At 34.9% G+C, this 144179-nt stretch overlaps 8 protein-coding genes and 1 pseudogene across 17 annotated transcripts; 5 read left to right on the top strand and 4 right to left on the bottom strand.

The window, feature by feature from the left end:
- Window positions 1-3205: 3205 nt before the first annotated feature.
- On the bottom strand, window positions 3206-8809 carry LOC115990726 (glycine-rich cell wall structural protein 1.8-like). The gene is made up of 4 exons (XM_031114522.1): window positions 8805-8809; window positions 5438-5533; window positions 4247-4608; window positions 3206-3360 (listed from the first exon to the last, which is right to left on the bottom strand). Exons 1-4 carry the CDS (start codon window positions 8807-8809, stop codon window positions 3206-3208), a joined length of 618 nt encoding a protein of 205 aa, XP_030970382.1.
- A 3896-nt stretch (window positions 8810-12705) lies between these two features.
- Window positions 12706-14178, top strand: LOC115990725 (annotated as a pseudogene).
- Window positions 14179-27306: 13128 nt separating this feature from the next.
- Window positions 27307-32101, top strand: LOC115992912 (kinesin-like protein KIN-7B). 4 transcript variants are annotated; one of them, XM_031117155.1, is made up of 7 exons: window positions 27307-28369; window positions 28463-28555; window positions 29140-29185; window positions 30139-31202; window positions 31310-31410; window positions 31622-31735; window positions 31893-32101. In XM_031117155.1, the coding sequence occupies exons 4-7, from the start codon at window positions 31016-31018 to the stop codon at window positions 32034-32036; spliced, it is 546 nt and encodes a 181-aa protein (XP_030973015.1). In that variant the 5' UTR covers window positions 27307-28369; window positions 28463-28555; window positions 29140-29185; window positions 30139-31015; the 3' UTR covers window positions 32037-32101. The 4 variants fall into 4 exon arrangements, with proteins under 4 accessions (XP_030973015.1, XP_030973016.1, XP_030973017.1 ...); XM_031117156.1 differs by lacking the exon at window positions 28463-28555 and having other exon boundaries at window positions 27307-27481; XM_031117157.1 differs by lacking the exon at window positions 28463-28555.
- Window positions 32102-64356: 32255 nt separating this feature from the next.
- Window positions 64357-67810, top strand: LOC115988570 (chaperonin CPN60-like 2, mitochondrial). Its single transcript, XM_031112139.1, has 7 exons — window positions 64357-64615; window positions 64969-65037; window positions 65128-65205; window positions 65581-65686; window positions 66187-66265; window positions 67112-67195; window positions 67282-67810. Exons 2-7 carry the CDS (start codon window positions 65017-65019, stop codon window positions 67322-67324), a joined length of 411 nt encoding a protein of 136 aa, XP_030967999.1. The 5' UTR covers window positions 64357-64615; window positions 64969-65016; the 3' UTR covers window positions 67325-67810.
- An 846-nt stretch (window positions 67811-68656) lies between these two features.
- LOC115991929 (sugar transport protein 4-like) lies at window positions 68657-75028 on the bottom strand. Of its 6 annotated transcripts, none has more exons than XR_004092379.1 (12): window positions 74937-75028; window positions 74707-74767; window positions 73404-73441; window positions 73227-73292; window positions 73049-73114; window positions 72393-72446; window positions 72195-72244; window positions 71964-72046; window positions 71229-71539; window positions 69822-70852; window positions 69236-69390; window positions 68657-69001 (listed from the first exon to the last, which is right to left on the bottom strand). XR_004092379.1 is itself a non-coding variant. In XM_031115918.1 (11 exons), the coding sequence occupies exons 3-10, from the start codon at window positions 73425-73427 to the stop codon at window positions 69833-69835; spliced, it is 1674 nt and encodes a 557-aa protein (XP_030971778.1). In that variant the 5' UTR covers window positions 73428-73441; window positions 74707-74767; window positions 74937-75028; the 3' UTR covers window positions 69041-69407; window positions 69822-69832. The 6 variants fall into 6 exon arrangements, 3 of the variants coding, with proteins under 3 accessions (XP_030971778.1, XP_030971777.1, XP_030971779.1); XR_004092380.1 differs by having other exon boundaries at window positions 68657-68924; XR_004092381.1 differs by having other exon boundaries at window positions 68657-68918.
- A 3098-nt stretch (window positions 75029-78126) lies between these two features.
- LOC115990724 lies at window positions 78127-78822 on the bottom strand. Its single transcript, XM_031114521.1, has one exon. The coding sequence runs from the start codon at window positions 78820-78822 to the stop codon at window positions 78127-78129; it is 696 nt and encodes a 231-aa protein (XP_030970381.1).
- Window positions 78823-82427: 3605 nt separating this feature from the next.
- LOC115988479 lies at window positions 82428-85856 on the bottom strand. 2 transcript variants are annotated; one of them, XM_031112052.1, is made up of 2 exons: window positions 85746-85856; window positions 82428-82969 (listed from the first exon to the last, which is right to left on the bottom strand). In XM_031112052.1, exon 2 carries the CDS (start codon window positions 82945-82947, stop codon window positions 82609-82611), a length of 339 nt encoding a protein of 112 aa, XP_030967912.1. In that variant the 5' UTR covers window positions 82948-82969; window positions 85746-85856; the 3' UTR covers window positions 82428-82608. The 2 variants fall into 2 exon arrangements, with proteins under 2 accessions (XP_030967912.1, XP_030967911.1); XM_031112051.1 differs by having other exon boundaries at window positions 82428-82975; window positions 85746-85853.
- Window positions 85857-86103: 247 nt separating this feature from the next.
- On the top strand, window positions 86104-95408 carry LOC115989417 (KH domain-containing protein At4g18375). Its single transcript, XM_031113094.1, has 8 exons — window positions 86104-86200; window positions 86827-87433; window positions 87947-88438; window positions 88985-89224; window positions 89312-89578; window positions 90288-90343; window positions 90448-90544; window positions 92950-95408. The coding sequence occupies exons 2-8, from the start codon at window positions 86849-86851 to the stop codon at window positions 93079-93081; spliced, it is 1869 nt and encodes a 622-aa protein (XP_030968954.1). The 5' UTR covers window positions 86104-86200; window positions 86827-86848; the 3' UTR covers window positions 93082-95408.
- Window positions 95409-105747: 10339 nt separating this feature from the next.
- On the top strand, window positions 105748-121309 carry LOC115989623 (ornithine aminotransferase, mitochondrial). The gene is made up of 11 exons (XM_031113413.1): window positions 105748-105835; window positions 106109-106658; window positions 111525-111633; window positions 112115-112345; window positions 114712-114871; window positions 115065-115120; window positions 115891-116043; window positions 117419-117516; window positions 119501-119581; window positions 120611-120844; window positions 121070-121309. The coding sequence occupies exons 2-11, from the start codon at window positions 106510-106512 to the stop codon at window positions 121230-121232; spliced, it is 1434 nt and encodes a 477-aa protein (XP_030969273.1). The 5' UTR covers window positions 105748-105835; window positions 106109-106509; the 3' UTR covers window positions 121233-121309.
- Window positions 121310-144179: the final 22870 nt, after the last annotated feature.

Raw genomic sequence — 144179 nt, 5'->3', positions numbered from 1 at the left:
GACAAATAGAAGTTAATGTTGAATTTGGCAAAGTTAATTTTATTTCAGGTAATTAGCATATGGCACTATCATTTGATTGGAATAATTTTTGACTTATAGCAACATCTTAAATGAAAAATTGAAAATGCAACGAAAGAATAAAAATAAATCAAGATGAATGTGCGTATGTTACATAAGTCTCAGATTTATGTAAAACCTTTCCATGCATAGTGCGAGTTAGTGACAGGTGGAAAATGTTGGTGCAAACACAATAATAATGGAAATAACACAGTGAGAAACTGAATAGTACTTCTGAATATTATTAATTCAATGAGAAAAATTACACAACACTATTTGGACTGAGGCGCGGCACTCGCTCTCTTTAAGGAGATTCAAGCCCTTGATTGGCTAAATTTTGTAACCGGTGCAGACCTTCTCTGACTTGTCTCCCCCAGGATACAACAGCCCAACAAATGTTGTATCGTGAGAACAACATTTGCACAAAGTGTTCAAGCCCAAAGCTCCACCAGAAGAACACCTTTCTTTGGCCCGAAATTTCTTAAGTATTTAGGAATATTATAGAATTCACTCTCTCATACAATACACTTTGCTTTTAACTATTTTCTTCATTCACTCTTGATATGAAATTAGTCCATAGCATAGCCGTATATATAATCTTCCAACCCTTCACATAACCTACATGTTATTTATTAATTTAGAAAACTTCTCTTAATTTATTTAATCTAACTTACATATAAGTAACTCTTTCTTTAACAACTTTTATTATAACTCATCTCTTTATTCATCTTCAGTTATTTTGAGTTTTAACATATTTAATTTAAAATGTACTAACAGAAGACATAAACATGACAAATAAATTGTATATATATATATATATATATATCATATAAACATAAGAAAAATTATTTAATAATATTATAAGAGCCATATCAACGATTTGATGTCAACGAATTGATGGCAACGATTTGATGACATATTTAAATGCAAGATTACACTTTGAAATTAAATTTACAAATTTTGTTAAGAAATTTATTGCACAATTTCTAAAATGGTGTACATCTTTTATAAATAAATAAAAAATATAATATTCAACAAAAATCAAAAATGTGTTATAATAATGAAAACAATTGTATTTAATTTTGCAAAACTCCTATTGTGCCACATCATCATTCCTTTTTCAAAAAAAAAAATTTCTTTTATTTTTTTAAATATAATGAATTATTTAATTTTAAAAACTATGCAATTACAAACTTTATAGACCTTAGCAACTTTACCAATCCATTCATGTAATTTATCTTAACCATCACCTTTTTTCCTTTCTTTTTTTACTCTTCTATTCCCCATTATTTATTATCTAACCATCATAGTATATTTGCTTCAACCATTATTGGACCCATTGTAAAAGGCAATAATCTTGAAGATTAGAATGGTACAAAACATCTTAAAACATCCATCAAGAGTCATCTAGTATTTTGTGTTGTATGCTTGTTCATAGATGGTTGTTAATTCTTATTAGTAGATTTACTTTGAGCAAGTAAAATTTCAATTATTCTATATCTACTCATTGCCAAATTAAGTAATAATAATTACATGCCTAAGAAAGTATTTGTTAATAATTATAGCTAGAGATTTAGTCTAACAGTATAAAAATAACAATAACAATAATAGAATGCAATTTGGAATAATAAGAAAATTTTGATTTAGCAAGAAATCCTATTATTTAACTATTAAATATTGGAGGCGAGAGACCATACTATTCATCATAACCACTAGCCTAAGCTCCTTTGATGTGACATTCTCAGATTCAATATTTTATTTATTTTAAGGGACAAAATTGTCTTATGTCCTTTTCACCCAAATTATATAGCTTTATGCCCCTTTTCCCAAACTAATTAGGGAAATGTCCCTCTTTTGAAACTCGACTTTCTCAAAATTGAGTTAAGCCCTATAGTAAAGTTTTTAAGGACCTATAGTAACGTTTTGTAACTCGATATCCATGAAATTGAGTTATAGGAAATTTTATTGCCTATAACTCGATTTCATGGATAACGGGTTACAAAACATCACTATAGGTCTTTTAAAACGTCACTATAGGGCTCTAGAATTTTTTTTTTTTTTTTTTTAACTCGATTTTGAAAAAATCGAGTTACAAAAGATGGGCATTTCTCTAATTAGTTTGAGAAGAGGGGTATAAGGCTATATAATTTGGGTGAAATGGGCATAAGGCCATTTTGTCCTATTTTAAGTTTAAATTATTGATTTTCAACTTATCAATATTTTGTATAAAGGCTGTGTAAAAACCTTAAATTTTGGGTATCAACGAACTACAACTACAACAACTAATTATTGAAATTGAAATCACCTTCTAATCCTATCACTCCCTGCATATGAAGAGTCCTTTTTATTGATCTCCAGTACTGATAATTACCAGGGACTCCTATCACTTCCAGCCTTGATCAACTTATCAATGCCTGCAATCTTATCTACCTCCATGAGTCCAAGTTCCTCTGCCTCATGCATGATGATTTGCCCCTTTGTTGTCCGAATCAGAGTCGGCCCTTGAGCAAGGCCACTTAAACTTAATGGCCTAAGGCCCAAAAAAATAACCTTAAATATTTTAAATTAATAATTATTTTTAAAAGAAAAGAAAAAGTAAGTTTCTTCACTTCAAGAAAGACCCCAAAATTCTGGATAAATAATAGAATCCCAGATGATTCATTTGTAATCCTAAAATTGTTTTAAAAAAAATAAAATTAAGTGAGTGTATTAAATTATCATTAATGAGCTCTTCCCCCACACAATAGATTGTTATATTAGTCGTCCAATCTCTCACATGATCAAAGACCAAATAATACATATCTCTTTTTCAACATCATAATCAACTTGACCATAAATTATTTCATCCAATGTAAATTAAAACTCATTTCATAACTTCACTAAGAGCCTTATAGATCATACTGTCATGATATTTCCATTGAACCATTCAATGTTTAAATCTTTCCATCTCCAACTATTAAATTATCAACAACAAAAACTAATTTTAATAAATAAATAAAATTAAAAGTAGATATTAGAAGAACTTAAATATAAAAACTTAATTAGTAATTTTTCATATCAACAAGCAAGAAAAATGAAATTGCAATAAAACATAAAATAAAAAATATTGCAATAAAAATATCCTCACTTAAAATGGTTTCCTTAAGCCTCAAATTGTCTCGGCTAGCCCTGGTTCGAATGATAACGATGAGAATGAGAGGAATGCTCTAATGACAGCATTGCTAGAGAGAGCATCTGACTTTAGGAATAAAGGCAACCTTCCAGACCCAATCTGAGAACTACCATCAACCAGACAAGCTATAACTATAAGCCTCCTTAGGCTCAAAATCCCCAGTACCAGGAAATACATACTATGATACCACTAAATTATCCAAAACACGAATAACGAAACTCTGCGAAATTTTATTGAGTTTTTTTTTTTTTTTTAGAAGAATTTTTTTTTCTTAAGTTTGAATTCAATAAATATTCGGTGAAAACCACTACATTTTCACCCTCCAGTAAAAGTAACAACATATCATTGTTTTTTAACCGGTAGAATGAACCATCAAACAAAATCTTAATAAAAACGTTGTGATGTATTAAAATATATATATATATATATATATATATATTATATCCTACACAAGCACAATCGGCATAGAATATGAAAAGAAAGAAAACACATTTAAAAAAAAAAAAACACTTCGCGGTGTTGAACTTGAACATCAATTGGTTTTGGAAGCAACCAAATGGGAACAACGAGATAATCATTCTTTTTTTCTTTCCGTAATTTTTTTTTTTTTTTTTTTAAGTGAATAGTGGAGGCGGAAGAAGAAGTAGTTGATAAACGTGAGGGTGAATTCGTTTTTGACCGGCTAAACCGTGTGTTAATTTGTAATGGTAAAATAAAAAAATAAGAAAAGGCTGTCAGAAAGTAAAGAGTCTGGGACTATGGGGAAGTGTTTATCACATACTTTGTAGGGCACAATCACCACACAAATTCTAAACTCTACCGTATTCATATTAGACAACACGGGATACAATATTGTACTATTACTTCTGCTACTGCTAAATATATGTATATAAAAGTTCCGCAGCAAGAATGACTACCACAGCACATCCTTACGCAGTTAGATTACTCTAGCATAGAGCATAAACAAAATAAAAATAAAACCAAGAGTAAAGATAAAAATAAAAATAAAATGGCTACCTCCCCCATGTCCACCAGTTCCTTCCTCTCCATCGTCTTCACCTCCATGTCCATCACTGTGATCCCCTTCATCACCGTCCCCTCCATCAACACTCCCATCCTCTCCGTCTGCATCACCATTGTCTCCTCCATTTCCACCTCTCCCCTCCTCTCCATCACCATTGCCTCCTCCATGTTCACTCCTCCCATCCCCTCCATGTCCACCTCTCCCCTCCTCTCCATCACCATTGCCTCCTCCATGTTCACTCCTCCCATCCCCTCCATGTCCACCAGCCCCCTCCTCTACATCAAGGGCACCTCCTCTATCATGTGCAAGCTGGCCTCTCTGCTCAAAGTGCTCAATAATCTGTTCAATCTTGTTACTGAAGCAAAAACATAAGAGGCTAACAACAACCGTTATCACTAAAAAACTAGGTACTATTGCAGCAAAAAGAACAAGAATTAAAATCTTGTTCATTCTAAAAAGGTCTTGGCTAATTTTTTTTTTTTTTTTGGCAGTCACAGAAGAACGATTGGTCGGACCCAACCCTTCACTGATTCCAGAAAACCCTAGTTACAACTCAGCTCAATCAGTGTTATCAGTGAAAAAGCTCAGTGAGTGAGAAGGAAAAAGCTCTCTCTATCTCTCATATTGGTGTGTGGGCGTGTGAAACTGTGAATCAGCTTTTTTAAGGATGTGTAGGTGGGGGTGGAGTAAAAGCGTACTGTTGGTTGATTGATATTGCATTGAGAAAGGGGGTGTGAATGAGGAGGGTTTAACTATGACTGATGAAACTTTTCTTTTCTTTTCTGTCTACCTCTTCATACTTCATTCTAATTGGATGCTTCCTGGGGTTTGGAGATTATTGCAGAAAGATGAGCTAATGACCTAAAGATAGTATTACTTACTACTTAGTAGTGTGGAAAAAGAAGGAAACTTTCAGAAAATTTAATAATGAAAAACAGATAGAGCGTGGGGCCGTGGGGGCAAGTATAGGTCAGCTGCTCAAGGGGAGTGGGAAGGTGATTGCCACATATTATTTTGCAAATTTTTTTTGGCAAGATTCTTAATGGCAAGCTTATATTTGTAAACAAAAAAAAAAAAAAAAAGTTCCTAGCTAGTTATTGAATTGCAAATTATATTTGTAAATAAATCAAGGTTCCTAGTCAACATATGCATAGAAAATTAAATAAAAAAGAACAAACTCTTACAGGATATCTAAAATCATAGTTTCCAAACAACCAATACTAGTAATCTCTTCGATTGAGCCTTGCATTCTCGTTGTGCCTGTACTCACAATCAAACCCCTGAAAAAATTGAAAAAACTTAATCAACGTTTATATGAAAATTGAAAAGGAAATAGAGATTATGACATACTAAAAACAAGTTAGTTTTGGTATAATGAAATCAGAAAAGTCAATCAATTAGAGCTCAAATTCTTGCATTAATAAAAAATTTCATAGCATTCACTTTTTTTAGCTTGCCTCCCTGAAAAAAAATTTAGGCTCCACCACTGTATATAAGTTCGGTTTTCAAGAAAGAATTTATATATGTTTACTTGTTTATTAATGTTCAAATTAGTTATTCGATAACCATTATTCCTCTAATCTTAAATTAAGTTTTTCTCATTTTTGTTTTTCGATAGTCAATGTATATATCTTATTAATACTGACTCAGTTGTATTTATATTGTATAGTCCAGTTGAAATTCTGTTTTTTGTTGAAGCTATGTTTATATTGCTATCACAAGCTCAATTCAAGAGGCCTTTTGAAAAAGAGGACTTTGGATCTAAGGTAACAAGTATGCTATGAGCTTAGCATCCAACATCATACAAAATGAAGATGAAATTTCCTAATCTTGGGCTTTCTTGTTATATGCCAAGGCCCAAAATGATAAGAATTTCATGGACTTTGAGAGGAATACTACGGCCAAAATGGCCCATTAGCATTAATTTTTGAAATATTTAGCAACAGAGCACTGTTTCGGAAATAATTAGGGAAGTACCACTTTTTCCGAAAACGCTGCTATAGGGTCCGAAAACGTCACTATAGGACTTAAAAAACGCCACTATAGGGCCCCTTGAACCTGTTATGGGGACTTATAAAAAAATTTTGCAGGAAAACGCCGCTATAGGGCCCAAAAACGTCACTATAGGGCTTAAAAACGCCACTATAGGGCCCCTTGAACCTGTTATGGGACTTAAAAAAAATTTCGCAGGAAAACGCCGCTATAGGGCCCAAAAACATCACTATAGGGCCCCCTGAACCTGTTATGGGACTTATAAAAAAATTTTGTAGGAAAACGCCGCTATAGGGCCCGAAAAAGTGGTATTTTCCTAATTATTTCCGAAACAGTGCTCTGTTGCTAAATATTTCAAAAATTAATGCTAATGGGCCATTTTGGCCGGAATACTACAATATTCTCTAGCTAGAGGGCTACTTAAAAAAAATGATGATGATAATGGAATGAAAAAGAAAAAGAGCCCAAAAGTGATGAATACATTGTAAACTCATATTTGAGACAAATAGTTGAAAATCTCTAAGTATATTCTAATGAAAACTCACAAGAGTATGATGAAAACCTTATTGTAAATGGACTAAAACCCAATAAAGCAAGGGACAAGATTCATGAGAGGAAAGGGAGTGATTTTATAATTGGGCTTTCGTTAGAATGGACTTAAAGGCTTTCCTAAGAACACCTAATAAGACTATCTTATTAATACTGACTCAATTGTATTTATATTTTATAGTTCAGTTCTTCAAATTCTGTTTTTTGTTGAAGCTATATTTATATTGCTATTTTCAATTGACCAATCATGGAGAAAAGGCTAACTGATTTCATTTCTATACTAATTTTTTTGCAGGAAAATAGTTGATAATAATGCATGAAAAAACTTGATTAATTTCTTTTGCTTAGCATTTCTTAATGGCATGCTGATAATTTCTAGAGAAAAAGTTAACTGAATTTTTAAAATTTTTTTTATGTATTAGAAAATAGTCCATTTAAACACTAACAGTTTTTATAAATTTTTAAAAGGTGCTTGGCAATTCGCATTACTCATTTTTTTTTCCTTGGAAAAAGTTAATAGATATCTCATAAGAGCATTGGTTTATAAAATATTTTTAGAAATTTTTCATGAAGAAAGGAAAAAGTAACTTATTATTTTTGTACCTTTTTATACTTTCTATAAAAGTGATATTAAATTTTTCTTTAAATGATCCCCTAACAAATGTATTAAAAACCCTCATTTATCAAACCTTAAAAAAAAAATTATCTATCATAGTAGTCAAAAGTTAAATATGTGCTTGAAACTGCCTTAAGAGTCCGTTTGGTTAAATGGATGGAAAAGTTAAGAGATAAAAGATATTTCAGTTTTCACTTATTGTAATTGGTTGGGAGAATAGAAAAGTGAATGAATTAAAAAAAAAAAAAATGTTTGATGAAGAAACAATTGAAAGGATGATTAATGTGATTTAGATAAATTGACTCATTTACCCTTATTAAAAAAATTACATCCAATTAAGAAAAAATAAGAAAAAAGAAGCAAACAATAAGTGAAAAAAGCAAAAATAATGCTCAAATTTTTTTTTTTTAAAGAAAAACAAAGAATTAACCCCACACACACGCAAAAACAAAAAAAAAAAAAAGATTCTGCCTAGATTGTTTATTTATTTATTTAGAAATAGACACACACAAAGAAAGGGAAAGAGTTTCTAAGTTTGACACTAAAACATACCACAAATTTCTTCACTAAAAAACTATATGGTACCCAACTAAAAAGAAAAAAACAAGGATAGCGCATACTGTACAGACACGGTTCCATGAGAATTGCAGGTAATAACAGTAAGTGAGATAGGGAGAAAAAGAGATAGAAGCTAGAGGAAGAAGAAAACTGAGAGAATCTGAAAATATTGAATCATTACAATAGGATTAGATATATATATATATATATATATATACACACATCAAAACGGTGTCGTAATCTACTTTGGCTATAAAACGCCATTGTATGGAGAGACTGTATTTACTCTAGATTGCTTGAGTTAAACGATGCCATGTGTATCATATTAAGTGGCACAACATCGTTTTACTCTTTGTGATACTGTTCACACGGTAACTTGACTAACGCTGCCATTTTGCTCTTCTTTTATTCCTGGAATAGAACCTGGAGCTTATAAAGACTTGTGACGTGGATTAATTGCATGTTTCCTAATTCAATGCACTAAAATCTGATATGCTATCTCAAATGGCCATAAAAAATTTCATTTCAATATTTTGTGTACGACTCTACCATGATTTGAGGTACTTTGAAATTCAATTTAAATGTTCATTTGGTTTTTCAATTCAATATTTGTGTATGTTCTAATAGGTATTATTTTTTACTCCAAAAAAAAAAAAAAATTCTCTATCGTCTTTTTAATTGAATGTTGACATGCTAAAGTTAAAGGATCAATAATGGCTATTATTAATACAAGTATATATAGACTATTAAATTATTAATACCACTCTACCATGAATTAATTTTTTTTTTTCAAAATTAAATCATTATTTTTTATTTAATTAATAACTCTTACATACCTCATGGGCTTATGCTTTAAGAAGTATAGATTTCCAGAATAATTGATGGAATGTATTAATTTTGAGAGAATTAAGGATGAGAGAGTAATAATTGAGAGAGAATTAAGGATTAATAGTTTAGACTTATTGGTAGTATTATTTCTTTGGCAAAACTACACTATTGATCTTTAAAGTTTACCTTCTAAGCACAATCGGTCTCTCAAGTTTCAAGTGAGTGTTATTAGTCTTTCAAGTTTAAAAAGCAGGCACAATTGATCATTCTGTTAATAGTGTTAATATCAGTGCCTACGCGGCTAACGAAAAAATAATGTGACAAAATTTAGGTGATGTGGCATCAATTTCTTTCATTAAAAATCCCATGACTCAGTCAAAAAATCATTCAACCATCTTGCAACCAGTTAACAAACAGGTATTCCTAAATCAAACAAAAGAATGCTACCCTTAATATTAGAAACAAGAGAGAGACACACAAAATCCCCACGAAAAGGTTACACAGGATCTTCTCTCAATAGGAATAAATCTAGCACTACACCAATTTTTACAACTATGCCATAATTTTGCCACATGGCGAGTTGTAAGTGGTGGAAATAAAATAGTGAGTCTATATAAATTCATGATTTCACCATTTACAAGTTGCCACGTAACAATGTTGTGAAAATTGGTGTGGTGCTAGACTTACTCCTCTCAATAGCTAGCCCAATATTCTTTTGGAATGTCAAACCGAAACATTATTCAAAGGTGGAACTGTTCAAAGTCGAAGGCTTAGAAAGTACAAAAGGTTTTTTTTTTTTTTTTTTTTTTTTTTTGAGAAACAAACACACACACACACAAGAGAGAGGGAAAGAGATTCTAACATAAAGGCACATCACAACTCCACTCAAAAGTTATGGTAACTTTTAAAGGAGGGTGAGACAAGTTATACTGGATACAACACACTCTCTTAAACAATGTATGACAATTACCCATTCTTCTTTTTTTTAGAAACAAACACACATCCAAGGGAGAGGGAAAGGGGAAGGTGTTGAAGTTAATTGCTACAATTGTACTCACTTGTAATTGTGATATTATATTTATTTCTTCATTAACCTGTAAGCCTATGGACGACAACAATAATTGATTTTTTCAAAATTTGCACTTAGATTGAGCAAAATGGTATTGGAGGTAATTGTAGTAGTTGACAACGAAGAATTGAATAAGGATTTTTTTGGCTTGATTCTGATATGGATGGACTTGGACCCATCAAATAATGTGTTTTATAGATTAGCATTTGGGATTTTGTATCTCTCTCCTATTTTCAAATTTAGCCATTTTGGGTTGCATTCTTGAGTTTGATTTTGGAATACTCTTTGTTAACGAGTCATAAAATAGTGGAGCATTTTTCTTACAGGTCATGAGAATTTTAATGAGTGCAACCTGTTTTAAAATCGATACCATGTCACTTAAAATTTGCTAGGTTATTGTTTTATTAGCCACATAGGCACTAAGACTAACGTCGTTAATAGAATGGCAAATTGCACTCACTTTTTAAACTTAAGGGACTAATAATACTTACTTGAAATTTGAGAGACTAATTGCGGTCACAAAGTAAACTTCAAGGATTAATATTAGAGTTTCGTCTATTACTTTAATTGTGTTTAGCATTGGGAGAAAATTACGGTGGAGTTAAGGACGGGAGGAAGGTTTTAATTTTAATTTTAATTTTTTTTCACTTTGATACATTTATGATTTTTTTTAAGGAATTTATATTTTTTTTTCTTCTTTTTTGTTGTTGTCGACTTTTGGTACATTTTAGGAAAATACTATTTTAGTTCTTAAATTTTGAAGTTACAATCAATTTGATCTCTATCTTTTAACAGTCAATTTGGTTCATGTTATTTTCAATTCATAGTCAATTCGTTTCCTACCGTTAATTCGCTATAAAAAAAAATGCCTACATAACAAACGGTATGGTATTAGACACAGCTTATTTTTTATGGATAAAAAATGAATTAAAAAAAAAAAAAAACTCAAAATTAAACACATCAAGATCTGACTAATAAAGAGCCAGAGGAGAAAAAAAAAAAAAAAAAAAGAACCACAATTCTAAATTGATTTTTTAATGGAAAAAAATGAATTAAAAAAAAAAACTCAAAATTAAACACATCAAGATCTGAGAAAGAGCCAGCAAACTTTGTTTGTGTGTTTGGATCTCAAGAAAATGAAATAAAATGCAAGAAATGCAATAGATCTGTGTTACCACCAACTGAACAGAGAGATTCAAACCAATATAACCTTTGATATACTTATACATATCACTGAAAACATTTGGATACAAATGAATATGGGTTCTTTACTTTTGTATATGAAGAGGAGACAAAGTTTGTAGAAGATTTCACGGAATCTAGTCCATGGTCAAGCTTTACACAGGAAGCAACCAAACCCCGTGGCTGCCGCCAGCGACCACCGCAAATGGATGGATAACACCTCACAAGGGTTTCTCTTTCTTTTGATTTTCCTTTGATGTGTGCTTTATTGAGATCGTTTGTGACTTTTTGTGTCTGGAATGAGGTTTTGATTTAGCTTTCAAAATGGGATTGGAAATGTGGGTCTTGAATATGCTAGTATAGATGCAAAAGCGAAAGCATAAAGTATAAGACACAATTACACACGAGGGTTACATGGTTCAGTCTAACGACCTACATCCACGGAGGAAACTCTAAAGGGTTACATTAATAATATATTATAGTATAGTACAAATCTTGTATTACAATAAATCATAATATGTGTATATATAGTAAACTAAGCCCTAAACTAATAAACTTCTAGTACAAGTAGGAGACTTGGCTTGCACACAAAGTAGAATTAGACTTGAGCCTATGCTAATGGGCTAATATATCTCTAACAGTGGGAATGGGAGAAAACTTCAACTAAACTATCAAGAAAAAGAGAGTGAAGAAGGAGACTGAACAACTACAAAGATTAACACTTAAAAAACCCATTTTGAAAGTTTCCAAGCAAGATCATGACTAATGAATTCCAAATCAAAACAAACCACACTAGAAAATTCTGGTTCACTTTCACTTTTTTTGGGTCTTTTGCAAACCTTCGAAGTTTGTGTATTTGGATTGCAAGAAAATAAAAGAAAATCATAATTTTTTTCTATTTCATTTTTATTATTTTTTGTTAAAAAAATCATTTCAAAGATATAGGTTTTCGTTATTTTTTTTTTTTACATGACTTTTTTAATTATTAAAATGTTGGTAATTTTTTATATTATTTTTATATGCCACATAAGCTTTAAGTATGTTAAAAGTGGATATGGTTTGCTATGTAGGTATTTTTTTGTTAGTGAATTAACTATAAAAACCAAATTGACTACTACCAAAATGTAGATAAGTATTTTTTGTTAATGAATTAACTATAGAGACTAAAACCAAAATGTTTAGTTTAAATTGACTATGAACCTAAAATATAGGGACCAAAATAGTGTTTTCGTCTATATTTTATGATATGTATTCATTTGAATCAATTCAATCAATGTTTGGATTTTAAATTTGAATCCTAAAAATTAATTTGGAAAATGCAGAGGTTTTAATGAGGTGACTAAAGGTAAGATCTTTCCAATGGAATTAAGCCTTTAAATTCAAATTTAAGTTGATATTTCTATTGGAAAAGTTTTTAATGAGTGATTGAGTCTTTTCTCAAGTAAGTTGAGTCATAATTTATATACTTGAGATAGTAGTCAAATTGTAAAAAATGTCTTAATACTCTTATTAAAAAAAAGGATGAAAATATCATTTTGGTTTCTACATTTTGGTGTGACAATCAATTTAGTCCTTACATTTTAGTAGTAATCAGTTTGATCCATGTTATTTTCAATTTGCAGTCAATTTGGTCTCTTAAGTCAACTAACTAACAAAAAATGCCAGTAAAACGAGCACAGGCTGCTGGGAATTGTACTGAGACTGCGAAAGAACTTAAGAAGATGATAGCTTTCAACACTTCAGTGGTGACTGAATTGGTGGCAGATATAAAAGGGGAGTCATCTGATACCTCATCAGAAGAACCTGTAAAGGAGGAAGCCAAACAAGTTGAAGAAAAACAATTTGAAGAGGATGAGGAATGGGAATCTATTCAGTCGCTTAGGAAAATACGACCTGGCAAGGAACTTGCTGCAAAGTTGGGGAAGCCTGGCCAGACAGAAATAACTCTCAAAGATGACCTTCCAGAGAGAGGGAGGACTGACCTTTACAAGACATACCTGCTCTATTGCCTTACTGGTGAAGTGACCAAGATTCCCTTTGGTGCTGAGATAACTACAAAAAAGGATGATTCTGAGTTTGTTCTGCTAAATCAGCTTGGTGGGATCCTGGGTGTGGGTGCTAATGAGATAGTGGAAGTACATAGGAGCCTAGCTGAGCAGGCTTTTAGGCAACAAGCAGAGGTGACTTTAGCTGACGGACAGTTGACAAAAGGCAGAGTAGAGCAGCTTGATGAGTTGTAGAAGCAAGTTGGCTTGCCTCCACAATATGCGCAGAAGATAATAAAGAGTATAACCACTACGAAAATGGCAGCTGCCATTGAAACAGCTGTAGGTCAAAGAAGGCTTACGATAAAGCAGATAAGAGAACTTAAAGGAGCAGGTGTTGAATTAGATAGCTTGATATCTGAGAGCTTGCGAGAGAACCTCTTCAAAAAAACTGTGGATGACATTTTTTCGTCAGGCACTGGAGAGTTCGATGAGGAGGAAGTCAAAAAATCCCATCAGATCTCAGCATCAATGCTGATAAGGCAAAACGTGTTGTCATTCAGCTTGCACAAAGTAGATTATCAAACTCTTTGATTCAGGCCGTGTCCCTGCTAAGGCAGAGAAATCAAAAAGGAGTGGTTTCTTCTCTCAATAACTTATTGGCTTGTGACAAAGCTGTACCTGCCACGCCTGTGTCATGGGAGGTGCCAGTGGAGCTAGCCGATCTTTATACTATATACCTCAAGAGTGAGCCAGCACCAGAGAAACTGTCTCGGCTGCAGTTTCTTTTGGGGATAGATGATTCAATGGCAGCTGCTCTCCAGGAGATGGGGGATAGAAATGGTCCTGTTGGTGTAGAAGAAGAAAATTTTGTATTTTGAGTGTGGTAAAGGCACATTCAAGGGGCAATTGGCTCATTTTATCTGCCTGTTTACCTGGACAAAGGGAGAGAAAATCGTATGTGGTGGTGAAGACAAGAGTTTGACGAAATCGGGGTAGCTAGTTTTCAATGACATCACATGAAATTCAATAGCCATAGAAGTAGTAATAGAACTGTTCTGTTTAGTCTATTTTTGACATACTTTTCTCCAACGGAATATTGAATATGTTTGAGGTTATTTGTTTTGCTAGAAAACAAAGCTTTACTGAACCAAAAGTCATACCCTCAGCTTGAACAAGGCCAGAGGGGAAGAAGCATTGGAATAGAACACCACACAAATTAGCAGAATATATTTGAGATTATTAACAAAAAAACAAAAAATGCTTATGTGACTAACGGATTGCATAATTAGTGCACTTGAAACTTACATGGAAAATAAAATAATAATAATAATAATTTTTAAAGACAATTTTTATAAACCCGTGTCAAAATTTAAATTAAAAAAAAAAAAGCATTTTCCCAATTTTAAGGATTAAAAAAAAAAATCCTCAAATTTTCTTGCACTTTCTTGACAACCAAACACAAACCCAGATTTTGACCCAACATAAAATTTCTCCGGTCAATACTCTCCATGTTTCTCCATAGAAAATAGAGACTAGCCTCGAGTCGACCACCCAACCACGCACTCCCACCCCCACCCCCACCGACCACTAGAACCAATTGACCACCACGACCCACCCATGGATCAATTGGACTAGCATGATCCACCCAACCACTACTGATTTGTGTTTCACAACCACGAACAACTACAATCTCTACCTCCCTATTGCCACCATATATCTATGAGTTGTGACCACTCTTGATATATGCTTTCATTCGCAACCACCATGAGAGAGAGAGAGAGAGAGAGAGAAAGAGAGAGAGAGAGGTGAAAACGATGGAGTTACTTATGAGAGAGGTTGGAGAGAGAGGGAGAAAGAATTGGAAACCCTTAATCTCTCTCATTGAACAAGAACAAAGTTAGTTAATTATATCTTTAGATCATTCTAGAAACCTCCTTTGGATTTTGTTCTTTTTGACCATTTTATGGATGTGGTTGCTTACAGATTTGCTATTTTTTCTTGTTATTATTTGGGTAAATTGCAAATCACACCTCTAAAATTTGGAGGTGTTTGAATTTTACACCTTGAAATTTCAAAATATGGCCTTTTGAAGTTTGGGAGTGTTTAGATTTTACATCCAAAAGTTTCAAAATTTGATTTTACCCCTTAATGTTTGGGAGTATTTGAATTTTACACCCCCCAAATTTTGAAAATTGAGAGTGTAAAATCCAAACACCCCCAAACTTTTGGGAGTAAAACCTAAATACCTCCAAAATTTAGATGGTAAAATCCAAATACTAAATGTTAGGGTGTAAAATCCAAACACTCCCAAACTTTAAAAGTGTAATTTGCAATTTACCTTTATTTTTTCCTAGCGTTCTTATGTTATTTATTTTTGTTATTTTTAGATGACTCTAGATTAGAAATCCAATTTACCGTACTGAATTGTTATTTGAATTATTTCTTCATGTAGTTTTGTGGCGGTGATTGATACAGACTTTTTTTATTATATATTTTTTAATTTTCTTTTATATCATTAAATTTAAATGTGCTTTTTAAAAGGACATTTAAAATATTTTATTATTATTATATTTGCCACATAAGCTTTAAAAGTGCCAACTATGCAATCCATCAATCATATAGGCATTTTTCCGTTAGTAAGTTAACAGTAGAGACCAAATTAATTGTGAGTTGAAAATAATAGAGGTCAAATTTACTACTTACAAAATGTAGAAATCAAATTAATTGTGACCTTAAAATGTAAGGATCAAAATTATTTTTTCACTTAAATCAAAAAATAAAAGAAGAAAAAAGATTGTGAAAGACCAAATAACAATTACAATTGATCATAGTATTAGTTTAATCTCACAAATATCAAGACTGATAGGTGTCACTATGTAAAATAAGACATTTCATTAGCTCATGTGATTCTCACGGAACTATTTTAAATTTTTAGTGGATTTAACAAGGCCAAATTGGCCATTTACCACATTTTGCGGAAATTATTAGCAATATACCACTGTTTACAAAATAAGTAGCAATATGCCACTTTTTTGAAACTTGAGTTTGCTGTGTAAATCGAGTTTTGAATACTAGAGTTTCATAAAAAAACTTGCGTTGACTTGGATTTCTGTATTGTAAAATGCCACATGGAACTCAAGCTTGGTAAACTCGAGTTCCATGCAACACAATACTCGAGCTTACCAAGCTCGAGTTCTTTGTAAAAGCTCAAGTTCTTTGTAAATAATGCTTTTTTTTCTTCTATGGTACTTGAGCTTAACAAGCTCGAGTTCCTTGTAATATGGTAAACTCAAGTTCCTTCAAATTTTTTTTTTTTTTTTTTTGATAATCAACAAATAAACATAAACATAAAAGTAAGTAATTCTTTTTCATTTGAATGCACAAACATATGTTTTTATTTATTTAAATAGAAGCATTATAAAATATAGAAATTTTAATTTCAAAATATTAATTTTTAGGCCACTCATACCCCTTGTTCATTCTTTTTTAACACACTTATCAATTTCTAACTTCTCGAAAGTGTTATGGTCAAATTGCTTAAAATATTGGGGTTTACAATGAGAAATTAGAATAACATGTAAAAGAAAAATCTCACTCCATTTTTAGCCATGGACACACTGAAAGAAGTTTAAGCTACATATTGTTACTTTATCAATCCTGTTCTGAATTACTGTATGGTCATATGATTGATAAGTATTATAGAAAGAGTGGACCACTCAAATATAAAGAAGAACTTACATCTTACCACATCTGGATATGTAAATTCTTGACTTGCAGTGTTTCTAAGAGGAATGTGAGATTTTTTTTTGTACATCTAAATGTTTGGCTGATGATGTGAAAGTTGCTTTGGCAACTTTTTTTCTTGGCGAGTTGTAGCACACCATGTTTAGATATGTCACTTAGTAACATGGTGTGGTACAACTCACCAAGAAAATCCACATTAGCACAAGTTTTTTTTTTATGAATCTCGAGTGTTTAAAACTCGATTTACACAGCAAACTCAAGTTTCATGAACTCAAGCTTCAAAAAACTGGTATATTGCTATTTATTTTGCAAACAGTGGTATGTTGCTAATAATTTCCGCGAAAAGTGGTAAATGGCCGATTTGGTTGACTTAACAAGTCAATCTTTGTAAGTCTACCATGAAAAACTTTTATTTTTTTTCCCAATTCTTTTGCAGTTCTCTTAGGTTCATAGAAGGTGTATATTTGTATTTTTCCTTTTCTTTTTTACAGTCTCTGAGGGGATGATTCTAAACTAATACTGTCATTTAAGCTTGTCTTACTATCACTGTTGTATCTGTCATACTGATACAGAGATACTATTACAGCAAAGAAAGGTTTTGTGGTTGAAGCGTGTTCATGGTGGTCGAAGTGTGCATTAAATAAACGTAGGGCAAAGTTTCCCCCCTACTACATTTTTTTTTTTTTTTTGGTTTTGTTTTGGGATCCCCCTTGTTACCATTGATATGCTTTTCAAATTAAAAATTGTGCTTTATAAATTTTGGTTAGTCAAAGACCTATTACTTGCTATTTTTAAGTTCTTCATGAATTTGTGCCAATAATTAGTAATTAAATTATAGTTGAAATTATATTATTTGGTTGATACACTGATTTTCATTTATAAACTATAAAAATAAGATTCACCAACCTTGTGTTGTTTGAAAATCATAAATAATTTTTACAACAAAATCGACTATTTACATTCTCAATAATAATAATAATTGTTAGGACATATTTGATTCAATGTTAGGAACATATATCAACATTTTATGTAATTGGCTAATCATTTGACAAAACGCACCTTACTTGTAATTGGGTAGATCTAGGATGTATTTAATGCTTCCAGAAACAAGGTTTCAAGTTCAAGTGTTAAAGCCATGCAAGTCTGTCTAAGAATCAAGTGAGAAAGTGCAAGATTTTAAAACTCAATAGCTAGTATCTATTGAGGTTTATAAGCTGCTAAAGCCCGTGGCTCGACAGCTAGATCAATAGATGGCTATCTATCGAGGTTTATGAAATTCAATTTTTTAGAGTTGATTTCAACCCAATCTGTGGGTATATGTTTGGGCTTTCTTTTCTCACAACTCTAAACATATTTAAGGATTATTTTGAGGGTAGTAAAAGTTTACACAAGTTGCACAAGAGCACAATTCCACAAGTGTGAAGAAGAGTGTGACCGAAAACCTAGTTTGCCCTAGTTCTTCTTTCTCATGAAGAAGCTACTGTGTTTTGTACACCATAGGGTTTTGTGACCAAGAAACTTCATGATCTTCATTGTGTGATGAACTAAAGAACTTTGCAGCCAACATCCTTTTCAAGTTAGTGATCAAGTCGCATACTAGGATCCACGCAATTAGTTAGTCACGTACTGGGAGCCGTGCATTGAAAAAGAGAGATTGTCACTACAGAACAAGTCCAATTAGGTGTTGGGGTAAGGGTTCAACTGTAGGTTGGTAGAAGGTACTGTGATTCCTTTACTTGTAATCGCTTGTTTTGTGACCAAGCAACTTCATGATCTTCATTGTGTGATGAACTGAAGAACTTTGCAGCCAACATCCTTCTCAAGTTGGTGATCAAGTCGCGTACTAGGATCCGCGCAATTGGTTAGTCACGTACTGGGAGCCATGCAATAAAAAAGAGAGATTGTCACTACAGAACAAGTCTAATTAAGTATTGGGGTAAGGGTTCAACTGTAGGTTGGTAGAAGGTACTGTGATTCCTTTACTTGTAACCGCTTGTTTTGGTAATAATGGATTCTCGAGAGTGGTGACCTTAAAATCACCCAGTGGGATTTATGCCGGATAGGTTTTCCCCATTTCTAAACAAATCACCATGTCGATTTATTTTCCACTGCATACTTTAGTTAATTGGTGATTTTTTTGCGTTGCCACATACAATTGCATGTTAATTTGATTAATTAATAAACTTGGCTAATTAATCAATTAATTTATCACAAGGGGTCAATACGTTTTGGCCTATCAATAATAATAATAATTTGATATCTTATGTGTGCAATTAGTTCTTCAAGTTTCAAGCGAATACAATTAGTCCCTTAAGTTTTAAAACTAAGTTATATTAGTCCTTTTAATAACTGTCATTAGTGGTATGACTTATGTGACTAACAGAACAATGACTTGACATTTTTTTTAATGATGTGGCCTTTTTTTATTAATAAAAATTTCAAAATAAAATGCTGGTTTAGCAAGCTGAGAAAGTGGGAAAAAAAAAAAAAAAACACTTATTGATTCAAGCAAACACTTATTGATTCATGCAAATTATTGATTCAGTAGTAATTGAGTTGTATCGGTCATTCTGTTAGTCCTTTTGCTAAACCAGCATTTTGCTATTAAATTTTTTTTTTCCTTTCTTCAATATTTTAATTTATTTGTAGATTGTCGCCTTTCCCAATCTTCCCCTTCTTTTACTTTCTTTCCTTTCTGATTTTGTGATTTCATCTCTCTCTCTCTCTCTCTCTCTCTCTCTCTCTCTCTCTCTCTCCCCTTTTCTCTCTAATGGTGGTAACCTCTTCTCTATGCATCTTGCCCTTGGCTTCGATCCCATCAATTTCTCATTCCTCTTCTCTCTCTACATTCACTTCCTCTTACAAATCCTCAATTTCTCATTCTGCTCTTCCCTTTCATCCTCTACATTTCTCTATCAAAGCTTCTTCAAATTCCGACAACTTTTCGTTGATGATTTATTCAGCTTCTTCTTTATCATCTCCGTCAGATGCTTCTCTCTCCTTTGTGTCCCTCTGAATTTTGGCTCCACTGCCATTTCTTTCACCGACAAACCCTTAGCCTCACCCATTCGTACCACTAATACCTTTGGAAAAAACAAAGCCTCTGATCTCAAAGACAACGAGCCTCCTCCTCGTACTGTGTGAGAACAACCATTGACCCTTGTCCTTGTCGCTAAACACGCCATCTTGGTCTTCGATCTCTACAATGGAAGTGTGAACAATAGTTTTAAAAGTGTCTTAGTGATCTCAACTAGGTTTGATTGTGTTTGACCAAACCTTACAACATTTTGAGGTGATGACCTTTTCTGGGGAAAAAGAAATTATAGAGTTTTTTAATTTTGGTTTTGTTCTTGGGTTATCACTGGCAGCAATCAGTCGCCCCTTCTCTTGTGGGTTGGTTTGCAAATTAGTTGCAAATACTGTTTTTTTTAATGTGTAAATTAATTTTGTAATTTTTATTAATAAAAAATGTCACATCATTAAAAATAATGTCAAATCATTGTTCTGTTAGCCACATAAGTAGCACTACTAACAATAGTTAGGAAAATGATTAATATAACTTAGTTTTAAAATTTGAGGGACTAATTGTGCTCGCTTGAAACTTGAGGGGCCAATTGCATACATAGGATAAATTTGAGGGACTAATATTGTAGTATTAAAATCATAGATTATACCCAAGACTCATAAGAGATTAAAACCCTAACAAAATAGCAAAAACCAACTCAATGTCAGTTTGTTGCAAAACAATACTTAAAAAGCTACTAATTCTAGCACTACTACAAGAATTATAAACAACGGTCTAGGAAAACCTAGGAGAAGATAGAGCTATGAGAAACTTAGAAAATACAGCTACTGATTGGAGAATCAAGTTTCAAGAAAGAAGAATCACAAATACATTAAGATGGGAAAACTTTTCTTCTATGAATTGGAAGAGTTGAGAAATTACTCGAAAAGGGCAAGTTACCTCTAGACTTTTTGTTAAAGGAAATTGGCCAAAAAGCCAAGCCTATGAGATGACCCATTGCACTGAGAACCTCGCTATTAGCAAGGAATTGTACTTAAGAATTAAGGTCTACATAGACCATAGGCAGAGATTGAACATAGCGTGTATCTTATTAATTGACATAGACCCTAGAAGTGATACATTTGACAAAAAGCTTCTAGGAATACCAGGATTGAGATCCCGTACATTAACTAGGGTATTGCACGGGATGCACTACCTCAAATCCTAGCCTTCCATTCATTCTAATGGCTCTAAAACAAATCCGCGTCATCAATCCGTGTGACTTAGAAAAATTTTAAAAAAAATTCACTCTCATTCATTCTTTTTCTTTTTTTTTCTTTTTCTTTTTTCTGTTCATATCTCTCTCTGCAACTCTTCACTCCTCTCTTCTCTACTTCTCTCTAAATTTCAAAATTTTCAAAAAATCCCTTAGTCACTATTGCCGCTACCACTATTGTGCCAAACCACCATCATTGCACGGACCAAGTCTCGAACCAATCACCATTGCGCCACCCACAAGCCATTGTTGCGCTGTTATGGGTTGGGTTATTTATTTATTAATAGGCCACAAACTGAATGACCTCTTGTGATAGAAATTAATTAATTAATTAGCCAAGTTATTAATTAATTAATTTATCATGCAAACGCGTGGTAGCACAAACAAATCACCAATAAACTAAATATGCAGCGGAAAATAAATAACACGGTAATTTGTTTACGAATGGGGAAAACCTAACGATAAAAACCCCACCGGGTGATTTTCAGGTCACCACTCTCGAAACTCCACTATTATCACAACAAGCGGTTACAAGTAAAGGAATCCAAGTACCTTACCAACCTACAGTTGAACCCTTACCCCAATACCCAATTGGACTTATTCTGTAGTAACAGTTTCCCTTTCGATGCACGACTCCCAAGTACGTGACTAACCAATTGCGCGGATCCCAGTACGCGACTTCAATCACCAACTAAGAAGGTTGTTGGTTGCAAAGTTCTTCAATTCATCCACACGATGAAGATCAAGAAGATGCTTGGTCACAAAACCCTACGGTGCACATACACAGCAACTTCTTCAAAAGAAAGAGATGAACTAGGGCAAGAACTTCATCTCCGGTCACGATTTGCTTGAACAGAGTTTGCTCAAAACTTGTGCAACTTGTGAACTCTTTGACGGCCCTTAAACTAATCATTTTATATGTCTAGGGTTAGGAGAAAAGAAAGCAAAGACACATTCACGGATCCCAAGAAAATCATATTGAAATTCTGAAAATCTTAAACATCGACAGATAGCAGGTGTCGAGTAGCTGTCGAGAAGGTGTCAAGTACACCGATTGTAGAACAGCTTCCTTAAGCTCGATAGATGCAGCTGTCGAGCCAACTGTCGAGCTTTAATGATTTTGCACTCTGAACTTGTTTTCTTGAATAGACTTGAAGGCTTCAATACTTGATCTTGAAACAAGGTTTCTTGAAGTATTTAAAGACATCATAAATCTACCTAAATACAAGTAAAGTGCGTTTTGTCAAAGGATAAGTCAATTACATAAAATCATGACATATGTTCTTAACACGTGAAACACATATGTCCTAACATTTATGAACTTGAATAGAATTTTAATGCTTCTTCATTATTGAACTTGAAAGGCACTATGAATACCTTTATTTAACTTAAGTTGGACACATAGGTGATATATATGGACAATTTAGAGACTTGATTTTTTTTTTTTTTTTTTTTAAGTAGGGTATTGCAAAGAAGATTAAGCATATCAAAATCTATTGGTGATTAGAATAATTCATTATTACAAAACTTGCATCAATTTGAAGTTCTAAATTTATACAGCATTTTAATGTTGTTAAGTTCTAAAGACATAGGATTTTATGTATTTAAAACTTTAATGTGTATTTTTGGCAAACCATGATCAAAAAAAGATGTTTAGTCATGTTTAGACTTGCTCAAAGTTGGTTCATTTATGTAAAGTTGGAATAAGCTGATGCAAAAATTAATTATGCTTCCCGGCTTGGTTCGATTGATCGAAGCTTAGGCTCGATCAATCGAAAATCGAGTCAAATGCATTTTCTACAGAATTCCAACTCAGTCCTAATTTGTTTTAAAACGTTTAGGGTTTTGTAATTTACCCCAGGTATATAAGACAAATCCTAACCACGTTTTAGTGTTGGTCATATTTTTGTTTGTGTAAATCTCTTGTGAGATCTGTGAGGAGCTTTCCTTTACACAACTTTAGGATTATTAAGAAGGAGATTTCTTCAAGAGCTTGATGATCATTCAGTTGCTGCCATAAGAACTTAAAGAAACACAAGCGGGTGTGCTTGTACTTGCTGGAGAATTCAAGAAAGAAGGAGTCCGTGGTTTCGGAGCTTGCACGTGGTCGTGTCAGTAAGTTTCTACTGGTGGGTAGCAATAGGATGTTAGTAGTCTAAGTCCTGTTGAACAACTTCGATTCTTTCATAGTGGATTCAGGTTTACCTTGAGGATAGCTAGGTTAAATCCTCCTCAGGTTTTTACTGGTTTGGTTTCCTAGGTGATCATATCATTGTCTTATTTATCTTTCCGCTGTTTTGCATGATATGATTGTTTTGATTGTGATAACCTAGATTTGTTAATTTGGACTAAATAACAATTTGGCTAATTACCTAGGTTAATCTAATTGTGTTTTTAAGGGGTCTAAAAACTATCAAATGTGTTCATTTGCAGTTAAATGGCATTAGATTTGATGATGGAGAGTCTCCATTGGAGACCTCTCAAAGTTGAAAAGGTAGATTTTGTTGTGCACAGGTAATGTAGCATTAGTGGAATGATTACCTTTTATATTTGTTGGTTGTGATCTTACTAGTAGTAATCTGGGCTGGTTTTGATGTAGCTTGTTGGAAAGCTATAGTAAGAGCTAAAGGCCATGGGCATGATTTCTTGTTGTAGTGATAGTAGGAAATTTGAAATTGGTAGTAAACAAAAGGTGCTAAAGACTGATGCCTTTCAATGTGTCATTAAATATGCATAATTTGCTTTGGTTTACAGCATTTTTGTGGTAATGTGCTCTCAATTTATAGTAATACTTGAAATTGATAGCACTTAAACCTTGTAATGTAGGTTTGATAGTTCATGTACAGACAAAATTGGTTGTTTCTTTGCTAAGTTCAGTGTATTCATTGGCTAGCTATGCTAGCTCTTGATATAAATCCCCCCTTCAAGTCCGTTCATCATCTTAATAGTAATATTCTTGTTTTTCTTAGCATATTTTCAACCTTTCAATATTATCTTCTATGTAGTCTGAATTTGAAAGAATTATTACAGTGAGTCACAATACTAAAGGTTGCTAATTTTTTATATCCACTATTCAGATGATTTTTTGGATGCAATTGAGTGCTAAACCTGATTTTTCTAAATTGGTGGCTCAATAAGGTTACGTAAAGACTAGCACTAACGGGCTACCATAGTCAAGCCACTTGAGATCAATGAAGAATATGATCTTGAAGCAAACACATTTTTTTTCCTCTTTTCTTAGTGTGGAAATTATATATTCTACTAGGAAATTGGTCTTGTAATCAAAGTCTATATTTCAATAGAACTCTTGTTATCTTGTTATTTGGCCTTGTAATCAAAGAATACATTTCAATGGAATTTGTACTCTTTTGGAACAAATTTTTTTTTTTTTAATGTGTTTGTTTTAATATTGCATTTGTCACTAAATTGGTTACTCAATTATCTGCTATCTATTGATTTTGATGAAAAAAAATTTTAAAGAAAAGTCTCTTATCATCCTTTTTATGAAATCAAAACTACCATAATTGGCTAATGGCTTGGTAACATTTCAAAAGATAACTCATAAAAATCATTACAGATATTGAAATATCAAGAAAAGAATAATTGCATTTTATTACATTCTCTTTGGTTTGTACTATACATCATTGTAATGGTTTTTGTATACATAAACTAGGACACTCAAGTGTCAAAATTAGATAATACACCATAATACTCAAGCAAGTCTTTTTTGTCACAATACATGTTTAAAGTAAGTAGAAGTTCACTCATATCGGGTCTAAAACTTTAATAAAACTGAAAATTAGTTTTGCTAATGTCAAGATATCAATCCATAATGAATGCTTCAAAACCTTTTCTGGCAATATAGCTTGGCTGGATCTCTATGTTCTATCATCCTACAATGTTCAAAAACAAGTTTCAATCAATACAGTAACATCTTAGAAGACCAATCCTCAATTTACTTGCAAAAATCTTATATGATTCATTGGTTTCAAGTGAAATAGACCAACACTTTGACTGGAACTTGAAACATAAGCTATATATAAGCACTATTCTAATGCCCCACACAACCCAAACCTTTCGAAATCAGAACAGCCCTTATTTAAAGCTTGGCTAAAAACATATTGCAAATACCATGACAAAGGCAACCCAATAGAAGAAAAACTACATCTACAATAATTCAATAATTTATCTATAATTTACTGCAATTAGAGCAAAAGTTAGCCTAGCTGTTGTATACTTGAACAGATGCACCCCATCGGGTAGTTGCAACTTGAACCAACCTAAGTGATGTAGGAATACTGCCAACTCATGCTCAAATTTGTAGTGGCACCTGAAGCAACTAAGACAATGCATATCTCTGCAGTATTAACATCAGAAGAACTAAGGAGGCAATATTAACATGATAAATTCTAATATTAGGTAGAAAAATATTCTATTTGCCAACAAATGGTATTTTCACAAACTTCACAATATCAGGTAGTCGAACAAGAATAATAGAAGAAGCAGTCTTGTCTATGAGCACATCCTTGGCAAAATCAAGACCAAGTATGACACTTGCACATATATGAAGCCTTCCTCATCAGATTGAATTTGGGTGTTATTAAGAGTTAGTAGAAATGATAGAACTAGTAACAAATTAATGGGTGAAATTAATAAGAAAAACAAAGAAGTTTTCAAAGGAGAACCATGAACCCAAAAACTCAAACTACAGCAATCTTCTCTTGAAGTAACTATGAGAGCAACACGTAAAAAAAAAAAAAAAATGAAAAAAAAAATTCTAATTGGTATTACTTGGCTCAGTGACATCAACTACGGACTAAATTCTTCATTTTTTCCATCCTAACCCATACCATCAAATAGAAAAACCAACAAGTGAAACTTATACAAAAAATAAATAAATAAATAAATAACCTAACCCATAGTAGGGTAAAACAATATAGCCATCAACAATTTCTTGGCTTTTAGTACAAATCAACACCATGAAAATGAAAAAAAAAAAAAATTTTAAAAATCACAACTTTATAAAAAGACAAAACCCAGATTAAAAGAACCCATAAATTCCACAACCAAAAGACCCACTATCTGAACCAACTAAAATAAAAGAAAAATTATAATATCAATTTATTTTCTTTTGATATTTATGAAAAATCAGAGAGAGAACTTACCGAGAAGTGACTGTGCCGACGGTGCAGTTTGGAGATGATAGGCAGTGGAGCAGGCGAAGGCGTAGCAGGGGTTGATAGATCGTTGGGGAGAGAAAGACCGCAACAGTGGCTGGTGAGTGGCGCAATGGTGACTAGTTTGAGACTTGGTCCATGCGATGATGGTGGTTTGGCGTGAGAGTGGTAGCAGCAATAGCAACAATGGGATTTTTTGAAAATTTTGAAATTTAGAGAGAAGTAAAGAACAGAGGAGTGGACTGAGGAGTGAAGAGTTGCAGAAAGAGATATGAATAGAACCCAAAAAAAAATGAATGAGAGTTAATTTTTAAATTTTTTTCTTCTAAGTCACGCAGATTGATGACGTGGAGTTGTTTTAGAGCGTTAGATTGAATAGAAGGCTAGGATTTGAGGTATTGCATCCCATGCAATACCTAGGGTATTGCATGGGATCTCAATCCGGAATAGCACTTCAATTTGCTGATAATTTAGCATACTTCCAGGGTTTACCTTAACCACAGAAGCTACCAAAAATATAAAGCTAATCGTAGCCACAAAGGCCTATAAAGGCTTTAATAAGACCATAGGTACCACAAACATAAAATACCAAACATCTTGATGTTTCATATCATCAGCATGCTGATGAAGGCTTATGAAAAGAATACCCTTAAGAACAATGAAGAGATAATTGTGAGAACCAGCAATTTAGAAGATCATAATCATATGATATCATGTACCTATACAACGAGCTAGATAGACTCACTACAACAAAGTTTAGTTATTTCAACCCTCTTTTATCAAGGGTTTACTAAAATCTGTTGATACAACCTATAAATACAAATGCGGCAGGATATATTACTTAACTTTATTTCAAAAGTTATTTAGACCTTCAAAATAAATTAAAACACCCTTGAAATAGATGTGAAAAAAAAAAAAAAAAACACGTCAGTTTTTTCAGCCCACAGCCCTTGATATAAAATTACAAAATTTTCAGCCCTTGAAAAAAGCCCACAACAAAATTGTCATCCCTTGAAAAAGCCTAACAAAATTTATAAATATAGCCCAAACGTAACCAAGAAACACAGAGCTCTTATCACTCTTTCGTTGAAAGCCTGAAACTAAGAAATCTCACAGAGCACATGGAGATCTCATAGAGCTCGACGATCATCGATTGGGTATGTAATCGCACAGCTCCGATTAGGTACGATCTCGGTTTTGTGACTCTTCCTCTCTCTTGGCGTTGTGTTTCTCAGCTCCGGTTAGGTACGAATCACAAACCCTAATTTCGTCTTTGATTTTTTTGTTTTTTTGGTTTACCCACACTTTTTCATTGATTTCCCCATGATTTTCGTTTCACATTTCTCAGAAAACTGAGCTCATCATCGATTTCCCTATTTCGATTTCTAATTGTTCGACCTTTGCAATTTCATTATTCGATTTCAAATCATAATCTCTGTTTCCTTTACAGTTTTCATACAAATATTGATTGAGTTTTTGTAGACACTCTCTAAGACTTGATTTATTGTGTTTGTGTATTCAAATTTAGTTTTCTTTCTCTCCGTGTGTGTGTGTGTGTGTGTGTGTGTTTATTTCAATCTGCATCGTCCAACTTGTTAGCTTGGGTGGTGAGTGTTGACTTTGAACTGTACGGATCTACTGGGTATCATTGTTAGCTATTGGGAATTTGTGTTTAGTAGTAGAGGAATATTAGTAGTGCTTAAAGCTTACTTGGGTTTATAGTGAAATAGTAGTAGTAGAGGAATATTAGTAGTGCCTAAAGCTTACTTGGGTTTATAGTGAAATAGTAGTATTTTAACAATTTCAGAGTGGAGTTACCCTAAAACTTTGGAGACTCAAAGGACCTTAATTCGTAATTTACTATTTTAAACATTGTGTTTGGGATGATGGGTTTATTGAAATGCTATCGGTTTTTCTTTTGATGGTAATTTGGAATGGACATAGGTTTTTGTTTAGATAACAGAATGGTTAAGGCAAATTTAGTTTTATTTCTTGTTTATTTATTTTTTTCCAGTGCTTTGGTTCATATTTTATGGTTGAAAAGGATGGGCTCCAATAGAATTATAAATATTTCTGTTTGACCGGCTATTCGGTCGCTGATCTCAAAGGGTGCTAGATCTGGTTCCAATCCAGGTAGTTAATTGAATGAGTTTTGTCTTGCTAATCCTCATTTCTTTTTTACTTAGCAAAAATAAAAGATCTATATTTTTTCTTGTCATTTATTAGGCCCCAATAAGTTGTTTCTATTGGTTAAGACTCCCTGTTCTTTCAACCTGCCTCTGCATTTTCTTCCCAAATGATTTTAAATATAACAAAAAGGTAACAATTCTCCTTTATTTATTTATTTATTTAGGGTTAAGTAAAAAGTGCAACAGGAAAGCTATATAAATAGCATGCCTTTTTATCAATTTTATTTATTTATTTATTTTTTCTGTTGTATGGTGAGTCTGCTTGCTTTTATGTGCATAAGATAGTTGTATACCTGACATGATAGTGGATAGTCTTGATAAACTATTGTTCTCACTTTTCATTAATTGTAAATTTACTAGAGAGATTGCTATGTGCTATTGCTATGGTTGCTTCTAGCCAAATTCACTTATAGATTGCAGTAGAGTGTCCTATTTGAAGTAGGAAATAGGACACTATTATTGTCTCATATAAAATACTGTTTCTTTTACCTTCCTGGAATTATGATTGTGCTGTGGAATGGACTGAATAAGTCTACAGAGTGGGTTAGACAGCAGATCGTCTTTCCACTTAATATTATGGATGCTTATCACTCTTTTAATAATAGTTGGGTGAATTCATTCTGTGTTACCTTTACTCACTGAAAGCATCAGACTGTTACCTTTTTGTTCGCTCTTTTGGCAGTTGACTAGATTCTATTATTTCTTCTTTTGCAGCTTACTTGGACTTGCTACAACTTCTATCAGTGCATTTTTTGGGCAGGTGAGTTATCCCAACAATTTAAAATGATCAATTTGACAATCTGAGTTCTTGTTGACATAAGGTTTTAATCATTGGAATAATATTAGTTGATAAAGTTCTTGGTGATGATAGAGTAGAGACTGAATATTAGCTTGTGTTTGTTTATAAGATGTGTTGATGCAACATAACTTTTCTTCTATTGGGAATGTATTTCCAATGCAAAATGAATGAAGTCAAAATCTAAATTTGGAAATCGTTTTAGGTGTATTGAGATTGATAAATAAAAGCTGCAGAGTGCTGAGAAATTATATTAAATAATGATTAATGCAACTAAGTTGGTGCCTCAGATATTAACCATCTTGTTTTTGTCTAGTTTTCAAATTTCTTAGAATTTTGGCCCTGTTTCTGAATCAATGCAAACATATACGTTGGATTAGTTTGTTGTATGAGCTTTATTTGTCTGGTTGGATAGGATACATGCCAAGTTCCCAAGCCTCTGTTTCTTTTTCTTGTTTCTCATTTTGTTCATAAATACCTGTTTTAGGACATGACTGTGGGCTTCTACACAAGTAAATGAATGCACTTTGGATGTTTGTTGTTAGAATCCCCTTGATCTTCCATTATTTGATATTTACTTATACTATTTTTGCGCTGTTCTTGTTGTCTAGTTTCTGACAGTTCTTAGCAGTCACTTCTTGAAAAGTTTCTGCTCAGCTTGCCAATGAGTTTCTGATTTGTTGCATTAACACATATATGCACTAAATAGTAAATACACTTTCTAAATGACCAAATAAATTTTTCACCAAAAAAAAAAAAAACTGTTTCTAGTCATAGAAACAGTGGGTTGGTAGATTGTTTCTGGTTCCTCTTGTATCATATCCTTAGAGCTTAAGATCATCAAGTACTTTGAAATATAATGTCCACTGGATTTATATAATGTCTCAAACTCTACATTGAAATATTCTTTTTTGCAGGCTTTTCCACTGGATTTAGTACTCTTTTCTGGTTGAGGACAACTTAAGGTGTGTCCCTCATTGAAGATTTAAAAAAAAAATTTAATCCAACTTTAGATGGAACGGAATTGGGTAAAGCTCAGGAATAGAGCTCTTCTTGAGTATAGACAAGGAATTAAAGACTTCCTTGATTTTGCATTTGAGCATACAACAATGGGGGATAAAATTTATTGTCCGTGTAAGAAATGCAATAACTACTTTGCAAAGACCAGAGATGATGTTGAGGCTGATTTGCTTACTATTGGTATTCTCCCAAGTTATACTCATTGGTTTAGACATGGTGAGGAGAGACATTTTCAAACATGTGATAGTTTGGATAGTGATGATGAGTCAGACGGGGATGGCTTGAGTGAGATGGTAGAAGATTATTGTGCAGCCTTTAATGCAGCCAGTTGTGTAGCTGGAGATTCCAGTGGTGACAGTACTGAAAAGCCTAATGATGATGCAGCTAACTTTTTTCTGAAACTAGGAGATAACGAGCAGAAACTTTTTCTAGATTACAAGTTTACAAAACTGTCTTTCATTGTGAAGTTACTTCATATTAAATGCCTTAGTGGTTGAAAAATCATAAGATAGTACAAGATTATACATAATAGTAAGCTATGAGATTTAACATGCATGTTTGTCCTTCAGAAGAAAGTGTGTTTCAGCTTGATTTACAAGTGTTCACCTTGGAATATATATATATATATATATGCTGTTATATCTAAATTGACTAATTTTTTTTAAATGTTCACGTTATTGTACACTTTTGTACACACAAGTGTCCATAATTTCACATGCGTTGTCCACATTTTTTAAGTATGTCCACACTTAACACATGAAACGATGTGTATAGATGATGTACAATAACGAGTGTTTTGCTTATTTATTTATTGGGGGATTGATAAATGAAATGGGATTTTTGTTTGCTTTCTGTTATTCAAATGTGACAGATAAAGTTTTTAGTCCTACATGCTCGGCTCAGAAGGTTTATGAAAAAGGTGCTAAGGATGTGGCTCTATCTGCACTTACTGGAATTAATGGTTAGCTGCAGCTTATTTAGCGAGCAACTTGTAATTTTAATTATGTTTCTCGAGTGATAACTGGTTCTTTTGGCCGATTCTAAGTACTTCCCCACCTTTTTTTGCAGCAACAATTTTCGCATATGGGCAGACTAGCAGTGGCAAGACTTATACCATGAAAGGAATCACAGAAAATGCTATTAAGGATATCTATGAACATATCAGAAATGTAAGTTCTTCTGGGGCCCCCCTTTTCATTGAAAAATATCATAAATAATTACACACTTGTAAATCAAGCTGAAACATACTATCTTCTGAAGGACAAACATGCATGTTAAATCTCATAGCTTACTATTATGTATAATCTTGTACTATCTTATGATTTTTCAAGTTGAGTTTATATCTGTTCCCCCTTGTGTAAAATTATTTCAATCTCGCAGCACCAGGAGAGGGATTTTGTTGTGAGGGTTTCTGCTTTAGAGATCTACAATGAGACTGTTGTTGACCTTTTGAATCGTGAATCTGGTTCCCTTCGGCTTTTGGATGATCATGAGGTACCTGCCCATGAAGAAGTTTTCAGATAGATTCATTATGTGTTTACTGTAACCCTTAATTTCTGTATTTTTTTTTTGTTTTTCTATTGAAAGTTCAATGTTGTGATATTCTGTTCCTTTAGTCTGATTGTGAAATTTCCATTTTTGTTTTTTTCAGGTGGCTTTGCTGTTAATTTGGGTTGCTAATATAAGAAAACATGTGAAGAATTTAGAATTTGGGAAGGGACACATATATAAAGCTGTGCATGTAACCAATTTTTATTTCCTTTCATTACCTTTGGCCTTATATATGATGTATTAGGATTTGTTCTGTTCACCTACTATCATGTCAGATTGTGCAAAGAACCTTGTTTTTACAATTTAAAACTCTTGTTGAATTAGATCATATAAATATTGATGGGTTAATCTGACTTTTGGTTTCATATAAATTCATACAATTATGAATTTTTGTGTATGTATATATATATATATATATATATATTTGTGCATGATTGTGTTTTTTTTTTTTAATAAAATAAAATCTTGTTTTGAGGGTCAAGAGACCCCTTAAATAACCTTATTTATCAAGGGTTGTAGATATAATTTTTTTAAACCTTGGTAAAAGGTTATTTAAGGGTCTCTTGACCCTCAAAATAAGATTAGAGCACTTATTTTAAGGGCCACGAAGGCCGTTAAAATTTCTTTTTCGACGGTATATATTTCGAAGGTTATCAAGGGTCAATTGGACTCTTAAAATAAATTTTTTTCAAGGGTTTTTAATACTTTTTTTAAGGGTTTTGACCCTTGAAAAAAGTCAAATTTGTTGTAGTGACTAGAGGTATGATTAAGAATATAAACCCAATTTGGGAATTACCAAACATAAATCCCAAAACTCAGGTTAGAAAGCCAAGATCCATTCACGACGAATATGCTGATGATGACATAGGCACATAGCAATAGAAAAAATTAGGATCCAAAACCTTAACGAAGATCCTAACCCACTTGAAAAAAGAAACTTTCTATAAAAACTTAGAAAGAACAAAATCTATAATATTTCCTCTTAAATATTATATTGCATCCTAAATGCAATAATAATAATATTAAAAAAAATGATATTAGTCTCTAAATTTTTAATTTTACTAATTAAAATTACAAACTTATGAAATTGTTTTAATTTGAAGTATTGTCCATCTTTCTTCTTCATTATCAAACTAAATGCAATCTTTTTCTATCCGTGAGGATTGTCCATCTTTAAATGAAGCTCTCTCTCTACCCCCTGTTTAATGAATGGCAAATTGATTCACATGCATGTTTTGGATGAAATATAAAGTTTAATCAATCGGCTTCAAATTGAAATAATTTTATAAATTTCATATTTTAATTAAATAATAGAAAAAAAATTTTATCTAAAATAAAATGTGGTATAAATTTTGAGACCTCTCTATGATAGTATGTTTGGGTCCCAAATATTATGAAATGTTAGTTTCATGAGAAACTCTCTCCTTAAAAGTGAGGGTGTTCATGGGTTTATTAGAATGGTTTCTTAACCTAAACCATTACCTGTGTAGAAATTAACCCAACCCACATGAGTCAAATTTGGGTACTCATTGTCTTATTTTTGAATATGACCCCAACCTCCAACAGTTTAGTTATAAGAAAAATAAAATAAAATAAAGGAATTTTCATATTTATTCCTTCCACATATGAAAGTAAATGTCATTGACTAAAAGTTTTTAGTTCTTCATGAATTGGTGCCAATGAATAATAATTAAATTATAATTATAATTATATTTATAAAAATTATAGTTGAAATTATATTATTTGAATTAATTTCATACATTGATTTAATTTTCATTTATAAACTATAAAAATAATATTTTTCAACCTTGTTTTGTTTGGAAATCATAAATAACTTTTACCACATAATCAACTATTTATATTCTCAATAAGATAATAATTTGATATCTTATGAGCTTATTTACCCAAATTTCCTAAAGAGCTACAACCTATGTTTAGTGATGCAAAAGGAAAAGAGGGAGGATGCCATGCTCTATACTTCACACATGTAGGTGTTTTTTACTTTATCTGGATGTATGATGTGAAATAATTCTGATGCAAGATTTAATGTTTTGTGAAGAAGATGGTTTAGAGTATCAGAAGGAGCAAAGCCATAGTTGCCAAAGGCCTTGTGCAAAAACAAAAGACCACGGGGTTGCAGAGGGACAAGAAACATGATGTAGATCCATAGTGGAAAACTAGAGAGATCTAGGCCCAGGAAGAGCTAGCCAAAATTCTTTAGCCCGTATGAAAATCCGTATTTCTGTAGCTTGCTTAGCTGTGCAATGTCTTGTTGGACTGGCCGAAAGAGGTGATCAGGATTTATTGGAATGTAAGGTACAGGATGACCTACTATGGTTTCTTGTAAGTCCAATGGTAGTTGCATAGGTATATTGTGTAAGTAGGTGCCATCTGCCTAAAACGAAAAGGGAGGCTATAGATCGGTCTTCTTCTCCTTGAAGTACGTAGAGGACCTTCGATTTGATCTCTTACAGGTCCTTTGGAAGTCAATGATCTGTTCAAAACTTTACATGTTTGCCATCATCAATTTGCCATCTCATTCCCGAAATAACCATTTCTTTTTTCCAAGATATATGGCTTTCCAGATATGTGAAGCCAACGATTCATTAATATATATATATAGCAGTGTTTCTAAGTCGTGTGGGAATAATTCCCAATCCACCCGCCTCTTTAGGTTTAGATATATTAATTATCCCATGAAATGGTATGGCATGCCCAATGTTGGTCCGAATCTCCCCACAAAAACCTCCAGTTTAATTTATCTATATTTTGGCAAATTTTCCGGTGAAGGAGTGTTGTTTGCATCGAGAAGATAGCTATGGTATTAGAAGTGGATTTAATTAAAGTAACACGACCAGCCACATATAGGAATTTAGATTGCCATCCTTCAATTTTGTGATAAATCCTATCTGCAATAAATTGGTTAGTATGAATACTTCTCTTTGAGGTAAAGATAGGAGTTCCCAAATACTTTCCTAACTCTGTAGTGGGAGAAATCTCAAAGAGAGTCGATAAACTGATAAAGACTATCACGACGGTGAAAATTTCGAGAAAAAAAAACATTTTAGATTTATTGGTACAAATGATCTGGCTAGAGCATGCACAAATTTAGATAAGATATCCTTAAGCCAACGGCAACACTGAGTAGAAGCTTTTGTGAACAAAAAAATGTCATCAGCTAGCAAAGAACAAGTATGAAATATGAATTTGTCTGTGAAAAGTGAAAGGAACAATTTTATGATATCAAGCCTCCTCTTCAAACATAATGGAAAGTCCTTCGAGACATAGAATAAAAATATAGGGCGATAAAGGTTCACCTTGATAGATGCCCTTGGAAGGGGTTATTTTCAGAAGAGAACTTCAATTTCAGATAATATTAAATTTTGAAGATCTTATTATATTCATAATAGGGCTCAAAATGGAGTTCGGGAACTTGAAATATTCTGGAATGTCTTGAATAAAAATCCATTCTAGAAAATCATAGGCTTTTTCAAGATCAAGTTTAAGGGCTATAAACCAATTTTGACCCGCTTTCGTTTAATAGATCTAATGATTTCTTGAACCAAAATAACATTGTTGCATGTTCATCTCCCAAGAACAAATCCAGCCTAGCATGTATTTATAGCATCAGCACAAGAAAAGGTTTGAGACTCTTAAGTGATAAAAGCTACTAGTTTATATAACATATTACATAGACTAATAGGATGAAATTGGTAGATCATCTCTGGGTGTTCTATCTTAGGTATAAGTACAAGATTTTTGCAACCCCAATTTGGATGAATTTCACTGGTTAGGAAAATTCCTTGAATAGTAGCAACAATACTAGGACTCAGAATATCCCAATGATGTTGAAAAAAAATAGAATGATATTCATTAGGGCCAGGGGCCTTAATTTAAAGGAGGCATAGTTTTTAAATTATGGAAGATTTCTAACACATCCAGTAGAGAGCTCAAATTTTGGAAATATGGGAGTACAAATTATAAGAAAGAGATTGAGAGTGAAGGCTATTAGAACAAACCAGGTTAAATGTTCTAAAAAGATTGTGGAAGAAACCCTGAATATGATGTTCAAGCAATCCTTCTACCAACCACAATCCCCCTACATCCTTAATGGCAACAATCCTATAGCGTGGATAAATGGAAGAACTTAGTGTTAGTGTCCCCTTGAGACAGCCAGGTAACCCTAGACTTCAGCGACCAAAAGAGAAATTCTTGACCCAAAATATATTTATAATTAATCTTGGTTAGGCTGTGTTCTAAATTATGTAAGAAAATACTAGGTTTGTTGACCAAAACTATTTGTATACCAAATAAACGGGTATTGAAAGTTTGACTTGTGTATTTGATGATAAAGCCAAATAAGCCGATGACCATTGACCACGAATAAAATCATGAAAATTAGGATCAATTGTAAACCTTAATTTGAAAGGTTTACAATTTACTTTTCTAGCTTCACAAATCAACATGATAGGACGATTGTGTAAACAAGTTTGGGGTAAATGTTTAATGATTGCCAAGGGAAATAGAAATTTCCAATTTGGAGAGTCTAAGCCTCGATCTAACCTTTCTTTTATATTTCTCGACCAAACCTTATGCTTATTAGTCAAAGTATATCGTGGCCTTGAAAACCCCAATCCATTAAACCGTATTTATCTAAGCATTCTTAAAAAATCCTAGCTCTATATAAATTAATAGGTAAACCTCCCAATTTTTCTTCACTATTTAAAAGCTCATTAAAGTCTCTTAATAAAACCCATGTAATATTCACATTTTTTGCAAAATCCTCAAGTTGTCTCCAAAATGAAAAACGTTACTTGCTTCGGGCGAAGCATAAACAGCAGATAATTTTAGTGTCCGTTTGGATTCCACTGAAGCTGCGTTTTCGTTCTTTTCTTCTTCTTTTTTCACACATTTTGGAGTAACGCAGTTACTGTTCATGCACTGTTTATTGAACAGTAACCGCAAATGTTGACTTTCCACAGTGAACAGTGTATACGTGCACCGTTTACAGACTCACAAATTACACTTTTCAGCAATTTTTTCATTAAAAATAGGTCCCACGATACTATTCGCACATTTAAAAATTATTTTGCTACAGTGGTTTCAGTTTTCAGTTTCAACAAAATAAGTTCTATCCAAACAGACCTTTAGATTCATTTTGTACCTTAATCCGAGTATGAATGCAATGATCACTAGCTAAAGTGATTTCAGTCAAAAAGCCGTCATTATTCTAGGTAGCACCCATAGGCCTCCTGAAAATCCAGTGGGATCAACAACAACATGGAAAGAAAACTGAAAACCTAGTTGGTTTATGACTTGCATGGCACGTTCTCCACATCTTGATTATTGTGGAATCTGGGAGACAACTCCTTGGCTATTCCAAGCTATTATTTCCATTGTATTCGTATCCATAGGACTAGGAGGGATCCAGGTGTGACTCTGCTGTGAGTCTGTGACTTGTAACCGAAGCAGCTCGCGTTTTTCAAGAGTGCTGAATTGAAAGAAGGCCCCTGATCATCGAGATGGTTGGTGTCGTATTTGTTTAAGTGAAACATGACGTTATGAAGGAACAATGCCGTGTCACTTAAGTGCAAAGTAGTGGATCACCTATGACATTAGAGTCGGTTTAGATACCGTATATTACTGAAAATTGAAAACTGAATATTGAAAATATTGTAACAAAATAATTTTTAAATATAAATAGTGCCGGTGGGACTCAGTTTTAAAGTTTTTTTTTTTTTTTTATGAATATTGTACTTGCTAGTCTCGTGAACAATGCACGGGACCCGCAAGAAAAACGCCAGATGCAAACTCAACCCCTTTTCAGTGCAATTCAAACGGAGGCTAATACCACCACACCAGTTCACTAACGGTCTCTCTCTTCCACGTGTTATATTCTGATTGGAACTCTTGTACAACTAGTAGGAGCTATTTTTAAAAATACTAAGATAATAATGTTGTACATATGTTATAAAGAAAAAGTAAATTAATTTAATAATAAGAGTAAAGAAACATATACATTTTGAGATATTAAAAATTAAATTAGTAGCAAGTAGCAATCTATCATAAAGATCAACCTACTCATACCATATAATGAGTTAATGATAAAGTTTTCTTTATTACAACGATGAGTTAAACATTAAAAATAAAGAGACAAACCACATAGAAAAAAAATGGCAACAATGTGACAAAAATTTTAATTTTTTCTCCAGTATTCCTCCATAAGCATATTTTGTTTTAAAATTTTTTTTTTCTTTTGGTTTTTAATACTAAAATAGTGGGTATGCTAAAGTCATGAAAAATAGAGAAATATGTGTTGTAAACTCAGGAAATTAATGAGAGACTAATGAGATAACAATTAAAATAAGTTAATGTGATATTTTTGGTAATAGTAAAAAAAAAATAACAAAAAGGGATAAAAAAAATAAAAAATAAATAAGCAAAATGCGAAATTAGAACGCCACATGACAGGACCTCATGCGAGAATGCATGAGATCTCTGCTTTTATATATATAAATAATTAATTTTATGAAAAATGAAAAAATAATTAATTTTTTTTATGGTTTTCTATATTTTTCACAAAAAATATTGTCAATTTTTTTTTTTTTTTTGAAATGATTTACTAACAATTGTAGCCTATTAACATGAGACTTCATTCTTTATGTTTGACAAGAAATCAAGGCTTACATTCAATTTAGAGAGTTGTGAATTTTAATAATGATCAGAAATTGGTAGACTTGGGTCCGCATGCATGAAATAAATGCATAGAAATATAGGCAGCCAAATGAGCATTCCACATTTGTTAGCTTCCTTTTTCTCTTATTTTTATTCTCAGCTGTAGGTTCTAGTTAGTTCAACTAGTAAAGTTTTTTACAATTATATAAGAGATCTGGGGTTCAATTCCCGTCTACACCAAAAACTAATTGGTATCTTAGTCTAATGATAAATAACTATCATCAGGACGAACGTCATAGGTTAAAACTCTCTTAAAAGCTATGCTACATGTCATATTGATTTGTAAAGCTTTATTCACAAAAAATAGTTAAGTGTAACAAAAAGAAACGATATATTGTTCTTCAATTTTGGTTGGGGCTTCATAAGCAATCCTAGAAGTTTTTCATGGCGGCCATTTCCACCTATGAAGAACATAAAATATAGTAGATTGATTTAATGTTCAACCAACAGATTTACTAGTTTCGAGTCTTTCGACCTGCGTTATTGTCAACATTTAGTTCAGTATAGCTCTCAAAGGGCTCCAACGCAGGACACAAAATTGTCTCTAAGTTTGAATAGTGGGTAGATTCCTGAAAATAAATGAAACAACCATCATTAGTACCTTACACCAAAAATAAATTAAAGAAGCTGTACATGAAGGGGGAAAAATCAAAACTAGCACAAAGTGTTCCAGGGAGAAGTAAGAAATTTTGGCTTCCTTGCCATTCACACCTCATTTCTAATAATAACTTTCATGTGGCCTCCATATGGTAATACTAGATATTATTAACAGGGAATAGGCAAGGAGCAGGAAGCTCAGTAGATAATTAAATATAGCAATCGACTATAGTCTATGCATCTATATATAAGCTCATCACAGCTACCAAAAACAATATCAAAACCCAAAAAACAATTCCTCTCACAAAAATTTATACAAAAGGAAAAGGAACAACTGGAGTGGAGTTGAAAACGGAAGCTGTAAAATAGGAGAGAGAAGATGGCTTTTTGTGGGGAGATTCGGACCAACATAGGGCATGCCATACCATTTAATGGGATAATATATCTAAACCTAAAGAGGCAGGTGGGTATTGGAATTATTCCAACACAACTTAGAAAACATTGCTATATATATATATATATATATTACTGAATCAATGATGTTGCGGAAGCTACAAGAAAACAAACATATATTACTGAATCAATGATGTTGCGGAAGCTACAAGAAAACAAACATATTGCTTTTTGAATGAAAAAAAAAAAAAAAAAACCAAACACATTAACTTCTGAATAAAATTCTCGAATCCACAAGGAGATTCCTTGAATATACAAGGGGGTTTCTTGAATCCACAAGGTAATAAAATTCAGGAATCCACTAGAGAGAAACAAACAAAGTCTGTATTTTTATAAATTTGAAAACTAAATTGCCCTAGAGGCTATAATATGTTTAAAAAGTAAAGAAACTTTAGGGCGGCTATGAGAACATACGGAAACCCTAATCCGTGCTAATCATGTAATTAGTTAGCAAAATAGTTATTTTTGCCAAAAATAACAAATTTTAGATAATTGTAGAAATTGAAAATACTATCTCTAAGAGACATCCTAAAATAGACGAGACTTAATTTAACTTTTAAACTAAAAGTTGTTAAGGAAAAGAAAATGTTACTATAAATAGCAAAAACACTATTTTCAAGGCTTTAATGAAGAAATTTGCCTAAATTTAGACGATGCTCGAAATTTCAAGTCAGGATCAGAATGTCGTTTTCCTTCAATCTGTCAAATATCATGCAATTCCAACACAGTCACCCTTATGGCCTCTATTGGCATCCCTCTGGATCTTGCATTGTGACTTCTGGCCCCTCTATTGTTCTAGGAAGGCATGTGCTGCCTGTTCTACATCATTCAATATCAAGTTTGTTGTATGTTTATTAATTCTCCTAATTAATAGCCTATGGGCCAGAGTTCTTAAAGCATTATATTTTCCAACTGTGTCTGGAAAGTCATATATCTTGGGAAAAAAAATGGTTATTTCGGGGAATGAGATGGCAAATTGATGATGGCGAACATGTAAAGTTTTTGACAGATCATTGACTTCCAAAGGACCTGTAAGAGATCGAATCCAAGGTCCTCTTCAAACCTCAAGGAGAAGAAGACCGATCTATAGCCTCCCTTTTCGTTTTAGGTAGATGGCACCTACGTACACAATATACCATTGGACTTACAAGAAACCATAGTAGTTCATCCTGCACCTTACATTCTAGTAAATCCTGATCACCTCTTTTGGCCCGGCCCAACAAGACATTGCACAGCTAAGCAAGCTACAAAATTACGGTTTTTCATATGGAAAAGTTTTCAAACCCACGATGTCTCTCCTGAAGCTGAAATTAACATTACATATCGTCCGAGATTGCACATGGGCTAAAGAATTTCGGCTAGCTCTTCCTGGGCCTGTAGATCTCTCTAGTTTTACACTTTGGAGTTTGGATCTACAATCTAGGCTGAACGTAAACCTCACTAAACATCATGTTTCTTGTCCCTCTGCAACCCCGTGGTCTTTTGCTCTTGCACGAGGCCTTTGGCAACTATGGCTTTGCTCGGAACAAGAGAATATTTTGCTCTCCTTCTGATACTCTAAACCATCTTCTTCACAAAACATTAATTCTTGCATCAGAATTTTTTCACGTCACACATCCAGATAAAGTAAAAACACCTACATGTGTGAGGTATATAGTATGGAATCCTCCTCCTTTTCCTTTTGCATCACTAAACACAGGTTGCAACTCTTTAGGAAAACCTAAGTAAATAAGCTTATAAGATATCAAATTATTATTTTATTGAGAATATAAATAGTAGATTATGTGGTAAAAATTATTTATAATTTCCAAACAACACAAGGTTGAGGAATCTTATTTTTATATAGTTTATAAAGGAAAATCAATGTATGAAATTAATTCAAATATTATAATTTCAACTTTAATTTTTATAGATATAATTTTAACCATAATTTAATTATTAATCATTGGCACAAATTCATGAAGAACTAAAAAATTGTATTCATGACTTTACTTCATATGTGGAAGGAATAAATTAATCAAGTAGCTCGGGAATAAGGCAACAAATTCAATCTTGTTAAACCAAAAAATTGTTTGGATAGAGGATGAACATGAGTTTATTAAAGAAAGGATGTGTATTGATAGAGCACGTTGTATTTGAAGTTTTCAGTAATGGAAAAAAAAAAAAAAATTTCTTATAACAAAACTGTTGGAGGTTGAGGTCATATTCAAAAATAAGACAGTGGATACCCAAATTTGACTCATGTGAGTTGGGTTTTTCTACCTCGGTGATGGATTAGGTTGAAAAAGCCTTCTAATCAAACCCACGAACACCCTCACTTTCAATGAGAGAGTTTCTCATTAGACCAACATTTCATAATATGTGTGACCCACACATACTATCAGAAAGAGATCCCAAAATTTATACCACATTTTATATTTGATAACAAGTTTTTTCTATTATTTAATAAAAATATGAAATTTATAAAATTATTTCAATTTGAAGCCAATTGATTAAACTTTATATTTCATCCAAAACATGCACGTAAATCAATTTCATTCACTAAAAAGTGGGTAGAGAGAAACTTATTTAAAGATGGACAATCCTCACGAATAGAAAAATATTGCATTTAGTTTGATAATGATGAAAAAAGATGGACAATATTTCAAATTGAAACAATTTCATATGTTTGTAATTTTAATTAGCAAAATTAAAAATTTAGAGACTAATATCTTTTTTTAATATTATTATTATTATTTCATTTAGGATGTAATATAATATCTAAGAGGAAATAAATCCACAAAATTTTTACTAATTTTTCTATTTTAAAAGACATGTGGTCATTTTGTAAATAAAGTGATCCTTAATTCGAAACCCACCATCCCCAAATGTAAAATAATAATAATAATAATAATCAAGTAACAAAATTTATAAAGTGCCCTTTTTAATTTGAAAAGCGTATCAACGGTAACACGGGGATCTCAAACTAAAACCAAAAAATAAAAAAATAAAAAGTAACACGGGGAAACTTTGCCCTAAGTTTATTTAATGCACACTTTGACCAACATGAAGACGCTTCAACAACAAAACCTTTCTTTGCTGTAATGGTATCTCTGTATCAATATGACAGATAAAATAGTGACAGTAAGACAAACTTAAATGACAGTCTAACAGATTACTGTATTTCATTATGATCGTTTACCATTATCACTATAATGACAGTATTAGCTTAGAATCATCCCCTCAGAGACCGTAAAAAGAAAAGGAAAAATACAAACAAGTCTTACAGACTTTAACTTTATATAACATTTTAACAAACACCTTCTATGCACCCAAAAGAACTGCAAAAGAATAGGGAAAAAATAAAAAGTTTTTCACGATAGACTTACAAAGATTGATCTGTTAAGTCTATTAAAAATTTAAAATAGTCCTGTCAGAATCACATGAGCTAATGAAATGTCTTATTTTACATAGTGTCTCCTATCAGTCTAGATATTTCTGAGATTAAATTAATACTGTGATCAATTGTAATTATTATTTAGTCTTTCACACTCATTTTGTCTTTTATTTTTTGATTTAAGTGAAAAAATTATTTTGGACCTTACATTTTAAGGTCACAATTAATTTGGTCTCTGCTAGTGGTCAATTTGGTCTCTGTTATTTTCAACTTACAAGTGGTCAATTTGGTCTCTGTTATTTTCAACTTACAATTAATTTGGTCTCTATTATTAACTTACTAACAAAAAAATGCCTATATGATTGACAAATTGCATAGTTGGCGCATTTAAAACTTATGTAGCAAATGAAATAATAATAAAATATTTTAAATGTCATTTTAAAAAGCACATTTAAATTTAAAGATAAAGAATTTAAAAAAAATTAAAAAAAAAAAAAAAAAAAGGTCCGTATCAACCATAGCCATAAAACCACATGAACAAATAAGTCAAATAACAAGTCAGTATGATAAATTGGATTTCTAATCTAGAATCATCTAAAATATAAAAATAAATAACATAAGGCCAAGAAAAAAAAAGGGGGTAAATTGCAAATTACACTTCTAAAGTTTAGGGGTGTTTGGATTTTACAACCTAAATTTTCAAAATTTGGGGGTGTAAAATTCAAACACTCTCAAACTTTAAGGGTAAAATCAAATTTTGAAACTTTTGGATGTAAAATTTAAACACCCGCAAAACTTAGGAGGCAAAATCCAAAATTTGAAATTTCAAGGTCTAAAATTCAAAGACTCAAACTTTAGAGGTGTAATTTGCAATTTACCCAAAAAAATAACAAGAAGAAATAACAACTCCGTAAGCAACCAATCCATAAAATGGTCGAAAAGAACAAAATCTAGAGGAGGTTTGTAGAATGATCTAAAGAAATAATTAACTAACTTTGTTCTTGTTCAATGAGAGAGAATAAGGGTTTCCAATTCTTTCTCCCTAGGAACTCCATCGTTTTCACTTCTCTCTCTCTCTCTCTCTCTCTCTCTCTCTCTCTCTCTCTCTCTCTCTCTCTCTCTCTCTCTCTCTCTCTCTCTCTCTCTCTCTCTCTTTGTGGTGGTTGCGAATGAAAGCATATATCGGGCATGGTCACAAATCATAGATATGTGGTGGCAACAGGGAGGTAGAGATTATGGCTGTTCATGGTTGTGAAACACAAATCGGTAGTGGTTAGGTGGGTCACGCTAGTCCAATTGACCCATGGGTGTGTCAGGGTGGTTAATTGGGTCTGGTGGTCAATGGGGGTAGGTGGTTGGGTGATCAACTTGAGGCTAGTCTCTATTTTCTATGGAGAAACATGTGGAGAGTAATGACTAAAGAAATTTTATGTTGGGTCAAAATCTGGGTTTGTGTTTTGTTGTCAAGAAAGTGCAAGAAAATTTGAGGATTTTTTTAATCTTTAAATTTAGGAAAATGTTTTTTTTTAATTAAATTTTGACATGGCTTTATAAAAATTGTATTTAAAATTTTTTATTATTATTTTATTTGCCACGTAAGTTTCAAGTGCGCCAATTACGCAATCCGTTAGCCATATGAGCATTTTTTGTTAGTTAGTTGACTTTAGAGACCAAATTGACTGCAAAATGAAAATAATGGTGATCAAATTGACTGCTATTAAAATGAAATGACCAAATTGATCGTCACCCCAAAATGTAGGGACCAAAATGATATTTTCGTCTTTGTTTTATAAATAAGAGTATTAAGACATTTTTTACTATCTGACTATTCTCTCAAGTATATATATTATGACTCAACTTATTTGAGAAAAGATTCAATCACTCATTAAAAACTTTTCCAATAGAAATAACAACTTAAATTTGAATTTAAAGGCTTAATTCCATTGGAAAGATCTTATCATTACTCACCTCATTAAAACCTCTACATTTTCCAAATTAATTTTTAGGATTCAAATTTAAAATCCAAACATTGGCTAACTTGATTCAAATGAATATATATCATAAAATATAGGCGAAAGCACTATTTTTGTCCCTACATTTTAAGGTCACAATAAAGTTAGACCCTACATTTTGATAGTAGCTAATTTGATCTCTATCATTAATTCACTAACAAAAAATATCTCTGTAGCAAACAATATCCACTGTTGGTATACTTGTGGTCCCCAAACCTCCTCAGGTAGAATTCAATCCCTAATTTATTTATATGTGGGCTTACAATCCTACAAGTTGAGCTCTAAACTTCGCCTGATTAGTCCAAACTGGATCTTTATCCTCACACACCCCTCCTTCCTCTTTCCCTTGCATTTTTCTTTTTCTGGTTTTTGTCCCTTCTTCCCCAACGTTTCCCTAGTGTTTTCTCTCTCTCCCTCTCAATCTCCCCCTCCGTGTATACCAAAACTAAACCCCCTTATGTTGACTACCTTCTCCCTTTTATAGTCTCTCATTAGTGGAGTTATCATCATTACCATTTTCCCACTTCACTCGCATTTTCACTTCCACCAAAATCCTAAGGAATCCTTACACCTTCAGGAGACTTCCTAAAGGCGTTGACAGTGCTCAGTTGCCAACCTTAATATGACTGTCATCTCGACGACTTCCCTCTGGCTTACTAGTTAGAACTGGCCCAATTTGGCTCGAGCTTAATACAATTTACCCCAAACTATATCCTAAGACTCTTGCCCATTTTGTCAGCAAACTGATCCTATCCCCACAATGTTGGGCCTTGGCCACATGGGCCATTCTTGGTCGCCCAGGCCCAAGCCCCTACAATACTTAAAGCTTATATGACATATAAAAATAATATAAAAAATCACCAACATTTTATTAATTAAAAAATTCATGTTAAGAAAAAACAAAACAAACAACAACAACAACCCATATCTCTAAAATGATTTTTTAACGAAAAACAAAATGAAATAGAAATAAATTATGATTTTCTTTTATTTTCTTGCAATCCAAACACACAAACATTGAAGGTTTGCAAAAGACCCAAAAAAAGTGAAAGTGAATCAGAATTTTTCCAGCGTGGTTTGTTTTAATTTGGAATTCATTAGTCACAATCTTGCTTGGAAACTTCCAAAATGGGTTTATTAAGTGTTAATCTTTGTAGTTGTTCAGTCACCTTCTTCACTCTCTTTTTATTGATAGTTTAGTTAGAGTTTTCTCCCCTTCCCATTTCTTGAAACTATGAAAAAAATTCAATTAAAAGACCCAACATCTCTTCGCCTTTCTTACACTGCTCTATTCCATAACCCAACCTTCTTTAGCAAACTACCACCACAAAGACCACCACATTTCCAAACCTATTTTGAAAGCTAAATCAAAACCCCATTCCAGACACCCAAAGTCATAAACAATCTCAATAAAGCACACATCAAAGGAAAATCAAAACAGAGAGAAACCCTTGAGAGAGAGAGAGAGAGAGAGAGAGAGAGAGAGAGAGAGAGCGTTATCCATTTGTTTGTGGCTTGCGGTGGTTGCTGGTGGCAACCATGGTGTTTGGCTGCGTCCTACGTAAAGCTTGGCCATGGCCTGCATTCCGCGAAATCTTCTGCAAACTTTGTCTCCTCTTCATATCTAAAAGTAAAGAACCCATATGCATTTGTATCCATATTTTTTCAGTGATGTATAAGTATATCAAAGGTTATATTGGTTCGATTCTCTCTGTTTAGTTGGTGGTAACACAAATCTGTTGCATTTCTTGCGTTTTCTTTCATTTTCTTGAGATCCAAACACACAAACAAAGTTTGCCGACTCTTTCTCAGATCTTGATGTGTTTAATTTTGAGTTTTTTTTTTTTAATTCATTTTTTATTTTTCCATTAAAAAATCAGTTTAGAATTGTGGGTTTTTTTTTTTTTTTTCATTTCTAATGTGTCTTTTTATTAATTATTAAACTGCTGATTTGGTAATTTTTAATATTGATTATGATTTTTTATAATTATTTTATGAGAGGTGCTACGTCCATAATACTTTTACAATATTTTCACAACAAATCATAAGTGATTAATTGTTATTGGTTCAAATTTAAACCTAACACTAAAATTACTTTTTCGCGCCAACAATAACAACCAGTAACAACTTACTACTTACGATTTGTTGTGAAAATGTTGTGGACATATCATTTCTCTTATTTTATATGCCACGTAAGCATAGTGCATGCCATTTGTTACATAAGCATTTTTTTTGTTAGTGAATTAACGGTCGAGACCAAATTGACTACAAATTAAAAAATAAAATAGACCAAATTAACTGCTACCAAAATATAAAAATCAGATTGATTGTAATTTCAAAATTTAGAAACTAAAATAGTATTTTCGTCTAAAATGTACCAAAAAGTTAACAACAACAAAAAAAAAAATAGGCGTAATTGCACTTTTGATCCTTATATTTTTGGATCATTTCTATTTTAGTCCTTATATTTCTATTTTACCACTTTTAATCCCTAAAATGAAAAATGCATTTTATTTTGGTCTTTACCATCACTTACTTAACAGAAATATCCTACGTGGCAAATGGAATCCTCTGTTGACACAGTAAATTCTGGCATGTCAAATAAAATAATATTAAAAAAATTATTTGGCATTTAAAAAATGTGAAGTTAGCAATTTAATTTTTTTTTTTTAAATCATCTTAGATAATGTTTGAAAAAAAAAAAAAAAAAAAAAAAAAAAAAAAAAAAAAAAAAAAACAAACAAACAAACATTAAAATCTAACTACATAAAAAAAATTTCATTAACTTTTCATTATTTTTTCAGGAGGAACACTTACGTTCTTTCTTCCCCAAATCCAGAACATGAAAAGTCAAAGGTACCTCTCTCTCATTTTCAAAGAGAGAGGTTTGAGATCCGAATTGACAGAGGAGATAAAGTGAGCTTGGGTAACTGCTGTGAATTCGTTTGGGTTTTGGCCTTGAGGGTTCGAACCATTGAGAACATCAGCCTTGGGGTTTCGGTCTAAGAGGATGGGTTAGAGAGAAAGGTGACGAGAGACCCACGAACCCAACCATCAGTAACTGTGGCGGTACACACCAGCACCACCACCAATGATGGCCGTTGTTATCACTCTTCCTTCCTCTTTTATTTTCCTTTCTATTTCTCTATTTATTTTATTTTCATTTGTCTTTTTTGTTTTGGGTATGGCTAAGACTCTTTGTTTTTTTATTTTTTGGTTTGATTTGTTGATTAGGTTTGGTTGCAAGAAGCTAATGAATGTGTGTAAATTCGGATTGCTTTCAAAATGGGTGTAAATTTGGATGAATGTGTGTATTGTTGAAGTGTTTGTGTTTTGAATTTTGAATTGTAAATATGTAGGCTTTGATGTGTGTTTGGGTGTACATATTCTATGTGTTTCCTTGCTAGATTTATAGATTTGATCTGTTGGAGGTTTCGAGTTTGTGTGTGTCCTTGTGTTATTGAGGTTATTGTATTTGTGATCTTGTATTTCAGTTGTGTTCTGAGTTTGTATTCTTAAGATTAAATTTTCTAGATTGTGTTCATGTTTAAGATGTAATTAGATCTAAATTCATGTTTATTTTGGGTTTCAATTATGTTTTTTTTTTTTTTTCATTTTTTTTTATTAAAATAGATAGCTTTTTAATTATATTAAATGCTAACATGGCATTTTTTTAATATTACATAAATTTATTATTATTATTTTATTAGCCATGTCATCATTTTATCATGGTTATATTAGCCATGTCAGCATTTAATATGCCAACAGTGCACTCCGTTTGACACGTAGGATATTTCTATTAATTGAGTGATGGTAAGAACTAAAATGAAATGCATTTTTCATTTTAGAAACTAAAAGCGGTAAAATAGAAACATAAGGACCAAAATAAAAATAACTCTAAAATGTAGGGACCAAAAGTGCATTTACGTCAAAAATATAAATTGATTGAAAAAAGAATCATATATGTATCACAGTAGAAAAATAAAAATAAAATAAATAACAATTAAAACCTACCTCCCGGCCTTAACTCCATCATAATTTTCTCCCAATGCTAATCACAATAAAAGTTACAGGCAAAACTATATTATTAGTCCCTAAAGTTTACCTTGTGAGCGCAATTAATTTCTCAAGTTTCAAGTAAGTATTATTAGTCTCTCAAGTTTAAAAAGTGAGTACAATTTGTCATTCTATTAACAATGTTAGTCTCAGTGCCTATGTGGCTAATAAAACAATAACCTAGCAAATTTTAGGTGACATGGCATCAATTTTAAAACATGTTGCACTCATTAAAATTCTCAAGACCTGTAAGAAAATTACTCCACCATTTTGTGACTCATTAACAAAGAGTATTCCAAATCAAACTCAAGAATGTAACCCAAAATGGTTAAATTTGAAAATAGGAGAGAGATACAAATTCCCAAATGCTTATCTATAAAACTCATTATTTGATGGGTCCAAGTCCATCCATATTGGAATCAAACCAAAAAAATCCTTATTCAATTCTTCGTTATCAACTACTACAATTACCACCAGTACTATTTTGCACAATCGGAGGGCAAATTTTGAAAAAATCAATTATAGTTGTAGGCCATAGGTTTACGAGTTAAAATAAATATAATGTACCCGTTTGGTTTCAGCTGAAAGTGGCGTCCATGTTTTGCGTTTTCAGTTTTTTTTTTTTTTTTTCCTACGCGTGAACAGTAAAATCACATGATTTTACTGTGCAGGAGACAAAAAATACTATTCATGCACTGTTCATGAATCCCACAACACTATTCACACATTTAAAAATTATTTTACTATAGTGTTTTTAGTTTTCAGTTTTTAGTTTCAGCAACAATAAATTCAATCCAAACAGACCCAATATCACAATTACAAGCGAGTACAATTGTAGCAATTAACTTCAACACCTTTTCTACTTTATAAGCCTTCAGCTTTGAAAGGTTCCACCTTTGAATAACGTTTCGGTCTAACATTCCAAAAGAATAGTGGGCTAGCTATTGAGAGGAGTAAGTTTAGCACCACACCAATTTTCACAATTTTACCACATGGCAACTCGTGAGTGGTGGAATCATGGACCCACTATTTTATTTCCACCACTTACAACTCGTTATGTGGCAAAGTCGTGACATAGTTGTGAAAATTGGTGTAGTGCTAGACTTACTCCTATTGAGAGAAGATCCTATGGAACCTTTTCGTGGGGATTTTGTCTCTCTCTCTCTCTTGTTTCTAATATTAAGGGTAGCATTCTTTTGTTTGATTTGGGAATACCTGTTTGTTAACTGGTTACAAGATGGTTGAATGATTTTTGACTGACTCATGGGATTTTTAATGAAAGAAATTGATGCCACATCACCTAAATTTTGTCACGTCATTTTTCAGTTAGCCACGTAGGCACTGAGATTAACACCATTAACAAAATGACCAATTGTGCCTGGTTTTTAAATTTGAGAGACTAATAACGCTTACTTGAAACTTGAGAGATTAATTGCACTTATAAGGTAAATTTCATGTACCATAGTGTAGTTTCTCCAAAGTAATAATACTACCAATAATTCTAAACTATTAATCCTTAATTCTCTCTCAATTATTACTCTCTCAAAATTAATGCATTCCATCAATTATTTTGGAAATCTATACTTCTTAAAGCATAGGCCCATGTGGTATGTAATAGTTATTAATTAAATAAAAAATAATGATCTAATTTTGAAAAAAATATATATAATTCATGGTAGAGTAGTATTAATAGTCTAAGTCTATATATACTAGTATTAACAATGGCCATTATTGATCCTTTAACTTTAACATGTTAACATCATGGGCGGCGTTACATTAAGGCCGGGGTTCAAATGAACCCCCTGACCTTTTTTTTTTTTTTTTTTTTTTGAGAAAGAAGACTTTTATTGAAAAAAACTAAAGAGCGGCCAAATCAGCCTGAACGAAAGGTAAAGTGCGATATGGAACATCCTCCATCCACACAGTACAATTTGGTGTTGACAAAGCTAGCCTAGCTAAACTATGAGCAACCTTATTACCATCTCTCTTTACATGAGAGTATGATAATTCTGAATATGAGCCGGAGAATAACGACACGTCTTTTATTAAATGGGCGTAAGGGGCTAACCCATATTCTTTGCACCTGAGGGCCTTGACAACCACTTCCGAATCACCCTCAATAGTGGCTCTATGAAGTCCTAACTCGCTTCCAAACTCCACAGCTCTACACGCTGCCAATGCCTCGACTTCCATTGGCTGGTAAGCCTGGTCCAACTGTTGTACCAGTGAAGCAATAACCTCCCCCTGACAGTCCCGTACAACAACACCCATCCCAGATTTGTTGGCTGCATTTGAAAGTGCTCCATCAAAGTTGATCTTGTAGCTGTCTGGTGCAGGTGCTGTCCACGTAGCCTGAGACGTTGAGCTTGAGATAATCCGGCTAGACCTGAGGTTGCTTCTTTTAATTTCGTTCCAGCTCTCCTCTGCCAGTTTTTGCAACTCTTTGGTAAGGCAGCACGTGTGATTCAGCCTGAGTTTGTTCCGTTGGTTCCAAATGCTCCACACCTGAATAGCGAAAAGGTCCAAAGGCTTTCCATTTTCTTCAATCCAGCTGCACAGTCCTTTGAAATCATCAAAAAGAACCCTTGAACGGAAGCTCCACCTGTCACCTTCCCATACCTCATCCAAGCCCGTGCAACTCCACAGAGCATGCAAGGTATTTTCTGCTTGTAAGGAGCAACGGCCACAGCTGGGATTTTGAAGAATTGTTCTCCGGACCAGATTCTGCTTCGTTGGAAGAGAATCTCTACAAGCCCGCCACAACAGATTCTTGTATTTGTTTGGGACGTGTAGGGACCAAATGCATTTCCATAGCTTCTTGTCCGCCTCTAGGTGAGTGCCTTCCTCTGCATTTTCCTCCAAATCCTTGAGGAATTTATACCCGGACTTGCTATTGTACTGCCCATCAGCAGTGAAAGGCCAATACAAAGTATCCTCAGTTTGGCATCGAGGCAGTGGAATCCTTTGAACAAGTTCCGCTTCAGCTGGAATGAGTACACCCTTAAGCATTTCAGCATCCCATTTACCCGTGTTGCTGTCAATGAGGCAGTCCACTGTGGCATCTTCCATTGATTCTATGATTGGGGATGAAACTATAGGAGGGTGCTTTATGGGCAGCCAATGGTGCTGCCATATTTTGATATTTTTTCCATTACCCACCCGAAATCTAGCTCCCATTTGGATCACCTCTCTCCCCTTCAAAATGCTTTTCCAAGCATAGGAACCGGTAGCCGATTCTTTTGCTTCCATGAACGAGCACCGAGGAAAAAATCTCGCCTTAAAAATTCTATGGAAGAGAGTCCCTTCATCATGTAAGAGCCGCCATGCTTGCTTGGCAAGGAGAGAATCATTGTATAGAGCAAGGTCTCTAAATCCCAATCCTCCTTGTAATTTTGATTTTGTCAACTCCGACCATTTGACCCAATGTATTTTCCTTTTTTCACCTCGTTGCCCCCAAAAGAATTTTTTAACCATTGCTTCAATTTCATGACAAAGGCTCAAGGGTAATTTGAAACAACCCATGGCATAAGTAGGAATGGCTTGAGCAATAGCTTTGATAAGGACTTCCCTACCGGCTTGAGAAAGGAGCTTCCCCTCCCACCCTTGTAATTTCCTCCACACCCTCTCCTTGATATAATTAAAGCTTGCTTTTTTACCCCGTCCCACCATTGAGGGCAGCCCTAAGTATCTCTCATAAGACTTTATTTCATTCACCCCGAGCACATTCTTAATCTCCTCTTTAACATCTTCTTTTGTAGACTTGCTGAAGAAAAGAGATGTTTTTTCTTTATTTATTTTTTGCCCCGACACCACTTCATATTCTGCCAAAATTTTAAGCACATTTCCACATTCTTGAGTATTTGCCTTACAAAAAAGCAAGCTGTCATCTGCAAAAAATAGGTGGGTTAGTTTGGGGCCTCTTTTGCATATTGAGAAGCCGTTAATGTCCTTTGCTCTTGCAGCTTTTCTGATTAAGCCATGTAGTCCTTCCGTGCATAATAAAAAGAGGAATGGAGAGAGTGGGTCCCCTTGTCTGATGCCTCGTGTTGGCTTGATTAACCCCTTCGGATCACCGTTCACCAAAATTGAGTATGAGACTGTACGAACACACTCCATGATCAAACCGATCCACCTTGTGCAAAAGCCCATTTTCTCCATCACTTTCTGGAGATAATTCCATTCCACCCTGTCATACGCCTTGCTCATGTCTAGTTTTAAAGCCATAAAACCTGTTTGTCCTGAATTATGATTTTTCATACAATGCAAGGTTTCAAAAGCTACTAAAACATTATCTGAAATAAGCCTGTTCCTTACAAAAGCAGATTGATGCTCAGTTATAAGATCTGGCATGAATTTTTTTAATCTGTTTGCAAGGACTTTGGAGAATATCTTGTACAATACATTACATAAACTGATAGGACGATATTGAGAAACTGAAACAGGATTCTTCACTTTTGGAATTAAAGTGACAAAAGTGTGATTTATTGGGTAAGGTAATTTACCTGAGTTCAGCCAAGCTAGTATTGTGGAGGTCACCTCTCTGTTCATAATCCCCCAAAAGTGTTGATAGAATAGGGGTGGCATCCCATCAGGACCTGGAGCTTTTAGGGGCGCCATTTGGTCTAGTGCTTCCTGAATTTCCTCCTCCCTGAACTCCCCCAATAGCTGTTCATTAATCTCATCTGTGACCAATCTAGGAACAAAGGATAGAGACTCTTCTTCAATAACCGAATTCCTTGTAGTGAATAATTCTGCAAAATACTCCACAATGGTGTCTCCAATCGCTTCTGGTTGCACTTGCCAATTACCCCTTTTATCTTCAATTCCAAGAATGGAATTCTTCCTGAATCTCTGAGTAGCTTTGTTGTGGAAAAATTTGGAATTGCTGTCACCATGTTTCAACCATAACACCCTTGATCTTTGGCTCCACATCCGTGTTTCCTTATCCATGAGAACATGAATTTCAGCCTTCAGCTCTCTAAGTCTAGAATTATCTCCCCTCCTCATTGTCTCAGCCTCAATCCTAGCAAGCATCTTCTTTTTTTCCTCCAATTCTCGCCTAACATTACCAAATATATTTTTTTCCCACCATTCTAAATCCTTACTACATTTTTCAATTTTTTTCATGATATCACCTTCTTCCCCATTCCTCCAAACCGCCTCCACAATTTCTCCACATCTTGTGTCAGATAACCACATCTCCTCAAACCGAAACAATTTTTTTCTGGGTGGCGCTTCCAATCCCGAAAGATTGATAAGGAGTGGAATATGATCTGATGACATACATCTTAGATGGGACACCCTTGAGCCCGGGAATCGTATGAGGAACTCACTATTCCCCAATCCTCTATCCAACCTTTCCCAAATTGAATGACCATCAGCAAAGTGTTTGCTCCAAGTAAATTTTGATCCCTTAAACCCCAAATCAATGAAACCACATTCATCAATAACATCTCGGAATTGTTGCATTTGGTTATGACTTCTCATTGCTCCCCCCAATTTTTCTTCTTGTCTACTAATTTCATTGAAATCCCCCGCACAAAGCCATGGAATTTCTGGTCTGTTATTCAAGCCCCTCAACTTATTCCAAGCCTCCATTCTTCGGTGAGTTTCAGGCTCTCCATAGAAACCAGTAAATCTCCATTCCGTTTCCTTATTTTTATCTAGGGTTACATCAATAAAATATCTATGTGAATCCTCAATAGTTACATGAACATCATTTTTCCAAAATAGCACTAATCCTCCACCTCTCCTCCCACTGCATACCTCCCACTTTTGATCAAAGTTTATATTGCGAAGAACTCGTTCTAGCCTAGCTTCATCTGCCCATGTTTCGGCTAAAAACACGACAGAGGGATCTTTTGCCCGGATAATGTTTCCAAGCTCCTTCTCTGTACGTAGGTTCCCAAGCCCACGACAGTTCCATACTAAGAGATTCATGGCTCCTGGCGGGGCTGATCAACAGCCTCCACCATTTCAGAAAAGAAATCATCATCATCCTTCAGAACCTGTTTCTTGTTGCAAGGTAATTCAGAATGATCATCAATTGTAGAGAATTTTCGTTTGCATGAACCTATGGGATCTGCCTGAGCAACCAGCTGCGTAATCTTGCTTCTGTCCAGCCTTGTCCACGTGCCAATTTTTTTTGTTGCCCTAGTTACCTCATGGTTCTCACGTGACATGGAGTTTGGGATGGACGTGTGAGCATTAGGGTAAGGGTGAGCCGCCTCCAATGATTCAGCATATTTGGAGCATTTAATTGGATTATTAATTGGAATAATTCCAATTGAATCCGTTGGACATAATGGACAGCTATCCCCACTCATTCCGTGATAATTGCTCCCTGAATTCTCTGCATTAAATCTGTCCGGATTATGGGGAGAGATATTAGGTTCTTGAATTTGATCTTCAACGTAACCGTTTCCTGAGTAAATCGGCTCATTAATTGTATCAGTTTTCTCCCCTGAATGAGCATTGAATGCGCTGTCCGATGAACCCAGTTTTTGCGCCACCGTGGTCTCCTCCACGGCCTGTAATCCTTCACTGGTCTCTCCTCTTTCTTCAGGTCCGGTTTCAGTTACATAAGGCTTTGTGGTTGAGCGTTTTTGGCTGTAAAAACCAGGAACCGCCACCACACTTCGTTTGGACGGAAAAAATGGTGGGGCACGTAATGAAGGTCCAAACTGCTTTTGTGTTTCTGCTAGACTTCCTTCACTCTCCAACCAAATCTCACAATCGCGATCCGAATGATCCATTTTGCCGCACCAATAACAAATATTTGGTAAACGTTCGTATTTGAAAGTGACCCAAGATTTTTTTCCTTTCTCCATAGACACTACTCGACCACGGCAAAGGGGTAAAGAAACATCCATCTCTACACGAATCCTCATAAAGTTGCCCCCCTCCGTTTCGGCTGGATCGGTAGAGTGTACAATTTTCCCAACAACCTCACAGATTTTCTCAGCCGCCTTAACATTCATAAATTTGTAGGGGAGTCCATGAACTTGCACCCAAAAACGAGTCTTCTCAAATTTCAGTTCTTCCATTGCCATACTCTTGTCATATTTCTGCATAAACACCAAGTGCTTATCAAAACTCCATGGCTCAGCGTTAAGTACCTTCTCTACTTCATATTCATTTTCAAAAATGAAAAGGAGCACATGATCACCCAGATTTTTGATCTTGAATCCACTTCTAGAACGCCACAATGGGGTAAACGTTTTTGCAATTGCCTCAATATTAAGAGCCCGTTTCGTAAGGAATTTTGCTGCTATGATGTGTTCTTTGGAACTGAATTCGTCTTCCAAATAACAACCGGGTCCCTCTCTCTCCGATAACGATAATTTTGTCCAACATTGTGATAGTTCTTCCATGTCAATTATTTCTCTAGGCAGTGGTAAGAAAGTTAACGAAAGACAATGTGTTTCCCAATTCCCTTGAAGAAAAAACCCAACTAGCCAACGAACTAACACTGTTAGATCGTGGAGAACAGAAACAACCTTCGTAGAAGGTACGGCTATTCTACTGCCTAAGAGAAGTTTGGAAGACTTTCTTAGCTACAGAGAAACTTTTTAGGTCAAATGAGTAGTTGTTGAGCTTCACTAACCCCCTGACCTGGCCCAAACAAAAATTTTATATATATATTTTTTTTTTAATTTTTTAATTTTTTCATTTTGACCCCGTAAAATAAAAATTTGAACACCTTAATCCTAAATTTTGTTTAATCCTAGTTGAAATAAGCTTGAAGTTAGATTATGATCATCTTAATTTTAATTTCACAATATTTTTACAATAATATGTGGCAAAGTGTAACTGCTTTTTATTTGGACCCACAACTAACAAGATTTTTTTATCTACCTTTAACAATTGGTTACCTAGATTTTATTGTGGAAATTTTTTGAAAGTATTGTGTCAGTTCCAAAAATTTTGCTCATTCATTAAATATATATATATATATATATATATATTCTTTCTAGGATTCTAGCTTATTTTGCAGTTGACAACAAAATGAAGTTGTTTTTCCTTGCACTTTTCTCCTTCATTAACAAAAAAATTATATCACTATTATAACCAACAAATCTGTATCCATATCTGTAATATTTTCCTCATTCTTTCTATCTATGTTTCTCCCATCTATTTTTTTTCTAAGTTTTTCTTTTTATCTCCAATTCTAAGAGAGTGACTATGTCTATGTGTATGGTTAAGAAGTCATCCACTTCAAAAGCAAAAACTTATATGAGTTACTATTTTTTCTTAGTTTCACATTTACTCCTAGTCCTACTCCTAAGTGTGTTACTAGTCTTCTCCTTCTTTATCATATATTTCTATATAATTGATATTACATATAAATATAATAAGTTATTATTAATTTGACAAAAATGTATGATTAATAATTTAATTATATTAGTTTATGTATTCAATAGTTGTTATCTTACCTATTTTATAATGGTTTTATACTATTATATAATATAGTTGTATTGTATACTAAATTGTATTTAGAATATTATTTTGGATGAGTAATTCTACGGTACCCCCCAAAAAAAGGGGGGGTACGGTATCCACTAGTAGGTAACCTATTATACCAGGTTACTTTTTTCTCACACTTGGCGGTTACATCCTCACATTGTGTAGTTACAACATCACATGTAAAAGTTCTTTTCTCACATTTGTTGGTTTTCTTACTTTTTTCTCACATTTGACGGTTCCATTCTCACATTTTGTAGTTCCAATATCACATGTAATAGTTTTTTCTCACATTTGGTGGTTCCCTTAGTTCTTTTTTTCTAACATTTGATAGTTTCATCCTCACATTGTGCGATTCCAACATCACATATGATAGTTCTTTTGTCACATTGGGTGGTTCCCTTATTTTTTTTCTCACATTCAATGGTTTCATCCTCATATTGTGCAATTCCAACATCACATATGACAGTTATTTTCTCACATTTGGTGGTTCCCTTACTTTTTTCTCACATTTGACTGTTCCATCCTCACATTGTGCAGTTCCAACCAAAGTTTTCAGATCCGGACCGTTCATTGAACCGTAAAAGAGAGAGGTTCAAGGGTTTTGAGGTTGGACCGAGGTCGAACCGTGATGACGTCATAATTAATTTAATAATTATTTTAAATATATATAAAAACATTAAATTAATAAAAAAATAGAAAAATTAACTAAAATAGCCTAATTCATTTAGAAAAGCTTATTTCTAAAAAATACATAAAACTTACGAAAATACAGTACACAATTACACATTGTTACACACTAGACAAAAAAAACTCCTTCCCATAAAAAATGCATGAAAGAAACAAGTCACTAGACAAAAAAACTTTTCAAATGTAACATCCTTTCCACAAGTTAATTGAACCATAATACAAAAACTGATCCCTAAAACATCCTAATCCCACATTCACTTTTCCTTTTCAACTTTCCACAGAACCTTCTCATTATGCAACAGACCCAAAAAAAAAAAAAACTAAATAATTAACTTGTATTGTTGGGAAAGCATAGAGTTTCTGAGAATAATGTCTTCTTATCTAGGAAAGCACAGGGTTTCTGCAAGTCATTGGTACTTGTATTACTGTTTTTGCTTCTTCTCACTTTGACTAGCTATTAGCTTACTTTTGTTTCACACTGTTTTTGCTTCTTCTCACTTTGACTAGCTTACTTTTGTTTCACATTTTGATTAGTCATTTCTTCTTCATTGTGCTTGTCAAGTATGTGAGACATTAGGGCCAATTGTTTTCAGGACACCATCATAAGAAAAAGCTAGTTAAGATACTATAAGGCGTCTGCCTGTTCTATCACTGAACTCATTTTGAAACAGGTCCATGGTCCACCTGTTCTATTCTTGAGGGTCATTTTTCTTCTTCTCTTTTTATTTTTTTATTAATATGTGGTCTGATAGCTGTAGTTAAGTAAATTTGAAATCTAGCATATTCAGATGCTATGTTAATTCTGGGATTTCAATTATGTTGAGATTGCTTTTAGTAATGGGGCAAATGATTTGAGAATAATGTAAATATTATTGAAACCAACAGCAATAAAAAATACAAAAAAAAAACATGCAGCAAGAAGTTGCAGACACAACAAAGTAATTTTGGCAAACAGAAACACCAATTGACCCAAATCAATTTTCACAATTACAATAATATCACAAGCCTTGTCTTCACATACACCAACACTTCAGATCTATATCATCATCCACAATCAATTTTCAATTGACCCAAATCAATTTACACACCAACACTTCAAATCTATATCATCATCCACAATCAACTTGCAAATATTAACAAAGAAAAAACAGATTAAAGTACCAACGACGGCGACGAGGCACAGAGTGAGCTGCGATCTGGGTTGAGGTGCGATGGCAACGAGGGAGAGAGGTAAAGACGAGAGAGTGATTGAGACTTTGAGAGAGTGAGGAAGAGATCTGGGCTGAGCTGCAACAGTGCGACGGCGACGAGGGAGAGAGTGATTGAGAGAGTGAGGATTGAGGAAGAAATCTGGGCTGAGCTGCGACAGTGCGACGGTGATGAGGGAGAGGCAGAGACGAGAGAGTGATTGAGACTTGAGAGAGTGAGGATTGAGAGTGATTTTTGAGAGAGGCAGAGACGAGTGAGGATTGAGAGTGATTGAGAGAGGGTTTCAGAGTGAGGCTAAGAGTGATTTTTGAGATAGGGTTAAAAAAAAAAAAGGTGGAACGACGCCGTATAGGGGAAAAAAAAAAAAAAAAGGCTGAAATTAGGGAACCGTCCGAACCGTGTGAACCGGTCACGGTTCACAGACCCGGACGGTCGGACCGCGGTCCGGACGGTTCCATGCTTTTTTCTCATGGAACGGTTCCTTACCTTAAATGGACCGTGAATCTGAACGGTTCCCGGGTTTTCCGGTCGGACCGTACGGTCCGGTCCGGGTTTAATAACCTTGGTTCCAACATCATATGTAACAGTATTTTTTTTCACATTTAGTGGTTCTTTTACTTTTTTTTTTTCACATTTGATGGTTCCATCCTTACATTGTACAGTTTCAACATCATATGTGATAGTTTTTTTTTTCACATTTGGTGATTCCGTTACCTTTTTTTTTTTCTCACATTTGATGGTTTCATCCTCACATTATACAGTTCCAACATCACATGTGACAGTTTTTTTTCTTACATTTGGTGGCTCCTTTACTTTTTTTCTCATATTTGATGGTTTCATCCTCACATTGTGCAGTTCCAACATCACATGTGACAGTTTTTTTCTTACATTTGGTGGCTCCTTTACTTTTTTTCTCATATTTGATGGTTTCATCCTCACATTGTGCAATTCCAACATCACATGTGACAGTTTTTTTCTCACATTTGGTGGTTTCTTTACTCTTTTTTTCCTAACATTTGGCGATTCTATCCTCACATTGTGTGGTTCCAACATCACATATGACAGTTTTTTTGTCACATTGGGTACTTCCTTTACTTTTTTCTCACACTTGACAATTTCATTCTCACATTGTACAGTTCCAACATCACATGTGACAGTTCTTTTCACATATTTGGTGATTCCTTTACTTTTTTCTCACATTTGACGGTTACATTTTCACATTGTGCAGTTCTAACATCACATGTGACAATTTTTTTTTTCACATTTAGTGGTTCCCTTACTCTTTTTTTTTCCCACATTTGACGGTTCCATCTTCACATTGTGTGGTTCCAATATTACATATGACAGTTTTTTTGTCACATTGGGTGGTTCCCTTACTTTTTCCTCACACTTGACGATTTCATCCTCATATTGTGCAGTTCTAATATCACATATGACAGTTCTTTTGTCACATTAGGCGGTTTCCTTACTTTTTTCTCATACTTGATAGTTCCATCCTCACATTGTGTAATTCCAACATCACATATGACAGTTCTTTTCTCATATTTGATGGTTTCCTTACTTTTTCCTCACACTTGACAGTTCTATTCTCATATTGTACAGTTCCAACATCACATGTGACAATTATTTTCTCACATTCGGTGGTTTCCTTACTTTTTTCTCACATTTGACGGTTCTATTCTCACATTGTGTAGTTCCAACATCACATGTGACAATTCTTTTCTCACATTTGGTGGTTCCCATATTTTTTTATCACATTTGACGGTTCTATCCTCATGTTGTGCAGTTCCAATATCACATGTGACAGTTTTTTTCTCACATTTGGTGGTTTCCTTACTTTTTTTTATCACATTTGACAGTTCTATCCTCATATTGTGCAGTTCCAACATAACATGTAACAATTTTTTCTCACATTTGGTGGTTCCCTTACTTTTTTTCTCACATTTGACGATTTCATCCTCACATTGTGCGGTTCTAATATCACATATGACAGTTTTTTTGTTACATTGGGCAGTTTCCTTACTTTTTTCTCACACTTAACGGTTCCATCCTCATATTGTGCAGTTCCAACATCATATGTGACAGTTCCTTTTTCACATTTGGTAGTTCCCTTACTTTTTTTATCACATTTGGCGATTTCATTCTCACATTGTGTAGTTCCAACATCATATGTGACAATTTTTTTCTCACATTTGGTGGTTCATTTACTTTTTTTCTCACATTTGACAGTTTCATCCTTACATTGTGCAATTCCAACATCACATATGATAGTTCTTTTGTCATATTAGGTGGTTCCTTTACTTTTTTCTCACACTTGACGGTTTCATTCTTACATTGTGCAGTTCTAACATCGCATGTGACAATTCTTTTGTCACATTTGATGGTTCCCTTACTTTTTTCTTACATTTGACGGTTTCATCCTCACATTGTGTAGTTCCAATATCACATGTGACAGTTCTTTTGTCACATTTGTTGGTTCTCTTATTTTTTTTTCCCACATTTAACGGTTTCATCCTCACATTGTGCAGTTTCAACATCACATGTGCAATTCTTTTTTCACATTGGGTGGTTCCTTTACTGTTTTTTCACACTTAACGGTTCCATCTTCACATTTTGCAATTCTAACATCACATGTGATAGTTCTTTTCTCACATCTGACCATAATTTTACATTTAGGCTTATCACTAAGGTCACTTTTTTACTTACTAATAACCGCTAATCACAATAGTAATTTTTTATAAAGTTATTAAAAAATTTAGATCTAAAATCGAAAACCAAAAAAAAAAAAATCACCCCATGAAATTAGCCCAACCACAATAATTACTCTTGTTCACACAAAAATATCAGCTAGAATTATCTTGGTTTCTTCCACAAATATTTGAATATACCAATTAACTTCCTACGTATCTCCCTTGGTAGCTTTCATCACATTTAGGGGCATACCTCCCTATAAAATAACATAGTTGAGGTCATTTTCTTGATGTTTATATTTTTATTATTTACATATGATGGTGAACCAAAAATTAGACTATCTCCAATTCATCCATAGTGTCGTTCAAGACCAGAAAGGTCATCCGAGTGCAAAAGATCATCCAACATGGAGTCACCTGGACGACCGCCAAACACTTAGAAATTTTTGGAGTAAATCTATATCCAAAAGCTTATGATTCGGACCACGTTCTACTATTTTGAAGTACGAGCAAAATTCTTGTTCATCACTCTAACTTCTCACTAAGTTCTTAACTTCTAATGGCAATTGTAGAAGTTAAGTTTAAACCTTCTAACTTCCATCTGTGTTGAGGAAGTTACTAAACAAGTAATCACTCCAAAGCTCACTATAAAAGAACCCAGCCATATGAAATCAAAGTAAGTTTTTCACCACTTATAGAGTTGGAATTCCTGAGTTCAAGAGAGAAAACTAACTTAAGCATCAAAGAGTTCTTGACCAGTTCACTCTGGTCACCTTTGATCTTGTGCTTCTTTCTTTTCAAGCCTTCCAAGCAATCTCAAGCCCATTGAAGTCCGAAGTATTCAGCCTACTGATTTTCTATGCATCATCAATATATACTATAAAATCAAAGATGTATAACCTTATTTGCTCTATAATTGTTCTTATACAACATCTGTAACTTAATCACAGTTGTGTGTTTATTGTGGTGTCTAAGGTTGGAAATAGGGTGACTATACAATTAGCAAGTTATGCAAAAAATCCAATACAAAAATTGTTAACAATTTTAAAATTTTCAGTAAACACTTGAATTGAAACTACAGATCCAGTATGAAATAGTCATCAATCAAGGCTATTACACCAGGTTATATATATTTTAGGCATTTTCATTAGATCCACATGTGTGGAAGTGTCAAATGATTGTGTCTGACACGAGTATAACCACCCCAACTAAAGTGTCTATGCAATTTTGTTTCATAAAATTATTATTATATTTAGACCCATCTAAAACAAAATAAACATCCCAAAAAAATTCCACAATAACAAAAATTACCTATAAAAAACTAAAAACAATTAAGCACAATTGACCGATTTTACCAAAAATGAACAACCCAGTCCTTTTAAAAAAATTATCAAAATAATTTTGTCATTGAGAGTTTAGCATATCGACCACAATGATAAGTGTGAGCCTCATTTGAGTCAGTAGAGCCTCCACTAGCTAAGTTTAAGAGAGCCCTAATAGCAATGAAATGTTTTCGTTGTTGAAAACTTATCAGTGCCACAAAGCACTTATCTCTCTCTCTCTTTGGGTTTCGCAAAATTTATACAAACTCGTTATTCTAAAGCCATTTGGTATTTATTTCTATAAAATATTGGAACATGTAATTTGAACATAATTGGTTGTTAAAAGGTCAATTTTCATCTCTATACTTTGTTCGAATCTACATGATGGGAAGTTGGTATATTTTTTGTCGAGCAACTCTGATTCGAATCCTTCTCGCCTACAATTTTATTTTTTTGAATTTTCAATTTTTGGTCCATAAGCTGAAAAGCCCACAAGATCCTACGCCTAAGAAAAACCCTAGTTCATCCCAAATCTTCTTTCCTTCAATGTCAGTGATAACAGCCACCAATTTTCCTCTCTTTCTCTGCCCTTTTGTTCGAAGTCTCCACCGTTTCTTATTACTAAAATCTCAGTATGTCTCATCCTTATTCTTTAGTTTTCCATTTAGGTTTTTTGCCGTTTGGCTTTTGTATCGTTGAATTGTTATTAATCTTGTTTTGTTTTTGTTTTCCTATTGGTTTCGTAGGGTCAGGGACAGACACAAGTAGGGGCCCAGCCCCTTGGGCCCAATTTTTTTTTTAAGTAGGTTAATTTTCAATAAAAAAGGACTTGGGCCACCTTACAAAAAACTTGGGCCCCCTTTGAAATTGGAAACCATTAACCCACCCGGCCAGCCCACATGTTAAAAAAAAAAAAAAAAAAAAAAAAAAGGAGTTTAGTCCAAAAATGTAAACCCAGCAATCCGACCGTAGACTCCAGTCTCCTCTCCAAAGTCCAAACGGAAAAACAAAAGAAAAAAAGAAAAGAAAACCTAAGAAAAAATGCTACTGCCCACGACGCCGCCACCACGCGAGGGCGGCGAGACCCATCTCGCAAACCCACGCGACACCCACACCCACCACGCGACACCCATCTCGCCGTGACGCTGCTGCTGGCTTTGATCTTAAAAGCAATGCCAGACTTCTATCAAATGATACCTTTTTAAATATTTTATGAACAGGTATTAACTTGTAACTCAGTTTGATGAGCGCCTATACATATTTAAGGTCTGGTATTACTTCAATTGTAATTTAATTTCTTCATTATCAAGATGTTTTGACATTAATTCTGCTTGTTGTAGTGTCAACTTTCATAATTTAAAAGTGCAATTTCATGTGTTTAGGTTTGTGCAATCAAAGCTCCTAGTTTTGGGGAAAATAGAAGAGCAAACTTAGATGATCTTGCCATCTTAATTTATATTTATATATATATATATATACACACACACACACACACTTATAATATGCAGAGTTTTTTTTTCTTTTCTTTTCTCTTTTATATTTTTCTTTTTATGCTAAGACCTTTATTGTACAGGTTATCACTGAAGACCATGGTTTAACCCTTGACAAAGTTCAATTTGAAATGCTTGGGACTGCAAAAAAGGTTTATGTTTTTGTGCAGAGTGTGCTATGGTGCTATATTTGAATTTCTTTGGGACACAACTAACTTCAAAAAAGTAAAATAAAATAACAGGTGTCTGTCCTTCTTAATGACACAATAATTCTACATGGGGGTGGGGATAAGAAGCTGATTGAAGAAAGATGTGCAGAGGTATGCGTTTGGCTTTTCTCTTTAATTCCTTATTTATTTTCAAAATTTTTATTCAGTGTGCTATTCATTTGGATGAATTGTTTGCCAATTTTTTGATCAATAATTTTGACACATTAGAAATGCACTTAGTGCTACATGCATGGGTGAAATCACAATTCTGATGACCTCCCTATAGTGGTATAAAGCTCTTACCTTTATTTTTTTTGGTTGTCCCATTGACTTTTTAGTTTTTATTTTTAATACTCAAATTCAACTCAACTTTACTCACAAAACTTCATTTTCAAAGGTTTTATTTATTGAATTTCCTCAGCCAGCATCTACCTTGGTGTTTATTTGTAGTTAAATACTGACAGTGAGCATTTTGATTTGCTTTAGGCACCTGCATTCACAATAGCCTCCAATGCTGGTTTTGATGGTGCACTGGTTATTGGCAAATTGTTGGAACAAGATAATCATAATTTGGGTTTTGATGCTGCTAAAGGTTAGTTCTTTTATTTGCTACAAGAATTACCATCGTAGCCAACTTTACAATTTCGCATCCCTTTTCTTATTTCTGGGATTCAATTCTTCTCTTATTGGCGCTCGGGCTCCTATCTCGGGGATTTTTGGTCTATAGTAAAGCAAAATATTGTAGGAAATTTCATGTTGTCTGAGTTGGGGCCTTTTCTGTCCAATAAAAAGAACATGGAAATGTCTGTGTCCAGACCCTGTAGGAATGGGGAGTGTCCACAAAGCCTTGTGCATTGTATGAAAGTTGAATTATTGAGAATGGAAAACTTTCCAACATGTTTATATTGAGAATTCTTATGAAAGTTGAATTATCCAATTTATTGCACGTGGATCTTGTTTCTCTTTCTTTTCTTTTCTAGTTTTTCTATATTTGTCTCAACACCTGGACTAATATCAAGTGATGATTGTTTAAAGCTGTTTATTTAATACTTTCCTGGACATTTATTTAATAATAGTTTTTGTGCAAAACAGGTGTATATGTTGACATGGTGGAGGAGAGAATCATAGATCCTCTCAAAGTGGTTAGAACGGCTTTAGTCAACATTGCCAGGTAAAGATCATAGTTGGTTAAATGTAGAATCAATTGGAAAAAAGAATTATCTTTTCTTGTTTCTAAGATCTAATCATATTAGCTTCTGCCCCTCTCTTTGCATCTGCATTTTTTTAATAAGTGAAGGATAGAAGTTAAATAAGTAATGACTAATGAACAATGTATGCAACTAAAAACATACATACAGATTTATATCAATTGTTTTATGATTTTTTTTTTCTATTTGTTAGTTGCATTTTGAGTTTTTTGTTTTTGTCTTTGTCTTTGTGCTAAACAAAGCCCAGAGTTTGACCTTTGTATTGGTGGAAAATTATTTGTTGCATCCCTAACCTGCTTTTCTTTTCTAGATGTTATCTTTGGTGTGCCTAGGTAGTCAAATTTGCATCCATTTTAGTCTAACCTGATGCAGCATTGTCTTCTGTTTGAGGATCTGACCAAAGTATGCCATTCCATACTGTTTTTATGAGGGTCAATGTAATCGTGTAATATGTCTCTTATTTCAGTTGAAGATATTTTATTAGTAAAGAAGTTGCATTATCAAATGCTAGGGACCAGGATCTGAATGGTGGCTATGGCAGTTATTTTAGCAGGTTTTTCTGTGGTTGAAAATCAAGCAAGGGACATGTGCATTATGTGAAATTAATCTTCTCAAGATGAATTTAATGGTGTGGGCTGTGTGGTTGGGTGTTCCATGTCATTTTTTTTTCTTTTGCTTACGACATGCCAATACATCACCTTAGCATGGAAGAGCATTATGTACTTGGTTATATGTAGGTTTGAGCTATCTGTGCTTGTATGATTGAGAACTAACCTTCTTTCTTGTGAATGTTTTGTCATTGATGGAAGGATTTGCTACTCTTCACCTCTGAATCTATCAAAAGGGCCGCTTTGCAAGCTATCAGCAATGACCAAGTTTCTGTTCCCAGTCTTGTAATAGCTGTATTTACTTATGATCTTTGGCTGGATCACTATGAGTGCTATTGTCAGCTGTTTGAAGATGTCCATGCTACTTGCAGAAGGACAACTCTGCTGTTGGTTGGCTTCTCTGCTGGTAGGTGACAAATGCAATTTCAAAGTGAACATTGAGCTGGAGCTTGGATTTGCCCAGAGTCTGCACATTATCAAGGTGCCTGAATTGATGGAGTGCTTGTTGATCAACACCACCGTTTGGCTAGGCCACTGGTGAACTCGTGAGAACGAGGCTGCCCCAGAACTCTCAACTGGTTAAGCTTGTTTGCTGCCAAACTGATTTGTGGGGTGGATAGAAGAGTCCTGCCGATCACTGAGCCTCTACTATGAGATTCAATGTTTTGTGAATAGCAAATTAAATCTTCAAAATATTGTCAATATTCTTACCTTACAATTAACAAAAAAAGAAAAAAAAATCTATATAATTTCAAGATCGCATTTGAATATATAATTTAGTTTTTTTCCAATCTCTTTTTCACGGTGAATAATGATTCAAGTCATTTGACTAAATTTGGTTAGCTTTGTCAATTGAGAGTCAGGGTAAAGGTGTGGGTCTCCAATTCAACTGCTCCTGCCATCTACAATTCTTGGCATATTTTGGATGGATTTGTCTTTTGCAATATCCTGATTTGCTTGATTTGAGGTCTAATTAAGCGAATTATTGTGCACCACTGATGCTTTTAATGCTTCACTTGCTTTCAATTTTGGCCGTGTCTCTCATCAATCTAAGATCCACAGGATATCTATAAGCCGAATGTTATAAAAAGAGCTCAATATTGGAATGAGTGGGCACCGGAAACGTGGGTTGATGCAGATTATCTTTTAGGAATATTAAAAGATGAACATTTCTGGTGTGATAGGAAGTATTTAGGGAGTAGATGGAATAATAAGTTAGAAGGTTGCAAAATCTTATTGACTGACTACTAAGAAGTTTCAAAATTTTGGACACTAGGAATCAAACGGACGCCTAAGCCAAACATCTATCTGCTTCTTTTCTTTTTCTTCTTTGGGGTGGTGAAGCCAACCAAACATCTATTTACTTAAAAGAAAAAAGCCATGGCCAAAATGTCATATAGTCTGCCAAGCAGATTGTCCAAACTCAACATCTCCAAACAATTGATAGTTCCGAATGCATGCACTAGCTATTATCTCATCATTCAGCATTACTTCACATAACAAATACAGTGCTGGAAACTTTTTTTTTGGGTAAAGCAACAAAAGTACTGGAAACTAGTTGGTAGGGGCAGAAGCAACAAATACATGTTAAAATGCACAATTTTGTGTTAATGACAAGAAGATTCCTGATTCTATTTTCCAAGCGGTGATTGCAGATTCCTGGTATTGACAATACACATTGTCTTTCAATGGTACACTAGTGGAGATCACCATTCCATGGTGAGGTGTAATAGAACCAGTACAAAATATATGAGAACAAATTTTTATTCTTACCCCAAAAATGAATCTCACAGCACCACAAATATCTTGTATATAATCATTATCCAGAGAATTATATAATAAACAACAATATTTACAGGTAAAGCTTTTTCAGAAGCTGAGTATTGTCATGTAAAAGCCCCTTTGGCATCACTTGTGTCTCTATGATTATGCGGGTTGTCGGTCCCCCCCAACCATTCCTCCAGTTTGGCTTCTTTATCAGCCTTGAAATCATCAAAGTTTTCTGAAACTAAAACTAAATTTTTACTCGGTAAGCTGACATCATTTTGTTCTTCTTGTAGTGGATCGTCTTCAAACAACATAAATTGATATCTAAAAACATGCAGTGCAACTCATGAAATTCAATCTCCCTTTCAATTAAAAATAAAATTCACTAAATTGCAGCATTTTCCAAAAAATTCAGTTATCAAATTATCAAAATTCACTAAATTGCAGCATTGTCTAACCAGACAATGGCCTCTTATCTCTTTTGCAACACTACTAAGGCTAGTGTTGTAGGATTACATTGTAAGGTATGCTAACAAAAGAAATAAAACTGAAACCAACCTCAAGGGCACAAATTCTGTCCAAATTCAGTAGGCCTACAAGATCAACAAAATTACATTCCATTGTCACTTTCAGAAAACTCATATTTTGGCAGAATTGAGGAGCTATTCTCATCACATTTGCAGCTGTACAGAGGGGACTAAATGCTTCTCCACCTGGACACAAAATGCAGCTAGAACTTAAATTTTATTGTTATGTATCAAGAAACCAAACCCCACCAAAGTGGACTTCTCAGATTCCATGCATTGAATTAGGAAACATGCAATTAATCCACGTTAATTTAATTTCCTTACACATTTGACCGAATTCAAAGGGACTCTCACTAATTTACCAAACGTTTATGGAAAATACTTACTGTACAAATTTGAGACCTCATCGGACTTGCATGAAGAAATAAATTGACTATAATATTAATACATATGCTCATCCAAATTACCAAAGTTGTGAATTAAGAACATAGTTATACTCTCAAAAAAAAAAAAAATAGCAATACTGTTTCTATAAAAGAGTCTTTTTGATAATCATAAAAGAGAGTCTTATAATATTAGAACCAAACTATTTACACAGAAGAGACAGAAATACATACATAGCAAGGCTTCATCGGATGCACTTCTTCCAAATTCGGTGTTGTCCCCATGCTTTCACATTCATTTCTTCTTCACTTATGTCTCTCGTTTCTGGAACTAAAAGAGAAATGAATGTTTCCATCACTACAGCATACAAGCCGAAAATGAGAACAATGTATTCCTTGCAGACGCATACAACAGGCGTTGATATGTAGGCCATTAAGCTCACGAACGACATGGAAACTGTCATTGTCAAAGCGGATCCCATCCCTTTAGCTCTCTGGGGTAAAGGAACGCTAAACCATCCTCGTGTTCCACTGATCACTGCGTATCCACACACATAGAAAAACATGGCCATAGAAATAGCAACAGCAACATCCACCCCAAAGTACATCACATCATAATTACTCAGTCGAAGTAGACCAAATATTATAAACAATGTGAAGATCATCACTAATGAAGAAGAACGCAGCATTACCCGTCGTTTGTATCGATCTACTAGCATACCACCCAAAATTGCCATAATGAAGTACGTGCACCCAACTCCCATTGATGAAATAAAAGAAGTAGAGGCAGACACACCGATAGAAGTTAAAAATATAGGAGTGACGAAGTTTATGGCAAACATTCCCGTCATTTGCATGAACACCTCTCGTACACATGCAATGAATAGATATGGCATATATTGGAGTCTAAAGGGATGAAACAAAGAACTATAAACTTTCTCACTCTTTGCTACCAAATTGTCAAACTCAGCAACTATTAGTCTACCTCTAGTCTTTTTAAAAGCATTTTTAGCTCTTTCAATGTCTTTCATCTCCAAAAAATAATGTGGGCTTTCAGGAGTAGTAGCAGATAGCATCAAGGATGCAAGAGCTAAGACTCCTGAAAGTCCAAAAGACCACCTCCACCCCGACTTGTTCATAGCCACTAAAAAACTTACGGTTGATGCCACCACAAATCCCCCAAAATTAAAACCATGGTCAAATTTAGAACCTAAGAAGTCTGCATACTCAGCTGGAGTAGATTCTGAAATATAGATGGGAAGAACCTACAATAGAATGTAATAGTTTACATACATCAAACATGAGAAAAAGAAGCAAAAATTTTCAGTAAGGAAAATAGTATTTTCTAGGGTGCTTATATATAGATGAAGAGTATTTAAAGATGCTAGAGAACTATTTACATTCAAAAAAAAAAAATATAGATGCTAGTATTAGAAACTCATATAGCTTTTCTAAAACATGATGTACTAGCACGAAACATAATGATTATAAACATTAATGTAGATTAACAAAACATTCATGTGCTTGATATTTCTATTCTAGTTATAAATCACAATGCATCACATTGTCAACCTTCATGAAAATATCATTTTCTTATAATCCTACAGAAACATTATTTACTTCTGAAGTAAGAATTAATACCTGTAGAATGCATCCTACTCCAAAACCACAGATGATCCGGCCAATGAATAGTGTAGGAAGGTTCTTTATTGTCAAGAGAATGGATCCCAGCAACACGAGTCCAAAGCCAATCCAGACTACTACCCTTCTACCAAATAACTTCGAACATACAAATGAAGGCAGTATTGATACAGTAGTAGCCAAGTAGAGGCATGCAACGAAACTATTGAGTTTATTGTCATAAAACGAACAATAGTTCGTGGTTTTTGTAAATTCCATTTTTCGGTAGACACCAAAAAGTTTGAGTGATTCCTTCATGCCAAGAACACCTCCTAGAATAAAAATGGCAAATATTAAACCCATATTCCTAATATATACACACACACACACTTCATTTCTATTGGTGAAATAGGAAATGCAAGCCAAAAAGTTTAGTATTAAAGCAAACAACCACAAGATTGAGTTTTCTGGGGTTATATATTGTTAAAGTTGTTGAGTAATTGAGTGATGAAGAAAAGCATGACAATAATTTTAACATGGTTTGGCCTAAAGTCCCAAGTCCACATGTGAAAATCCTTGGAAGGCTACGTATTTTTAATTGAGCTCGTCAATGACTCAACGTTTACGTATATATTTATTGAGGCTGATAGCTAGCAAATTCAATATAAAATATTGATTTTTTAGAATATTGATGATATGGCACTAGCTTATATGTGTGTCTATATATATATATATATATATATTTTTAAAACATACCTCCAATTTGTAGACAATATCCAGCTACCATCCCTCCAATAAATGAAATTGCAAACAGTTGGACCTTGATCAAGAATTGCGACCTATTCATAATAACATAAATGAGATTTAAAAAAAAATATATATATCATTCATATGATTACATGGTTTCTCTATGATATTACTAATTGCACTTGAATGGAAAATAGGTATTAAAGAAAAAAGAAGAACAAAATGATTTCGTGAGAATACCTATCATTGCCAAACAATAATGGCCTGGATGTAGCTGGTGGGGCACTATCCTACAAATAACAATGAAGTTGGAAAAAAAGAATTATATAAAAATAACTTGATTATTATATATTTAAGAGTGAATTTATACGACACACACATGAAAAAGTGAAAAAGCCAATTACATAAGATAATTATCAAGTTTAGAGGTTATGATACCTGTGATTGGGTGCTATCACCATCATGAGGGACCGGATTAATTTCGGATTCACCCTACACAAAACAATTTATTTAAGTAAGAATAAAGGGTTGTAAATTACAACAAAATCATAATAATAATAATAATAATAATAATAATAATAATAATAATAATAATAATAGTAAACTATCACAAGATTTAGCCTTCAAAATATGTTGCAGTTATGTACGCTAATGTAAAGCTTTTCTTTCTTCGGTTTGCTTTTAGAATAATTTCAAATCTTTGTGATCCATATATCTGTAAGTTGATGTGCCAAATTTTGTTCTTGGTTGTGTGGTTTGACTTTTGTGTACATGGTTATTCATGAAAAAAAAATATGCCTTGAAGATTTACTAAATTGTGAGAATATAATATGATTTTGATTTCTCTTTACAGTTTGTTCTTAAAAGTTGAGCAGATATATATTAACGACCAGTGTTATTACCAAAGAGCTCAACGCCAAGCAAAGCAAGGCTCTAATATATATATATATATATATATATATTTTTCTATTTTCTTTTCTTTCCATTAGACCCCAAAAACTCAATGAAATCATATGCTCAAAGCAAGTCCTCACACTTTCATACACTTAACAAAAACATGTGCTAAATTTAGCAAAAGAGAATATGAAATATACCTGTTGAACTGAGATTTCTTCTATTGGTAAATCTGGAACTGTGCTACTTGGTAGGGGAGCAGCTGCCTATAAATTACATGGGAAAAAAAAGTGAAAAGAAATGGCAAAACAAAAACAAATATAAGAGTAAAATCCCAATAAAAGAGGAAATGAGAGGACAAGAGGAATTGAAATATACTTGTTGAACTGAGATATCTTCCATTGGTAAATCTGGAACTGTGCTACCTGGTGGGGGAGCTGCTGCCTACAAATTACGCTATGTAAGTTAGGGAAAAAAGTGAAAAGAAATGGCAAAACAAAAACAAATATAAGAGTAAAATCACAATGAAAGAGGAAAAGAGGAGATGAAACATACCTGTTGAACTGAGATATCTTCCATTGATAAATTTGAAACCGTGCAACCATAGAGGAAAAAGTGAAAAAAAATGGCAAAACAATATATATATATATATATATATATGAGTAAAATCAATATCAAGTTATAAATTATAAACCAAACCAATACAATCTATGTGCACTACAACAAATCTGACTTTTTTCAAGGGTCAAAACCCTGGAAAAAGGTATTAAGAAACCTTGAGAAAAAATTTTTTAGGAGTGCAATTGACTCTTGATATCCTTCGAAACTTATACCGTCGAAAATGAAATTTTGAAGGCCTTCGTGGCCCTCAAAACAAGTGCTCTATCTTATTTTGAGGGTCAAGAGACCCTTAAATAACCTCTTACCAAGGTTTAAAAGATTTATATTTGCAACCCTACGTCAGCATTATTTCATTTCGTTAAACTTTCACAACAATTTTCATTGTTTCCTCTGCATTTTACCATGGATTGAGGATTTTGACATTATTAGTTGGTGGAGAGCCTTGAGCTCAAAATATCCAATCCTCTCTAAGGTGGCTGGTGACCTATTGGCAATCCCCATTTCAATTGTCACTTCGTATGACGCATATCATACAACAGCAAGGCAGATTGATTGGACTCTTATGTCCTCAGGGCATGATATTATGGGAGCTTTGATTTGTACTCGGAGTTGGAATCAAAGCAACTCATATGAAGATGAAGATGAAGATTAAAAGGGTATGAAAAGCAAAAATCTTTCAGTTCTTTTTGTGCCTGTGAAGGCAATGCCACAGAATTATTGGAAAAGGCAGCAACTGTCTTGGTCTGACCATCTATAACATTATATGGACTCTTTACAATATTCAAACGATTACCAACTCATGATAGCAACAAAAGAACGAGCAGAACTCATTTTATTTAAGTTTTATCTTGAACATAATATCATGTAAAACACAATGCACACATTCAATTTTCCTCATTATGAATATGGTGTATCATTGACATACCCCAGGCCCAGCCCAAATCTACAGGTGTACCATTTAGGGTATGTATCAGAACTCACTCATTACAACCAATCTGGATTCTGGGAACCTAGCTAGCAGAGTGAACGAATAGCTTACTGTGCCCATGGCTTCAAACCCAAAAACTCACAATATCAAAGTTAAAACTAGGAACAAAAAAAGCAAAAAAAGAAAAGAAAAGAAAAGAAAAAGCTTTTAATCACAGGGCTAGTTCATGCTTTCTTAACATGAAAGTATAGATCATTCAAAATTAAAAATTAAAAAAAAAAAAAAAAAAATCAAAATCTCTAAAATTACCTTTGAGAGAGAACAGCAAAGAGGGAACAACGAAAGTATTGATCCAATCAAACTTTCAGAACTGAAAAGAAAAGCTTTTGTTATAGACGAACATTCAGACTTGGAAAAAAAAAAAATCAATCACAATTTTCATTATGAAATTAGGAACCCTAGAACTACACAAGAATGAGAGACAATAGAATTAGGGAATGGAGAAGAAACAAAAAATGACAATGAGAGAGAGAGCTTACCGATTTGTGGAGGTTGAGGGCGTGAGGAGAGGAGAGAAAGAACGTGAAAAAAAAAAAACTGGGTATTTGGGTTTGTTTACGGGTTCCCAAAAAACTGGTCCTTTTTACATTTAATAATAATAAAATTAAATAAATTAAATTAAAAAAAAATTTGGGTACTTAAAAAAAAAAAAAAAGTGTGGGCCTAAATGTTAAAAGTGTGGGCTTAAAAAAATTTCAGTTGGCGCTTAATAGTTCATGGAGAAAGTGATATCGAGGTGATGTAGAATGTAGACTAAACGTGTGGGCCTTTATTTTTATTTTTATTTTAAATGAAGGAAATGTGTGGACTAATCACTAAAATGATAAACTTGATAAGTTTGTCATTTATTAACACTAGTAGTTAATCTATACGATGCATAGGATAGTTTTTTAAAAGCATATATATTTACTTTGCTTAGAGAAATAATCACTTGAAACAAATAAGAATTCACCTCTACTTACTATGCTCAAAACATAAAGTATAATTTTATTTGAAATGTAATCAAACATTAAAGGAAACTAAACAATTGTATATCAATTATTGCAAAATATCTAGATGAACAAAAAATATATAATAAATGAATGCTTAGGCAAATATTCCATTTAATATTTTTTGTTTATTCATCTTTTGACTTATTTAAAAAATATATTCCTTATACTTTGTAATCTAGAATAGTAGATGACACTTATTCTACATGAGCACAATATAAAGGAAGAAACTTATAACGAACTTAAGGGATAATAATTTAATGATTTAACTATTTTTAGAGATAATTTTATAACTAAATTCATACAAATAAGTTATAAACACTCCCTCTCTCGAAAACTTTAAAAACTACTATTCAAGCATAAGTAAATAAAGATATAACTACCAAAATAGCTTTCACATAAATATTTTGAAATTCCCAAGGTCTCTATACACAAGGACAAAACAAATATCTAGTGTACAACTCCTAATCTCCACTTGAAAATATTATCTGCAAAATAAGAGAATTCATACCTAAAAAATAATTCATTTAGAAGGAAATAAAAAGAATCAATATAAATTTTCTATGGTTAATGGAGGCTTGCAATTAGTATGCACTTTCCTCCCTTTTCCACTCATCTGAAATAATGGGAAGAATACTTTACATAAATCCATGAACTACTTATACTCAGGAGATAAAGCAATTATAAAAGATATCATTTATTTCAACAACAACAACAACAACAACAACAACAACAAAAAGGAAGAAGTAGAAGAAGAAGAATAATCATAATGAATCAAAAAGCAAGCAAAATGGATGGCTTAGGGATGATGATCCAATATGTTTTGAAAATATTGAACATCAATGCAAGAACCTATTTGTGACTTTCATTAAACATTACATCTATCATAAATTCTATCCAACACATGCTAGAAACTTTTAATTCAAAAACTGTTCACAACTAAAGAAAATCAAATATGACTACAAACGATGTGAAAAAAAATTTAAAACTTTATTAGCAAAATATATTAAAAAACAAACATAGACCAAATACAATAGAAACTAATAAGGAACTTCATTAGCACAACTTTCCAATCAAAGAAAGACTTTATTTGATTGGTCTAGGTGTTGGGTTTTCTTGGATTATTCTACTATCTTGGAGTTTATTTCTTCTCTTAGTATTGCATTTTAAGTATGTGCAAACTAATTATTACCCAATTTTTTTTGTCTATGATCCATAATAAATAAATGTTTTCCTATATTGTATTGGAGACGAGAAAATAATAGAACATATTGAAAGAGATTTTTATTGAACATTCCATACAATTTCATGTTTGAGAGTTTAGTAGAAGGAAAGGAATGAAATAGTTAGAAATGAATTGTCATTCCATTCTACTCACCCTTAATAATTCTTCTCAAAAGTAAAAAGAAATATCCATTTCTATATGAAATTAAGGTAAAATATTGATTTTGTCTTTATTTTGAGGGGAAAAAAACCTAAAGCAAGTGATAGTAAAATCAAATATTTTTTCTTTCTATTTTATTTTTATAAACTCCAAGGAATTATTGGAAAAATATAAAATTTATCATTAAGTTCCATGTCTTTCTTTTACAATTTACGCATTTCATTCCATATAATTCTTTTATAAACCCTCAAATGTAGTGTCAAGTTTAATACTCATTTCCACACTATAAAAAGCCAGTCTATACTAAAAAACCCCGCTCTAGGTCACTTGTACTGGCGCTTTTGAAAGCGCTGCAACATATATGGTCTATAGTGGCACTTTAAATCATGTATCTATTGCTAGTGCTTTTAGGAGCTATAATGGCGTTTTTGAAGCACTGGAATAGCCTGTATTTTTGTAGTGCCACCCTCTTTTTTCCCCCTTTAATAATTCGATATTTATAATGGGAGAGTGGAATTTGATGTTGGCCTTTTCTATTGGAAATACTAGAAGACATCAATTAAGCTATAAGACTCTTGACAAACTCATTTTCACACTTAAATAAGCCTATATTCCATACTATCATTTAGAGATTAGAGTGGTTTGTCCCATAGAAGAAAGTAAGAGCATGAGAGAGGAAAAAAAAAAAAAAAAACCTAACAGTGTTGCTTGTGCTATTAATTTCTTTAAATTTTTTCATGGCATCTAAAAATTTGCCCTTAAACCTTAAATAGTTTTAGGAAAATTATTCTCATACACTCATTAATGTACATTATGATCACACAACGTTCATTATTTCACATGCTATGTACACAATTTCTATTTATCTTTATTTTAAAATGAAAATGGATGATGGATGATGTAGAATAGAGAATATGTAAGAATAAATACCCATATTTATGGCTTATTGGTGTTCAAGTATATTTCTAGCATGTGTTGGTTAAATCTACAAGTCTCTTAGCATAAGCAAAAAATATTTTAAAATTCAGTAAAGTTAGGACATGTACAACAACAACAAAAGGCAGAAAATTTTTATATAGAGCGAGATATTTCTACATGCAAAAGTCCGAATCGATGTTTACGCTAACCATTCAAAAAAAAAAAAAAGGAAAAAAAAAGTGAAAGACAAGTAAAGAGAAAGGAAAAAGACACAAACAACAACATTACAAAAACGCAGCAAGCTGTGTTCTCCTACCATAATTAATATCTACATTCATATTTGAAAGTTTTATTTTTTTGAAACTTTGGCTGAAGTTTCTAGCTAGTGGATTGAAGTCGAATTTCTCTGTTAAACCTCTGAATAAACTCATCTACTCTTCTGTTCAGTTCCTCATCCGACATAGTTGAAAACTCATTTTCTTCATTCTTTTCAGTCTCTGAACTCCTTATAATAATGTTCTTGCTCTCGTCTATCACCACCCTTTTGGCTTGCTCCGACTTACTTCCACAATAAGTTTTTGCTTTAATCTTTTCTCGTAAATCTTCACTAGGCTTTTTGGAATCACTTTTGATAACAACTTGCAAGTTTCTTTCAGGGAAAACTTGTACTTCTTGAACTATTACTTCTCTCATTTCTTGAAAACTGTCGACCTTTTGCTTAGGAGTGCTTTGCTTAACAATTTTTTGGTATTGTGGAACGAAGGATGGAACATTTTTCACTTGGGTACGCATCACGTACTCTTGGTATAGGTCTTGTTTCCCTTTGGATGAGGAATAGGCTCCATAGTCAACGGCAATGATGAGTATGAAAGTGTTGGAAAGGAAAAACCAAAACTTGGTGTTGTAAAAGAGAGTGGAAGGAGACAAGTTGAAGATATATAAGACGGAAATGTAAATAAAAATGGAGAAAATAGAGGCATAGATAGACAAACCCTGGGCATTTTGAGGATAATCTTTGGAAGATTTGTACGGTTTGATTGAATCTTCCACTAGATTTGGTGGTGTTTTGGCCATGTTTAGAAGAAAAGGAAGAGGTTAAGACTAGAGGGTTTGTGGGGTAAGTGGGGCTTAAAAGTTAGAGCTCTCTTGCTAAGGGAATTTTTTGGTATATAAATTTAAAGTTGGAGGAAGTACGAAGAAGAAATATATAGGGGTGACTAGGGTGCCTAATAATTGAATCACTTCAATTACAAATATCCCCTCTTCTAAACTCCGAATTTACTACCATGTCCTCACCAACTTAGTTTATGTTTTGGTTTTGATAATGGCTATTCGCAGAAAAATTTTGGCTATTTCAGTAGCTTCTCAACAAAAATATTGTAATTTTCAAGTGGATTTGATCAATTAATTAAATTGGTAAAAAAATTTCTGGTTGAATAAAAGAATTTGATTAAATTCAAATCTTATGTACATCTACATTAAAAAGAAATCAATTAATGTCCTAATTTGATAGTAAAATCAATTATCACATAACCAGCATTATATTTTTAAAATTATATCAAATCTAATTATATTAGAGAAAAATATTTTTTTACACTTGTTTATATCTATTATATCATATCAATAATTTACAATTAATACATAAATATTTACATTTTAACACAAAAGTGAATAAAAAAGCAAATATAATAAAATGAGTATAAGAATATAAAAGCCTAAATATTACACGGAAGATTGGTAACCGCCAAAAGAATTGTGGTAATAGCTTGTCTATGGAACCAGAGTGGTTGTAATTGACAGCTAAATAAGCCAAATCTTAAAGTAAGTCATATAAAAATAAAATATTCTAACCATCAGTGGACCTAATTTTTTATTTTTTTTTTTTTTTTTACCTTTGAGCTACAGTGCACAAAAGATAGTTGTGCACCGTAGTTGAGAAGCCAAATTTTTTAGCTATAGCTCTACTGCTGTAGCTCTAATTTTAAGTATAGTTATTTAGCACCATTATTACTAATGCTCTAAGTTCCCACTCTTTTTATTTTTAAAGTAAAAAAAAAAAATTAGAAACAGAAAAATTAAAATCTCATAACATTTTTTAAAAAAGAAATCTTAATACCACAATTCCATGTATCATATTGGGAGATGGTGGAGAAAAAAAAAATGGCGGTTATATGTGAAATTAATAAGTAGTCATTCACAATTAGATATATCAAAAGTTGTGACAAAAAAAAAATTGGTTCTTAAAACAGTTGCAATTTTTAAAATCTTATTTCAATGTGTTGTATGTTTGATTACAATTTTAAGTTTATTTTTACTTATGGTGAGTTGTTTGTTGTGTCATAATGTACCTCTGGTTGTTAGTTAGATTCAATCATATGTAGTTGTAGTAAAAAAGGTGTTATTTTCCCAATGACAATTAAGTTCAATTATATGACCTTAGTCATATGGTAGAATGTAATTAGAGAATTTAGATACAATATCTAAGGAGTCTATATAAGTTTTGTACAAATTTTAAAAGAGAATATAAGATACAATACTTAAGGAACTCTTGGTCTTGAAGTATCATACCTCAATGCAATTGGTGCTCTAATGTATCTTGAAAATGACACAAAATTTGACAGTTTTTTAATTCAACCTGCTAGCAACATATAGTTTTGTATCAACTCGAAGATGTTGGAATAGGGTCAAGCATGTATTATGATTGGGATGAAATTATTTTATCCACATGAACCAAATCCATAGTTGAATGTGTTGACGCAAGTTATCTTTCTAATTCACACAATGGTCAATCACAAGCATGATAATTTTTCACTTGTGACAACATTGCTATTTCATATAGATGTCAAGCAAACAAATTAATATCAGCTACTTCCTCAATCACTCAAAAATTATGGCAATTCATGAAGCAAGTCGTAAGTGCGTTTGGTTTAGATTGGTAATTATACATGTTTGATAAAATTGTGGATTATCCTTAATCAAAGATAGCCCAACAATAGTATACAAAGACAATCTTTCTTGTATCACTCATATTAGAGGGAGCTATATAAAATGTAAACAAAACCAAAAATATTTCTCCAAATATTTTTATGCACACAAGCTCCATAAGAGATAATATTTATGTCAACAAGATAGAATCAATTGACAATTTAGCATATCTATTTACTAAGTCATTATTGATGCAACATTTAAGAAATAGTAGAATTGGCATGCGACTTAAGAATCTTTGCATCACATAAAATTAAGACCCCGCGTACTCATTAGGGAGAGTACATTTTTAGAAGAATATGTGCTAATTATACCTTTTTTCCGATAAGGATTTACTTTGCAAAGTTTTGATGAAGCAATCCAGTTTTAATGAGGCATATTCTTAGTGAGTGGTCATTCAAGAAGAAGAGTTATGAATATAAACGGATAAAACTTTTTGGCAAGTAGTGCTACTTTTTTATACCAAAAAAAAAACCAAAACCATAACTCTCCAAAAAAATTCTCAAAGGCTAAAAAAAATTATTGCATCCCTTTAATTTTCCAAAAAATAAAAGGAGGATTTCTATAAAGTCCTTAGTATTTTCAAATTTATAAAAATAAGCATAGATATTATCAAATAGGCGATTCTTACATAGTACATTTAGGTGTGGACCATGTGGTATCTAATATTTATTAAAATTTGAATCGTTTATAGTTTAGCCTTTTATTTATATATATAAAAGGAATGGTGGAAATTAAAACACCTAAAAATACATGATTATGATTCTATTTTTTGTGGATTGGATTTGGAATGTATAAAGTATGTCTTGTATTGTCGTGTACTAAATCACACCTCAATATAAACTATTTAAACGATTATAAGGAACATTAAATATTTTTATGATTAACACCAATAGACATTTATTTAAAAATAAAATAAATAGAGATGGGAAGATTCAAACACGAGTTTTCCCTGTAGAAAAACAAGGCTTCACAAAAGGCTTATAGAATTTCTATGTCCTCAAATCTAAGATACTGAAATAATTAAACGTCACAGTAGTACTCATCATTGAGTTCTCAATGAATCCATCTGCCATAATTTGTTCTTGGCTTTACATCCATGAGTTGACCATGTTAAGTGCCTAATCTATCACCTTCAAACATTCTATGGTAGTTTGGAAGATCTAGAATTATCATCTTATTTTAGATTTCAATCAAACCTATCGGATTTGTACAGTACCTATTTAAATATCTCAGAAAAAGGTACTTAAAAGTTAAAACTGACGATTAAACTTATTTCATCAAGTGGGTTTTCATACATAAAAATGAGCATGTAAGTGTCAGGAAGGAAACTAACATGCAAATAACAAAACCAAAAGCTTATATCAATTTCTTGTTTTTCTTGGGTTATCAGTATATCAAGCCTTTTCAATTAAAATGATCTATTTTCTTTAACCATCAAAATAGTTCCAAATAGGAGACAAAAATCAAAACCAACAATAGCTCTTAATGGTGAACATAAATCAAATTTCAACACAAACTGTGTAAAAGGTCTAATTCAAAACCTCAATTGTAGAAGCAACTTTGCTTCAAGTATAAAGTTCATAATTAAACCGTAGTACAAAATATTCTAAATACTCATATCACCAACCACCTATGGAAAAGCAAAATAAACAAGGAAACAAACACTTGTGTGGGTGCAGACAGAGAACACCTGGAAGATAATATGTCATACTGTCTGATTCATCACATCACTTCAAGCAAAAATTTCATGGTAAATAATATTTCCTATTAACTTAAATCAAATCTCCAATAATCATAAACAAGAAGAATGTCACATTTTTTATCATATTGATTCAAGCAGAAAAGTTCTGAAATTCATAATGTTTTTGATTTCTATAATTTTAGCAGAGACAATTGCTCTTCAATAGAACAACCCACATGACAAGACGAACGACAGGAGGAAGGAATGAGAATAAGACCAAGGCACCGCTGTTCCATTGGAGAAGTAGAGGAGCGTCGGGTGCTACGGTACTCCACAGCATCTTGGAGAATGATGTTTCCTTGCTTGTCCATGCAGTGGAAGGTGCCCAAGAAAAATCTTCCATCTCTAATTCCCACCAACATTCGGCGAAACAGTAGTTTCCTTACATGAGCTACAAAATCTGAACTGTTTGAGTTTGGCCCATCAGAACTCTCTGCCTGAATCAAGGATTTCTCTGCCTCTAGTTCCATAACCGTGCACTTGAATCTATAACTATTTCTGACAAATAAACAGAAAAAGAAATTGTAACTCTGTTGCTGGCTGAGAAGCCAAGTTAATTAACTAAATAAAAACAAGATTAAGCTTGTTTCACAAAATCACTATTGCTAATGTCCAGCCCTGGAAACTACTTTCATGGCAGTTAACAGAACACTCAACCAACAAGTACTATAATTTACTAGGATTATTGAAGAAAGAAAGGTCCCCTCTTTCTAATATTTAAGAAACAGATTTTTATATTTTGCTTCTCATAAACTATCCTTACAGCATGAGAAGTAAAACTTAAGTGTCAATTTAAAAATAAGTGCCAATCAATAAAAACTTCATAAGAGATATAGTGGCTAATAGAAGCTGAATAACCGTTGGCCTATAGAAATAAAGCCCACCCAGAGGCTGCATGAGAATCGACTGGGCTGATGTAGTATTATATTAAAAAAAGAAAGATTTGATTTTCAATTCAACAAGATATATTTTGTCTTCATTTTATCAACCACTTTCAGGAGACAAGAAAAAGGGATTTCATTGAGAGATTCCAATTATTTAGAGGACTGCCAGTCTGCCATCATGTATGCAAAAAGCCATTGAACCCGAAGTAGCATAAATTAAATCAAGTAAGAATGACTAACTCATTAGCATAGGTAGTACAGTTGTGGGCATGTAGGAAATGCTTTGGCAGCATCATAGAGCAAGATTTGGCATGTTGTTCCCTTTTGGCAAGAACAAGATGCTCTAGTGGCAGGGGGCTTTTAGTGATCAAATTGTTGTCTCTATTTCTTAGACCTCTTTACGAGTGGTCAACATCGTCAAGAAAGTATCTCCTTTTCTTCATTCTGGGACATTTGTATCATTTAAACTCTAGATTTCGGTCCTAAATTTTTTTCATTTAATCTTTCTTATGAAAGCATACCTAACTCCTCCATAGAAAGATACTTTGTTTTAATAACTATGAAGAATAGGAACAAGAAAATAAATTTCTTCAAAAGTAGCTATTTCATACAGAACTCAAAATCATCAAATCCTAGATGTTTATCTTGACCTGTATTTACCTTTGGTATCTGAGAGAGAAACGCATAAAAAAATTAATATTGATTTGTATTACCCCTCAGAACAGAAAAATGCAAGAATGAATTTGAATTAAATACATAAAAAAAAGTAGAAGAGGAAACCAGTAAATAGATTGTTTTGGTAGTATAGACAGCAGCAAACAGCACATAATGCCAGTCTTTTGGTATCAAGGCAAGAACTTTCTCACCTCACACAATCTATACCAAGTATAAGGGATCAATGATGTCACAACCAGCCCAAGTAGAATGGACATATTCTGGTAATTGGTACTGGAGTGCTTAAATTATAGTGTATATTAGGCCGAACAGGTAACATAAGAGGGTTAATCAAGCAGCATTATGCTATTAATTCTTGACAAATTCAAAACACCTACTACAGCTGACTAGATCAGGTATTTATCATCAAGTACATTACATTAATTTCCAGAATAATAGATTGGGTCTTAGGCCAATACTTGCAAGGTATAAAATTCAAAAAAGAACAAGGACCAGCAATAACAATCCAAAACGGCTAAGAGAGAAGCATATTAAGAACATGATTTTAGCCATAAGAATTAAAAAGCAAAGAGAATTATCACTAAGTTTCCAATAGGAGTGAACAATCTTATGTCCTGAAAAATTCTTCTACTTCTTTCCTTCCACAGACATCACATAAAACAAAGAGGTTTGACTTATCATATATCTTTGCTTAAAATTTTCAAATTATTGAACCCAAGTTTTAATGTGTATTAACTAGATTGCAACATGCTTGAACTCCACAAGTTCATCAGTTCAAGACCTACCTAATGTGTGTGTGTGTGTAACTTATCAATTAAAACAAAATTTAATGTAGTGGGAAGAGTAAGAAAGAGAGGAATATGGAAATTTTAAGCAAACAGACTTGTCTTTGCATCACTGCTTCAAGAAGTTGACAAATCCATTGGAGAATTAATTTCACTCACAGCCTTCTCAATTCAAAAATCACATTTTTATAGGAAGTTAATAAGCCACAATATCCTACTCCATAAAACATGACTAGTGTAGCACACAACAGATACCTTCTCATCACTAAGAGCTTTGCAGCCCAATGGCACAACCTGCTCTCCTTTATTAGAAGACCATCGATCAAATCCCCCCTCCCCCATTATTGTAAATATCAAATAATTAAAAAATAAAAATAAAAGATATCTTCTTCTCAACCAAAAATTTATGGAAATTCACAAAGCAATCCACCAGAACCGCCCTAAACCACGCTGACCCTAGTCTACTCCAATTGCAACCAGGTCCTCTCCTATCTCTCCCTTGCCGGGGATCACAGTTCTATCTATGCACAAGCAGTTAAACCAATACATACCCAGTTCAAACACAAAATAAAAAGACTAAATAAGATAATTCTTAGAGTGCATTAGGAAAATCCTTGTACTTCAATATGCAAAATCCCCACTAAGATTACATACATAGCCTATGCTGTTTTTTTCAGTCTCATCTTTACAGTGGTAACAAAAAGCTCTCAAACACTTGCATATTCATCACTTTTAACCAAATGGGGTGCTCTCAAACGAGCCCCGGATCTATTCCACTATGATTTTGTTAACCAATTAATAAAATTAGAACAAAATACACAGAACAAAGAAAAAAACTGACCCCCCCAAAAAAAAAAAAAACTTGTGTATGAATTTCATTAAAATAATAAATCAAAATCAATAATATCAGTAAGAAGGATTTACCTTCAATTCGCTTTTGTTTTTTCAGAGAGAGAGAGAGAGAGAGAGAGAGAGAGAAACAGCAAAGTTTGGTAATTCTACGACTTGTGGCAAACGTGGGAGCCACCCAAAAAAAAAAACCTTCCATGCCTGGTTTCCACACGTGTAACAATCGTGTGTAGGAGGTGACGAAATAGGGAGCTTAAATCCCCTGCGTCTCACAACAAAAAAGTGATACTCTGTTTTTTTTTTTTGCCTTAATACCTGTTCATTCATGTGGGGCCCAATGAGCTCAAAGCTTTTCAACGGTCCTGATTGTTTTTAACTCTTTGATAAGATGCTGACGAAAACACATAATAAAAACACAGTCTTTACTAAAAAAGAAAACACTAGTACTACAATATAGTGCGTTTCCGAAGAGAGTTAAACGGAAAACACAGCTCTCTCTCTAGGGTTTATCTTTTGCTCTAATCTGAAAGGTAAGCTTTCTTTCTTGGGGTTTTTTTTATTATCTATTAATCATTTTCGTTCCTGAAACTGTTACTATTGATTTAGCTTTATCTTCCAGTACTTCTGAAATACTCTGCAATTAGATTTTTTTTTTTTTTTTTTTTTTTTTATAATAATTTTTTGTAAAAGATAGTATTTTTTTTATCTGCTCTTGAAGGCAATATTGTGGGGTTTTTATTTTTGTTTATTTTTTGAATCTGGGTTTTCTATTCTGAGCCTTTTTCAATTTTCTGGGTGAAAGTTTTGGTTGAACTGTTCTTGGTCTCTCTTTGTTGAATACTACCCATAATATAGTTTTCTTTTTCTTGGTTTCTTTCCATGTTATTTTGTATAAGTTTTTGTGTGGGCAATTTGTTACAGATGTAGCTTTGTGTGGTTTTTCAATTTGTTCATGTTTGAATGCTGAAAAACTAGAAATTAATGAACTAGAAACTCAAGTTTTGAGTCTGATAAGCCATGGTATTTATTAAATTGAAGCAAGGGTCCATGACCGTTTGTGCAGCATGAATTTTTTGTGGAAATTGTTAAATGGCATAGGTGCATTTAGGTTGAGTAGGAAAAAGTATTTAAACTTAGACTGATTTTGCACTTTCAGGAGCCAAGTTGAAATTAGAAAAATGGGTGAGACTGGGAAGCGATACCGTGGGCAGAGGGACTATGATGGGGACAAGAATCAGAAGAGACGGATGAATGACAAAGATGAAAGGGGGAATGATGAAGTGGTTGTTTATAGAATACTTTGCCCAGATGGGGTCATTGGTAGTGTTATTGGCAAGAGTGGGAAAGTCATAAATTCTATTAGGCAAGAGACGAGGGCAAAAGTTAAGGTTGTGGATCCATATCCAGGTGCTAAGGACCGTGTCATAACAATCTACTGCTATATTAAGGAAAAGGCGGAGGTTGAAATTGATGATGAGTTCAGTAACAGGGAACCTTTATGTGCTGCTCAGGATGCTCTTCTCAGAGTTCATGCTGCCATTGCAAATGCTGTGGCTTCCATTGGAGATTCTGACAAGAAGCGGAAGGATAGGGAGGAATGTCAAATTCTTGTTCCATCTAGCCAATCTGCAAATATCATTGGTAAGGCTGGGGCAACAATAAAAAAACTGAGAGGTAAGACGAGGACAAATATTAAGGTCACGGCCAAGGATGCCACTGACCCGACTCACTCCTGTGCTTTGGACTTCGACAATTTTCTAATGGTTAGTATTACTATATCTCATTATTCCCTTGATATTATCAATCCTTTTACTTTTCAAAAAAAAAGTATTACTATAACTCATTCAATTTCTTTTTATTTTTATTTTTTATCGAAGTTTGTTATAGATTATTCAGATTACAAAATGTTGTCCTGGTTACCATTTACCGTGGAACAGTCAATTACTTTTTCATTTTTTTTTACATGCCAAATTGTATTGCTGTTGATTGGGTATTGTGCATGGATAGTATATGTAGTACAATATATGCCCTTCATTATGATTTTTCATTTTTCTGTCAAGGTTCGCTTTCATCTTTACAAAATTTATTTTACAGTATCTTTCTGTGGTTTAATTGGCCAATGATTTCTAGTTTAATGGCATCTACTCCCTTGTAAGAGCAAGGTGAGAGTGAGGTGGTGGGTTGAAGATCCTTAGATGCATCATTCATGTGTAACTTAACTTATCAATTAGAAAAAGGCTTTTTGGGTTTTAATTATTCTCTTATCATATGATTAGATTGCTGGTGAACCAGAGGCAGTGAAGAAAGCGCTGTTTGCAGTTTCTGCAATTATGTACAAGTTCACTCCTAGAGAAGAGATTCCTCTTGAGACGACTGTACAAGAAGCTCCTCCAAGTCTTATCATTCCATCAGATGTCCCTATTTATCCATCAGGTGGATTGTTTCCAAGTGCAGATGCTATCACCGCTAGATCTGTTCCTCCAATCATAGCTGCATCAAATGTACAGGATCTCCCTGTTTATGCTGAAACAGGGAATACATGGCCCCTTTATTCATCTACTCTTCCTATGATGTCTGGGTTCAGCAGTGCCTCACGATCTGAGGAGTTAATTGTAAGAGTATTGTGTCCCTTTGACAAGATCGGGCGTGTCATTGGCAAGGGAGGTGGTACAATTAAAAGTATAAGGCAGGCTAGTGGTGCTCGTATTGAGGTTGATGATACCAAGGAGGATCGTGATGAGTGTATCATCACAATTACGGCAACAGAGGTATGTGCTTTACTTCCTCAACTTTTTAAAAATAGTAATAATGATGATTTATTCTTCAGAATTTCTCAAACTAGATGGAGCAAGGGATGCCGTGTTGCCCTCTGATTCTTCTGGTTTGGTTTTTTTTAATTAGAAATCTAATTACATAGATGCATCTATTATGCCCTCTTTCATAGTTGATAATCTTTAAAATGGATGGTTAGATAATGGGGAAATTCTATGTTTTGACAACACTTGTATGGAAAAATTTGTGAGAGGCAATTTTTGGCAATTTTCAATATTTCCTGTACCTTACAGAGGGCATGCTTTTTATTTATTTATTTTTTTGTCTTACTGATTTTGATATATATTATTGCAAATAGAAAGTAGATATATCTGTTATAACATAAATATGTTTAAGATCATAGCAAGAGTAGCTGTCTCTACTTGTTTGTCAATGTTTGTGTTGTTCGTTGGTGAAGTGCATCGACTCCATTCTATCAATGTGCTGCACAATAGTATTCATCTTGAAAACTTGTTGATATGCCAAGTTTCCCTTGTTTTCAGTCTCCCGATGATCTGAAATCCATGGCAGTTGAAGCTGTTCTGTTGCTTCAAGGGAAGATTAGTGATGAAGAAGATGACACTGTTTCAATTAGACTCCTTGTTCCATCTAAGGTTATTGGGTGTATCATTGGAAAAAGTGGCTCTATTATAAATGAGATCCGTAAGAGAACCAAAGCTGATGTCCGAATCTCGAAAGGTGATAAGCCTAAGTGTGCTGATGGAAACGATGAACTTGTGGAGGTTTGTTTTCTAGAAGTCTGTCAGATTTGTTGTTTACTATTTCTTATTTATGGGTCATATATTATAATTAAATTGCTCCTCATTTAGGTGCTTGGAGAAGTTGGTAGTGTTAGAGATGCACTTATCCAGATTGTTTTAAGGCTTCGTGATGATGTTTTGAGAGATAGAGATGCTGGCCATAACCCTAGTGTCGGTGCTGATTCCTTGTTCTCAGCTGGCACTGGTCTTTCAGTTCCATCTGTCCTGCCTTCTGTTCCCCCTGTTGGTTCTTTGGGTTATGATCAGAGGGTCGAAAGTGGAAGTGGACTGGGAATTCTTTCTTCAAGTGGCCTCTATGGATATGGATCTTTGTCGGTATGCTGATACTGTTATTTTTACTTCTTTTTTTCTTTTTTTAATCATATAGCTGCTGAAACCACAACTTTGTTCACCATCATAATATATGTTTGTCATGATCGGTGCTGGTAATTACTGTAATTCCTTCTACTCATCTAGGTGTGTACCATCAGTCAATTCATGGAGCGAAGTGATTATTATAAGATCTTACTAAAATGATGTTTAGCATTACGACGTGTTACTTGGTTCAACCATTTTTTGCACTTCTCAGTGCGTTTTTATTGATATATATATATATATTTTCCCCCCCTCCCTTTCTCTTAAAACAGTGTTTGATACTATTAGTTCCTCTATCCTCTTCTCACTTTGTTTCACAAGAGGAAAAATTCTAACTTGTTCTTTATTAAGTAGGTTGGAAATTTGCCAAGGTAGTAAAATCTGGCATGATTTTGAAAGCCCTTGTTGGTTTTTTCTAATATGTGCCTTTGATTTAGACTGTTTGTTTATGATTAGAGCTTTCTAGATTGAATAAGCTTTCTAGTTGATTCAATCTGAGACGGGTTTATGATTTTTATTTTTTGGTGGTGGTTGTTTTATTCAGTTAGTTGCAATTTGCAAGTGTTAAACTGGATCCTAATTACTGTGGTTCAGTTGTTCTATTTGATGTTTGTTTCTTGTTCAAGTGCCTTTTTGTAGCATTCATTTTCCTTTTCTTTCTTTATGATAGATGGGTGAAAATGGCTATGGATCCTTGCCCACATATTCATCCAAGCTGTATGGAGGGTTAGTATATTATTATCTTGTGATTTGCTCTTGAACAATTGTCCTTTGGCTTTATTTACTTATTTTTAATCTGGGTTCGCTTTTAATTCCATGTGCCTATGCAGGTTGCCTCCCCCTTCAACACTTGAGATTTTGGTCCCTGCCAATGCAGTGGGTAAAGTGATGGGTAAGGGAGGGGCCAATATAGCAAACCTTCGGAAGGTTGGTTCATCTTCCTGTTTAAGATTTTATTTTCTGACCAGTAGTTAGCATGCTTTAATCTATATAAGGGAATCTAAAGTGTTATTGTGGAGTTCCCTTTCTGTAACCTGTGAATTTGTATAATGTATAAAATGGTACCTTCAACTCTTGCTTAGGCATTTGCCAAGATGGCTATATTTTGAACCTCAATTTTCAGAATTGTTGGATAGGGGCATAGAATCTATATTTTTTGGTTACTTTAATAGTAATAATATTTAGTTGCTTATATAATAGTAGGAAGGAGGTTATAACAATTTTTTTTTTTTGATAAGTAATAAGATATATTGATATCAAAAAGGAAACACCCTAGAACACAGGAAGTGAACAAGGGGACAACAAATCAAAAACAAAAATTGCAAGAGTCTAGGAAAACAAAAAAAGAAGGGAAAGATTTGTTTTGCAAAGCAAACAACCAATCTAACAAAGTTCTAAAAAAGAAAAGCTTGAGGTCTGGAATAGATCTCTCAATATCTTCAAAACAACGACTATTTCTCTCCCTCCAAAGACACCGCATTAAGCCATGAGGAACGATGGACCATATATAACCATTTTGATGACGACCAAAGCTGCCTTGCCAACACTCTAACAGCCCCAAAACAATATGTGGCATAACCCAAGATACTCCAAATAAACCCAAAAACATAGACCATAGATCCATAGCAACGGGACAATGAAGGAAGAGATGGTCAACCGATTCACCATTACTCCTACAAATGTAGCACCAATCCAAAATCCACATCTTCCTTTTTCGCAAATTATCAATCGTCAAGCATTTCCCTAAGGCAGCAGACCATACAAAGAAAGCTACTCTAGAGAGAATCTTCTGCTTCCAAATACTTCTCCAAGGAAAACCGAAGATAGTAGGACCAGCTAAAATTCTATAATAATCTTTCACCAAGAACCCCTTAGCTTTGCTAGGAATCCAACGCATCTTATCCTCACCAAACCCCCTTATAGAAGAACCATATATGGTTTCCATGAAGCTTGACAAAGCCTCTAATTCTCGAACATGCACACCCCTAAAGAAACTCACATCCCAAAAAAGGACACCATTGGGGGATTTCATAAGCTCAACCACACTAGCCTCCTTATTCCTGCAAAATCTGAACAGTTTAGGGTAGCTAATTGCAAGAGGTGTCACTCCACACCAACGGTCTTGCCAAAACTTCACCCTAGACCCATCACCAATATCATACAGAATGTGGCGAGAGAAAGAAGGCCAACCCTGATTGATACTCTTCCATAAACCAACACCATAAGGACCCTTAACAGATCTGGTACACCATCCCCCCCCACAGACATCCATATTTCAACTCTATCACTTGTCTCCAAAGGGCATCCTTCTCAATCCCAAATCTCCATAACCACTTCCCAAGTAGAGCTATATTGAAAAGTCTTATCTTCCTTATCCCTAATCCACCCTAAGAAATAGGAGTGCATACAGTAGCCCATTTAACCAAATGCATTTTAGGTTCATCACCAAAACCGCCCCATAAGAAATTCTGCTGAAGCTTCTCTATTCGGTTAGCCACACTAGCAGGTATAGGAAATATAGAAAGGAAGTAAGTGGGTAAATTAAAAAGGGTGCTTTTGATTAGAGTGACTCTACCTCCCTTTGATAGATACAAGCGTTTCCAACCCGCCAATTTCCTTTCCATTTTCTCCAGAATCGGATTCCATTTAGTCTTATCCTTGAAATTAGCACCCAAAGGAAGACCCAGATATTTCATTGGCAGAGAGCCCAGCTTGCAGCCAAGGACATTTAGCAATAAATCAATATTAAGCACTACTGCATGTTCAAGAAATCAAGTCATTGGACTTGGGGCCAAAAATCCCACGCAGTTTACCCTGATTATTTGTATTACCTTTGTTCATATTTGCTACAGCTTGTTCACATTCTGATATATATCCTTTAAGATGCTGGTAGGCATCCAAGATACGTATGTTTCCCAGCAATGGCATTGTTGCTTCTATTTTGTTGAAGTGGACAATTTTCTAATATTTCATACTTATTTTGGCATTACATCAAATAAACTTGACTCTTCGAACTCAAATAAATAAATGTCTATTCACCATATTCTTTTGTTTTCCTAGCCAGTGAGCTATAACTCAAGGCACTTCCTTCTCCCATAATAATGGGACAGAGGATGAGGTCATAGGTTCAAGAGCCACTAGGAGCATGTGTAACTTACCAATAATAAAAAAAAAAAATGTTCTTTTGTGTACCTAATTTAATCTAATGCCTTATGTTTTGATTTTACCTCTAAATTCGGCTGTCTTGGAACATCATATACAGTACATCTTAAAATATTGAACAAATTTGTTTGATTGAATGACATTTTAACACCTACTTGTTTTCCCTCCAGATATCAGGTGCAATGATAGAGATTTCTGATTCCAAATCTTCCCGTGGTGATCGTATTGCTCTTATATCAGGCACACCTGAACAGAAGCGTGCAGCTGAAAACTTGATTCAGGCATTTATAATGGCCACCTGAGTTTTAAGGACGCATCTAGATGTTGAAGGTGAATAGTTATAATCTTGGAATTCTTTCCCTTATGGTTCCTCTCCTTAGTTCCTTTAGGTTTGGTTCTGGAGAGGGCTTCTTTTCTAGGCTTCTTCAACTGGAATCCTCCTGTTCTTCCATGGCAGTGACTATCAAGATTGTGCAGGAAGATCTGGTGGTGGTTTTATGTTTAACCGTATAGGCTTCCATCTGTCAATCTATTCTCCATCTGCAGTATCTTAGAACTATTAGGACCTTTCTTTCTTTCCTTTCGTTTTATATAATCTGGTCATGTCTTTGACTAATGTGGAGTCCCTCTTATTTCCAATGCTGTCATACTCTATAAAATTGATGTTCATGCCCAAAAATGTTTTCAAGGATGACCATAATTTTCAAACTTTTAATATATGTGTTGCTTTTCTGGCCATTCAACATCTCACTCTCAGCTTCTTGCTAGAAGAATCTTTTCTATCGGTGACAAGTGCAGTGCTGCGGTGATGATACCTTATTTCAATATTCTCCTTGGTTTACATTTATAGAGTGGTGGGAAAAGAGGCTCAACTTCTGCAATTAAATAAAATACATGATATACTCTCTCCCTCTGTGCATAATTCTATATTGTGCCTTATCCTAGGTTTATGATAGTTTGTTGCAAAGCTAAATCAAGAAATCATCGTTTCTCAAGTATATATATTATTTCTGGGCTTCTCTACATGCTCTATGACATTTAGTGCAGTAAATTTCATATCACATCTGAAAAGTCGGCATATGCTTTGTATCTGAAAAGCCTATAAGATATAATTTTTGGAATTATATCTCCTCAACGTGTTATATGCGTTCCACCTTCTGGTCTACATTTGATACATATCTCAAGATCACAACTATTAGTACCCTGCTGGCTCTTATTACTCTCCTTTCAAAGATAATTCTGTACTTCTCCTTGGTCCTGACTAAGGGAAAAGATGTTCAGCTTAAGTGGCTATTGGATTTTTCATAGTTGCCAAACCTATCCGTTAATCATCATCTCCTCTGACTGAGGAATATTTTGGCATTTCAAAAATACATCTAAGCTTTAGTATTAGGGTTAACTTAGTTCTGGAAATGAGCCATGCGTTGATAGATTCTTATTTTTACAAAGCAAAATGATATTGTCACTACTTTTTTTTTTTGGGGGGGGGGGGGTGTGGGGGGATCTTTTTGCAAAGGCAAACTACGCCATTTTATTGAGTTTGCTTTCTAGGATATAGTCTGGTTGTCTATCCATTTTTATTGAATTTGTGTTGACAATATTCTTATTTTTACAAAGCAAAATGATATTATGTCACTATATAAATATATTGTGTTTTGGGGATCTCTTTGCAAAGGCAAACTACTCTGTTTTTATTGAGTTTACTTTCTAGGATATAGTCTGGTTGTCCATCCTGATCTGCCAAGAGCCTTTAGCTCAACACCTCCAAATATTTTCAATGGAAATCTTCAGGTTTCAAATACCCCCTCCCTTGTTATAACCTATTGAATTATCAAAAAGGTTAATCCCAATCATATTGTAGTATGCAAATTTTCATAATTGTCGTAGTAAACTAGCATCTCTGTTGTTGAGGCTGCCTTCCGAGTGTCGACTGCACTTTCTCTCATGTTCCCATGCTATCTTTTTTGGTTGAAACTATCATGTCCAACCTTTTTAATTATCTGTCTTGCAAAAGGGTCTATGGCATCTTATCTGTTGGAATTTCTGGTTCATGGTGTAGATAAATCATTTTGTTTTCATGATGTTGTACATGGCTCTGCTTCCTTAGCATCTGATTGATGGCATATGCGGACAATCCAGTCAAAAACTATCATTCCTGCTTCAATCTTTGTTAATGAAAACCCCAATATAGGATACAAAAATTTCATTGTGCCTTGCACTATTTATAGGATTCTTAGCCAACCTAGATGAGCAGAAAATATATCCTTGATATATTGTTGATCTTTCTCCTACTATTTCTCTTGTGAATTTCTATGTTTTCTGTGCTATAAATTCCAATTGATTTCATCATTGTGGTTGTCCGGATGACCAATTAAGTTGGTGTGTGTGGTAATCACTGAGGATTTGGTGTTACGGCAGCACATTGTAACATTGGTGTTAGTGGATATCTGAATTGATGTTCCCCCAGTGATGTTATGCATGGTGGTGAAATTGTTGGAAGGTGTATATGTTATGATTAGCAGTGTAGTACTGAATTACATGTCTTTACGCTTGTAAACAGTGCTATAAATTAATTTACTTGTAATATAAGTTTCAGGGATTAAAATTTAGAATGCAATGAATTTGCTTGCATTTTGCATTTCTAACATTCTATATATTTTTCCTTTTTGGAGGGAGAGAGGAGTTGGGCATTAATACTGGACAAATTTTTTTGAGAATATGAATAATCCGCATAAAAGGCAGTCACAAATTCATATTTGTACCTCTAGAATATTGGAAAAATGAACACTGATTGTGACACGTCAAAACATTTCATTCGTAATCTCTCACCAATATTGTGTATTTTATATGTCCACGTTGGAAATGTCAGTTTAAATCCCAATTATATATATATATATATATATATTTTTGAGTAAAGGTTGAAAACAATTATACATTTGCATGAAATTTATGTTTATTTTAGCATAAGAACATCATTTTTTTTTTTATTTTTATGCTCACTTTTTAAAACACTAAGCATCAGATTATCTATTTTATATGACATTTTAATAAAATAGCAAAATTTCTTGATTTTTTAATTATTCTTTATTTTCACACAAAACAATTACCATATATTCCCTTTCTCTGTCCTCAGGATATGTAAAGAAAGAATAAAAATATAAATGCAAAATGAATAGTGCTAGTATAAATTTACATAGTTATTATAGTAGTTATGCATTTTTACACAATTTTACATGGTTCAATATGGGTGAATTGGGTTTGGTTGGCTAAATTTTGGTTATTTTTCTATTATACAAGCACTAGTAGGAGTGCTTAGAGGTGCTAATTGAGTTTCAAGAGTTTCATTGATAATTATTTCTATGAATGATATTGGATGTGCACAATTAACCACTAATATTAATTTCAATCTAAATATGTGGATCATCTTGAATTTAGAGTGGAGGGGTTGGGGTTGTGATAATTATTTTTATGAATGATATTTGATGTGCACAATTAACCACTAATATTAATTTCAATCTAGATTTGTGGATTATCTTGAATTTGGAGTTTTTTTTTTTTGGGGGGGGGGGGGTGGTGGGGGGGAGGAGTTGTAGGGTAGAGGTGAGTGTTTTATTTGGGATCTCTCATCAAGAATTGGAGAAGGTACACTAGCGTCACAACGATAAATTATTAGGTCCACCATAAGACTATTGAAATAGTCATCTCAATCAATAAAATGCTATCATTTATGCAAGCGTGATATCACCTAATAGTTTATTATTTTGTTTTCTTATGCTGATTTGGAAGCTGGTCCACATACTTGTATAAGTGACATCATTTTATTAGTTGAGAGTACTATTTCAGTAATCTTTCTAGTGAACCTAATAATTTTTCCGTCATAGCACATTTGATTGGAGAGGTGAGTCCAACCCATGGGCTATATTCTACAAGGGGAACCAATGGATATCGCCATCGGTGTAGTAGTGGGTCCATCCAAAAATCCAATTATGCATGGGATGATTGTATAATATCACAAATAATGAAGGATAGAGGATATTCACATCATAGACACTAGCATATATATATATGTAAGGACACGCTTCCTTTGCGGCCCAATAATGTTGTTGGGCTCGCACACGAAAGATCCCTCACAATATGATTTGTAGAGAGTGGGTTAGAAAAGCTTGGGTTTGGTCATGGGACGATGTTCCGGTCCTGATTTTAGAGGAAGTCCTGTAGAAAGAGGAGTTGGGTTTGAATATCTAAACCCTGTTGCGTCGCATCTTGTGGGATTGGGCTCCTCGGACTTGACCCGAGGACCATTGCGGTTTTCCCTGGTTACCCGACGGCGGGTCTTTTTTATGATCTGCATGTGTTATTAGGATGTTTCCGCCCATGGAGCCCTTTTGTCTGGAGGTGAAATCCCCCACCAGACTCACTTGCTTCTTCTTTTATACTAGCCTGTGTTTGTTGTCCTTCGTCCACGTGTAGGGTCAACCTTTACGAGACTGACCTTTGTCATATCAGTCCCATCCCAGAATTGTTGGGGATGGTTGATAAAACTGAAGAATACGGCTCTGTCAGGGGCAGGGCATTAAATGGCAATGTGAGCAGCTTTCCTGGATATTCTTAGATTCCCTTTTCAGTTTGGCCCTATACCAGTTTTACCCCTCTTTTCCGGTGGGATTCTAGATCTGCCGAGGACTTAACTGTCCTCGGCTGCCTCCCAAAACTGTTTTGTGCTCTGTATTGTAGAGCTTGGGCCACAGCTCTCCTCGGCTTGGGCTTTTGGATTTTCCAGGAGCAACTGGGCCTGGTCCTTAAATTATTGGGCCTCACAATAGCCCCTCAAAACCCTGCTACCCGACTTCTTGGTTGGAAAGGAGGGTTTTGGTAAACCCGGGCCTTCAGTATGGCTTAGTTAATTCAGCCCTGCATTAATGTTGGCGGTTTTCCACCTGTCCAGGAAACTCACCGGTTTACCAGGTATTCCCTTTAATCCGCTCGTAATCTGCTCCTGCCGCTTGGCTGTCCAAGATGCGCTTTTAATGACTTCCCTTTACGAGGCTAATTTATGTTCGGCGGTTCATCTGATGAGGTGGGGAAGTGAAACGGACACACCTTTATTCTTCAGATTCTTTTTGGAAACCTGAATGAATTTAATTCCCTTCGTTTTGCCCTTCCTATAAGAAGGCAAGCAGGAGGCCATCACTTTCGTGCAGACTCCCTTCCATCCTTCTGAAATCTGAAACCCCTAGCCTCCCTTAGCGTTCACTTAACCCCATTGTTATACACCCAATCAAAATACGTTTACCATAACGAGTGATGAAGGAACCATACCCCTCCTCAAAGTATCGTGTTCTAATAAAGTTCGAAATGGCTCGGTCAGGGCAAGGCTGGCGGAGACTTAAGATTCGTCTCACCTTCCCTTCAGCCAAAATCCGAAGCAGGGGCTCATCACGTCCAACTTTCAGCGTGATTGAGTCGAGAACTCCCATCATCATAACCAACCGCTCTCTTATGAGCTCACCTAATATAGCCCCAGCGTGTTAGGAGTCAGGACCGAGGCAGGGACTAAGTGTCTCTGCTTCTTCCTTTCTTCGTTCACTGGTGGCCCTCTCCGCCTTCCTTTCCTAGTCTTCCCAGCACCAGATCCATTCTGGTGCTTTCTCTTCTCCCTCTTTTGCTCATTTTCTTTCTTTACTCATGTCCTCCATCTTCCTCATTCATCTTCTTCATTGATTTCTTCCTTACTATTTCCTTCTCTTTCATCTTTTTCCAAAGAAGGTTCTTATCGTAACATGAGCAGTATTGGGGCAGAGATTGGAGAGACTTTGAAGACGAGTTTAAAAGACGTCTGACTATTTACATATCTGTACTACGGATGTTATTGTTGCTTAGGCAGTTCACATTTTGTATAGGCTTGTTTGAGCCCCTCTTTGTACGTTATAATAATTTTTCGTATTAATAAAAAATTGTTGTTATTTCATTTCGCATATTCTGTCTCTTTGTTTTTATAAATTTGCAAATGCTGCTCGACTTAATAATATCGCATCTAAATCAATGACGACTACGACCAAAATACTTAATAATAAAAAGATGTCGCCATAACTCCATAATTTTAATAGAAGTGCTTGGCACAGTAAGGTTGACCAGTGAAAAGTAATACTTACCCACGCTAGCCGAGGAGAGAACCGAAGGCTTGATGCCGTGTGAGAAATAACCATCTGAAGACATATCACCTGCCAAATGAACAACCCTCTTAGGCTACTGAATACTGGGGCGTCCCACCACCGTCCTTACACCTTTGTTGGCCTTAACCTTTTATGGTGTTTAAGCCGTGGATGGAGTAACCTGACATTTTTATCAAGTAGCCCATCTTACGAAATTCAAACCTTTTCTTATCCAAGTAGTTGGTTTCTCCCATAGGCTTGAGTCCGAGGACCATACAAGACCTTGGTTCTGTCCAAAATTTATAATAATTCTCTTTTTTAGTTGATTTCCTCACAGGCTTGAGTCCAAGGACCATACAAGGCCTTGGTTCTGTCCAAAATTTGTAATATTTTTCTTTTTTAGTTGGTTTCCCCACAGGCTTGAGTCCGAGGACCATACAAGGCCTTGGTTCTGTCCAAAACTTGTAATAATTTTCTTTTTTAGTTGGTTTCCCCATAGGCTTGAGTCCGGGGACCATACAAGGCCTTGGTTCAGTTTATCCCTTTTCCTTAGGTATCTCACAAGTTGCCGAGCAGGAGGTTGTCCTCGGCAACGGTTATTCCTCGGCGTGGGCCGTAGTCCGTGGGCCTCCATGCTGAACGGGCCTAGGCCGCGAATTTACTAGGCCCACAAATTAAGAGGCATTTCCGTAGTCTTTGATTATATGGTACTTTTTGGCGTCCCAGTGTTCGAGGTGCGCCTTCTCGAGACTCCTTTAACCTCAGGGTTGCAGACGACGTTGGGAATCGAGCCAGAGACATTTTGTCTGTAGCGTTCCTTGGGACGCTGCGTGAATTAAATGCCACCGCCTTATCTTTTAACATAGATAGGAGAGAAAGTTGCTTTATCCACGCACAAATCCTTTAGTTTCCTTCCTTAGTACATCATGCTTGAGGCAAGGGTTGGGGAAAAGGAATTCTCTCCGCCACTGAGGCGCCGTGTCCTCCTGAGACTCAAAGTAGTGAGGTACGGGCAAAGGAGGCATAAATTCAAGGGAACACTCCGTTTCGACAGAGGGGAAGGGGTGTTCCTCCCTCTTTCAGTCAAAATCCGAAGCAGGTTCTGTTCATGCCAGAATCTTGGCGTGTCAAAAGAAAGATTCTTCGCCACCAGCGCCTCTGCCTTGTTGCAGGCCAATTTTTGGGTGAAGGCTCCTCAACTTCCGGCTCCCTGCGCCTTTCCCTCAGCGGTGTGAGGCTCAAGTTGGGTTCTTTTGCCGCCTGAGTTATGGGCGTGCAAAAGCATTGAGGAGGAATAAGGTCTCGGAGCAGTAGCCAACCTCTCCTCTGTGCTACCTCCTCGGTTTTATCTTCACTCTCGTGTATTTCCCTTTACTTACGTAGTTAGCTTTAGTGTAAGTTTGTTTCAGCTTTTCATTGTACACTGTACTGTTCCTTTGTCTTAATAAGAGATGTGTTTATTTCTTTATACATACTTTTCTTCTCTGCAACAACTACTTTGTGCATGAGTATTCAATGTAAGCTTGCCCTTAATGATATTCCGGGCAGAAAAATGCCTTAACATAGATTCCTACTGGTTTAAACTCACAAATATTATCAAGTATAACAATGGTAATCCTCAATAAATTAAACTCTTGGAACTAACCGGGATAAGCGCTGAGTGCTGCGCGATGCATGCTAGACCAATGTCCGAGAGGGTAGCCGAGTAGCGAGGGACTTTGATTGTGTTTTTGGGTAATGAATTGCATCGTATCGCATCAACCCCTTTGGTACTGGGGATCCGAGGGTAGACCGGAGAATCCGTGCACTTAAGGGATTAACCCAACTGTTAACGAGGAGTTATCTTCGGATGGATTCTGAGGTTTATGCGCCATAGTTTTTTTTTTTGAGATAGTTGGTTTCCCCATGGGCTTGGGTCCGAGGACCATGCAAGGCCTTGGTTCTGTCCAAAACTGGTAAGATTTCCTTTTTGTACTTGGTTTCCCTAGAGGCTTGGGTCCGTGGACCATGCGAGGCCTTGGTTCTGTCCAAAACTTATAAGATTTCTTTTTTGTACTTGGTTTCCCCATAGGCTTGAGTCCGAGGACCATGCGAGACCTTGGTTCTGTCCAAAACTTATAAGATTTCCTTTTTGTACTTGGTTTCCCCATAGGCTTGAGTCCGTGGACCATGCAAGGCCTTGGTTCTGTCCAAAACTTATAAGATTTCTTTTTTGTACTTGGTTTCCCCATAGACTTGAGTCCGTGGACCATGCAAGGCCTTGGTTCTGTCCAAAACTTATAAGATTTTTTTTTTTTTTTTTTTTTTTTTTTTGTACTTGGTTTCCCCATAGGCTTGAGTCCGAGGACCATGCAAGGCCTTGGTTCTGTCCAAAACTTATAAGATTTTTTTTGTACTTGGTTTCCCCATAGGCTTGAGTCCGAGGACCATGCAAGGCCTTGGTTCTGTCCAAAACTTATAAGATTTTTTTTTGTACTTGGTTTCCCATAGGCTTGAGTCCGAGGACCATGCAAGGCCTTGGTTCTGTCCAAAACTTGTGATTTTTTTTGTACTTGGTTTCCCCATAGGCTTGAGTCCGAGGACCATGCAAGGCCTTGGTTCTGTCCAAAACTTATAAGAGTTTTTTTGTACTTGGTTTCCCCATAGGCTTGAGTCCGTGGACCATGCAAGGCCTTGGTTCTGTCCAAAACTTATAAGATTTCTATTTTGTACTTGGTTTCCCCATAGGCTTGAGTCCGAGGACCATGCAAGGCCTTGGTTCTGTCCAAAACTTATAAGATTTCCTTTTGTACTTGGTTTCCCCATAGGCCCATAGTTCTGTCCAAAACTTATAAGATTTCTTTTTGTACTTGGTTTCATTGAGTCCGAGACCATGCAAGGCCTTGGTTCTGTCCAAAACTTATAAGATTTCTTTTTTGTACTTGGTTTCCCCATAGGCTTGAGTCCGAGGACCATGCAAGGCCTTGGTTCTGTCCAAAACTTATAAGATTTCCTTTTTTGTACTTGGTTTCCCCATAGGCTTGAGTCCGAGGACCATGCAAGGCCTTGGTTCTGTCCAAAACTTATAAGATTTCCTTTTTTGTACTTGGTTTCCCCATAGGCTTGAGTCCGTGGACCATGCAAGGCCTTGGTTCTGTCCAAAACTTATGATTTTGCTCTTTTTTTTTTTTTTTACTTGGTTTATTTTTTCAACCATAAGCCCCTACCCCAGGGCGGGGAAAGTTGGCTTGAGGCTGGAAGCCCCTAGAGATGCCCGCGCCCTTAGTACTGCGAGACGTAGCCCCTAGCAGAAGTTTTCGTCGGAGCAACAACTATATGTCGCCGGAGATGGAGGAGACCACATAAATTTTTGCTTGCCAAAGAGTTGATTCCACCGCCACCTGCGCCAACGCACAAGCTTTTCCCACAGACGGTGCCAATTGTAAGGACACACTTCCTTTGCGGCCCAATAATGTTGTTGGGCTCGCACACGAAAGATCTCTCACAATATGATTTGTAGAGAGTGGGCTAGAAAAGCTTGGGTTTGGTCATGGGGCGATGTTCCGGTCCTGATTTTAGAGGAAGTCCTGTAGAAAGAGGAGTTGGGTTTGAATATCTAAACCCAGTTGCGTCGTATCTTGTGGGATTGGGCTCCTCGGACTTGACCCGAGGACCATTGCGGTTTTCCCTGGTTACCCGACGACGGGTCTTTTTTATGATCTGCATGTGTTATTAGGATGTTTCCGCCCATGGAGCCCTTTTGTCTGGAGGTGAGATCCCCCACCAGACTCACTTGCTTCTTCTTTTATACTAGCCTGTGTTCGCTGTCCTTCGTCCACGTGTAGGGTCAACCTTTACGAGACTGACCTTTGTCCCATTAGTCCCATCCCAGAATTGTTGGGGATGGTTGATAAAACTGAAGAATACGGCTCTGTCAGGGGCAGGGCATTAAATGGCAATGAGAGCAGCTTTCCCGGATATTCTTAGATTCCCTTTTCAGTTTGGCCCTATACCAGTTTTACCCCTCTTTTCCGGTGGGATTCTGGATCTGCCGAGGACTGAACTGTCCTCGGCTGCCTCCCAAAACTGTTTTGTGCTCTGTATTGTAGAGCTTGGGCCACAACTCTCCTCGGCTTGGGCCTTCGGATTTTCCAGGAGCAACTGGGCCTGGCCCTTAAATTATTGGGCCTCACTATATATATATATATATATATATAATTTAGCTACAAAATTGATTGTAGCTTAAAGTTATAACTTTACTTAATAAAATAAATATTAATACATATTTTAAAAAATCTAACCGTTGAATTGCATGTTCCTTACACTCTTAATACACATTTCAAATTTTATGTTAATCAGATATTATATATTATAAGATTTATAAACTTATATTTTATACATAATTTTAAACTACAAAACTAACAATCTAAACAATTTATTGATAACATAACTATTGGTATTTAATTTTCTAGAAATTTTACAAGTGTGGAAGATATAAAAAGAAAATGTAATCCAGTAGTGGAATTTTCAAAATTTACCACCAATAAAAGATATTAAGTAAGATTGTAGTCTTAGACTACAATAAAATTATATATATATATATATATATATATTTATATATAAACAACCAAACTAATGGACCTTGTTTTAGGGATGGGCAAAGCAAAATGAAAATGACTACACCAAAATATTTTGTTCCCGTAAGCAACGTGGAAATGATCTTTCATTGGTTGATCCGTTGTTGTATACTTGTATATACTGTATAGGGTTCGTTCTGCACGTCTACCACTTCATTTCTAAGAAATTGTCACGTTGTCCAAAAATGTGTGAGGCTTTCACTTGCGGCGGAGTAATGGAGTGTGAGTGTGTGACTCATTTTTGTAGCTATCTTAAAAGCGTGTAGAGAGAGAACGTTGTTTAACAACAAAGTCACGACAAGAGGGGTCTTATTTACTGTCCTTGATAAGAAAATCAGGGTGGACATCATTCCTCCCATTATTTTATTTTAACTATCGATTTTAAAAATAAATATTAAAAAAAAAAAAAAAAAAAACCCAAATCAAAACAAAACTAGAAGATTATCCCAAAAATAGTGGTGCTTTATTGGATGGGCTTTCAGTGGTGGGGATAATGGGCTTTGGTCCTGGTGCTGTAAGAAATATAATAGAAAAATAAAAAGGAAAATTAATAAAAGAATTAAAGCAAATGTGGATTTTTTTTTCTTTCTTTTTTCTTTTCTACATTAACAAAACATCTTGGTTTTAACGCATTAAAACTATGATGTTTTGAGATGAAGTGGCACTTGATGGATACATTATCAATGTATATATATAGTGGAGTATATAACACTAGGCATACCGAAATTCAAATTTCAAAACGTGAGACAAAATAAAAATAAACCTAAATTTTAAGAGTATGAATTACTATTTAGTCAAAATAGAAAAAGAAATAAAGCCAAACAAACTGCCATTGGAATTTTTTAATTGAGAGAGAGAGAGAGCAATCAAACAGGCAGTCATTTGATTTTTTACCAAAAACAATTCGATCCCAATAACACTTAGGCCTTTGTTACATTAAAAAAAAAACTTTTGGGAGGGACCAGCAACCACAAGAATGGAGTGGATGAACAATTTATTTCCTAGGCTATTGGACACATTTAAAATTTTTTTGGAGTGAAATATAATTATTGACCCAAAGTTTAAAATTTTATATATCTATTATACTATTTTATGTTATTTTTAAATTTAAAGAGGCTATGGCTAGACTTGGCAAAGGGTTAGGTTGATCGTGTTTGGGTTCAAGATCGACTTGATTCATTTGGATTAGAAATGGGTCATTCTAAACAAATTACAAAACTTATGATCTTACTCACTCTTTTCATAGTTAGGTTAATTGATATGACACATATGTTGATAGTCTATCTTTTTCTTCTTTTTAATAAAAATAAAAGAACAAATAAGCAAAGACACTCAAACAGAAAAGCTAAAATTAGGCTGATTTTGGGTCTACCTGTTTTTCATCGATCTAAAAATTACTAGCTGCCCATATCAATATTTTCCTTTAAAGTTTGGACATGCTATAGCATTTGGGCCAATTGTGTTATGATCTTAGTATTCCCATATTGCTTTGGTGTAAGTTTAAAAATGTTTATATAAGTTTTTGGACACCCTCCTTTTGCAAATTGGTTTTCAAGGGTGAATTCTATTTTGGGTTCCTAACATTTGGTATCAGAGCTAATTAAAAAGAGAAAGTGCTACCAATCACCAAGTTAGTATGAATACCCCTTGAAATGTATTGGGGGGGGGGGGTGTTAGGGTGTTTTTGCTGATACAAGAAGAAAAAAAAAAAATTAAATAAACAAAAGGGTTATAAAAGAAGATATTTAGGCTAATATATTGGACCAATGTATTTTTTTTTTAACCAATTGAATTAATATATTGGATTTAATAAAATATATAAATTTTAACGTCCCTCTCTCTCTCTCTCACGCTATATATCAATATTAATTGGCACTAAAATATCATGTTCCTTAACCAAATCAAAATGGTCTCCCTACCGTATTGACAAATTTGTTTCCATATGGGTGTGTACAAGTATATAAGGCTTTAGATGCTTGTTCTGTGCAAATTTGTCTTAAATTTTTTTTTTTTTTTTGTTGTATTTTTTTTTTTTTGCTGAATAAAATTTGTTGTTGTTGTTGAGAATCCGTTTGTTTGATTACATATCTAACTGCACATGATCAGAATCCTTTTAGATGTCAGTATAAAAAACAAAACTTCTTTAAGCGGATATCATCATATCACTGAACTTTACACGCTGTTGGGCTTATTACCTAACATTTTGCAAAGGTTGGTGAGAAGGGAGAGAAGGATGCAAGGATTTTAGGACCAAACTTTTCAACAAAATCCATGAAAACATTGAAAAGGTCAGAATTTTACCCCTACAACTTAGTAAAACTATATATTTTTTTAAGTAACTCTCACTTGAATCTACTGGTACTTTACTATTCTTATTTAGTGGGAAAATACTGCGTTTGATTCCTCAGTACTTTCCCCTAAAAATAAAAAGTAGTGGTTATTAGAAATTGTGCTCCGTTTCCAATTCACAAAAAATGAAAGCTATTGGTTACCATTGCTTTCACAAAATTATTTATCAAAAAAAGTTTAAAGTCTAAACTTTTAAACTACTTTCTTATTAGATTACCATATTATAGCATGTGGGAGAATCAAGGATAAGCTTTGGAAAGCGTAACGAATCGCCGCGTGCGTGACGCAACACAAAACAAGGACAATGAAAGGAAACGGTTGAGAGGGAAAGAAAGAAAGAAAGAAAGAAAGACAGACCCAATACGCAGTGTCTGATTCTATCTATCCATCCATCTATATATATTCCAAATATTCCAATACGGCAATATATAATAGATAAAGATAGAGAGGAGCATGAGGAAACTGTGTGTGTGTGTGTAAGCAATGGTTAAATATAAAAAGAACATCATTCCCGACATTCTTTTACATTCCATGAGCGTGTGTTGTGTTTGTGCGTCAGTGTTAAAAGACTAGAAACTAGAGTCTAGAACAGAGATCTGAACAAGCTTCTTCCATGGCGAGCAGGAGAGGTTTGCAATCAATATTGTCACAAAGGATTTGCAGGGGGGGGAGGAATTTTGGAGCTGTCCCTGAAGCTACTGCTGCTGGTGGTTCCTCCTCTCAAAAGCTCATCAACTTTGAGCATGAATACAGTGCCCACAAGTGAGCTCTCTCCCTTTTTTCTCTATCTACATCGAACTTCGGTTTTTGATCTCTTTTTGATGTTTTGCTTTCTGGGTTTTGCTTATTTTCGTCTAATTCTGGACTCTGAATGTGTATATACGCGTGATGGATTATATAACATGGTCAAGACTCGTGCTTTCTGTGCTGATTTATTGTTGTTGATACTCATGAAATGAGCAGATTAGCTGTCTTGAAGTAATTAGAACTATTTAATTTATCAGGGAGAGGTGTGATTAGACAAAACACAGGATCATTTAGCCTGATTCAATTCCTTGAAGATCTGAATTTTTGTTTTTTTGATTGGAAAAAGTTACACACACCTAATGGGTCTTGAACCCACGACCTCACCATCTGCTTGCCAGTTGAAATGGAGCTCATTGGCGAAGGTCTGAATAATTATAACTGATTGTAAAGAAATTTGATTTCTATCATGCTATGTTCTGAAGGGTATTCTAAGACTACCTCAGATTTTTAAGCCTTAAGGCAGATGAAGACTGGCAATTATCTAGAAAGTGACATGGTGCAAGGCAGTTGGTAAAATCATTGTCCACATGGTATCTGTCTGCCCACCTTTGTTGGCCTTAGCTCTCACAAGGCAGGGCCTTCTTACTGAAGATGGTTGGGACTAGAGTTACCTTACTTGCCTTGTGTTATATGCATGCAGAGGAAGTAGGAAGTAAATGTAGTGTTTCACTTGAATAAGCGAAACCTTATCTTTTTGCTAGACAAGGTACTGAGTCTTGAGTCCTAAGATGAGTTAGCGGTGAGTTGGTTCATGGTTTTTTGATAGTTGAGTAAACTCTAATCTGGAGGCTGGATTTCTTTGAATTAATCCAGCTCTTACTTTTTTTTTTGATAAGTAAGAATGATATATATACGAAAGGCTACTCTATGCATGAAGAAGCAAAGAGCAAACCCAGAAAATACAAGAAAAGAAAACAGAGAAAAAACAAAAAAGAAAACCAAACAACACATTAATTACAAAGAGAAAGAGAGCTAAGGAAAGAAGGGGGAGAATCACTAGTCGTGAGTCCCCAAGCCCGAGACCAATCAAAAAGAGTTCCACTAAAAGAAGCAAGCATCTGAACACTGGAACTATCCAAATCCTCAAAAGTCCGCCGATTCCATTCCTTCCAAATACACCAAAGGATGCACAACGGAACTAAATTCCAAATCTGAGACAAGTGCTTCCCCAACCAATTTCACCAAACAAAAAGCAAATCTGGGATCGATCTAGGTATAATCCAAGACAAGCCAAAAGTTATAAAGACAAAGCTCCATAACCGATAAGCCATCTCATAATGAAGAAATAAGTGGTCTACTGTCTCTCCACAATGTTGGCACATAATACACCAGTCCACAAAAACCAATCTCCTCAATTTTAGGTTATCACCCGTTAGGATCTTATTCCAAGCTACACACCAAACAAAAAAGGAAACTCGCCTAGGGGCCTTTGCTTTCCATATAGCTTTCCAAGGAAAGACAATTGAGGGAGAGTTCCTTAATTTGTTATAATATGACCGGATGTCAAAATCCCCATTAGGCTTCAACTTCCATCTCATCCGGTCTCCCACATCCATTGGAGGAGTATCAGCTCCCAATATATGAAGAAAATGCAGCCCTTCATCCATCTCCCAATCATTAAATTCTTGAATAAAACGAACATCCCAAATTCTTCTATCCTCCGCCCCCTGCCTTGACAAAGAAGCTTCTACAGAAACCTCCTTATCAATGGCAATACTATACAGCCTTGGGAAAGCCAAATGAAAAGGATGATCCCCATGCCACCCATCCTGCCAAAACCTCACTCTATTACCCAACCCAACAACAAACTGACAATTTTTGCTAAAATCCTCCCATCCTATACGAATACTTCTCCACAAACCACACCCTTGAACTCCCCTACCCAACTTTGAGTTCCATCCCCCCTATTCTTCCCCATATTTTGAAGCTACCACCCTTCTCCATAACCAATCCTCTTCCTTCCCAAACTGCCATAACCATTTCCCCAATAAGGCCTTATTGAAAGTAGTAAGTTTCCTTATCCCCAAGCCACCATTGGCTATAGGCGCACAAACTTTATCCCATCCTACCAGATGAGTCTTGCTATCACCCTATAGAAGGTCCCTTTGCAACTTTTCAATTTTATTGGCCACATGAGTAGGGATTGTGAATAATGATAGAAAATAGGTAGGAAGACTAGATAGTGTACTCTTGAGTAACATCAATCGACCCCCCTTAGACAAATCCAACTTCTTCCACCCAGCTAGTTTCCGCTCAAATTTTTCCAAAATAGGATTCCAAATTGAAGGGGAGTTATGTGAAGCCCCCAACGGCATACCAAGATAAGACATAGGCAACTCTCCAACTCTGCAGCCCAAAATTTCAGCTAGGGTATGCACATCATCAACCTCTCCTATTGGAACCATTTCACTCTTACTTGCTTCTTTGTAAAACTCTCTTTCAAGACACACAATAGGGAAGGAAACTCCTTTGTATGTACCAAAGTGATATCAAAGACTGAGAATGGATCAATGAGTGGAGCATTTGGAGCAAAATGGCAGCTCACTTAGTACCAACCAACTACAAATTCTTGAGATGATCACTGACCTTTTGCATTCACTCTGCACCATGAAGAAGGTGAGAGCTTGCAAGCCCCTCCTTGAGGACACCATGGAGTAATGTGGAGTCTCCGGTTAGGAACAACACTCACTCTTATTCTCCTAGATCATTCAAAATGGATTTCACACATTTCTTAACAATTTCATGGGAAGATTTTTTTCAAGGTGAGGATTTTGTCTCTATTGCAAAAGGACAATAATAGCGAATTCCATGACAGTTCACATGAAGGTTTCCCATAAGTCATTACATTGAGTCTGAGCCAACTTCTATTGGAGAGAACATATCAAACAATTCATCTAAGATTGTGACGTTTGTCTACAACATAAATTAGAGCAACTGTCACATGCTGATCTCTTGCAACATTTGCCTATGCCAGATCGGTTATGCATGGATATTTCAATGGACTTCATTGATGATTTACCTATTTCTCAATAAAATCTACCATATTTGTTGTTGTTGTTGATTCTCCATGTACTCCCACTTCATATCAATTGCACATCCTTACACAGCAGTTAGTATTGCCCAAGTTTTCTTTGATAACATTTTTAAATTGCATGGGATGCCTTGAACCATTTTAAACAATTCATTAGATAATTCAATTTCAGTTCATCCTGTCTCCCTCAGACTGACAGGCAAACTGAGGTAGTCAATTGAACTGTGGAAATGTATTTGAGGTGTTTTTACTAGCTCCAAACCAAAGCAGTGGGTGAAATGGTTGTCTTGGGCCGAGTTCTGCTACAACATAAGTTGGCATTCTGCATACAAAAGAACACCATTTAAGGTGGTGTATGGTAGAAAGCCAACTTCATTGTTAAGTTATATCAGAGGCACAGCAAAGGCTGTGGCAGTTGAGCAAGAGCTACTGCACAGGGACCATATTGTTAAAAACTTGAAGGTAAACCTTAAGGAGGCTCAAGCTCAGATAAACAAGTCTACTATTTGCATCACTAAGAAAAGTGGGTGACTGGGTCTATTTGAGGTTGCAGACCTATAGGCGAGCCTCAGTATCTTTGAAATGAAACCTCAAGCTAGTTCCACAATGTTATGGTCCATTTAGAGTCTTTCAGCAAATTGGCCAGGTAAAGTACAAGCTTGAGCTACCCCCTGAGTCACAAGTGCATCCTATATTTCATGTGTCCTTGCTCAAAGAGAAGATTGGAGCTAAAGTGTCCTCACCACCTTAGTTACCGTCGGTATTGGATACAAACAATAATTTGGTGATCAGGCTTCCAGTTGTTTTATATCAGCAGATGTGGATTGTTTGGACATCCTTGTGAATTGGCGAGGATTATCTCTAGCAGAGGCCATGTGGGAGAGTCTTGATCATATGAAGTTGCAATTTTAGAATTATGCCCTTGAGGACAAGGGTCATCCTAACAGGGGAGGGAGTATTATGTGCATGCAGAGGAAGTAGGAAGGGAATGTAGTGTTTTGTTTGAATAAGAAAAACCTTAGCTGTTTGTTAGATGTGGTAGTTGTGGTCATAAGGGACTACTGAGTCTTAAGTCCTGTGTTGTGTTAATGGTGAGTTGGTCCATGTTTTTAGGATGGTTGGGTCTGTTTTTCAGAATTTGAACATTAAGTATCTTTGTATAAATTGTAAGCTTTCCATTTGAATAATATCATTGCGTTTATTCTAAATCAAAATCTAATCTGATGGCCGGATTTCCTTGAATTAATCCAACTCTTATTTGCTTGTCTATAAAACTCTCTTCCAAGAGACAAAATATGGAAATAAGCTCCTCTGTATGTACCACCTTGATGGTTGCATAGGGTGAATGTTGTACTCTTAAGTCATTTGCATTGTTGAAAATGAAAAGTGCATAGTGTATAGTAAAGATAATGGATGCCTAGTTGGTGGATCATTTCATTGTCCATCATGCAGTTTTTAATGGAACCTTGATGGTTGAATAGGAAAAATGTCGTACTCTTAAGTCTTTTGGATTGTTGAAATTTGAAAATGAAAAGTACATGGCATATGGTAAAGATGATGGATGCCTAGTCAGTGGATCATCACATTCTCCATCATGCAGTTTTTAATGGGTTCTGTAAATTATGATTTTTTTTATTTTATTTTTTTATGATTGTTGTTTACTCCAGAAGTCTGCAGTGGGCTATTTTCTGGCTGATTTTCATGTATAATGCCCTTCTGTTGGAGTGATTTATTGAGTATTTCCTCCTGAGAACTTACTTAACTCATCCACTTTTCTGGATGAACTGCAGTTACCACCCAGTCCCCATTGTTTTTTCACAAGCAAAGGGATCATCTGTATGGGATCCAGAGGGCAACAGATATCTGGATTTCCTCGCAGCCTACTCTGCAGTTAATCAGGTAAGAAGATTGAACAATTTATGATAACGTATGTCACTGCACCAGTGAATCAACAGTGCTTTATCTCTACTATTTCATAAACAAGCAATCTCAAAAGTTGAGATACGGAAAATTTCATCTGCCTTTGTAAGTTATCAAATGCCATAAATTTTTCTTGCCAAAATTCATTTCCAAGTTGAAATATGGAAAGTTCCCATTAATTGTATTCTTGACAATATCATTGTCGTGCTTGGTATTTCAAAATCCTATTTTGTCTGATTTTTGCAAGTCACTGGCACAAGCTTTTTGCCTCTACACCTGAATATACCACAATGCCATTGGAGTTTATGAAACTTAGAAGTCCTTAAGAAGTGACCAATGCCTCTTTTTTTTTTTTTTTTTTGTTATTTATATTTGTATCTGTATCTGTATCTGTATATGCATCTGTATTTGATTTGAAATGGAATCCTTGTTTTTCAACTCTGTAGCTTCACTGCTGTAGGGTCATTGTCATCCAAAGATCATGAAAGCGTTGAAAGAACAGGCAGAAAGGCTTACTCTCAGCTCTCGAGCCTTCTATAATGATAAATTTCCAATATTTGCCGAGTATCTGCAGAGTATGTTTGGCTATGACATGGTACTTCCTATGAACACTGGTGCTGAAGGTGTGGAAACAGCTCTAAAGTTGGCAAGGAAATGGGGTTATGAGAAGAAAAAAATTCCCAAAGATGAGGTAGGTGCCAGGATAATTACGCTTATTTTGATAACTATCTTAATAGTCTGCTTTCATTATTTCAAATTATTGGATATTGAGGCAAGTGAACTCCTTTACCTGAATTAAGGTTACTGAGTACTATAGTTGTTTTTGTCTGTCTGACTTTTTTATTTATAAGGTTTTTGTCCATCTTTACTTGATTGTTCGTAAATGCCTAATGTAATATGTACGGGTTGGGAGTGATCTGATGTATGATGTCAAGTAATACATGGAAAAGACAAGTAGAGGAAGCTTAGGGTAGAAAATTTGAGGTTTTCCTTTTTTTACTGCTAATGATCTTTCAGAAGGCAAGCAGCAGTGGCAAAGCATCTTAGGTTGTGGGAAGGAATAAGATATTAAGGAATTCCAAATATATATGTTAATATTAGTTTTAAATGTAGAAAGTATAACTTTTTGATAAGTAATAAGGATTTATTGATAACAAAAAGAGAGAGACACCCAAGTACACAGGAACTATACAGGGGTGTACAAATCAAATACAAAAATTACATAAATCGAGAAAATCCAAAAAAGAAGAAAAAGGATGGTTTCTCCACACTGAGAACCAGTCCAATAAGGCTCTGAAAAAAAGAAGCTTGAGATCAGGCATAGAACGCTCATTGTCTTCAAAATACCTATTATTTCTTTCCTTCCAAATACACCACATCAAACAATGAGGAACAACCATCCATATATGTCCATTGTGATGGTGACCAAATCGACCTTGCCAGCAAGCAAAAAGCTCAACAATAGACATTGGCATAACCCAACAAACTCCAAATAAATCAAAAACCATATCCCACAACTCCAGAGCAACTGGGCAATGAAGGAATAGATGGTCAACGGTTTCACTGTTACACTTGCACATATAACACCAATCCAAAATGCAAACCTTTCTTTTCCTTAAATTGTCAATTGTCAAACATTTCCCCAAGGCAGCAGTCCAAACAAAGAAAGCCACTCTAGAGGGAATCTTCTACTTCTAAATGCTTTTCCAAGAGAAAAACTGATCATGTGGCCAACTAGAAGATGGTAGTACACACTAACCGTAAACCCCTTACTCTTACAAGGTAGCCAGGCCTCTCCTGAGGATTCTAATCACAGACCTACCATGGCATGCTTAGAAAGAGAAAGGCGATAGTAGCATTAACATTGTACTGCTGTGTCCATTGACCAACAAAATCAATAACCCGTCAAGGTGCAGCCTCAATTTTTAGGTTTTAACTATGCACTTTGTGAACATACGCTCCTCCTCAGAAAGTATAAGTAATTAATAAATATATTGAGTTGTTACCTACTGTGTTTTGTGTGTCACTATCTTAAAGTCTAGTTGCTCTAGTGTACTTTCCCTCATGCAAGAGGCTGATATATCAAGTGCAAGGCGAGCTTAAGTAATCAGCATGTGTCTTCAAGATGTGTCACAATTTGAAACATGGACTCTGTGGGATTGGGCTAAAATATTGTGGCTTTGGGCTTATTTGCTTCATTTATCCTTGAGTTAGGCTATGAGGCCTAAACTTAGAATATGTTTGTAACCTATGATTATGATTATTAGAGAAAAATATACTTATATATGAGCACTTCATATTGGTCTCTCTATTTCTCTAAGATTTATTTGAAACAGAACTTTAATAACTACATTGGTTCCCTCTGGATAGTGGATGCATCAATTTATATCCTTACTCTTGTCAATGTAGCTCCTCCAACGGTAACCTCCTCATTACTGCTGCTGTCTTCAGTCTTGGTACCGTCTGACAAAAACATTCTAGCTTTCTTTTTTCTTGTTCTAGATTGGCACTACCTTTGAAGGATCACAAAATTCATTGCTTTCTTATTTATTTATTTATTTTATCTTGTCATGGATTGATATTAACTTCTGGATTTGGTAATGCTAGTAAAAGAATGTAGCCAATGAGCTCTAACTCAAACAATACCTTATTCCTTTGTAAGAGTGAAGTGGAGGGTGAGGTTGTGGGTTTAACATCCATTGGTTGCATGGTTGCATTAGTAACTTACCAATAATAATAATAAATAAATAAAAAATTCTAGTGAAACAACATACAAAGCTTGATGTTCTAAAACCTTCTGTGTTTCTGTTGGAAATATGAACTTTTTTAGATAGTTATGTTTTTCTATTTAATTTGGTATTCTGACTCCTTCTATATAGTTAAAAGCTAGCAGTTATTCTTGCTTCTGTTGTGTAGGTTTACTTTGAGTTGTAGTTGTTAATGGGTGCTTAATTGTTCTTCCAGAACTTGTACTTTCTCTATTTTGGTAAATGATCAATTATATGGACAAGTTGAGTTTACTATTTCAGACATTTTACTCAAGAAAACCTTATGCAGGCAATTATTGTCTCATGTTGTGGCTGCTTCCACGGTCGCACGTTAGCTGTCATCTCCATGAGTTGTGACAATGATGCTACCCGTGGTTTTGGACCGTTGTTGCCTGGCCATATTAAAGTTGATTTTGGGGATGAAGTTGCCCTTGAGAAAATCTTCAAAGGTTTAGATTTACTAAAATTTATGTTTTATTGGTTCTAGTTGTATTGTACCCAAAATTGAGATAAGTTATCTTATTTTTTATAAATCATCACATGCTTCAAACATTCTTTTGTGATCCATCTGAACTGCTTCAAAACCGTAGAGGAGAGTTTATTGAACTATTGATTATAGCGCATTTCTGTTATTTGTTGCAGAAAATGGTGATCGAATAGCTGGATTTCTGTTCGAACCCATTCAAGGAGAGGCTGGGGTATGTGTTTTGGAAATGAATATTTTCTCACTTTAGGGCTATGATATGTGTTACAGGGACTTGGGTATATCTTTTGGTGCAAGGTTGTGCCTGACTCTTAGATCTGTCTTGTTTCTAAATCATAGAACTAGGACATGGCTGATGGTTGGTTACTCCAATTTCTATTTGTCTAATCTGTTTGGCTAAAACGAATTGTTTATGGACTGTAGTAACATGCCCGTTATATAGACATAGATATCTCATCTGCAGGTAGATTAGAGAATTTCTAGTAAACCAGGAAGGTACTCTCCTCTTACTTGTTTGATACACTTAAAGAATATGTGCTTAATTTCTAGAATATCCAATGAATATCCCATACTTTTTTTTTTTGTGAGTTCTGTACCTAATTGCTACTTTCAACAATTGACCGTTTAATGCAGGTGATGAGAGAGCAACTTTATCCAGAGCTATTGTGTCAAGTTGCTCTGAACCACACATTGCAACCATGTAACACTGGCAATGGGAAATAACCAACTTTGTTTAATTAGTTTTTAAGCTTTCTTAACATGTTTTCTGGTCAAATCCATTGACCTTTCATCAAGAATTGGTTAACAATTTCATATCAGTTGGTTCTTTTTAACTATGACTATATGAAGCTCCCTATTTTTTTTAGGCACTGCCTCCTTTTCTTAGTATGTTTTTCCTCTTCTTTTTGAGGGAAATCAAGGTCCCATCCCTCCAAATTTTGAATTCTTTGTTTTCTTGAGAAATTTTTTTATTTATTTTGGTAGGTTGTAATTCCTCCAGATGGTTATTTAAAATCTGTCAGAGATCTGTGCTCAAAATATAATGTTTTAATGATTGCTGATGAGGTGCAATCTGGCTTAGCACGAACAGGAAAAATGCTGGCTTGTGATTGGGAAGAAGTGCGCCCAGATGTAGTGGTGAGCACCCCCCATCCCCTCCAAAAATCTCTCTCTCCAGATTGTTTATAATTTTCATGACTTTTACCAAGTCTTAGATGTGTATGTAGAAACATTTTGGATAATGATGTTTACTTGAACCATTATACTACAATATGATTGCAAGTTACACCAGGAAAATTACCCATGTTGTATCCCTTTGATTTGTCCATGTTAGCCTCAATTCTGTATTCACGAATCAAGAGGACATGACACTCATATGGTCATTTTCTCCATTTTGGATACATTGTTATATCTTGTTCAAAAATCTGTACGAAGCTGGGTTGCTAAGTATTGGTGTATTGTCCACAATTCAGTATCCAAATAAAATATTTAAATTTAAGTATCCTGTTACATCTTTAGGGGTTGAAATGAGCGGCCTACACATTATGAAATGACGGCTCTGTGTGTGTGTGTGTGGGACTATGAAGTTTTCATACTCTATTCAAAACTTTGATGATTGCATTGTCTATTTGCAGAAGCTTTTTATACCACCATTTTATTTATCATAGCTATGAATTTGTAATGGAATTATGTTTATCCACCCAACTAATTTGATCATACAATACCACATAAGAAGACTTTGGAAGAAAAGTTTTAAAGCCTTAGGAACTTGGTTGTTTTCAGAAGGCCATAATTGCCATCTATTGGACTTGTACTTGAAAGTGGACTTTTACTATTCCTTGTCTATATGCAGAACTACCTTCAAAGTGTTTTTGTTATAGCTATGAACTACTAATGCCAAGGAACTCTAGATCAAATAACACCTAATATTGGGATGGAGGGTAAGGTCACAGGTTCAATGCCCACTATGTGCATGCATAACTTATCAATAAAAAAAAAAGAAAAGAATGAACTTATAAATTCTGATAAACTTCTTCCTATCCACCCATAACCAATATCTTATTATGAGATTCCAAAAATCGTCACACAAGACTGAATAAGACAGCTTTGAAAGCGAAGAATTAAAATTTTGGTAATTGGTTCTTTCCAGAACTATGGACTTGTACTTGAAACAAGAAAAGCATACTTTTAACAGGATTCACAATAGAATTGCGTATATACTTTTTTGAAGTTAACCTAACATTTGTATTCTTTGTTTTCCCTGCCTGAGAAAATTCTTGTCTCTTTGCATTGTATTCCTAATGTGTCTTGCATGATGAAAAAGAGATGTCATATCTGAATATCTTGTCATAGAGGCTAAGTTTGAGAGATGTGAAATGCAATTTGCACAGTATCTTCATTACTTCTTTCTTATGCTTGGGAGGCATTTTTTTGTTTAAACTAACTTAACAATCTTATTGAATACTCCAATGTGATACAATATGTATAATAACTTTTTCGTTTTCTTTTCCAGATACTTGGAAAAGCTTTGGGTGGTGGAGTGATACCTGTAAGTGCAGTGCTTGCAGACAAAGATATAATGCTTTGTATCCAACCTGGAGAGCATGGAAGGTTTGCATTTATGAGTACTTGTATTTCATAAATGATTTGTTTCTTAACCTACTTACTATTTTATGTAATCAGCCTTTAATTTCTAACTCTTGTCCATCTTGATCTAAAATATTTTGCCTGGACACATTACAACACCCATTTATATATTCTGATTCAGAAAATGTTTCCAAGACACGTGGCTCCAGTTTTGTAAGGATTTTTTTTAATAGTGCATACAAGTGGAAATGGTCAGGTTTGATTTACACATAGTAAGTCGATTCACTTCTAGTTATATGGCATAGCAACCAAAAAAGAACAGAGTCAAGCCAATCAGGATAATGATGCAGTAAGGTTTTAATGGTTCAACAGTAATGCACCTCACTTTGGATGGTTGGCCAGTTAATTCTAGTTCTGCAAATAACATGCAAATTTATGCAAATTGTACATAGACAAGCAGTGTTTTGTAGAACAAAGTACCTCTTGGAAGAAACACCATAATAGATATTGGACATGATATGGTTAAAGTTCAACCTAGAAAAATACATTTCTCATTCTCGGATTGGGGTTCTGTCTTATTTATAAGATGCTTCCTCCTAGATTCATTTTGAGGGTTTGGTTAGAAGTTGATAGATCTACCTTTATTCATTCCTCTTGGAAGGGTGTGGTTTCCTTCTCCAAGTGACATAATCAAAGCAGTTATATGGCTGTTCCCTCGTGTCTAATGGGGTTTAATAATAAACCATATAGGTTTTGCAAATTTTTCTGTCTTTAAATCTTTCATTTAAATAAAAGAATGCTATTGAAGCTGTAGTGAGTGAACAATCCTAGAGCACTTAGATTTGAGTTTTTTAATATCATTGTGGAAGGTAATAACTCTACTGATATTCTTTTGTTGCAAAGGAGATAGGGGTCTTGGGATACTTTTAATTTCCAAGGGAGTGATTGATTTGTCACAAGTGTTTCAAGTGTTTTCCGCTTTAGTTATATAGAAGTGCTGAAAAGATGACTGATAAAATAGCATAGTGAGGAGCAATGACCGTGGATTATTTCTTTGGAAAGATATGCCACACTGAGCACCTTTCACTTATCAATTTTTTTAGTCTTTTTCTGTCAGTTAAAATTTTTTGTATTTGTCTTTGCATTTTTGCTGTTTAAAAACTTCTATGCTGCAGCCAATGAGCCTTGACTCAAATGGACATTCTCCTCTTGAAAATGTGAGTGGAGAGCTAGGTTGTGTGTTCAAAACCCACCAAGTCAAAGTAGATGTGCATGTCACGACCCAAGAAGAGCTAGCTGTATTTGTGCTATACCCCAAAGGACTAGTTCGATCTAGTAAACACCTGGTGTGGGATTTAGCACATGCTTGCACAATTACTCTTATCCTTTCCAATCCATGTAATGTGGGGTATCACAATCTCACCCACTTAAATTCTTGACATCCTTGTCTTGTCCCACTCTGTGTTGTAGTGCCCTTGAGCCATATGGCATTACCAGGTTGGCTTTAATACCGTTTGTCACAACCAAAGGTAGCTCTAGCTATATCTGCACTATACCCCAAAAGGACTAGTCAAATTACAATTGAGGATACTCTTAATCACTTATATAGCCTAGTTCGACCTTGAACACTTGATGTGGGACTCAACACATGCTCGCACAACACACTTATCCAATCCAATCCACATTACCTAAGATATAATAGTGTAACTTACCAATAAAAAACAAAATCATGCTGCATGATTATGCCTTTTTTTTTTTTTTTATATTAAAATATTTTCTTTCTGTTTCCCAAAAAAGGAAAAAAAGAAAAACATTTTCTTGAAATTGCTGTTTCTATTAGTCTGAATCTAAAAATTCTCTCCTAAAGTTGTTTACCATTCTCCATTAATTTAATTTTTACTATCTTCAATATTTTTTTCTTTCATTTTAAGTCAGCCATTTTCTTGGTGTTGCTGTTGGGATATATTATATGAGAGCTCACACTTCTCTTATTGTTCATTACTCACAGTACCTTTGGGGGAAATCCATTGGCCAGTGCAGTTGCCATCGCCTCACTAGATGTCATCAAAGATGAGAAACTTGCTGAGAGGTATCAAATCCACTGCCTAATGTTGTATCATGAGATGATATAAACAAGTAGGACAATAACAGCTACATTGTTATTCCATGATAGAAAATTTATTTTCTTTAGTGGCTTAATTATCTGGAGATTCAGACAGTATTAAGATTTCTTACTATAATACTTAATACCCGATTTTCTATTTAGCAGAAACCAATATATTTATACAAGAATGATGCATTTGATGATTAATGGAGTTTTCTCCATTTCTCACTTCTATGGATTATATTCATCCTGACATTTCTATTCAAGTATCTGACTAACTTGCATTTCTTGTTTACCCAAAACCCAAAAAAAAAGTGTCTAACACGTTCCTGGTAGGAATGGCAACGGGACAGGTTTGAGACAGGTATCTCCTTCCTGTGACCCACCCGGCAATAGGGAATAATCATCCCAATCCAACTTATAGCCCAAGGCAAAGGTGGGTGGGACAGGTATTCCCATGGGTGTACTATTTATGGTAGTTTAAAGCTGAATCATTAACTAAATCATACATTTTGCAACTATGTTTATTCAAGTATATAAAATTGCTTTGACTGACATCCTGCAATGAAGACACATATATATACACAATCATCAATTTGAGAACCATAGAAGGACAAAGGAAAGGAGAAAGCAGTAGTCAGCTGAAGAGAGCTTTCACAAGGCTCTCAAAAGGCCAATGTAAAAAATGTGGTGGAACAACCATTTCATCTGTATTATGGTTTGGAAAATAATACTTGTTTGTACTTTATGCAATAGCTTCTTTGAAATTTCCTTTTAAAACTAAAGCCCAAAGGTTTTAGTACTTAGTAGAGCTTCCATCTTTCAACTCAATCGGATTACAAATTGGGGTTTTTCATAAATAGAGTTTACATAAATTTAGGCTTTGAAATAACTATGCTTTCTTTTCCCAGATTCATCATGTATATCTATGGCTGCCTTCATTATTTTTTTTTCTTTGTTTTTTTATCCCCATTTGATGCATAAATTGTCTCTTGATATTTCTCAATTCTATAGATCTGCCCAACTGGGACAGGAGTTAAGGCATCATCTACTTAAGATTCAGCAGCAATACCCAAACTACATACGGGAAGTTCGAGGTAGAGGTCTGTTCAATGCTGTGGAGCTCAACAGCAAAAATCTGCGCCCTATTTCTGCATATGATATCTGCCTACAGTTAAAGGAGAGAGGAGTTCTTGCTAAGCCCACCCATGATACTATCATCCGATTAACTCCTCCTCTCTCAATAAGGTAAGGAAACATGCTTGGTGCATGTTCAAGATTTTCATGTCATCAAAACTTTCAGGTTGTTTTCATTGTGCTTTTCTTTCACATAGTTGACATTTTAGTGACTGGGAAACAAGGTTGGCAAGTGAGGGGACTTTTGGGTATCATACACCAAATAGATATTACACTAGAATGAATAACTGTATTTTTTTAATAATTGTATGACTTATATTTCATGTATATTTTCAGTTTGGATGAACTCCAAGAAGCCTCAAAGGCACTGAGTGATGTTCTTGAGCATGATCTACCAAAGATGCAGAAAGCAAAGCCAGAGCATGTCTCCCCAAATAGTTCTAACATATGTGACCGATGTGGCCGAAACTTATATGCTTCTCCAGATGAAGATAATTGAATAACATGTACATTACTTCTTAAGGCAATCAGTTGCTGAAATTGATATATTATACCTTTACCATGGATTTTCTGAAATGCTTTCTCCTCTAATTGTTGATTTCTCTTTTTAATCTTCTTTTTAATAAAATTAAGATACTTATCCTAATCTAGATTTTTCTTTTTTTGGGTTTAATCACAATAAATGCATCGATGAAGGAATATTATAAAACTATTAGCTTATGCCTATTTAATCCTGATCAATTGTTTATTTTGTAAAGAATTTTCTGTTTTAAATCATATTTTTCTGGTTAGGATCAAATAAGAGCTCCAGTTGCTCAATGTGCCAGACTTCCACTTGAGATGCCTTAAGATATGAATAAGCTTGGCAAGAAAAGCCTTTGAGCTTATAGAAAATTTAGTGAGAGACATGTGGTCTCTGAGATTGGAACCTTTACCTTGGGAAAAGAGCATTGCTTATAATGTTCTTTTAGAATATCTTTTGTTTAATGAAGAACAAAAATGCATGCCCTACGCTTCTGTGTTTGTGTGTAGGCTCAGCTGGAGATAGATATGAATATTATTTTTAGTGCAAATTATAGATACCACTCTCTTAGTGGTCTCTTTTATGAGGCATTTACCTCCCTTGCGGTTTGTTTATGAGGTTTTTGCTAATTTTAATGGAATTTGATGATTTAACAGATACCAACAACACCCATTGGAAAAGAAACAAAGAAAAAGGTTGTTCTACCTTAAAGCTTACGCCTTGTAAACAGACACAAACTAAAATAATGGTTGAAGGAGAAATTTAAAGAGAGAACTAGAAATGTGAGGGCTGAATAATTTTGTGTGTGTGTGTGTGTCAAAGTGCCAACATCATATATAGATTATAGGGAAAGAAATGAAGGAAAAGACGGTTCTATCTTAAAGCTTACGCCTCGTAAACATATATACAAACTAAAGTGATGATTGAAGGAGAATTTAGAGAGAGAACTAGAAATGTGAGGGTTGAACAATCTTTTTTCTTCATTTCTTTCCTTATATGTGATGTTGACACTGACACATCATCAAATTCTGTTATAGGTACTAAAAAATCCTCATCAGCAAACCACAAGGTAAGTGTCACAAAATAAATCGCAAGGTAATTCCACGCCTATAAGGTATACAATAGGGCGGTACATGTAATTTGCCTTTTATTTTTAAATCTTCATCTAGTAAAAATTGAGTGAGGGGTCGATCTGATTGAAACCTTTACATGGTGGTCAAAATTGTTTTTAGAATGCTCTATGCTTAATGAAAAAGAAAAATGCATACTCTGATTGGGAATCAGTGATGGGTTGTCGAGTATGATACGACTTGGTTACTTGTCTCTTTTATGATTATCCCACACACTAGGTGTCTTTTTTTATGGGGCAACTGTCCATTCACACATCCCTCTCACTGTTTTCTTTCCATTTTCCTTTCAAATAAAGCAAAGGGGTCACTAAAGAAGAATATCTATGTGTTATACTACAACTTCGTGGTTTTTGCTTTGATATCTCGTTTGTACTGCTTTTCTTCTACTAGTACAATTTTGCTTTGTTAAAGGAGATATGGTGTAGACACAATAATGCATAACTTTTGGTGGGAATTAAAGGAGGCCCTTTTCTTTTTTATTAATGGAGGTCTTCTTGATCTAGACATTTTTTTTTATGAGCCTTGCTGGAATAGCTGTTTTGTGATTATTATCTCATCGTGTGTGGACTCTTTGTTTTTCTGCATCCAATGAACATCAAATTGTTTTAAAATAAGTTAATCTCCTTATATTATAGATCTATTTTATTTTATTTTATGCCTGAATTAGTGGATTGTCAACTATTGCTAAAATACTTGGACCAGTTTTCTTTTTTCGTAATAAAGAACAAGTGAGTAAGTTCAACAAATTCAAAGAAAATATTCACTGCCGAAGGCCTTGTAGCTGAATTGACACCTCCTCATATACAAAGTGCTTAGGGGTCTAGGGGGGAAAGAGTTCGAGTTGCGAGATTAGCAGTATGTTGTAATTATTTCTAAAAAAGAAAAAGAAAATATTCACTAAATCATTGTGGCCCTCAGTTCCTTAAATGGGGGATCTAAATTATTGTGACTAATAGTTCAGGACATATATAAAGAATATAGCAGCGTATGAGGAATATTGTGAGACACCACAGACTACAATATTAAAAGCTTATATTTTAATAAATCATGACCAATTTAGGGCTCATAGTAATTCATAATAGGGTCTAACACTATGAAAGAGAAAGAGGATTACAGATTATATTTTGTCATTTTGAGAAGACTACAAGAAGTTAGAAGTTTTCCTGGTGTTGGAGGGAACTTTTTGTAGGCTCAATGTGAATAGGTCCATTGCCATTGGGTCCAAGCTTGGCTCAGCTTAGTGTTGCCCAAGATCATAGTATTCAGACAATTCCACAACACCCCCGTGCAAAGGGTTGATGCAACCAAGCAAGTCCCATTGCGGCAAAGCAACGAACCCGAAACTTAGCGACCAACATCCAATGCAATAAGACATGCACCATAATTCTACTGTCTAGAGTGTCACACCCTAAGATTACATTTCCTCAATTGACCTAAGGGGATGGTGTGTTTTGGATAGAGAAAAAGTATACTGTTTCGTGATTACTAGGACATGTAATGTTCATAAGTTATGTATTTTTTATTTATTTATGAGTTAATATATTTAATCGAATTTCAGTAGTTTTCAAAATAAATAAATAAATAAAATCAGAGTTCAGTAATCCTAATATATATATATATATATTTGTATATTTATAAATTAGTGTATTTGATTAGTACCTAAATTCCTACTATCTATAAGTGAATAACACTCTTAAAATTGAGGGTGAGGTCAGGGGAGATATTATATGCCCTAATTAACATAATAACACTCTTTTTGAAGTATTTTATAATTACTCATACAATTTTTTAGTTATTGTAAGTTAGATTCTTTCGTTTAGATAGTTGTATTAATCAATACAATATTTCTTTTGGTAAAAATAATTAAATTTTTTTTTTTTTGAAACTAATAATTAAATTCAATTATGTAATAACACATAGTAAAAAATTAATTAAAAACCTAAGATACATTATTAAAAAAAGTAAAAAAACTAGGCCGAAGTTTGTCCCACTCACAAATCTAACAGTGCAAAGCAAAAAGAGAAATATCATTAAAATCTATTACATGCCCACGTACAAGGCTGGCCCAAGCGTTTCGGAGGCCTAAGGCAAAATCTTCAAACGAGACTTTTATGTCATCACTTAAATAATATTTAACTAGCATTTTATAGAATAATTTTTTTTAAATCCATTCTTTTTACTTTTTAAAATGATTTTTTTATTATAGAAAATGCTAAAGTTATAACAAATTTTATTACAAACTGGTGTTGTAATGAATGTGATCAATGACATGAGACTTACAAAAATATTAGAAATATTATAAAATTTACAACATGAGAATTACAAAGATATATCACCAATCACAAATATTCCTTCAAAAATGCATTCAATAGTTTGTTGAAATCTACCTATTATATTCATTGTCACATCAAATTATAAAAGTTATGGAGACCACCACGTACCCTTGATGCAGTGATTACTCCACAAATATAAGTTCTTGTAAGGCGTGGGGGGCAATGGTCGAGATTTAAGTCTCTAGAAGGGAGTTTCACACACATATATACTTAGATTAGGTTAGAGTAGAATTTTTATCTTGTATAAAAATAATTAAATAAATAGAAGTTATGTAGTAAAATTTATAGTATTTTTAACATTTTCCTATTTGAATTAATTGTGATTAGTAACATGTCTATTTGTAAGACCTATTTATTTAAATTTGTCTTATCTCTATCTCTAGCATTACTTAATTCTTTGAGCCTTCTCAATAGTGAAAAAAAAATGTAAACTAAAATGTTTAATATCTCCCAAAAATATTTATATATAAAAAATAAATAAAAAATAAAAAAAAATTTGCCCCCAAATTTGTGGCCTTCTCTAGTAAGGGGGCCTTTGCCTAGGGCCGGCCCTGCATGCCCAAATCTATTAAGTGGATCCATTAATTATTAATGTCCGTACAAATAAATGATACTCCATTCTAGATATCTCATAATAGGTTATTATTCTTGTTATTATTATTACCCAATTGATGCAGTTAAAGAGTTGGAATTCTTTGGTCATACAAATAAAATCAAGGGACAGGGGGGTTAGGTGTAACCTATCTATGGTTGAGTGTGGATCTTTCTTCATGGAATCTTTGGGGGAAGTTTTGGCAATGATAGTCATAGATGCCTTACTTTTCATCTACTATGGATGCTTTTTCAAGCATTCACATTCAGTATGTATACAAGCCTGTCATATTAATGTTAAGGAAGATGAAAAGTCAACATCTTGATTTTATTTATGACCATAAATAAATAAATAAACAAATATATATATAAAGAGAGGGTTTAAGTTGTACTTGTGTAAAAAACAATTCAAAAAATTAACATATATAACCAATCGTATTGATTCTCAAAAAAAAAAAAAAATATATATATATATATATAACCAATCGTATTACTGTTAATTGGGTTTGTTCAATTAAAGTTTATTTATTTATTTATTTTTTTACATGAGAATATTGTAAAATTTATTAAGAACATAAATTTAGTACATCATAAGTAATAGCTGACTCAATCCGCTTCAGAGTTTCCTTATTCAAGTTACAAAATTATCAGTATTATTTACCTCTTTTGGCATATTTTGCCAAAATATGTGCTGGTTTATTCTCTTGCTGTTACATATGAGAGACACTGGCCGCTCGAAAAAACTTGAAGTTTTTTCCCGTACTAGCCATACCCCTTCCAAGATATTTGAAATGGTGATCAGTGGAACACATAAACCCATGAGGGCATCAGCTATAATTTTTGAATCAGAATCACCTCGTGTAAACCAGTATCCCAGGCAAAAGAAATCCCTTCCTCCATAGCTTTTGCTTCAATCTCCAATGGCCCTAGTGGTTGGTGAATCTTTTTGCTCATGGCTTCCGTTACCCTATCTTCAAGTTCCTTGACAACCACACCAGCACCAGCTTGCTGATTTTGAGAAAAAGGTTGCCCCATCCACGTTAACTTTATAGCTATGTGCCGGTGGTAAAATCCAAAAGTCCTGCAAAGTGCCCCGCTGCTGTTGAATAGAGTGATTGGTAGTCTGAAATTCATCCAACATAACCCGTGCCATTTTACAATCATGGTTGCCTTCTGTTGAATGAGTGTTTCATTTTGGGAGCTTATATTATTAGGTCGCCATACGCACTATAAAACTCTTTATGGTCCATACAATACGCAAACATATGTTCATTTAAAACAAGGTTCTTTATAGTAATAACAATTTATGTGAAAGCTGATGGAAGAAATCTTATGTGAATTTCGGTGAAAGCAAATGGAGTTTTAATGGAGAAAACTAAAGAGATCAATGGTGGCATCTTGTTTGGACGGAGGGAAAGTTGAAGTGAATGAATGATTTTCTGTGGAATATTATCTTATTATGCATAACTAGTCATAAGTTTTTCATTAAATTATGCATGGTATATATAATATCCAAACATATATTCACATATATAAAACAAGATTTTTTATAAGCATGATTATAATTTTTGGGTCATGCTAACGAGTACTCTTAGAGTAATAATTAATATTCCATTTTTGAAAAGTTTTGATACCATTTTTATGGGAAATGAAAAAAGCTATTAAAACATTAATTTTTTTTTCTCATAAAAACTTTCTTTAAATGGATTAGTAACCATTGTCCTAAGGGTATCCGTTAGCATTTTCCAAAAAAAAAAAAAACTCTTCATATTTTCTTTCTGAATGGTATACTTCCACATTTGTGCGCATGATGAGGTGATTGTCATATCATTAATAATTATGATTAATTAATTTAACTTTTTCACCACTAATTTATTATGTCGATAACGAGTAATTCTTAGATACTCCCGCAGTACAAAGAATGGTACTCCTTCATTTCACATTCATTATAGAGTCCACTCATTAAATTTATAGTGAGGTTCACCATGAATGTGAGAGAATGTAGCACCATTTTTCCATATTTTGAGAATACCTAAGAATTTTCTAACCATAATAATTTACGAAATGATAATATTAGCAAATTTAAGGACATCTTCTTGTTCAGAAAATTAAGCATAAGGTATATACATATGGATTTTGCTAATGTGTGCTCTAAGGGCACACAATAATTTTTATTTTTGGGAATTTTTTTCTCAAGAATTGAAAAAGTATTGACAGTTTTTTTAATTTCCAAAAAAATGTTTTAAAAAATAGATAGCTTAATGTGTGCCCTTAGAACACACATTAACCGGACTCTATACATTTTGCATATCATCGTTTCCACTAAAAATGCTCTTTCAGGAGGCCAATTCCAACATAGGTACGTACTTAATACTCTATGATCATATGCACAATTGGATGACACACACATATATCTTCTTTTTTTTTTTTTTTTTTTTTTGAAGGCACATATATCTTATTTTCTTCTCATGCTACCTCAAAGTTGTTCCCATTTTCCTAGCCTTGATTAACATTTATGGCTCAACTGTATGTATTATATACGATTTGGCTGTAAAACTAAAACCTACCTCCTTACTATGGGTATGGGTAGCATGAACTTGTCTTGTCTCTAGTCTCTACAGGCCTCGAGTTGTGGGAAATTATCTGGGGCCTGAAAGGGCCACTTTGTCTACCTCTTGCTTGGTTTTTTGGGGCATAATTTATTACTCTTTACATTAAGAAGTTCCAAATTAAGCACCTTTCGAGCTTCTGATTTAGGTTCGTAAAGCATGATAAATTGACAGTATGATAAGAAGAAAGATATACGTGTTGTATGCCACTATGCCCTACCTTAAGATCCTGCTAATAATAACATATTGATATCTATGGTCCACTCCTTAGCTGTGCCAAAAATAGAAAATGTCCTACTTACTCATCCTGAAAGATGATGAAGTAGCTCTGTAACTTCAAAACCTCAATAAATGAGCTGGGCTTGTGGCTGTAACTACGCAGATCCCTACAATTCCATTGACAAATTGATATAATATAATTTTACTATATATAACTTATAAATTTTATATGTCACTATTAAGTAATAACCAAAAAAGAAAAGAAAAAAGGGAGACATAAATTAGATTCAGATCGTTTAACAAAGAAAATTCTTGAAAATTAAACACATACAAAAGATGCTCACTTTCAGTCCTATCAAAGCTGACCCATTAGGAAGTTGCAATAGCCAGTCAAGGTTTTCGAGAACAATATAATTTGAATATGATTCCATTACATTATCATATTCTGCTTGATAAGGGTAATTCTTGAAGTCTAAGCAAAGGGGACGGACCTGTTGTATCTGACGACTTTGCTAATGCACCCGTAAATGACTCCACAAAGCTGATGGTCCATCTCAAGGCTGACGAGTGCGCCTCTGGATCACTTACGCATGGACGAGACGACCAAAAAGCATAGACGGAATAAGTAATTGATGGGATGAAGTTGACAGGGGTGAAAGGAATTCTTGACGAGTCCAACATGTCTTTTACTTGGGCTCCACGTATGAATATACCTTGCACCCCACGATAAACCCAATCAAGAAGACTCCTATAAGGAAAGGATTCCACAAAATACGCAAATTAAAAAGGATCTCTCCCACAATGAAACATCTTCCTAGCCAAGGAATGAGTGTCAACCCTATACTACTATAAAAACCCCAAAACCCTCACAAACCAAGGTACGCATAATTTCTCCCAGCTCTGACACTCTAGAGTTATAGAGTTCTCTAACTTAACCTTCGAAGGGTATTTAGCTGGTACTACATCAGTATTCTCTATAAGGTCTTCTCTTTTTTCTGTGTTGCGTAGGTGTCGTTTCGAGCACGCGAGGATTGTGTAACTCACTGGTGATTTTCGACATCATCAATTGGCGCCATTTGTGAGGACTTGCGACTTGTAAGCCATACTATTGCTTCCCGGACAAAGAGTTGCATGGTACTTACTCGCTCAATGGCAACAACCAACGATGTTCAAGGAGACGAACCATGTATGATCGCCCTCGAGAGACAGGTTCAAACTTTCGCCGCTGCCGTGGAACGTCTCACCAAGTAAAACCATGATTTGGAAAAGCAGTTGTGCCAAAAGAATGCAGGGCTTAACACTTAAGAGGAAGACCAAGAAGGCACCAGCGCTGAGAGAAGGGACCAAGAGGGGCCGGAGGGTAGCAATGACCTAAGTAGACCAGAATGACAGGATACGAGCCGTTCGTCCGTCACAGATATGGCTCCATATCATATGGTCGCAAAGATACAGATGATGAAGAAACGGATGGACTTTATGATGAACGCCCTCAAAGGACGGGGTGTTTAGTGACCTCGATGACTTGGTCCACCGAACTAATTCGCCATTCACTATATTCGTTAATTCGTTCCCCCTTCCACCAAAGTTTTGCATGTCGCAAGTGGAAAGTTATGACGGATCCAAGGACCCCTAAGATCACTTGGAATCTTTCAAGACCCTAATGCACCTTCAAGGGGTGGCAGACGAGATCATGTACAGGGCCTTTCCCACCACGCTAAAGGGTCCCGCAAGGATTTGGTTCAGCAAGTTGACGCCTAACTCCATTGGTAACTATAAAGAGTTAAGCGCGCAATTTGCTTCACACTTTATCAGGGGGCATAGGTATAAGAAGTCCATTGCATGCCTAATAAGCATCAAGCAATGGGAGGATGAAATGCTGAGGTCTTACATATCTCGCTTTAACAAAGAAGCACTTTCAATTGACGAAGCTAATGACAAGATACTAGTAGCTACATTTAAGAATGGGCTGTGGAAGGGTAAGTTCCTATTTTCTCTATATAAGAACGATCTAAAGACTATGTCAAATGTGCTTTACAGGGCAACTAAGTACATGAATGCGGAAGATGCGCTACTGGCCCGAGAAGAGAAACCCAAGAAGAGGGAAAGATAGGAAGACGTACGACATGATAGGGGGCGGAAGATGGCTAGGACCGGAGAACGGCGAGAAGACAGGCCCTCCAAGCCCCCTATAGGGAAGTTCACGAGCTTCACCCCGCTGACTGCCCCGATCGACCAAGTCTTAATGCAAATTAAGGACGAATGAGCCTTGACCTTTCCTGGCAAGCTGAAGGGAGATCCTAATAAGAGGTCTAAAGACAAGTACTGTCGTTTCCACCGTGATCATGGTCATGACACAACTAACTGTTACGACTTGAAGCAACAAATTAAAGCTCTCATCAGGTAAGGAAAGTTGCAAAGATTCATCAGCAAGGAGAGAACGGAACCACCTCAAGAATAGGTTCCACAATGGGAGAACAAGCGCCCTAGGCTGCCCATAGGAGATATAAGAATGATTGTATGAGGCACTGCGGCCTCTATTTCGTCCAGAAAGGCCCATAAGACTTTCCTAAAGATGGTTCAAAATGTCCAGCTAATAGGCTTCGTCCTAAAGATGGTGTTGATTAACAACCCCATCATCGAATTCTTAAAAGAAGATGCTCGACGTCTCCACCACCCGCATAACGATGCACTCATCTTTAGCATCCGGGTAGGGGACTACAACACACACAGAGTCCTGGTTGACAATGGCAGCTCCACTGACATCCTCTACTACCCAGAGTTCCAACCAATGAGGATTGATAGAGAACGACTAGTTCCAACGAACGCTCCGCTCGTTGGTTTCAAAAGAACAAGGGTATTCCTCCTTGGCGCAGTCACATTAAGCATAACGATTGGCGACTACCCTCACAGATCACTAAGGATGTAACATTCCTTGTGGTCGATCGCTTGTTTGCTTATAATGCCATCCTAGGACGACCTATCCTCAACTTGTGGAAGGCTGTAACTTTGACCTACCATTTGATAATCAAATTCCCTATCAATCATGAAGTAGGAGAATTGCATGGAGATCAGGTAGCAATGTTAGAGATGTATGATCATTTACAAACCATAAACATAGAAGAACAACGTACTATAGCAAATCCCGTTGAAAAACTTGAAGAAATACTTCTCGACAATTCTAGACCAGACCGAACGACTAAAGTCGGCACTCTCACCAATTCGCATGTCCGCCAGGCATTGACGAGTTTCCTTAGAAAGAACCAGGACATCTACACTTGAAATCATGAAGACATGCCTGGGATCAACCCTTCAGTCATGGCACACAGGTTGAATGTGTTGCTCATCTTTCCTCCTATCCGTTAGAAGAAGAGGGTATTCACCCAGGAAAGAGATCGAGCTATAGGAGAAGAAGTTCGCAAATTAAAAGAGGCAGACTTCATCAGGGAAATGTACTATCCTGATTGGCTGGCGAACATGGTGATGGTCAAGAAAGCCAACAGAAAATGGAGAATGTGTGTGGACTTTACAGACCTAAACAAGGCATGCCCCAAGGATAGCTACCCTCTCCCACGGGTCGACATCCTAGTAGACTCTACAGCCCAGCACCAACTATTGAGCTTCATGGATGCTTTTTCAAGATACAACCAGATTAGAATGGACGAAGTAGATCAGGAGAAAACTCTTTTTGTTACCAGACAAGGCCTCTTCTACTACAAAGTGATGTCGTTCGGCGGAACGGCCTCAAGAACGCAGGCGTGACATATCAGAGGTTCATGAACAAGATGTTTGCACATCAGATAGGAAGGAATGTCCAAGTCTCCGTTAACGACATACTAGTAAAAAGCCGAAGAGAGGACGACCATTTGGAGGATCTCAAGGAAATCTTCAACACCCTTCGCTCTTACAACATGAAGCTCAACCCTAGTAAATATGCATTTGGAGTAATGGTAGGAAAGTTCCTAGGATTCATGGTATCTCAAAGAGATATCGAGGCCAACCCGGACAAGATCAGGGCTATAATGGAGATGGCCCCTCCCAAAGAATGTGAAAGAAGTACAAAGTCTTAACGGTAAAGTAGCCACCTTGAATAGATTCGTGTCAAGGGCAACAGATAAGTGTCTACCCTTTTTTTGAACACTGAAAAAGTCTTTTGAGTGGACGGCCGAATGTCATCAGGTATTTAAGGATCTAAAGGCCTACCTCTCTTCCCTACCGCTGCTAAGTCCTTCACAGCCAGGGGAAGAACTGTTCCTCTATTTGGCCGTCTCTCCGGTTGCCGTTAATGTGGCCTTAGTCAGGGAAGAAGACAAGGTGCAAAAGCCCGTGTACTACGCTAGCTGGGCACTTCGTGGTGCGAAGGAAAGGTACCCACCAATGGAGAAACTTGCCTTCGCTTTGGTTACGACAGCTTACAAGCTCAAGCCGTACTTCTAAGCCCACACGGTGACCATATTGACCGACAAGCCCTTACGGCGTGCAATGAGCAACCATGAAGCTGCCGAGCGATTAGCGCTATGGGCAATAGAGTTGAGTGAGTTTAACATATAGTACTGCTCGCGTACTACTAATAAGGGGCAGGCCATCGCTGACTTCATTGCGGAGTTCACGAATGGGGAAGGCTAGAGGGTAGACGAGCATCCTTAATGGAGTATACATGCAGACGGATCGTCCAACAGACAGGCTGGTGGAGCGGGTATCATACTTCGTTCTCCAGAAGGAGACAAGATTGAATGCATGGTTCGTCTCGACTTCCTTACCACCAACAATGAAGCAGAGTACGAAGATTTAGTGGTAGGACTTGATCTCGCTAAAGTAGTAGGGGCCGCGAGTGTAATCATTCATCGTGACTCTCAGATCGTCACAAACCAAGTAAACAGGGATTACGAATGTAAGGGTCAAAGAATGAAGAAGTACTTAGAGCAAGTAAAGAGAAGGGTAAACGACCTACAGGACAAGATTGTTCAAATCCCCAGAGGAGAGAATGAGCAAGCTAACCGTCTTGCCAAAACTGTTTCAGCAGAACATATGGTCATCCCCAACAAGGTACTCTCCTTTGTTCAACTTTCACCACTAATAGATCTCGTCGATGTGCAGGAGATAGGTTTTGAGAGTAATTGGGCCACACCATTAGTCTCCTACTTAAAAAACGGCGCATTACCAAATGATAAGGAAGCCGCAAGGAAGCTAAAGGTCCAAGCAGCATGATTCGTTCTAATAAAGGATGTCTTGTACAAGAGAGGCTTCCCCTACCCATACCTAAGGTGTTTGAGCCATAAGGAAGCAGACTATGTCTTGAAAAAAGTCCACGAAGGGATCTGCAGGAGCCACTTAGGGTCACGGTCGTTGGTACACAAACTGATTCGAGCTAGATACTACTGGCCTACTATGCAGAAGAATGCCTAGACTTATGTCAAAGCTTGCGACAAGTGTCAAAAGTTCAGTAATATCATCTGACAACCATCGGAAGAATTGACCCCAATAACTGCCCTGTGGCCATTTGTTTAGTAAGGATTAGACATCATGGGTCCATTCCCAATAGCGGTACGAGAGCTGAAGTTCCTTATAATAGGCATAGACTACTTCACGAAGTGGGTAGAAGCTGAAACCTTGGCCACCGTTACAGAAAAGAATGTGCGGAGTTTCTTCTGGAGGTACATCATCTGCAGATATGGGATCCCTAGATCCTGGTCTCAGATAACGGAAAACAATTCGACAATGACTCCTTTAGGGATTTTTGCTTACAGTTGAGGATCAAAAACCACTACTCCTCCCCCGCCCACCCTCAAGCCAATGGACAGGTTGAGGTCACAAATCGATCCTTAGTTAAAATTATCAAGACTCAGCTCAAGGGGACAAAGGGTATATGGTTTGAAGAGCTGCCAAGCGTACTATGGGCGTACAGGACAACAGCCAAAACACTTACAGGAGAGACAGCATTTCAGCTAGCATACAAAAGCGAGGCAGTTATTCCAACTGAAATTGGGCTCACAGGCTACAGGGTGGACAATCACGATGAAGAAAAAAACGACGAGGCTATATGTCTACAGCTTGATCTACTAGATGAAGTCAGGGCGACAACTGAACAAAAACTCACACAATACCAAGATCTCATGGCCAAGCACTACAACTCCCGAGTCAGACACAGAGACTTCAAGGTGGGAGACCTCGTTTTAAGAAAGGTGACAGGCGCTACTAAAGATCCCACCCAAGGAAAGCTTGGTCCTAACTGGGAAGGACCCTACAAAATCACTTCTTGGCAGGGGAAAGACACCTACTACTTGGAGACATTGGACGAATAGAAGTTGCACCTTCCATGGAACATCGAGCACCTCAGGAAATACTACTAGTAGAAGACAACAAGGAAAGCAACACTTCTCATGTCCAGTTTATTTCTTTTAGTTAAATTTTTACTTACAGTACTTTTTAAGCCCGAAGGGCAAGTTTTTTTTATTCTTTTTAAAAACAATTTTCTACTTATGCACACATTTACCAAGATAAGAGGAGTTATTTAAATACAAGTTGTGTATATTTGTCTCTACTAAACTACTTTCATTATTAAGTTCACAAATGGGCGAGTTCATCCTATAAGGATGCTTTGAAATTATCAGTCCACAAGTGGACGAGTTCATCCTATAAGGATGCTTTGAAATTATCAAGTCCACAAATGAATGAGTTCATCCTATAAGGATTCTTTGGAACTATCAAGTCCACAAATGGACAAGTTCATCCTATAAGGATGCTTTGCATAAAAAGTCCACAAGTGGACGAGTTAATTAAGTCCACAAATGGACGGATTCATATCTAGTCTATAAGTGGATGAGTTCATCTCATAAGGATGAATTAATGTCCACAAATGGATGGATTCATGATTAAGTCCGTAAGTGGACGAGTTCATCTCATGAGGATGAGTTAATATTTATTAAGTCCATAAGTGGACAGATTCATGATTAAGTCCATAAGTGGATGAGTTCTTCTCATGAGGATGAGTCAATATTATCAAGTCCACAAGTGGACGGATTCATGACTAGTCCATAAGTGGACGAGTTCATCTCATAAGGATGAGTTAATATTTATAAAGTCCACAAGTGGATGGATTCATGGTTAAGTTCACAAGTGGACGAGTTCAGGATACCTTAGGGGTTTGTTAAATTAAGCCTCCAAAAAAACGGGTTTATTTCAAGAACCCATTAGCAGACGGGCTCACTAAATTTGATGCCTCAATTTATTAAAGTAGACGAGTTTCTTAGTTTGTCCTTAAATAGGACGAGGCCCTTGTCATGGGTAATGAATTCATCCTACGTATGTAGGCATAAAAAATAAGCAAACACATATCAATACATAAAGATCAACACACATCTACTGAAAGCAACGGATATAAAATACCATAAATAAAGTAAAGTTTTTACAAGAAAATCCCAAAAAAAAAGGGGCATTAAACATTATTGGGAAGTTAAACCAAATATACAATAAAAAGAAAAGACTAAGTTCAGGAGGTCGGGGTGTCTTGTGGGTTCTTGTCACCCTTAGGAGGAAGGTCCTGGACGTCTTGAGCTGGAAGGTCTTCAGCATTCGGAGGGTCAGTCAACGGGATCAAAGGAATGATGGGAGGATCCGCGGCAGGTTGGGCGAGGATGACATTATCATTTTTTGGATCCGGCTCTGACTCAGTGGAGTCGTCAATTTCTTCAAAAATAGTGTCGCTTGCACATGTTGACGGTAGGAGATCGTCCATAGTGGCCTTGGATAAATCCAAGTGGGGGTAGACGGACTTGACTTGCTTTAGGCAGTCCTCAAACTCATCACTATAATAGACGGCACAAGAATCTATGAAAGGCTGTGAAGCCTTAAACTTTGCTATGGCGTCAGCCCTGGCCGTCTCCACCTGGTCTAGAAGAGTCGTCAACTCCTTTTCCACCGTCGCCTTAGCTTCTTGTTCATTTTTTTTTTTCTGATGATCCTCCTCCTCCAGTTTCTCTTTCAACTCCTTCACCTCCTGGTTGATGGTACGAAAGGCACCCTTATATTACTTTTAGTCGTCGATCAGGTTCTTGATGCGATTATACAGATGGGTAATCACCCCTTCTTTGATGACGCCCTTATCCTGCAATGCCTTCATACGAACCAGCGTCTACAAGACAGAACAACCGTCAGCTATTGAGCATCAAAATGAGTAAAGAAAGAGAAAGGAAGAAACATACCCGAGTAAGGTCAAAGAGGCCTAACGCCCTCAACTCCCTCGTCACCTGCTCTGCACAAGGGTCCACGCCCTTATCCTTGATGATGGACTCCATCACCTCAACGACGTAGTCCTTGTGAGTAAGAAGACGACAATCAAGTCCTTGAGTGACGGGGCCTGATGTCGTCATTAGTCCCTTACCTACCCCGTGGCTCGGCTTGGGAGGCGACGGCTTCTTAGGGCGCTTGTCCCCAGGGGTGACGGATGCCTTCTTGGGAGGACGATTGTCCTTCCCATCAGCCTTCCTCTTGGGAGCCCCCTTTCCAGCGGCCTTAGGAGCTGACAAGGATGCCTCCTCCCCCTTTGCTTTCTTTTCTTCCTCTTTCCTTCGAGCAGCAGATGTCCGCATTTGCGCCCTCTGCCTAGCTGCCTCCATTTCTACAAAGGACAAGTGATAAGCGTTAGACCAAGTGATGACAAAAAGAAAAACGATGGGAAAAAATTAAAAATACTTATGACGACAGGAATAAGTATTTAATCTATGAGTTGTCAGGGTTGGCTCCGGACCACCGCAGTATGCGTGCAGCGTATCAAGGGTGATCAAGTCCCTACACTTCCACTGCTCAAACGGGATTTCAAGGACCCGACGAATGAAGGCCTCCTACTTGTCAATTATGATAGGATGGACACTAGCTGAAAAAGGGAAAACAATGACATTAGAGCACTTAACAAGTAAATTAAAAAGTTAAAGCAAAAACTGACGGTGCTAAACCTGAATCCTTGATAATACCCTAAGTATTGTCAAAACCATGGGGCATTGTAGCCCACTTCTCTAGATGGCATACCCAATCTGTCCCCTGAATGAAGAAGTATCTACCCTTCTAATTCCTGTTAGAGTCAGGCATGTCAGACACCAGCTTTAACGCTTTCTTCTGTGTAGCAAAGTGGTATATTCCTTGGGATGAGACAATGTGCTAGGGTCAGTAGCAGAAAAAGAACTTGTCCAACGAAAAATGATGGTTCCCACCACTCAAACGACCCTATAAAATCTCAGCTCCTATAAAGATCCTCTAAGCATTTGGAGCAATCTGGCTGACAGATAATCCAAGAAAATTAGCCAATTGACTCTGCAATGTTATCAGTGGCAGTCTTAGTCCCGTTACAAACATGACATCATACATGCCGACGTCTGTAGTTTTCCCTGAGTAGCATTTCTCGAATTTTCCAATGAGACAGATTAGGATGTGATCAGAGATTTGGTAACGATCCCTCAAATTCTTGAACATGTTGGCCGTCATCGTTGGCTTAAAGTCATTGATGGTTCACATTTTGGGGTGGATAAATGGATGGGTATTTCCATCTGCAGGGCTTCCTGAGCTTCCACCTTCAAGGGTTCTCTCGTCAACCTCACTTTCATCCCCGTCATCCTCTCCCTCTTCTCCTCCCTCATCACCTTCATCCTCACCCTCATCTACCTCCTCTTCTTCACCTTCCTCTACATCATAACTTTCCACTTCCTCGTCAGGAGAGTGGGCTGACGCTTCCCTCTCTAACGACTAGGAAAGGCCCTCCTCAGGCTTATGACCTGATTGTAAGATCTTGTCGTGGCCCGCTCCCTCACAGACTGACGACTGCTCACTCATCGCTTCTTTAGACATCTATTTACCTACAAGTGATGGAGGTATTCTAAGAACCTAAGTTGATGGCCTCTCTAAAAGAGTTAAACGATCAACTAGAAAAACAAAAATGAATGGTAGGATGAAATAAAAGAAAAGGTGACTTACCAAGTAAAGCAGACGGTTTTGTGAAAGGTGACGATCTTTGCAAAAGGAGGCTAGCAAAAGCAACAAGATCAACAAGATGACGGGAGCGAAGTTCTTAAAGTGACTAGCTTTCTCTAAAAATCAACAGCGATGAAATAGGAGAAATGAGGAAGGAAGTGAGATATATATATAGGATGAATGATGCATAGAAGACGAAGTGACACCCTTGTCCAGAAACAGGGCCAATCCGCTTCGGCCACGTGTTCAAGCACTTAATAAATGGCTGCTCAAGAAATCAATCAATAAATGTTTCGTTTCTCGATAAATGTATATATATAATAGAAGAGCTACAAATCAAACTCCACAACCCGTCAGCTAGAGCTGACGGGGTTATGGAGTAGGGGGCAACTGATAAGGGTAATTCTTGAAGTCTAAGCAAAGGGGATGGACCTGTTGTATCTGACGACTTTGCTAATGCACCCGTAAATGACTCCACAAAGCTGACAGTCCATCTCAAGGCTAATGAGTGCGCCTCTGGATCACCTATACATGGACGAGACGACTAGAAAGCATAGACGGAATAAGTAATTGACGGGATGAAGCTGACGGGGGTGAAAGGAATTCTTAACAGGTCCAGCATGTCTTTTACCTGGGCTCCACGTATGAATATACCTTGCACCCCACGATAAACCCCAATCAAGAAGACTCCTATAAGGAAAGGATTCCGCAAAATACGCAAATTAAAGAGAATTTCTCCCACAAGGAAACGTTTTCCTAGCCAAGGAACGAGTGTCAACCCTATACTACTATAAAAACCCCAAAACCCTCACAAACCAAGGTACGCATAATTTCCCCTAACTCTAGCACTCTAGAGTTGTAGAGTTCTCTAACTTAACCTTCAGAGGGTATTTGACCGGTACCACACTGGTACTCTTTGTAAGATCTTCTCTTTTTTCTGTATTGCGTAGGTGTCGTTTCGAGCACGCGAGGATTGTGTGACTCACTGGTGATTTTCAGCATCATCAATGCTATATCAAATTGTGTAATAATATAAATTATGGTTCTATTCATATATATATATATATATATATATATATGTTATCACCAAAATATATGCATAGGAATAATTATTTTATTACAGCTCTTTTTGTATATTGTAATACTTAAATTCTATTCCCAAATGGTTGTTTCACCAGCACACCACTTCGTTATTTTGTTCCACAAGAGACCCAAATCCGCTTCAATGCAGTGGTTTAAACTGTCTCCTTTCATTTAAAGGCCTTGTTAATTCCAGGCAACCATTGGATGAGCCTATAATACAATCAACAATGAAGTGCAATAATAAACAACATGTCGACCATGTGATCGCAGTAGTACTAGCTAGCGCGCACACACACACACGAGATAATTAAGGTGGACTAAAATCATAATTCTAGCCTGAGATTGTGGTAAATTTAGGTTATTTGTGTCTGTACTATCAAATTAGTACGGATGCCTATTTTGCATGAAGTTATTATGTGAAGCAATCCATTAACACATGTCACAACGTGCGGGTGTTTTCTATAATGGTTTATTAGATCTAACTTATTTAGAACTACACATGATATATGATACCTTTGATACCTAGAAGGGTTACAATTTGTATATTTTATATGATTTATGGGAATTAGGAAGTGATCAAGTCTTCGTTCAGCTATAAAAAAAAATGGTTAGGGGCAAGTTCAGTAAATGGAATAAGATTAATTAAAACAAAAAAATTTGGAACTTAGTGCAAAATAATTGGATCTTATTCCCTTATTTCTCTTCTTTTTTTTTAATGGACACACACGATGATCACCAGCTTCTATATTCTCTCATTTATTGTACTACTCATTCTATTATTTGCTTCCTCTATCATTCTAAATGCAATTAACTAATATTCAATCCATCAATAATCTGATTATATAATACCTTCAACGATACTCTAAATTGGTATATATCATTTTGGATTATTAACAGGTTGTATTGGGATGCTTTGTGAATATAATCCTAAACCCAACTCATTAATTATAAACAGAAGCACTTGTTGAATGAGTTGACAAAGTAAGAAATCAAGTGATGATTGACCCCATATATGATACAAAATCAAGCAGCTGAATTTAATTTGGTTGATCCATCGTGATGAGCTTGACATCCTAACTAGAGCTAATTCATTGATATGAGATTATGACCTCTATAACTCATTCTTATCGTGTAGGAAAGCTACTAGGAAATCAATTAATTAGCTGACTTCCTAATTAAAGCTTGGATGCATGTAGGACTTGTCTTTTGTTTTACATAGCATACCTCTATTGCAAGTTAACTCAAGCCTTTGATAGATTTCATTTTGTTGGTGTAGATGATTGTAATAATCTTCACATTTTTTCCCTATTAAACACGAGAAAATATTTGGTATCAAGTAATACTATGTTAGTCATATTAAAATCCAATAAATTAGAGAATGTATACAAAAAATATCTACTCACTAAAACCTCTGAGAGTAGTGGTGAAATGTTAATATGGTTATTTTGCACACGTTTTTCAATTATTGAATTTTTATACGGTAACATGGTATCATTTAATATTAAATACTTTTTGTTAAAAACTCTCAAAAAAATAAAAAAGAAAAAAAAAAGATACAACTTATGTTGAGGGTAAAAAGAAAGCAAGTGGCTATTTATTTAAAGTAGAGAGATTTGACTTTCTTTACTTTGTTTAACTACATGATTTCACCTTAATATTTGTGGACCCAATGATGTTGATGGTAATCCCTTTAGGGTGGGCATCACCAACACAACATTAAAGAGAAAATAATCTAACATAGTGAATGAACAGGGAGTTCTAATATTTATAGACTCCTTCATGTCTCTTGTGAGGAGATATATTTGTTTGTGAAAATATAAGTTTAACCAAGAAATATACTTTTTTATTTAAGAGAAATGTTAACCAATGCTTTTAAGGGTATCGGTTAAGAAAATATTTTTAAAAACTTTTTATGAGAAAATAAAAAAGCAATTAATTTGTTTGACAACTTTTTATATTTCCTTTAAAAGTGATGTAAAAGTTTTCTAAATTGTTTATTAACAATTACTTTAAGAATACTCATTAACAAGACCGTTATTTAATAACTAACTTAATGTTAAATAAATTATGTACGGTTGATTGGTGAAACAACACAATCCATCAAGTGGGTGCTATTATATGAGTGAGGGTGCACCATATTATAGTATGGTCACTCACCATATTTTATACACTAACAAATATATCATAGGGGAGACTAAATAAACAAATAAATAAATCTTGAAGTTTATACTATGTTTCAAATTATACCCCAAGTATTTTATTTTGTCAATTAAAAATCTCAAATTTATGAAATTTCTTCAATTTAATTACTATGTCCATGTCCTTTATTCACTTGTTATTCTGGGCAATTAATAAGAGGGTAAATAAAAGTGAGAAACCATTGAATAAAAGAAGGTAAAAAGAGAGTTTTGCTTAGACGTAGGTGATTGATAGAAAATTAAAATTGATTACCAAGATGAAATACAAAATTTTATCAATCATTTTTCACTTTTAAATGCCTTTTCATATAATTTTTCCCTCTGCTTTGGCAGTCCCATGGACTCCTCACGATTTTGTTCTTCTTCACATGACATCAAGCCTTGTGGGAAAAGACCTTGTACTAATTAGTGAGGCATCCCCCCTTATAATGAACTCAACATTGGATACTCACTTAAGTGATGTGGGACTTTTGGCTCACCTCACCCCACTAAAGAGGTCTTTTGGCATCTTACCTCACCCATGGCCATCTCTTTTAAAATGTACATATTATCGCACAAAGCATTGACTAGTTGAATAATAATACAAAAAAAAAAGTGAGTAATTAATATTAAATATTGAATTTAAGCTTTATAAATTTAAAAATTTCCGTTATGTGGTATGTAGTATATTAACTTCTCAATTTTTTAACCTATAATCTTATTCTTGAATTAAACACCATGCATATCGTTAGACATATGACTTATTATTCTCTACCTAGTACCTACTATAAATATAGGGTTACTTGGTTGGGTCTTGCCGTCTTGGCTTGAAAGTGCTGAACTTATGATATCGACCACTTAAATATAAAACATGCATTGGGAAGCAGCATAAAACCCCTTTGAAAAAATGGCTTAATATACCTTTCTCGGCCCCACTCCCAACTGAAAGAAGAAATCTTTTGCAATTTAAGAGTGATTGTTGAGCTGTTATCTCTACCAAAAGTGGGTCTAAGATTGGCACAAGGTGTCATCAACCTAAACTTAAGTGGTTAGCTGCTTATTATTTAACTACTAACTAGTAGATGTCTCGATGCATGTGTGCACTATTAGTTATTTTATAATATTCATATGTGTTATATTGTTTGGAAAATTAATTTCAATTATGTATTATACATCACTAAAATAATGAATAAAAAAAAATTGTAACACAATATATCCATAAGTAACCATAATTAATTAGACTCTAAAAATACCACTATATGCCCTTTTTTGTTTGATTAAGTGTACATGTATATTCACCACTACACACCCTTGGTGTGGTGGTCACTCTACAAATATAAATGTTTGTGGGATATAGGGAGCAAGGGTCAAGGTTCAAGTCTCCAGGAGGGAGTTTCACACACATATACACTTAGATCAAGCTAGAGTAGAAATTCTATCATCTAAAAAAAAAAAAAAAGGTGTATATGTATATTTAGTTCTTACATTTGACGTTTCCAACATAAATTTTTATTATTTCCTTTTCTTTTTTTTTTTTCTTTTTTTAAAGAAAACACATGAACTTTTGAAGGCTAAAAATCTAAGATTTAATGTTTATAATTTCTAATTCACAAAACTAAATACACATGCCAAAAGATTAAAAATAAAACAATAATTGAATAGAGAAATATAAAGTTATACTATTTCATATCTCACGTTTAATTTTACTTACATCTAAGTACCTTAATCACTTACAAAGATTAAACACTTTTCAAAAATATAAATAAAGACAAAAAACACATACCTTTTAGAAATCCCATATGTTGTTAAAGCATTGTATCAAGCTTTGATAGTTTTGTTAAGAAATTTAGATCATATGCACCTGAAACCAAAGCCAATTTCACTCTTTTTTACACTAATTTTCTCACTCTTTGTCTCTCTATGTCTCCAGTCCTACTTTTCTTTTGGCCTTTTGATATTTTGTGAAATTGGAATATATAAAAGTACATGAAAACTAACATTGAATGGAAAAAACCTTTCATTTTTTAAATTAATGAAATTAAAAGTGGAAGAGTTCAAGAAGTTGGAAAAGAGAGTAGAACCAAATCTTTTAATTTTATGCATTTATGGCTTAATCTAATCATTGATAAGAAGATGGGAGGTGAAAGGCTAAACAAAAAAGTACTCATACAAAGCACCACATGGCAGAACCTCATGCATTTCCGCATGAGGTCTCTGCTTATATATATATATATATATATATATATATTGATTGATGATTGATTGATTAATTAGCCTAATCTCTCCTAGGACTACAAAGTCTGCAACATATCTTCTTCTGAATATTAGGTGGTAGAGAAGATTTACTTGAGATAAGAAAGAGGTTTTATATAGACGAAAAACTTAATTAGAAGAGAAAAGAATTTGGACTTTTTATTTATTTATTTTGTAGGAGATAATAAAAGAACTTGAAGTTGAACAACTTATGAAAAAGTCTAAGACCACAAAAATTTTCACAACTTCTTACCATAACTATGACGTGGCAGAGTGTGATTAGTGAAAAAACATTGTCGATTCAAATATAAATAATGGTTAACCACTCACAATCTATCACGTCATAATTGTGACAAAAAAATTGTGAAATAATTTATGGTCCTAAAACTACTCCCACCCTATTTCATATATATATATATATATATATATATATATACTCTCAATGTTTTGACATCAATTCATTTACCTATTGATCTCTTCAAACCAAAATCCCCTAGGGCCCTAAGCATCTTTCTTTATAAGCAAATGAGAGTTTATTTTATAATTTTTAAGCTATCATCTAGCTATACCA

Source organism: Quercus lobata, chromosome 5 (assembly GCF_001633185.2).
Source record: "Quercus lobata isolate SW786 chromosome 5, ValleyOak3.0 Primary Assembly, whole genome shotgun sequence".
Taxonomy (NCBI): domain Eukaryota; kingdom Viridiplantae; phylum Streptophyta; class Magnoliopsida; order Fagales; family Fagaceae; genus Quercus; species Quercus lobata.
Note: the sequence above shows the minus strand (reverse complement) of the source record. Positions and strands in the feature narration are given on the sequence as shown.

What these genes read in the sequence shown, in the direction of transcription:
- LOC115990726 (XM_031114522.1), bottom strand. An exon ending in ACTATGATTTTAGATATCCT is followed by an intron (nt 4,609 to 5,437) that starts GTAAGAGTTTGT and finishes TTTTTGCTTCAG; the next exon opens with TAACAAGATTGAACAGATTA. An exon ending in AACTGGTGGACATGGGGGAG is followed by an intron (nt 3,361 to 4,246) that starts GTAGCCATTTTA and finishes GGAGGCTTATAG; the next exon opens with TTATAGCTTGTCTGGTTGAT.
- LOC115992912 (XM_031117156.1), top strand. Translation starts at nt 31,016, where the DNA reads ATGATGTACAATAACGAGTGTTTTGCTTATTTATTTATTGGGGGATTG. An exon ending in TGCACTTACTGGAATTAATG is followed by an intron (nt 31,203 to 31,309) that starts GTTAGCTGCAGC and finishes CTTTTTTTGCAG; the next exon opens with CAACAATTTTCGCATATGGG. An exon ending in TCTATGAACATATCAGAAAT is followed by an intron (nt 31,411 to 31,621) that starts GTAAGTTCTTCT and finishes TCAATCTCGCAG; the next exon opens with CACCAGGAGAGGGATTTTGT.
- LOC115988570 (XM_031112139.1), top strand. Translation starts at nt 65,017, where the DNA reads ATGCTTGGGACTGCAAAAAAG. An exon ending in TGCTTGGGACTGCAAAAAAG is followed by an intron (nt 65,038 to 65,127) that starts GTTTATGTTTTT and finishes ATAAAATAACAG; the next exon opens with GTGTCTGTCCTTCTTAATGA. An exon ending in TTGAAGAAAGATGTGCAGAG is followed by an intron (nt 65,206 to 65,580) that starts GTATGCGTTTGG and finishes GATTTGCTTTAG; the next exon opens with GCACCTGCATTCACAATAGC.
- LOC115991929 (XM_031115918.1), bottom strand. Translation starts at nt 73,427, where the DNA reads ATGGAAGATATCTCAGTTCAACAG. An exon ending in AAGATATCTCAGTTCAACAG is followed by an intron (nt 73,293 to 73,403) that starts GTATGTTTCATC and finishes CGTAATTTGTAG; the next exon opens with GCAGCAGCTCCCCCACCAGG. An exon ending in GAGTAGGATGCATTCTACAG is followed by an intron (nt 70,853 to 71,228) that starts GTATTAATTCTT and finishes ATTCTATTGTAG; the next exon opens with GTTCTTCCCATCTATATTTC.
- LOC115990724 (XM_031114521.1), bottom strand. Translation starts at nt 78,822, where the DNA reads ATGGCCAAAACACCACCAAATCTAGTGGAAGATTCAATCAAACCGTAC.
- LOC115988479 (XM_031112052.1), bottom strand. Translation starts at nt 82,947, where the DNA reads ATGGAACTAGAGGCAGAGAAATCCTTGATTCAGGCAGAGAGTTCTGAT.
- LOC115989417 (XM_031113094.1), top strand. Translation starts at nt 86,849, where the DNA reads ATGGGTGAGACTGGGAAGCGATACCGTGGGCAGAGGGACTATGATGGG. An exon ending in TCACAATTACGGCAACAGAG is followed by an intron (nt 88,439 to 88,984) that starts GTATGTGCTTTA and finishes CCTTGTTTTCAG; the next exon opens with TCTCCCGATGATCTGAAATC. An exon ending in ATGGATATGGATCTTTGTCG is followed by an intron (nt 89,579 to 90,287) that starts GTATGCTGATAC and finishes TCTTTATGATAG; the next exon opens with ATGGGTGAAAATGGCTATGG.
- LOC115989623 (XM_031113413.1), top strand. Translation starts at nt 106,510, where the DNA reads ATGGCGAGCAGGAGAGGTTTGCAATCAATATTGTCACAAAGGATTTGC. An exon ending in AAAAAATTCCCAAAGATGAG is followed by an intron (nt 112,346 to 114,711) that starts GTAGGTGCCAGG and finishes AACCTTATGCAG; the next exon opens with GCAATTATTGTCTCATGTTG. An exon ending in ACTCCTCCTCTCTCAATAAG is followed by an intron (nt 120,845 to 121,069) that starts GTAAGGAAACAT and finishes GTATATTTTCAG; the next exon opens with TTTGGATGAACTCCAAGAAG.